This window comes from Pleurodeles waltl, chromosome 3_2 (genome assembly GCF_031143425.1).
Source record: "Pleurodeles waltl isolate 20211129_DDA chromosome 3_2, aPleWal1.hap1.20221129, whole genome shotgun sequence".
NCBI lineage: Eukaryota > Metazoa > Chordata > Amphibia > Caudata > Salamandridae > Pleurodeles > Pleurodeles waltl.
The window spans coordinates 36,800,538-36,944,716 of NC_090441.1; positions in this window are offsets into that span (position 1 = coordinate 36,800,538).

A 144,179-nucleotide genomic window follows, 5' to 3' on the forward strand; every position below is an offset into this window, starting at 1 on the left:
GCATTCCTGTGTAGGACCTTGTGTGATGATGGTTTAGGGGGTGTATGGGTATGTTCAGTGGCCATGCTTGGTGATGGGTGTCCATGCTTTGGTGTTGCATGCAGGGCTTAGGTTTGGGATGTGTGGTTTGTGATATTGGGACATGTGTGAGGAGTTGGAGTGATGGGGTGATGGGGTGAAGTTGAGGGTGGGGGTATGGGATGGCATGCAGGTAGGGTGGGGGATGTAATCGTTAAGATTTGACTTAAAAGAGTCCATTCCTCCAGCTACTCCTGCAAGGCCCTCAGGATGCAGTATAGCCAAGACCTGCTCCTCCCATGTTGTTAGTTGTGGGGGAGGAGGTGGGGGTCCGCCGCCAGTCCTCTGTACCGCGATGTGGTGTGTTGAGACCACGGAACGCACCTTCCCCCGTAGGTCTTTCCACCTCTTCCTGATGTCATCCCGTGTTCTTGGATGCTGTCCCACTGCGTTGACCCTGTCCACGATTCTGCACCATAGCTCCATATTCCTAGCTATGGAGGTGTGCTGCAACTGTGATCCGAATAGCTGTGGCTCTACCCGGATGATTTCCTCCACCATGACCCTGAGCTCCTCCTCAGAGAACCTGGGGTGTCTTTGCGGGGCCATGGGGTGGTGTGGGTGATGTGTGGGGTGGTGTGTGTTGTGATGTGTGAGGTGATATTTAGAGGTGTGTTGTGTGAGGTGCATGGATGTTATGTGAGTGATAATGTTAAGTGCCTGTGGATGTTAGTGTTGTTGATGGTGGTGTCTCTCTCTGGCCTTCAGTCGCAATTGTGGTTGTAGGGGTTTGTGGGTGATGTGGATGTGTGTTTTATATTGTATTGAGTGTGTGGGAGTGGTGTGTGCATGTGTATCAGGTGTGTTTATTTGGAATGGTCCAATGTAGTTGTGTATTGTAAGTGTGTGTGTATTTTGAGCGCAGCGGTGCGTACCGCCAATGGAATACCACTGTTGAAAGACCAGCGCGTGGATTCGTGGGTCATGATAATGTGGGCGTGTTCTTGTTGGTGTGACGGTGGAGGTTTTGTTATCGCCAGTTTATCACTGACCTTTGGTGTGGCGGACTTGTGTGGGTGTCTAAATTTTGGCAGATTCCGGGCTTTGGGTCATAATGACCGTGGCGGAATTCCGCAGCCGCGTGTTGGCGGCCTTCTGCGCGGCAGTAAGCGGCTTTTACCGCCAATGTTGTAATGCCCCCCCAACCCCCCAACAGAAGAGGCCCACTGTGATGACAGCGACCAGGCTCGCCTGGATCTGGATGACCAACCTGGCCCATCAGGGACCTCCGGACAGTCAGTTACCCAGGCACAGTCCCACACCACCACAGAGCCTCCCCCCTCAGGAAACACCACCACAGCCCCCACCCAGCGTGCCCAAACCTCTGTCCCCAGGACACGTCAATCAGTAGTGTGTCCACCACTACAGGGACCCCAGGGCAGCCCCCATACCCAAGACAATCAGGGACCTGGGGTCAGTGGCAGTGGGCACAGGGTTCAGGGGAGAGAGGCACAGGACAACTGGGAAGCTGGGAGGACTGCGGTGCGCCAGGGGAAGGACAGGCCCACGGAACCGACCCTCCAGGAGGCACTCACCGTGATCCTGGGAGCATGCCAACATTCCCAGGATATGCTGGGACAGATTATAGACAAGTTGCAGGAGAATAGGCAGCTGAAGGAGGGACAGTACCTGGGGATCAGGGAGGACTTTAAGGCCATTAACACGACCCTGGTTTCCATTGCAGGGATGCTGGAAGACATGGCCAACATTATGAGGGAGGCAGTGTCACACCAGTGGGCCCCTGCCACTAGCCAAACATCTGAGCAGCCCTCCACCTCCGCTGCCGCTAGTGGACAGGAAGCAATGCCACAGGACCAACAGGCTGCCCCTCCCCCTGCAGAAGGAGAACCACCCCGCAAACATCCCCTGCGATCCAGGCAGAAGCTAGAGACTATTGCCAAGACCCCCTCCAGGAAATAAGACTCTCCTGAATGTCACCCTTGTGTCCCACTCTGTCACCCTGTCCAGCTTCTACTGCCATTGCTCCCCTTCCTATGCCCCCTTGGACAATGCACCTGTGCTACCATTAGACTGGACTCTACCCTGGACTTTCGTCCATCATCACCCCAGCCCATTGCGCTACCCCCTTTTCTTCATAGCACTTAAATAAACGCCCTTTGAAAAAATACAAGAATGGAGTATGTCAAATGATTTAAGTATGTATAAGTTTAACAAGGTTTAAACATGGCAATTCAACTGTACAGTAATGTATACATAGTAAAGACCTGTAGTTGGCTGCAGTGATCACACCAGGAGCAATAGTGGGGCACCAACATCTACAAAAAGAGTTGCCAAAGGGTACAGTGAGTGGGCATAGAAGTAGGAATTCACAGCATGCCAGCGACAATGTCAAACACAATTCTGTTGTCCTCATCCTCATCATTTGCCTCCTCACCTTCACTGTCCACAGGGTCCACTGCTGCCACACGGCCATCTCCAGCCTCCTCCTCCTGCAGAAAAGGCACATGGCGTCTCAAGGCAGGGTTGTGCAAATGCAGCATTCCACGATTATCTGGCAGACCGTCTTGGGTGAGTAGCACAGGGATCCATCTGTTAGATGGAGGCACCAAAACCTGGCCTTCAGGAGGCAGAAGGTTCTATTATCCTTCTTGTTCACCCATGTGCCTCATTGTAACGTTCCTCTGCCCTTGTCCCCGGATTCCTCACAGGGGTCAGTAGCCATGACCAGACTCACCTGCAAATTTTGAGTGACAACTGTTAGCCACACACTATGCCATATGGCCCACACCATGCCCATACACCAACAGCCTCTGGGTGGGAACCAGGGCTCACCTATGAGCCACACCCTGTGCTTCTGGAGTTGGGCCATCACATTTGGGATGCTGCTATTCCTTAGGATAAAAGTATCATGCACCGAGCCTGGATACTTAGCATTGACGTGGGAGATGTACTGGGCCGCCAAACACACCATCTGCACATTCATTGAGTGAAAACTTTTACGGTTTCTGAACACCTGTTCATTCCGGTGGAGGCGGGGGACAAATGCAATATGTGTTCCATCAATCGCCACAATAATGTTAGGAATATGTCCCATTGCATAGAAGTCAGCCTTCACGTGGCCAAATCCTCCTCTTGTGGGAAAGCAATGTAGCTGCACATGTGTTTAATCAGGGCAGACAACACTCTGGTCAGCACTATTGAGAACATTGGCTGTGACATTGCTGCTGCCAAGCCCACTGTCACTTGGGAAGAACCAGTTGCCAAGAAATGGAGCACCGATAGCACTTGCACAAGAGGGGGGATCTCAGTGGGGTGACGGATAGCAGATATCAGGTCAGGCTCCAATTGGGCACACAGCTCTGTGATTGTGGCCCTGTCAAATCTGTAGGTGAGTATAACGTGCCTGTCGTCCATTGTTGCCAAGTCCACCAGGGGTCTGTACAAGGGGATGTCTCCATTTCCTATTCATCCACATCGGTTGCAATCTATGGGGCAAAAGAGTGAGGACCCGGTCATAATCTGTACATTGTAGCCACTACAGTTCAATGCAATATGTGATTTATTAATGTATTAGTGGCTAATCTCTTGAATGTACAAATGTGATCTGTAACGCAGTTAGGATCCATGGTCTACCCCCCTTGAAATGGCATCCACCTGTCCTGTATGGAGGGACAGGTGGAAGTGTGGTAATTCCACTGATGTTGTGCGCCGTTGCAGGAGGCAGTCGGGAACCGCCGTCCAACTCCTCATTGGTTATAGTTGGGCCCTATGGGTTACAGTGGCCAATGGTGATGTACGCCGGTGGTGACGGTATGCACCGCTGTGGATGTGACTGCCACTTTCTGTTCACTCACTTGCTACCTGACCTTCAACAGGAGAGGACCTACACTGCATGTGCTGCTGTGACCTGTGTCTGGAACCTACCATGACCCGTGTGACTGGGTAAAGGGCCCCTGCCTTCACCTCAGCAGAGTTGGACCGACTGGCGGATGGGGTCCTACCCCAGTACGGACTGCTGTATGGGCCTCCAGACCAATAGATGAGTACACTGTTATCACGATGCATGGGGAATGTGTGAAGGCCTCATGTAGGGGGGTTGATGGATGGGCCCTGGCAAGTGTGCAGCATGTATGTTGGGCCATGTGTGTGAGTAAGGGGATGGGAGGGTTATGGTGGGCCATGACTGTAACAGGCAGGACGGTCTCACTAATACCTTTCTCTGTGTATATTTTCTCTGCCGGTCAGCGCCCATCAAAAGAAGGGTGTTTGGCGTGCCATTACCAAGGACGTGCGGACCCTGAGGGTCTACGGCAGGCAGAGCACCCACTGTCGGAAAAGGTGGGAGGACCTGAGACGCTGGACACGGAAGATAGCGGAGGCCCAGCTAGGGATGGGAAGATAGCGGAGGCCCAGCTAGGGATGGCTGCCCAACAAGGAAGGGGTGCCCATGGAACCCTGACTCCCCTGGTGGCCAGCATACTGGCGGTGGCCTATCCAGAGCTGGATGGGCACATGGGGCATCACAGCAACAACAAGGGGGTGAGTTCAGTGCCCATCATTACTATTTACATCTGGGGGGTGGTATCCAGGTGGGGGATGTGTGCCTGTGGGTGCCCATAGGCCAGGGCTGACATTGCAGTGTAGGTCCCATGTTGGACAGGGTTCTGATGTGATATTCCGCCAACCTAGCTAGTAGGCATCCACTACTGGGTAGGGGTGTGTGGGTCCTAGGCATGCTGCAGTGGACGGTATGTGTCCCTCCCCATGCCCTGGTGACTAGCATTGTTACTGGTAGTGCCATTCATAGTGCGCAGGGCTGTTCCCTGTGTGTGTGAGTGTGCTGTGTACGCCAACGGTAGTGTTGGTGCAGCTATTGACCAAGTGTATCCTTTGTCTCTTTCCCCCACCTTTCTTGGTTTGTCATCCTGTCCTTATGTGCATTAGCATCATCTGGCGGAGGAGCAGGGGCACCAGTGACAGAGGGAGCTGCATCCCACAGGACCCAGGAGGCAGAGTCCACCGACGGTGAGGGCACCAGTGGGATGGAGGGCGAGGGGAGAACCACGGCAGAGACTGGAGGGGACAGTTCGGACACAGATACCTCCTCCGATAGAAGCTCCCTGGTGGGGGCGGACACCTCTGTGCCCACCCTGTCTACAGGTACAGCCACCACTACATACCAGCACTGCCTTCCCAGCAGCCCTTCAGCGAGTAGCCTGTGCCTGCTCATCCAGGAGGGTAGGCATCTCCTTTACCCCAGGCACCTCAGGCCCTGCCCCAGTAACCCTGCTTCCCTGAGTAAGGAGGCTATTGACCTCCTGCGATCCATCTCTGTTGGGCAGTCAACCATTGTGAATGCCATCCAGGGGCTGGCAGCCCAACTGCAACAGTCCAATGCATTTCTGGAGGGCATTCACACTGGCTTGGGGGCCCAACGGAGATCAATCTAGGCTCTGGCCTCCTCTCTGATGGCAGCCATTGTCCCTGTTTCCAACCTCCCCCCTCCAACTTCCACTACCCAATCCCATTCCTCTCAACACCAACCTATCCCAAGCACACAGGCAGATGAGCATGCACACAAGACAACACACAAGAGTGGCACAGGCAAACACAAGCACCACACTTCATCCCACAAGCACTCAAACACAAACACCATCCAGATGCAGAAATGCCAACATCCACTGCCTCCACCGTCTCCCCGTCCTCCTCATCCTCCACCTCCCTCCCAGTTGCGTCTACACTCACACCTGCATGCACTACATCCTCATCCACTACCCTCATCACCAGCACACCTATCAGAACACACACCTCACTGGCAGTCACCACCCCAACATCCATGCACACGTCCCCTGTCTCCTCTCCCACTGTGTCTGTGCCCCCTCCTCCCAAAGTACACAAACGCAAGCACTCGGACACCCAACAGATCCACCTCACAACAGCATCCAGCCCATGTACCTGGACCCAAACACACCTCCTACAACCACTCCCTCTTCCTCTACTCCCAGATCTTCTCCCTCTTTCAGCCCCAATGCCCCTAAGAAGCTTTTCCTCTCCACCATTGACCTCTTCCCTCCCCCTCCCCACCCTGTCATTCACGTCTGGCCATGGTGTGTAAAACCAAGGCAAGCACCTCAGCCACCCAGTCCACGGGCCCAGTAGTTTCCCCAGCAACTTGTGGTGGGAAGGGATCCTGGGCACCAGGCAGCCACACGGAAGGAGTGTCTGCCCCAAGTGCTGCCAGGAAGGGAAAGGTGCCACCCCCAAGTGCTACCATGAAGGTGAAGGTGCCACCCCCAGCTGCTGCCAAGAGGAGTAAGGAGCCATACCCAGCTGCTGCCAAGAGGAGCAAGGAGCAATCCCCAGCTGCTGCCAGGAAGGGCACGGGGCCTGCACCCGCAGGCAGAAAGGACAAGGGGCCTGGTGCTGGAACTCAGTCAGAGCCCCCACCACCAACCATGGTGGTGAAGCCATCCGAGGCTGCAGGTGATGGGTAGGAGCTTCCCCCCACAACCACCACCAGCAGCAGCACCAACACCAGCAGTGGGCAGCCGTCCGAGGCTGCAGGGGATGGACAGGAGCTTCCTCCTACAACCAGCAGCAGCAGCACCAGCACCAGCACCACCACCAGCAGTGGGCAGCCATCCAAGGCTGCAGGGGATGGGCAGGAGCTTCCCACCACAACCACCACCAGCAGCAGCAGCACCATCACCTGCAGTGGGCAGCCTTCCAAGGATGCAGGGGATGGACAGGAGCTTCCTCCCACAACCACCACCAGCAGCAGAAGCACCAGCACCACCACCAGCAGTGGGCAGCTGTCTGAGGCTGCAAGGGATAGGCAGGAGCTTCCCCCCCACAACCAGCAGCAACATCACCACCACTGAGCAGCCATCACCGACGGTGGACAGTGTGTAGTCCTGCGTCCATGGGCTGTTGTGCGGGCTTCCCATCAAATCCTGTGGGATTGACACTCCCCTGAGAGACTGTGGCCTTGCACTCCCCAAGACCTGCATCACAGGACACAATGCCCCCTCCAGAACCAGTGAAAAAGCCATCCACTCACCCCTTCCTCCCCAGGATGTAGAACACAGAGCATCATGCCCCTTCCAGAACCAGTAGAGAAGCCACCGACTCACCCCATCCTCCCCAGGATGAAGATTACAGGGCATGAAGCCCTCTCCAGAACCAGTAGAGAAGCAATCCACCCACCCCATCCTCCCCGGGATGAAGATCACAGAGCATGATGCCCCTTCCTAAACCAGTGGAGAAGCCATCTACTCACCTCATCCTCCCCAGGATGAAGATCACAGGGCACGATGCCCCCTCCTGAACCAGTGGGTAAGACACCTACCTACCCCAGCCTCCCCAGGACCAAGCACAGGGCATGTTGCTCCCTCCAGGACCAGTGATGTTGTTCCATCTGCCGGCTCAGGTGCCCCCCGTTCCCCATCCCCCTGAGGTGCCTGCCTATTTTCCAACTGATGCCCTGGCAGTGTTCTCTCCGTGTTGGTGCAGGAGACAAGTGGGGCCTTGGACTTTGTGATGTGGCCCTGTGGCCCACTGATAGACTTTTCATCCTCGGCGTGGTCTCCCTTAACTTTTTGCCTCTGTTTCACAGGTTCTGGATGTGTGCTGGGCTCTGTTTTTGCTGTTTTTGTTACTCTGGGTACTTTACCACTGCTAACCAGTGCTAAAGTGTGAGTGCTCCTATACAAAATGTGTATGTAATTGGTTCATCCATGATTGGCATATTTGATTTACTAGTAAGTCCCTAGTACAGTGCACTAGAGGTTCCCAGGGCCTGTAAATCAAATGCTACTAGTGGGCATGCAGCACTGGTTGTCCCACCCACATGAGTAGCCCTGTAATCATGTCTCAGACCCGCCACTGCAGTGTCTGTGTGTGCAATTTTAAACTGTAAATTCGACATGGCAAGTGTACCCACCTGCCAGGCCTAAACCTTCCTTTTTCTTACATGTAAGGCACCCCTAAGGTAGGCCCTAGGTAGCCCCACGGGCAGAGTGCAGTTTACACACACCCACTCATGATCACACGCATTACACACCCATGCACGCATTGACACACAGTCACACATACCCCCACGCACACAACACACCCCACCCCGCTGTCCTGTCGGAGAACCCGACATACCTGCTTACAGCAGGTCCTCCGGCAGGAGACAGGACGCAGGACTGCTGCCAGCAGCAGCATCCGCCAGCAAAACACCGCCAGGCCGTATCATGGAACATCATACGGTAGGTGGTATTTTGCTGGTGTGGCACTGCTGCTGGTAGCAGCGACACCTTACCGCCGTCATGACCGTCGACGGAATTCCGCCAGCCTTCTGGCAGAATTCTAGCGACGGTCATAGTGGCATGGACGGTCGGTAGCCACGGCGACGGTATGTTGCCGCCCGTCGCCGTGGCGGTAGGCGGCATTTGCCGCCAATCTCATAATGAGGGCCATAGTAATGTGTTTTGCATGTCCTGACAATGAAATACTGCTAAATTTGTTTTTCACTGTTGCAAGGCCTGTCCCTCTCATAGGTTAACATGGGGGCTACCTTTAAATATGATTAAAGTGTAGATTCCCTTTGGGAGCGGATAGACATGTGGAGTTTTGGGTCTCTGAGCTTACAATTTAAAAATACATCTTTTAGTAAAGTTGATTTTAACATTGTGTGTTTGAAAATGCCCCTTTTAAAAAAGTTAGCATTTTCTTGCTTAAACCATTTCTGTGACTCTGCCTGTTTGTGGATTCCCTGTCTTGGTCAGTTTGACAGTTGGGCTGGTTACACCTCTCACTAGACAGTGACACAAAGGGAGCTGGGGTGTAGTATGCATTTCCTAATGAGCCATCTGTGCGAGGAGGGAGGGGAGAAGTGGCCACTCACACCTGAAAGGGCTGTGCCTGCCCTCACACAATGCAGTCTCCAACCCCCTGGTGTGTGTCTGGGGCCTGGCCTGGGCAAGGCAGGATTTCACAAACAAGAGAGACTTTTCTTTGAAGTAGGCCTACTTCAAAGGGCAAAATGGGTATAAGAAGGGCACCCAAAACCACAGACTTTAGAACAATTCTGGAAACCAAGAGGAACCTCTGCCTGGAAAAGAGCTGAGGAAGAAGAGCTGCCCTGCACGTGACTGTGCCTTGTGGAACTATTCTGCAGTTGCTGCTTCTGCCTGTGCTAAGAGGACAAAGACTGGAATTTGTGTTGCCTTCCTTCTTGTGAAGATCTCCAAGGTCTTGATTTAGAGCTTGCCTCCTGTTGTTTGAAGTCTCAGGGACAGCAAAGACTTCTCTCTGCCAGCACCTGGAGCCTCTGGAGAGACTCCTACTCTGCCAAGTGGTGCCCATCCAGTTCCTGGGACCCTGAGAAGAGAAGCTGGCTGCCCAAGAGAGAGAAATCCACGCACAGACCGCCGTGCGGGGAAAAGATCAACACAACTCCGATCTGCGGAAGAAAAATCGAGGCGCCGCCGGCTTCGTGGCTGAAAATTGACGCTCGCCTGCAACGCGACCGTAAGATCGACGCCTGTGGCTGGGAAACGCCACGCAGCATCGCTGATGGAGGCTGGTGAGATCGCAACTCACGCTGCATGGTTTTTGGACCATCGTGCGGCTGAATTTCTGACGCAAACACCACTGGGTGTGTAAAAATGACACAAGGCCTGCCCGGTCCCGAGAGTGCTGACCAGATCGCTCGCTACTGCGGAGAGAAGAAATGATGTACACCAACCCGCCCAAAGGAGAAACGACGCAAGGTCTCGCTCGTGAGTGAAATCAACGCATCGCCAGCCCTTTTTGACTCACACTTGCCATGCGGTGTTATTTTTGACGCACCCAAGGTACATTTTCACGCTAACAATGTTAGCGTTGTGTTTAAAATTTCATGAAGACTCTTTTTGCATTTTTTGTGATAACTTGACTTGTGTATTGTGGATTTTTGTCGTTTTGGTCTTGTTTTGTTTAGATACATATTTTCTATTTTTCTAAATCTGTGTTGTGTCATTTTGTAGTGTTTTCATTACGTTACTGTGTGTGTTGGTACAAATACTTTACACCTAACACTCTGAAGTTAAACCTGCTGCTTGTGCCAAGCTACCAAGGGGGTGAGCGGGGGTTAGCTGAGGGTGATTCTCTTTTACCCTGACTAGAGTGAGGGTCCTTGCTTGGACAGGGGGTAACCTGACTGCCAACCAAAGACCCCATTTCTAACACCCACGAACATTGAGGACTGGACATTGTCCCTTGATTTGTAAATATGTATATACTTTTAGATTGGATGCACGTATTACTACTTTATTTATCCTATTGCACTCACTTTTATCTATTCGGGTTGTCCTTGCATTATTCCTGAGGGGTACGGGGTAAATATGTTATGTTACTGCATCTGCTTGTGTGTATGCTGTTGGGGGTGGGGTGTTGCATGTTGCGTGTGTGTGTGTCACTGTCTTTTTCCTCCCACCTCCCCTGTGTGCTAGACAGCTGTACTCACTGTGGTCATCTTCGCCGTCATTGGTGTGCGTGGTGGAGCAGGACATAGAACAGCATTGGGAATACATGCAGTTCAGGCTCCATGGCAGTGTGGTTCTTCCCTGAGTCTCCATAGGTGAGTTGTTTCCCTTATGTGCAGTGTTTCTGCCAGGCTTTTGATGTCGTTGGTACCGCCCCGGAAAAGGTGGCGGATTGGGTTGTCTTAATACGGTGGGTGGAACATTTACTCCCGCCTGGCTGTAGGTGGCTACCGCCGTGGTGCCTGTTGATTCCACCCTGATGGTCGGTGTGTGAAAGTGGCTGTCTGTCTGAGCTCTTTCCACCATAGTCATAATTTGGCGGTATTTACCATCAGCCTGTTGGCGGTACTACCGCCACTTTATCACCGACCGCCAGGATTCTAATGAGGGCCATAATGCTCACACCTGCATTTCCCTAAAGTTACCACAAACTTTACGTTTAGCAATCACAAATACATGTGATATTCACCTCTCACAGACCTCTCACATAGAATGTCTTAAAAGGTTCAGAGATGCTCATTCTGGAAAATGGACCAATTATTTTTAGTGCCCAATTTGCAAATACGGCCCACCTTTATTTTTGTGCCAAGACCTATTTTCTGCCACAGTCTCATCTTAATATTGAAGGAGTTGTATCAGATTACACCAAGTGTCAATTTTCATTTTGTACTTTTTCTAAGTTGTGTAACTTCTGCGAAGTATTCCATTGTGGGTCCCATGCCCGCTGGTGAATCAACGTGTTTGAGATTAGTAACATACAATCCATAACTAACAGGAATGAAGGTGTCACCTGGAAGATACTACACTCTCATCGTGGGAGGAGTAGAGCTCAGTCCAGAATGAGAAAGGCACCCATTGCAGGCGAAACTAAGTTTAGGATTATTTATATTTTCGGATGATACTAAACTGATTAAGACGCAGATATTGAAAAGGTAGTGGACCACTTTTTTGATGAAAAGCAGTCTGTAGTAAATACATTAGCCCCTCCCACAAATGCACATAGGTCTGCATTCTGGCACATTTTTCAGCATTGTTTTAGTAAAACATCAATCACACTGTGCTGCTAATGTTTGAGACTGGTGCTTGGGGACTACGAATAATAATAGATGATTTGGTTATAGGGTGCATGCTACTGCGGTTGTGCTCCGTCGGACTCCGGAACTATTACCGATGACAGAAGCAATGACAGAAGTATTTGTTCTAGCAATTGCAAAATAATGATAGTCTAAGCAAGTCCTTCTATGATTCACACTAAGGGCCAGATGTAGCAAAGGGTTTGTGCCTCGCAAACAGCGAAAAACGCTGTTTGCGAGGCACAAAAGCCTCTTTGCTATGCAGAAATGCATTTTGCGAGTCGGATCCGACTCGCAAAATGCATTTCTGACTCGCAAATAGGAAGGGGTGTTCCCTTCCTATTTGCGACTCGCAATGCTATTCATTTTCATTTGCGACAGCGAAAGCGGTCGCTAATGAAAGCGCAGTTACCATCCACTTGAAGTGGATGGTAACCCAGTCGCAAACGGGAAGGGGTCCCCATGGGACCCCTTCCCCTTTGTGTCTGGAAAAAAAAAACAATTTTCCAGAGCAGGCAGTGGTCCAATGGACCACTACCTGCCCTGAAAAATACCGAAACAAAAGGTTTCGGTTTTTTTTTTCTAAGTGCAGCTCGTTTTCCTTTAAGGAAAACGGGCTGCAGGTAGAAAAAAAAAACTGCTTTATTAAAAAAGCAGTCACGGACATGGTGGTCTGCTGACTCCAGCAGGCCACCATCCCCGTGAGTGCCCATACTCGCAATGGGGTCGCAAAATGCGACCCACCTCATTAATATTAATGAGGTGGGTCTTTGCGACCCCATTGCGAGATGCAGAAGGTGTCTGAGACACCTTTCTGCATACCGAATTGCGAGTTGCAATTAGTGAGTCACACGGACTCGCAAATTGCCAATCGCAATTTGGCTTTTTCCTACATCTGGCCCTAACTTTTTGCAGATTTCTCAGAATTTCAATCATTAACAAGCACTTAATCGACTGAGCTATCTTGCTGGGAACTCTTTGCTAAAGAAAATATACAGAATATTAGGTTAAACTGTGATCTGAAATAATGGAGTAGGGATCCCTCAAGTCTTCTGCAAATACTCTGTTTGAACATCCACTAGGATGAAACTTTTGAGGGTGAAGTTGTTTTTATTTGCATGGCGAAGATGTGTTATGCAAAGATATAACTAACCAGAAGCTGAACAACAGATGTTTGCTGTGACACACATTCAGCGCATGAGGAGTTCTTTTACACTGGCACATGGACTAAACATTGACAAAAGCCATGTGCAGTGCATGCTGTCCTCACATTAGCCTTATAAGTTTAGGTATGTGGCTAAAGTAAATAAAGCTATTAATATAGGCCTTCCAAGGAAAGCAGTCCACTTGTTAAACAAACTGGGGAGATGGAGGTAGGAATGTACATTGACCTGAAATAATTAATCTGAAACGCCTACTTGTTTTCTAAGTGAAAGTCCATTTAAAAAAGTGATAATTTTTTGTTACAACTTCTGCTTACTTCCTGTTGAGGACAGTCACACGGCTGTAAAAATCAAATATTCTGTTTACAAAAAAAGTTTAAAATAGGGTGTTTAAAATGGAATGTGTGCTTGGACACAATGCACATTTGTACGAAATGTCGATTACTCGAGGAATGGTTGCAAGGTTGTAAATCGGTTGCTGCATGTCAAGTGGCAGTGCTGTACATAGAAATACTTTAATTTACAAACCAGCATCAGGAGATTATTAGCAGCAGGATGGTGCCGTGCAGAAGAGGCAAGTTCAAGAGCACAGTACAGGAAGCTGGTGGTATGGAACATACCTATTAGTTCTTAATAATGCATCGTTTTTCCGGTGACCTGGCTACATCTTCATCGAACACACCTGCTATCAACCAGAATAGACTCGCCTGTTCCATCTCTTTATCCAGCCACCAGGGGTAACAGTAGTGCTTTCTAAATAGTTTAACATAATTTAACAAATCAACACCTCAATTGTGTGCAAAGCCTTGAGGGAAAGCTGAGGTTCAGAAAAATAACTAAGGCCAACCCTGTGCCTCCTCATCAGTTTGCATCGCTGGCGATAGGCATATACATCTCTTTTTCATGATGGAGTTCGTCGTTAACTGAATAGGGGTAATCCACTGGCACCTAAATTGCAGTACTTCTAAAGTACGACTGTGTGAAGCACCTATTTTGACTTCTGCTAGAAATGCCAGTGGTACCGTTGTTGGGATGAATTGTAGTCTTAGCAAAGGGTGATGATCTTTATTTATTTTTCAGGAAAAACTGCAGAATTTGTCTTTGCAGCAAATTTCAAACTAGTTTAAGATGCTTTGTCTGCATTCCTACAAATATTCACTACACGAATCTATTATTTTGAATACAGCAAAAACTAGTTTTTTCATATCATGTAACATAGGCTATTGCAAAGTGCATAGAGAAAACATGTTGGTACCACTCCATCCTCCACATTTAAATGTCTCAAAGGTGAAATCTGATTCTCTCCAAAACAAGTTCTAAATACACACTATCTTCCTGCATACAAAAAAGTTGAATTGGTCACATTTTGAGAGTATCTTTCAAAATGACAAGAAAATTCTTCCTAATAGATTTCATCATTGAGCAGCAATTAGAGAATCATGTACGTCTACATAACCTATATCAACATTTGACCTCCCTACACTTAACAGAGGATCTATTCTTAATGTCATCATTACCAATCAGAATGACATCAATCGCCTCCTTCCTATCAATATTGCTCAGTCTGATCGCTTTTACATCCTATTTCTGATGCTCACTGCTACTATATTATGAACCTCCAATGAGCATCTCCATAAAACGTGGCTACCCGTGTATAACATGACTAGGTTTGCAAGATGTCCTACCAGACCTGGTACAACAATAGAGCTCTAGTCCACTGTAAAGAGTAAGAAAGTATTTATTGTGAAAACTTTACCTTAACACCAGCTAAAACTACAATGAAATAAACTGAGACAGTTGTATATTTCAGAAGCTTTATTTAAACAAGCATTGGCAAAGCCAATGGGTCTCGGCAATCCGTGAGCTATAGGCGTTGGCAATGGTAATGCATTTGTGTATATCAGTAAAAACAGCCCCAGAGCTGTACACAAATACATTTACGTTGCCAATGCCTGTAGGTCTCGGTTTGCTGAGACTTCTTGGCTTTGCCAATGCTTGTTTCACTTTTGGGAGAAAGTGTCACCAGAGTCATTCCTTGTGACAGCTGCCGTAGAGGTCACATTATAGCCTGCTGTTGATGTTGGGTGCCTGCAGTTATCCAGATCTTAACGCTTCTTTAATCATGCTGCTAAAGTTTGTGGCGCCTTTCACCCATTGATGTTGTCTGTGTGCGGCCACGCAGAGGAAGTGTTAGAAACGTCCCACATAGCGCTCACAAAAGATGTATGTGCTTAATACCCAAGGAGTGGAAAGGGTGTTTTTATATGTAGGAAAAAAGTAAAATAGTGAGATTACTTTCCTGTATTTTAAAACAGCACAGTAATCTTTGACTGGTATGCCCTTTCATTCCCATTGCACAGAGTAGAGACAAAAAAAACAAGCATTTTCAATGCAACGGGGCTCGCATTGCTCGAGTTAGAGCTATTTGCGTTGTAAACTCCTAACCGGACTTTTCTTGACACAAATTAAAAGAAAAAAAAAAACAGAGCGCGATCGCGCTATGTAAAATGCAGCGCCATCTGCTGAAATTGAAAACGTAAAAACAGAGCGCGATTGCGCTATGTAAACACCAGCGCGATCGCGCTGCGGGGAAAATGAACAGATAAAGTAGTACGGAAACCCGGGCTGAAAACATCGAGCCTCAAATGGTTTCAGTACTTTACCGGTGCTGTGTTGTTGGGCTAAACACCGGAAAAGGCATGACGTATGCATGCCTTTAACAAATGAAAGCAAGCAGATTTTAAAGAGCAAGCCCAGGAACCAATGAAAGTGACTGACGTGACCTGGGCGTGGTTTCAAGCCAAAAGAGAGATTACATCATGGACAGAGCGCTTTTCGCTCGCCCATAACAAGCATGCTGGTCTGGAAATCCCTTGGTGGACTACAAGTCTTGCTAACAAAGCAGTCAGCTTCACGCAGCGCCTCCGACCCTTACCTCACTTGAGCGCCTTCTCGTATTTCTTTTCATGTTTAACCTCTTCTGCTGACTTCTGCTGTTGTGGCCTATGTTCGATGCAGGTAAATAGGCAAATTGCAGTTGTGTTCTCACAACCGTATGTTTGCCTTTAAGAGTGGATGTTTTGCTCTCCCAGTTAAAGGGGACTAATTACAGCACTGTTTCTAGTCTTTCTTGAGCCGAGCTAGGAACACACAGCTAAGGTTTAAAGTTAAAGTCTGCTGAGATGCAAAAAATAACCTGCGTGTAAATTTATGATTAAAAGTGGCAGCAAGATGTAACCACTGCTCCTAACTAGTGGCGAGACCGTCACTCATTTGTAAACAAAAAAGTAGTCCCAAAGCAATGCATCAAAATGCCCACTGCGTATGTTTAGCAGTAGTTGGTCAGTGCGCTCGGGGAGGGCTAAACCCTGGACGAGGCATGACGTATGCATGACCTTGTCAAATGGGGAGAACACAAAATGGAGCAATGATGGTGCCAGCAAATAGCAAGGCTATGTGAGGCCTGATGCCCACGACGTAGATAAAGCAGGTCTCAGTTCAAGACAGTGCATGAACTCCATCTAGAGCCGAGACCTAAAAAGAAGAGAAATATGTAATACAGAAAATGCATGGCAAAACTCCGTCACCCATTCTCCACATCAACCAAAAAGCTCCAAAAAGAGATTGAAATCAATAAATCATAACCATAAAAGCCACCTTTATGCAGTAACATCCATACAAATTCTGCACCACCATGTGAGCCTCTAGGACCTCATTCAGTGGCTAAATTCAAATTTTCTTACTTGACAGGAAAGATAAAGTCTATCAGAAGAAACATAACAACTCGATTTTAAGTTAAATCCTCCCTTTCAAAAGCAGTAGAATCTGGCACACATTTTCTCCATTCAGCAGCAATGAACTGTCCAAGATCATAAAATAACTCAAACCTAGTATCTACAACCTGGATTCCGTATGTGCCAACAGCACACAACAACTTGCTTGTACTGGAACATGTCTGATACAATATGATCAATGCTTCACTCTTCTAGGGAACATTTTCAAATATTTTAAAGACTAGTCTGATCACACCCATTTCTAAAAAAACATGCATTGATCAAAAATGACAAATACACTTTAAAACTCCATCAAGCTAACCATGAATTGGATAAGAAGTTGAAAATCTGTCAACCAATTAATGTGTTGTATTAAGCAGTAACATTTTTCAGCAGAACTATCAATCTGGCTTGCATACCAGCTGCAGCACTGAAACAGAAATTCTCTAAATTCTGAATGACATTCACTCTATCCTGGAAGAAAGAAATTCCTGCTTCGTTTCCTCCTTGACCTCTGATTGACATTTGACGCAAGTGATCACCACAGACCAACATGAGCTATAGAAAAACTGAATGGGCATTTGCGGCCAAGGTCTAGGCTGGCTGACATCCTAATTATTGAATCATCATCGGATGGTGATGATCAGAAAGCTCCCCATGGTGTGTATTCCCATGGGCAATGTTCCCCATGGGTTGATGCTATCACCAACACTTTTCAGCTTATAACCTGAGCTCCTTGTTTCTCTACTCAACGGGGGAGGTGTCTGCATACATCAATAAATGGATGACACATAACTCTCACTTGCTAAAAATCCTACTTTTGTTGTGTAGGTTCTCATTAGGGTGATGAGACTACTGGATTTAGGCAGTAGGATCAACTGGGTTGTGGGGACTGATTACAATTCCACACCAGGTGACACCTGTTGGCCTAATCTGGGGATTCCGGCTAACTAGCAGCGCCCCATCTCTGACCGAGATGACTGTGGCAACCAAGCTCATGGCAAGATAGACTCTCCAGGGAATCGTGGTACATCAGCTCTCATACCTTTCTCTCGAGTGCCAAGATCTCACTCAGGCAAAGACAACAGAGGCAGAATATATTTGAATAAGCATTTATTAAAAGATCTGCATCTTAGATAAGAGCATGTGCATAGCCATAACGAGGATGGTGAAAAACAATAGGAGCAGGCATGTGACTAAAAGTGTAAAACATTAGAACAGTCCTATCATGCTCTCTAAACAAGGGAGTGGGTCTACAGCCCCTCACCTATGCTAAGTATGAGCACAGCATACTAAAACTAATCTGCCTTTCGGGTTTCCCCCTGGGAGGAAATTATCCCTCATACCTAAAAAAGATGCCTGAAGTCTAAAAAGACACCTTCCCCATCTGGATCAGGGTTCGGTAGTCTAAGCAAGTAGCTGTAGTGAAGCTTGCAGCAATTAGCATACAGTCAAGGTCATCTGGCTGGAATCTCCCTCTAACTTGTCTGGGACAAAGGGATGCTTCTCTAATAAAACAGCTAACATTCTAAGAAATAGTCCCCACGTATGAGTGTTTATTTTTCTGTGAATGTTGGAAACACAGCATACCATGTTTGTCAGCAACCCTACCTGAATGTAGCCTTGGAGAAAGCACAAAGTGAACTACATGTCCTACTAAGAAGGTGATGCTTTCCTAGGCGAAAGAACAATGAGATAAAGAAAGTAAAACAGCACCACAAATGTAGCTATTGTTAGAAAAATAAAGCAATGCCAAATAAAATGTAATTGGTTTAAAGTGCACAGCGGCGCCGTTAGCTCACAGATTAGCAACTCAGCCAAAGCTGTCAACTATCACCTTCGCATACTTAAAGATATCAGACACTTACTCCTCCCTTCCACCCACCTGAAGACTGCAGCAGATATGATCGTCATTTCTTGGCTCAACTTTGGTAACACCATATTAGAAAGTATTACCACTGTCTTTATTTCCTCCAATAGAATCAGCTCTCCACTCCACAGATCGACATTAAGGCAGCAGTGGCCCATCCATTAAGGGCTCAGGGCCACGCCTCTGACATATTTTGGCAGACAGGAAGAGTGTCTTTCATGCTAAGGAAAGGTCGGACTGAAGACACTCTTTATGTTTATGACAGGAAACTAGACGTATGCTAAATGAGCAGGCGCTTGGCTGCCTGAGATGAACTTTGCTGGGCTGAAGATGTCACAGCCCAGTGGGCATGACCTTTTCAGCCTAGCAAATCGCTTGTAGGGCCTCCACCTCGTGATGCGGGGGGAGCGTCATTAATAGTCTCAAATCTAGAAGCTTCAGTTTTAAGACCTGAAGTGCCCAGGGCTGAGTGCCTTTCATTGATGCTTCGTCATTGAGTGAGATTGGGTCAGCAAGTCTTGGTGACCCCATCCTACTCTGTGACAAGGGAGGGACTGCTGTCTTCTCTCATCGGCTGTCCCAGTCCTTCAGGAATCTCGTGTCTCAGATCTCTGCCGTGGCCCTTAAGATATTCTTATTTTAATGTTTGATGTGTGTGTGCATGTGTCTATATATTAATGCATGTGTATTTGTGAGTGCATGCTTGTAAATGCATGGTGGTGTGAGTGTGCATGTAGATGTGTGAGTGTATGTGTGTGCGTGTGTGGCCCGCCTGCCACACTCCAGCCAGAATTATGGGCTGCCACTTCATTTAAGTCCTGATTCACAAAGGTAAGTTTACTTTTTATAGGTATTCACAAACTATATGCAGAGTTTTATGACTCCGCACTCCCTATACTCATGTATGCAGAGTTCTCTGCATCTCGAGTCTCCACAATCATATAGGTTTGTTAATCAAGTCCATATCGTCTAGAAAAAATATGTCAATTTCTCAACTATACCAAGAGACATTCATTGGCTACTAAAGAAAACCAGAATTACATTCAAGCTTGACTGCCTAGTGTACAAACTCATCTGGGATACCAAGGAGCACTCTGACGGGCTTTCATGAAAGCCATGAAGTTGAAATCCTCCTAAATATATAAAAAGGCTCTTTTCACTAGCAGGAAAACCTAATCTGTTTAGATTGTTCCTGAAGTAAATAGGAAACTCAACACAATAGTAACCATTGTATTTGACTCTCTTCTTAAGTCATGCATTTTAGTCACCCATTTTACTGCATTTCTTCGCTTTGTTCTAAGTAGAGTGCACTACTAACATGCACCTCAATATAACTGTTAAATAACTAACTAAATACACAAACAAAAATACCACATGCAATATCATTTTATATTTTTCAATTATGCTGTTCCTTTACTGCTTAACCTATTTATTAACTGAAGTGCCATGGTTTATGGAAGCAAAACCCTTCCAAGTCCAAACATAACACACTATTACATGTTACACAATGCTTTATACTCTGTGTGTGTGTTGTATTGGTGTAATCGGCAGGCCTTAGGGCGGTGCGGGGGTTCAGTCGCACAGGGTGCTGACCTGGATTGGGGGGCGCTGATTTGGGGGGGCGCGGGGCGCTGTGTTTAGCAATGACTTAAGAAACTTGAGATTTAAAAGCACCTGCTGAAAAGTGCCTTGTGCGTCCAGCCGTCAGGAAACAATTAAAATGTCAAGATAACTCTTGTGATCCATGTTCTTGCAAGAGAGCGAGATGGGAGTTTTGTCCAGCAGAAGCTGCAAAACACAGAAGTGTTTTTTGCCTGGGTGGATTGGTAAAGCCAGCTTTTACAAGCGCTTTAAAACAAATGATTGTGAAAGGGGGGCTGTGGAGAGATGAGGGGCACATTTGCCGGGTGGTAGGGAGTGAATCCGAGGAGGTGGTCATGGGGTGCAGGGTGGGGGTGTTGGGGAGGGCACCGAAAATGACTGTTCCACAGGGCGCAAGCAGCGCTAAAGCCGGCCTGGGTGTAATACCTTTGAACAAATCTTTGTGTTTACTGTTGCTTTTATGTAGTTTCACTATGGACATTTGTGGGATACGGACGCATGAATGGGACTGTGGTACTGTGGTAGGGACTTCAGCGTCACATTAGAATGTTCCTTAAGGTTGGTTGTTGTCACTGTAAATTAGCATCTGGCAACAACTGAGGAACCAGAAAGGGGACAATAATACTGTTGAGCCCTGTTAACGACGTCTTGGAGCCCCCAGATTTAGGAACATTCTAGGGAAGTGGACATCCCCACATTGGACTCTTTCTGCATTAGTCAGGAAGGAGGTTGCATACTCTAAATTGAATGGCTTAATGTGGTTGACTCACTCTATGCTTCAGGCTAGAGACTGGTTAAATGGTAGATACTGTAATTAATTACAAAATGATAGATGTATTGCCAATATGAGACTTCTGAAAGAATGTCACTCTAGGCTTGATTTACAGATTGGCGAACGGGTAAAAAAGCAGCAGGAGTCCAAATGGGACCTGCACAGACAGCAAGGTAAGTGAATAAAAATGCTTTTAAATACTGTGTATGTGTGTGTGAGTGTGTGTCCCTGAGACAGTGTGTGCATATGTGAGCATGTATTGTGTCTATTTACGTATGTATGAGTCAAAGTGAGGACAATGAGTGATATGAAGAGTAAGTACAAGTGAGAATGAATGAGTGAGGGAGAATGATAAAGGGTGTAACTGATTGTTACTGTGTGTGAGACTGAGTGAGTCAAGTCTTAGTGAGTCTTAGTGAGTCTGAGAATGAGTGCGACAGAGTGAATCAGTGTAAGACGGAGGGAGACTGATTGAGTGAGGCTGAGTAAGAATGATTGTCTCTTTGTGGGTTTGAGTCAGATTGAGTGTGAATGAGTGAGTATCAGTGAGTCAGAGTTAATCAGAATGAGTATGACCGAGCGATTCAGTGAGAATGAGTGAAATTGAGTGCGAGTGACTGAGGCTGACTGTAAATGAGTAACACTGAGTCACAGTGAGACTGAGTGGGATTGAGTGTGAATGAGTGAGACTGATTGAGTATGAGCGAGTCACACTGAGATTGACTCAGAATGAATAAGACTGAGTGAATCAGGGAGGATGAGTGAGTTATGAGGAGAATCAGCGAAAGTAGATGAGCATGAAAAAGACTGAGCGGGAATGAGTGAGTCAGAGTCAAACAGAGTGAAAATGAGTGAGCCTCAGTGAGACTGACTGAGTCAGAGTGACATTGTGTGAGTCAGAATGAGTGAGACTGAGTGGGACCGAGTGATAATGAGAGGAACTGATTGAGTATGAGTGAGTTACAGTAAAATTGGGTGAACTGGAGTGAGTGGGACAGAGTGAATGAGGGTGAATAAGAGAGTCAAGGGGAGACTTAGGGAAACTAGAAGAGAATGAGTGAGACTGAATGGGACTAAGTGAGTCAGAGTGAGACTGAGTCAATCAGTATGACTTAGAATGAGTGGGATTTAGTGGGTTAGAGTTGGAATGGGTGAGAATGAACGAGTGAATGAAACTGAGTTAGAGTAATTAAAAGTGACTGCAAGTATGAATGAAAGTAATTGACTATGGCCCTCATTATGACATTGGCAGTCAATTCCGAATACCGCTGTGGTAACGGCACCCAACATACCGCGGCGGAGGCGAATATCCACCTGCCAGATTATGACACACACACACCCATCCGACAGAAACCATCCACAACCACAACTCCGCCAGTCCCATCGAACGCGATAAACAGTCGAAACAAGCACCCTTACCGTTACGCCACCAAAACAACGCCCTCCAAATAATTACCCACAAATCACCACAGTAGACATTCAACGGCGGTAAATCATTGGTGGCACACACCATTGTGGATGAAATGGCAGCCTAAAAACAAAATAAGACAACTTTGGCCAGAACAAAAAATCCACACGACACAAATTCACACACCCACCAACAACACCATAAAACACACCCCCCATCAACCACAAACCTTGCACACATGACAAGATCTCTACACCTGGACGCCAATCCCAGAGACAACTGCATGCATACACCACAACTACCCATACATCCGTCATGCACCACACACCCCACCACATTACTCAACAACCTCTGTACAACACACACACCACACAACAGCCATGTCCACACAAAGGCACCCCCATTTCACTAATGAGGAGTTGCAGGTGATGGTGGAGGAAATAGTCAGGGTAGAGCCACAGCTGTTTGGAGCACAGCTACAGCAGATCTCCATTGAGCTATGGCGGAGGATCATAGACAGGGTTAACGCTGTGGGACAACATCCACACACAAGGGACGACATTCGGAAGATGTGGAACGACCTACGGGGGAAGGTGCGTTCCACTGCAGCAAGGTACCAGCTTGCCATCAGGAGTACTGGCAGTGGACCCCCACCTCCTCCCCGACAGCTGACCGCATGGGAGGAGCAAGTCTTGGCAATATTGCATCCTGAGGGCCTCACTGTAGTAGCTGGAGGACTAGACACTGGTGAGTCACCATTACCAACCTACCACCACCCCATATCTGCATGCCATCTCACCCCCTCACCATGAATCCCTTCACCCTACTCCATCCCACACAGTGCACCACCCCAATTACCACACCTAAATGTCTACCCCTGTATGCCATACACACTGCAAGAACATCTCTCCTGGCTCAGCTTCACATCCTCCAGCAATGCACGGACAGCATGGAGAACTACCAATCCCACAATCCATCACCATACACTACCAAAGGTGGGAGTACAACACCAATATCATTGGGAAAGGTAGAAATGCGCAATATGTGACAGACAATTACCCTAACAAATCACTCACATCCCCATAGGTGCCCCAGCCAATGTCAGCGGTGAGGAGGTGCCAAGGCAACTCAGTCCCTCACCAGAAAATCCCATCAGTGATGACAGCTGTACTCCACGGGGAGGACGGGCCAGGGGAACTGACTGCCCAGGAGGCACTCACAAATATCCTGGAGGCACAACAGCAGGCCCTTAACACTAGCCAGTGTACTGACCAGCCCTTCACATCTGCTGCAGCTGGTGGACAGGAGGCCCTGCCACAGGACTCACAGGCCACCAGCACCTCTCCCCCTGCAGAAGGTGAACCACCCCACAAACATTCCCTCCGACCCAGACAGACACCAGAGACAGTTGCCAAGCCCAAGACCACCACCAGGAAATGAGCCCCTCAAGAATGTCCCCTTGTGTTCCACTGAGTCACCTTATTCACTTTGGGCTGCCATTGCTCCTCTTCCTATGGCCCCTTGAACACTGAACCTATGCTACAAACAGACTGGCCCACTAAATTGGACTGTTCCCAACCATCACCCCACTCAATTGCACTTCCCATTGTTTTTGTAAAAGTCAAATAAATACCCTTGAACACAACTTGAGTAATAGCGCTTTATCAGCTAGAAATGCACAAATGTCCTTTCATGTGTCAATCCATCCACCAAATGTCTCAGCACTCTGTAGTCATGACATCCATACAATGTTGGAACCACACCAACATCTGCAATAAGGGAAGACATATGTGACAGTCAATTGTGATACAAAAGTAGTGATTGCCACAACACTACAGCCACACACCACTAGAATGGAGACATGTATAGGTCAACAGTCTTACCTGAGTGTCATTGGAAGTACTGCTGAATGATGTGTGTCCTGTTGTCCACATCCTCCTCCTCTTCCTCCTCACTGACCTAAGTGTCCACAGCTGTCACAGGTGCATTGTCACCCCCTCCTCCTGCAGATAGGGCACATGGTGTCTGAGGGCCAAATTGTGCAGCATGCAGCAGACCACCATAATCTGGTAGACTTTAACAAGGGAGTAGCATAGGGGTCCACCTGTCAAATGGAGGCACCTGAACCTGGCTTTCAGGAGACCGAAAGTGCATTCCACAATCCTCCTGGTATGCCCAGGAGCATCATTGTACCGATTTTCGGCCCCTGTTCTCGGATTCCTAACAGGGATCAAGAGCCAGAACAGGTTTGGGTAGCCAGAGTCACCTGGAAGAAGTGAGGGACACACATTAGCTATACACAATTGCATAGGGTATGACTCCAGTAGGCATACATTGGGTGGGGACCCAAGCTCACCTATAAGCCACACTCTGTGCCTCTGTAGTCATTCCATCACCTGTGGGACGCTGCTATTTTTCAAGACATAGGCATCATGCATAAAACCAGGATACTTGGCAGTCACGTGGGAGATGTACTGTTCAACAAGGTAAACCATCTGGAAATTGAGAGAGTGGAAACTCCTCCTAGTCCGGTGCACATGTTCATCTGCCCTGGGAGGGGCTAAGGCAATATGGGTCCCGTCAATATCCCCAATCACATGTGGTATGTGTCCCATTGCATAGAATCCAGCCTTTATAGTGGGCAAATCTTCACTCTGGAGGAATGAGATGTAGCTGCACATGTGTTTGAGCATGGCAGCCAAAACCCTTCCAAGCACAATCAAGTACATTGGCTGTGACATTCCTGCAGCCAAGCCCACAGTCACCTGAAAAGAACCAGTTGCCAGGAAATGTAGCACTGACAGTACCTGACAGTACCTGCACAAGAGGGGGAATTACTGTGGTGCAATGGATAGCAGGTAGCAGATCAGGCTCTAATTATACACACAGCTCTGTGATTGTGGCCCTGTCCAGACAATAGGTGAGTATGATGTGCCGTTCCTCCAGTGTAGCCAAGTCCACAAGGGGTCTGTGAACGGGTGCTTGCCTCCTTCTCCTATTCCTCCACAGTGGTTGGTATCTAAGTGAGCCAAAAGTTAAATGGGTGTGACTACAGGACCTATGAACACACAACATCATAGTACACAGAGCATGTACATATGTAGGACACTAGAATGGTCGAGCTGTGTACACTCGACACCAATGACGCATATATAAATTCCATACATGAGTAATAGCAGTAGGAAATGGCAACCACCTGTCCTGTATGCATGGACAGGTGGAAGTGACCTCACTCCGCCGGCTTCAGGCGTCATGGCGGACGGCCTCATGCACCACTGTGCAATTCCTCATTGGCTAACATGGGGCTCTATGGAGTACAGGAACCAATGATGATCAACGCCAGCAGTAACGGTGTTCAACACTGAGGATGTGACCGCTATTTTTTTTTCTATCACTTCACTTGATTCCTGACTTTCCACAGGATGACATCTACACTTGTGCTGCTGTGACCTGTGTCTAGAACCTGCTGAGGCCCGTGCTACTGGGGAAAGGGCCCCAGTCTTCATGTCAGAGGAGTTGGAGGTGCTCGTGGATTGGGTCCTACCCCTGTATGGGCAGTTGTATGGGCCTCCAGACCAACAGGTGAGCACATCATGTGTACGTTGTATGCGACTTGGCTGCATGTAGATGTATGTGTGTGCTGGCAGTGTGTCATTTGGGGGCTAATGCCTGCAGACAATTTTAATGCAGATATATGGGTGTGCTTTATTAGGGGCAAATGCAGTATGTGAGCCATTTGTTTGATAGGCTGGATTGCCTGGTTCATGGTGTCCCTCTGTCTGTGTTTCCTCTGCAGGTCGGCGCCCATCCGAAGAAAGGGTTGTGGCATGTCATCGCCAAGGACGTGCGCACCCTGGTAGTCCATAGCCGCCAGAGCACCCACTGCAGTAAACAGTGGGAGGACCTCAGATGCTGGGCCCGGAAGACCGCGGAGGCCCAGCTGGGGACGGCCTCCCAATGAGGGAGGTGTGCCCGTCAGAGCCTGACCCCCAAATGGCCCACATGCTGGCAGTGGCCAATCCTGAATTAGATGGGCGCTTGAGCGCAGCACAGCAGCCACAAGGGGGTGAGTACAGTCCCACCTCCCAAGCACAGTACCTCCAGCTTCAAGTTGACTCCTGTTCCTCCCCCTGAGAGTACTCCTGCCACTAAGGTGCAAAAGAGTGGAACTCTGGCCCCCCGTCCCAAGGTCACTCCTCCACCCCCAAAACAGAAGGGCAAGGACCCCCCCTCCAAAACCCAAGTTCCAAGGACCCCCCTTCCAAGAAGTACCACCCTCCTACCCCCTGAGGTGCCTGCCTATCATCTCGATTATGCCCCCACCTAGTGGAGTGCCAAAGTTGTCAGGAGTCAAGTTGGGCCTTGGACGTTGCCCTGTGGCCACTTGTGTACTTTGGACTGGCCAATGTCCCTGCCTGTATATATGTTATTAATTATTTATTTCAATTCCCTCTCGTTCTCTAACATGTTTACAGTGGTAGGACCAGAGGTATGTGTCCTAGCTTTCTTAGCTCCTGGGTTCTGTTGCTGTCGATTTACTGTGCAGTTGGTTCTTGGAGTGTGGTGTGTGTGTGTATGGTGTGTGTTGTGCGTGTGTGTGTCACTCTCCCCTCCCTCCCTTGTGTGCTAGGCAGCTGTATTCACCGTCTTCATCGGTGTTGGTGCTCCTGGACTGCCATTGCATGGTACAGCATCGGGAAGCCTTCCAGTTCTGGTTCCATGGCGGCCGTAGACTCCTCTGTGTCCCTGGAGGTGAGTGTCTCCGTTTATATGATGTGTTTCTGCCAGGCTTTTGGTGGCGATGCTAACGGCCTGGAAATCCTGGTGGGCTGCTATGTCATAATATGATGGGCGGATCCTTGTCTTCTGCCAGCCTGCAGGTGGCTACCGCCATAGTCAGTGGTCATACCGCACTCGTGGTTGGGGTGATACATAGGCTATCTATGGGAGGGATCACCGCCATGGTCATAATTTGGCAGACATTATTGCCAGTCTGGCGACGGTACTACCGCCATTGCTGGTGTGGCGGTCACCTGACTGCCAATGTCATAATGAGGGCCTAACTCTAAGTGAGAATAAGTGAGAGATTAAGACTGACTGCAGCAATTGTGAGTGAACCCCCAAACCCTCCAAGTAAGTGAGCCAGTCTTGTTCACTAGAATTCAAGACAAGGATTACAGATCACCACTTTTAATGATCACCAACTGCCACTGCCTCCCATCATCCTTAAAATACTAATAAAAGTGAAACAAATTAGGAACACACTTGGGATTAATCATGTCTTTGCTGAAATCCCCTAAAAAGAAACCTGAGGCAGGTGGTTGAATGCAAAGAAGCAGCAATACATAATCCTGTAAAGTACCTGCAGTACACAATTTATGCTGGATTGCTAGATATGCTTCTCTTTTGTAATATGGCACCTTAAATCTAGTTATAAATGTGTTAATCTGTTGATTTTATCTCAGAATAAACATATGTCCATTTTCCCTCTGGTATTATTCCCAGACATAGACTGTCAACTCTACCAGGCAAAACTAGGATGCCCCAGGTATGTAGCTTGAAGGACAGCCAGGTTCATCATCCTGGAACTGGATATTTAGTGCTTCTGAGAAGGTTAAGCCCACTCTTAAAGACATGTGCATACACCTTCCCCTTCTTGTCTAGTGCTATGTTGCTTTACATTACGATTTGCACTTTACACTTACAAGTACAGACCCATCACAATATATAAAATGAATAATAAATTAATATGAGATAGGCTGCAGCACATCTGCTGGTGGTAGAGGTTCCTCATACAGGTCACTGTTACTGTACCTTCAACTGGTATTGCTTCTAGGTTCTACAAAGCAGATCCTAGATCTGACATCTTTGCGGTATCCCCTTCAGTGAATGTTGAGCTAGGCCAAGTTATGAATTGCCATGAATGTCATTGCAATTGCCTTCTGATTCTCATAATGTCCTTCATCTTCCATGTTGTATCCTTTATTGCTGCTTTGATTTCTGGGGCTTGATTACAAAACATTTTTGACTGATGCTATTACATGCTCATGGTGATGTGTTATGGCAGTGCTTGCTTCAAACACCTTATACAATCGTAAATAGGATTCAGGAGGTGCTCATGTACAAGAATATTTGAGCATATATGCTGTGTGGTATTTTGTTGTGGTGGTGATGTGTTCTATTATTGTTTATAGAGTTGTATTTTCGTGCAGCATTATTGTAATGTGATTTAGTTGAATTGTACTGCACAAGTAGGGTTAAGTTCAATTTGGCAGTTTTGTTGTGACCTGTCCTGTTATGTTTTAAATGTGCTCAGGGCTGGACTAGGGAACCAATACAAGCCTTGGCAAAAATGCTAAAACGAACCCCACTCCCTTTGTCTCCTTGTGCAATCTCTCTCTTTCCAACCATCCATTCGCTCTTTCATTTGTTTTCCCCTCCCTCTCTCCTCCCTCTCTGATCCCTTTTACTGGACCTAGCCCACTCCCTTTCTTGAAGTCTCCCTGTGCCTGCTGCAGCCAACCTTGGTTTGCTGGGGAAAATTACAGGGGCACCAGGAGAAGCCCCAGCTTCCAAAACTGGCCTCCTAGAGCTCCACCCCACCGAGCAAATGCCCAGTGGAATAAAGGACCTGCCTGGCTCTGGACATGGTATGTTGCTTTGTGTATGTTATTGTATTATGTTCTGTTGTTTACTTTAGATATGTCAACAAAGGCTGCAACAGTTGGAGCCAAAAGCAGTATATTATGTTAAAGTTCCCATCATGACAAGCAACCGTTTGCCACTAAGGACCTCATTAGAAGTGACTAAGTAATTACTGTGATATTTGTCACATTCCATTAAATCTGACTCTCTATGAGTCAGAATTTTTCAGGTGTGATAAATACCGGTCAATTACGAGTTTTGTGTTAATAGCATATGGATTTGGTGGCCCAAAATCCATACCAAAATCCTTATTTTCTGGTAAATACTGGGCATTCTTCCCCCAAACATATTGGTAGATTTCACCTGCTACTATTTATCACAAACCTAATAGTTGTGATATGTGCAGTAACCACACATACAATTAACCTGGCCCCTTGTTATCAGTCCCTCAGGCTCTCCTAAACTAGTTAAGATCCGAGTTAGCACAAAACTGTGGCAGAAACTGAGTCTAAACTTAGCGCTCACATTGCTCGCTTTATGTGCTAAGGCAGTGGTTTCTTAAATGCGCTGACAGAATCAAGTTGCTAACTCTAGTCACTTTTTACCCTAAATGGCACTCACGACAACTTTATGGGTTGGACTCATTACAATGCTTTTCCCATATCGTGGCGAAAGTCTTTTGGATCTGTGTGAACTTATTTTTGATTTGTTTGAATTATGGTGATTCTTGGATGTTTGGCTATACATTGCATTTCATGCTCGGGAGGCGAAATTACATTTTTTTAACAGTCAGCTCATAATTGGGGAAGTCGTTTAAATTGTAGCCTTGCTGTTGTGTTTGCAGATTCCAAATGGCTTTACACATGGGCCACTGACTATTTTGCCGATACACAAGGTACCCTTATTTTCTAATAGGTCTGTTGATAGTTTGCTTTCGGGTCATCCAATGAGAAATTGAAATGATTCATTTTAAGAACTCTTTGCCCAAGAGTTAGCAGATGTGGTAATTTCATGATTTTTTCCAAAATGTTCTTGTCATATCATGGATGGTGACATATCACTTCCAGAACGTGCGAAAGAAACTAATATATTGTAAAGAATCACACCACACACTTAAATGAAGAGTGTATTGTGTTGCTTATCTGAATGCAACTTATTTTATGAAAATGGTCCATTGCTCTTCTTCCTGTTCTCTCTTTCCCATTTTTGTAAATTTGGTGAAATCATGGTGTTGAACCTGGAGATTGTATAATCTTATAACAAGTTCTCATGGATGGGTGTGATTATATTTTTTCACCGGTGAAGTATTTCAAAGTTTGGGTTTTATACCCTTTGCGACATTTACAAAGACTTATACTTTACCTTAGCCTGACTAAAGTATTTTTTCCACTTTGCAAGACAAAATTTCTTCCATAGTGAGATATATCTTTTGAAGAGGTTTCACACTATTAAAAAACAGAAGCTCTGAGAATTTTGCTGTGCATAGTTATCTTTTGCAAAGTGTCTATATGCTCAGTGTATTGCTAGTAGAAGTATATTGTTGATGCTTAAATTAAAATTATGACGGTCGATGCACAGGATCAGGACTATCTGAGACTTCATAAAAGTAAGTAAAAGCCAATCAAATAAGATTACACGAGACAGAGTTCCTGGTTAAACCTTACAGTATTATCCCAAATTAAGGTATTTACAGAAAGTATTTAAACAGCAGAAATCAATGTCTCAATAGTAAATCAAAATCAAATAATGTTAGAGGATCGATATAAAGTCTACCTCCAAAGAAAGTAAACAGTCAGAATTAAGTAAAGTTCAGCAAGAGGACCAACATAGGATCTGCCCCTAAAGGAAAATCAGAAAAGATTAAGTAAATATCAAATAACATACTAGCATAGAGTTTGCACAGGTGGAAAGACAAAGGAAGTCTGATAAAGTCTGGCACAGAGCCCAAAAACATTATCTTTGTGTTGGGCTTCTAGACATAAAGGGGGTTATTCTAACTTTGGAGGAGTGTTAATCCGTCCCAAAAGTGACGGTAAAGTGACGGATATACCACCAGCCGTATTACGAGTTCCATAGGATATAATGGACTCGTAATACGGCTGGTGGTAAATCCGTCACTTTTCCGTCACTTTTGGGACGGATTAACACCTCCTCCAAAGTTAGAATAACCCCCAAAATCTGCACACATTCAGTGGTGAGATGTGACATAATAGTGTCAAACTAGCCATGTATCATTCTAGTAAGCCAATGAATACGTATATACAATAATGATACATAACATAGATGCAGCAAGATGCATTTCGAAACACCTACTTGTACTGCATATTAATGAATTTAGGTGTGCACAGCAAATGAAAGAAATGACATGATGTTTCTGCAATACTGCAACAGACAGTTCAACTAATGAATAGTCCAAAGGACTATTCTCAAGCTGAGGACCTTGAAAGTTACCAAGGCAGGACCATCCTGGAAATTGCTTCCTTGAGAGTAACTCAAATTAATACAATTTATCACTCCAGAGACCATGAATTAGGCTACTATTTCAATGATGCCCTGAAATGGAAAGCCTCATAGAAAAACACAGACACATTGTGAGAAAGCATCCTTTTAGCATTTTCACCCCCTTTTTTTCTGACTGATACTGGTGGTAACTGGCCCTGACTGTGCCTTGGACCAGTGCTCTGATCAAAAGGTATATGGTAATGTGGTACAATTGGAAATGGCAGGCTCCTGTAAGTCCCTAGTAGATAATAGGGCAAGGGAGATTCAAACCACCTATAAGTCCCTAGTATATAATAGGTCAGAGACGTTTAGAAGCCCAGTAGATTTCCTGCACTGGAGTGTGCATAGCCGTGTTGCCTGCTGTCATTTTTAAAGGCAGCCCTGGCTTGCAGACTGTCTTTAAAATGTAAACTGTGTGAAAATTACACTTTGGAATTAAAGGTACTTCCAAAGTGATAATCTACCTTATTTTTACATATGTTACCCCTAAGGTCTCCCCTATGTGCCCGAGGGGGGAGGCAGCCTGAACCATTGTAGACTACTAATCGGACGTTCCTTGCCACATAAATGGAAACTTAGAAGTAAAACAGTTTCACATAAGCAAGCCGGTTCATACTGCCATGAGCATCAACGATAAGGAGAGAGACAAAAGGAAAAAGAAGTTTGCTCGCAGTCAAACTTATCAGTAAAAGTGCAATTAGCAGTGTGACAGGGACAATGGCCAAGGCGGTAAAAAAACCTCCACAAGGAGGGATAAACATGAACCATTTACCAATGTCATCAAAGGATTTTTGAAGGGCAAGCCCTCCAATGAGTGGTAGAGATGGGCGTGAGATAGGCGTGTTTAAAAGCCCAAATACTTACCAACACGTCAGAAAAGCAGCGCTTGCGCGCTGCTATGCTCAACCTAAAAATGTCTACCAACCCGCTGATAGGTTCCTAGGGAGGATATCACACACTTACGAAATGATTGTAGCGAGAATGATGACGCACCACTGGAAGTGGCAAAGGATAACCATTCTTTTTTAGCAACATCCTTGTGCGAGGAGTGGATATCCGTTCTGAGGTATTAAGTCACAGATTGCTCCTGAGCAGTTCTTCACAAGCACTAGACCTGTTTCAGCAGGAAAGCTTGCCAGCTGTTGTCATACCATTTAGGTTTTAGGGGCGGAGGTGGGGGTTGGGGTGGTTTTAGGTTTTAGGGGCAGGGTCACGGTTTTTCTAGGGGTGGGGGTTGGGGTGGTTTTAGGGGTGGGGGTGGGGAGTGGGGGTAGTTTAGGGTTTAGGGGCAGGGTGGGGAGTTGGGGTGGTTTTAGGTTTTAGGGGCAGGGGTGGGGGGTTGCAGTAGTTTTAAGGGTGAGGGTTGGGATAGTTTAGGTTTTAGGGGCAAGGTGGGCGGGTTGGGGCTGTTTTAAGGGTGGGGAGTCACGGTAATTTAGGCGTGGGGGTTGGGGTGGTTTTAGGTTTTTGGGGCAGGGTCGCAGTAATTTTAGGGGCAGGTTGGGGGTTGGGGGGGTTTTAGGGCAGGGGGGAGTCGCGTTTTAGGTTTTAGGGGTGGGGGTTGGTGTAGTATTAGGCACAGCGGTGGGGGTTGGGGTGGTTTTTGGTTTCAGGGGCGTGGGTGGGGTTTCGTGGTAAGTTTAGAGGTGGGGGGGTCACATGCTGGAACCATGCATGTCATTCCACGCATGCCTTTACCTGGAAATGCCTTTACAACGAAAAATCGTTGTTAAGGCATTCGTGGTAAAGGCATTAGTGGGAACAACGCGGTCGTTGTTCCGACCGTGTTGTTCAGGTATGCGTGGTTCCAGCATGCGTTGTTCCGACATACATTCGCCCCAGGGGTGGGGTGCCATGTATCTATTAGCAAAGACATTATAAAAAGTGTTTTATATGCCCTGGTGAGGGAAAACTGTCCCTTTCATTTTTGATCATTGTAGAGACTTAGCTACATAGAATAACATGAGAATATTTCATATAAGCATATATATTGCTAGAAAGGAACTAAATGTGTCATGAAAGGACTCAAACGATTGGTAACGATAAATCCCACATCTTACCACTGTTGAATTTATCCTATCTAATACAGAAAATAAGTTACAGGACTTTATTTTCTGTAAGCCAATATCCAGCCTACTAGTGACCTTTCCTGATTGGTCAGCCTTAACACAATTAGCCAGACTGCTTTGATGAGGTGATGATTGGTCTACACAGAGTAGAGGTTATCTGATGGGGGAGTTCTGCAGCTTGAAAGGCCAGGGGAGGAATGGAGCTGGGTAAATCCAACTGGGCTTACAAGAGAACAGGCAGAAAGGAATGCCAGCTAGGGCTACCCTCTCACCCTGTACCCCACAGTCTGATAGCAGGCCCACAAACTGAATTTGCAGATTGCCTGGAGGGGAAGGGTTAATGGAAATGAGCCACACTGGTAGCTTGGCTTAGCCAGGTCTTGCTCCTCTGGAGAGAAATCGTTCATATTGGATTTTAAATTGCAGTGCTTTGTGGGACAAGAAGATGCCACACATTGGAGGAAGCTGCCATGCTTTTGGGTGGCACCCTGCACGTCATTGGATACGGGTGCCCCACCGCTTGTCCCCAAAGATGATTGAATAAATATCTGAAAGCTGCATTACAACTCAGATCTGCTGTCTGAAAGCAAAAGAAAAAGAAGGACTGCTCTGCTGGACCCTGGTCAGCAACCCAAAGGACTGCACTCCGAAATACTGTGCCTGTTGCACCCTGGAACAACAGCCCTAAAGTCTGTGCCTTGCTTCAAAAAGGACTAAAGAGTGGACTCCCTGAAAACAAAAGGTTAACAGAGTTTGCCTGCACCAACTTTCAGAAAAGTTCCCAGCCTGAAGTGCGTCCAGTGCACCTTTAAGGATTTGGCCAGATGCATTGTGGGAATTGCAGTACTAAACTGACAAGGATCATCTCAGAGCTTCTGGACCCTTAGATTAGTTTTGTACACTTTGAACCCTCAAGAGGAACTTCAGGCAGAAGTTTGGAGAAAATTGGAGCAACTTTGGGACAAAGCTCCATAAGTGGACTGACCCAATTACCTTTAACTATGACCCGCCCTGAATTTCAGGTTCATCCTTCCGAAAGCTCCGGAGCTCCAGGCACAGTAAAGCAATCCGACGAAGTCTTATCGAGATCGGCTTGCTGGAGAGGACCGAAAGATGTTGAGAGAGAAAAGCTCCAGAAATGTTTCTAAGTGTGAAGATACCCTTTTTACTGAGGCCTCCAGATCACTGTATCTGAGCAGGGCTCCATTGCGGTCGGCCTCACAATATGACTTGGTCCCACTCTAGCCTGACCAGATGTCCCCGGCTGGCGCTATTGATTTCTAAGCACTAGAAAGCACGTTTTTTAATTTCATCATAAAAAATTCATATCTTCGGTTCTCTATATTGGATTTTTGTGATTTTGGTGTCATTTTACAGATAAAAAATAGTTCCTATTTTTATAAATTAGTGTGGGAATTTTATTGTGTGTTGTCTCTTACTTATTTACTGTATTGGTGTACTTAAATGCTTCACATACCTGTCTCTTAAGTTAAGTCTGTCTGCTTGTTGCCAAGCTACCAGAGTTTAAGCCAGGGGCTGATGTTTTGAGAACTTGACTGTACCTAACATTGGAGTGGTGGCCTTATTGCCAGAGGTAGGAGTGTATTTGTCTCTACTAATAATCCACCTTCCAACACACATGGAAAAATGTGTACACATGTAATAAAAATGAACCTTTCATTCTGCAAATATGTATGGATATCAATGAAAGCAGGCTGTCCCCTGACATTCTAACTTCAGTTTATGTGAATTGGGCATTCTAATTAATAAAACACTGTAGGAACGTTAAGTCCCTCATTCAGAGTGGCCTGGAAAATGGCTGGATATTGCCCCCAGTTGAGTCATCCATAATGGAGTTACCAGTAACTCTGGGGTACGGGAAACCAAGTCCATTATGCGTTGCACCATGAAGGTTCACAAAGAAATGAGGAATTAAAGAGTAATTCTTAATTTTTCCCTTCCCATACATTCCAGCTGTTTTCAGCAGTCACAACCTCTGTGTGTAAGTGAAAAATATGCAGTCCCATGGGACCTGGTCAGAACCTGTTAATTAAATGCTACATTAACACTTGTACTGAAGATCTAACTGTTTTTTTGTGAGGCGTATATTAGCTTTATTGGTGCTAAATAAGGATATGTGCAACCTAAAATGCAACCAAAGTCACAATTTTCAAAGACCTGTCTTTTTGCAACCCTGTGAAGTTGAGAAGTTTTCCATAGAACATCATGCCAAGGTTGAGGAAACATTAATTCACAAATTCACATGTCCCTACTCTTAGTCAGGCTAAGAATGGGTTATTCACCCTTTGGGATTAGGTCATGAATATCAATGTTTTTTGTGGACTGACCAAATATTTATCAGGTCCACTTTTAGAAGCTTGTTGAGAGACACTTGTAGCTTGTCCCCGACTTGATGCTTTGAATGAGAGTGCACCTGCACCTGACTGTGTTCGACACAGTTGCGTAAGGGGTATGGATACATGGGGCTGCATTAGCTGGTAACCTCTGATTGTGACAAGTGTGTGAATAGTGCATTTGTTTTCTGATGGGTTATGTACTTTCTTTTAATGAAATCCAACAGAATGGGATCCCAGGTTTACCTGTACATTTTTCAATATTCATCATCCAGTGCTCAAAGCTGATGGGCTTGTATCTTGTCACTGGGGTGTTCTTCTGCTTTGTTCACCAAGTTTATATAGTATTTTAGGGACAGGTGAGATGTTGATTGATGGGATCCGTCCTGTTTTATAGTTACTACTTAATCACAAGGCGTTCTTTCTTGAAGCTCTTGGTGACTGATTGATTGATTTTAAGCACTTGGTTACCAAACAAGGTTTCCCAGCGCTGCTCTCTTTACAGAACCTACCAAGTCTTCAGCACGGGGCTAGTGCAAAGGAAGGGAAGGAAACAGCCAGGTTTTAAGAGCTTGGCAGAAGACTGTAAGAGAAAGACAAGTTCTCAGACAAAATGGTAGGATGTTCCATAGCTTAGGTCTGAGAAAAACAAATGACCGACCTCCTTGGTGGGTTCTCTTGATTCTTGGGACCTTCACTAGGGCCTGAGAACTAGAGCAGAGTGAACAACTGGGAGTATACCATGAAACCAGAGAGCGCATATTCAAGGGGCCTGTGTTAGAAAGGCATTTATGCATAAAGCAAAGGGCTTTGAGTTATATTTGCTGCTCATCAGGCAGCCAGTGAAGAGTATAAAGCAAAGTGGCAGAAGAATTGTATATAGGAGAATGAAGGAGAAATCTAACTGCCACCTCCTGAACAGTTTGGCATTGTTTTAATACAGATTTTGCAATACCCAAGTAAAGGGCGTTGCTGTAGTACAACCTGGAAACTACCAGTGCTTGGACTACTGTTCTTTGAGTTTGTGCTGGAAGATACTTCAGACACCTCTTTAGCCACTTCAAGTTGCCAAAACATGTGCCAGCAACCTTATTGATATGATGGTCCATATTCAGTCTGTGTGCATCCAATTAATAGCTATGTCATGTTTGAACTGGCATTTCATTTTTATTGACAGAACTCTTACGTACAGTCTAGGCTACGGGTAAGGATTCACCGAAGAACTGTTTCAGTGGGTGGATTGTCCAAGTTGGTTGAAGCAAAATAAGACCTTGACATGAACTTGTGTCCATGTAAGTACCTGAATCTGGCTTGAGGTCTGAAAGGTGCTGCTTATTTATGGGTGGGGACTGGAAGTGTTCTTCCATGCAAGCCTGAGGGACTAGAGCACTTCCATATCACTCATGATGTCATTATGGTTGGTTCTTGGCCTCAAAATACATTGGCCCTCATTATCTACATCTAGCCACTGTGCCACCACACTCCAGAGCAATGAATTTGAAATGTTTCAAGACAATCAATGGTCTATGATTTGTTTCTGGCAGGTTTGTTTTCACTGATTGGCACACTGTTTATTGAACAACATGTAATTTAATTTATGTACCTTTTACCTTAATATAGCAGATCATTCAGTGATCTGAATACTGGTTGCTTACAGTATAACAACTGGAGAGTCAGTCCCATCTGATAGAAGTTGTGTGCTTTGCTATTGCAACTGAACTGAATTTTGGGAAGTTGAGGCTCCCCTTCAGTTTGGGTGTATATGATGTTTGGGTTGGTGTTACTTCATTGAAGATGACATATAGGCTGAGGGTCTGATGAATGGTATGTATTAAGCTATGGGGCCTTTGCACGCTTTGGGTAATTGAATATCACATGGAATTACTTTGTTTATCAGTTGCTTGTGGGAATATTGACTTTCACCACCCACTGTTAAACATATTTAAAGGGACACTTATGTTCAGTGATGCCACATACACACAGTCATTCCTTTATGTTGCTGTTCCTTGACTGATTGTTAGTGAGTTTTCAAAGGATACCATCCACATTGTGATGTTAGAGGTGAAGAAATGAGGAATGCCCTTTGTGATGTCTGGGCCTCAGCTTCTCATACACTTACTTTGGGTGTATAAGACAGGCTAGTAGTAACTTTCAGCTCGATCCCCTTACTTTTATGAACTCTACTATAACTTTGTATTTATCGTCTAGGCAATCCATTTTTGTCAGCTGTATTTAACATAATGGTCAATTTTGTTTATGAGAAACAGTAGAAACAGTTTGTTTACAGTGTAAGGATTTGATAAATGTCAGCCCAACATAGTTTCCTTTGCCACTGTTAGATTACCAGTTCACTCCATTGTGATTCAATAGTAAGTCAAAATCGTGTTTGTAACATCCTGTCACAAGAATGAGAATTATGCAGTATCCAGTCTTCACACTCCTCTATTGGAAATGTAATTTCTTTATGTTTATTAGCTTTATGAAAACCTCAGTATTTCAACCCTCGGGTTGGTTCTCTTTTTCACCACACACTATGAGTGTCTGGGATATACTAATTTAGGAATGTTTACCCATATGCAGTGTTACCTGAAGGTTCCTCGCTTTAAGGGATCCATTTTTTGTGACTTGCATAGAAACTCAGTATTGGAATATAATAAGTGCTTGATTTGAGCTGATGATTACTTACTTATTTTGGACGCCTACACTTATTTTTGCTTATCTGACATTTCCAGAGTGCAAGCGAGGGAAAACAGACAAAGAGGGAAGAAGAAGGTAGAGAAAGACTGAAACTGTCACAAAGGGAGAAGGCAGGGACCTGGTGGAGTGAGATAAAGGGGAGGGAGTGCCTGTTGGCGGTACAGAGCCCTGAGGTGGATTCCAAACTATGCAGGTGGAGCAACATAATCTATTGGTCTTATTGTGTGTATATGCTGTGCTTTTATGGCACTTGTTCCTGAAATAAAGCTTAATCGAATTGAATAGTGTCCCACCCCTTTATATACAATTTGTATTCTTAACATGTGTTTGACTGTATTAGTCTGTGTGGATTTATTAATCAATTGCAGTAAGAATCTGTATATGTACTTTAAAAAGAGCCACACTTATAATTAGCCAAATCAAAATAAATATATTCATCTTGAAAGAAAAGTATATGCCTTTCTTATGTTGCATTTGATATACTTATTAATATTAACTGTATTTGTTTGGGATCTCTTTTGAATTTAATGTTGTCCTAACTTGTGACCAGGCCGAGTTGCACATGCCACATTTTCAGAAAATGTCTTTGTCTGAGTCTTATTTTTTCTCTCCTCTGCAGCTGTCTTATCAACATGCTCTTTAAGTTAGAATAAGTTCATTGTTTACAGGGAGTGCAGAATTATTAGGCAAATGAGTATTTTGACCACATCATCCTCTTTATGCATGTTGTCTTACTCCAAGCTGTATAGGCTCGAAAGCCTACTACCAATTAAGCATATTAGGTGATGTGCATCTCTGTAATGAAAAGGGGTGTGGTCTAATGACATCAACACCCTATATCAGGTGTGCATAATTATTAGGCAACTTCCTTTCCTTTGGCAAAATGGGTCAAAAGAAGGACTTGACAGGCTCAGAAAAGTCAAAAATAGTGAGATATCTTGCAGAGGGATGCAGCACTCTTAAAATTGCAAAGCTTCTGAAGCGTGATCATCGAACAATCAAGCGTTTCATTCAAAATAGTCAACAGGGTCGCAAGAAGCGTGTGGAAAAACCAAGGCGCAAAATAACTGCCCATGAACTGAGAAAAGTCAAGCGTGCAGCTGCCACGATGCCACTTGCCACCAGTTTGGCCATATTTCAGAGCTGCAACATCACTGGAGTGCCCAAAAGCACAAGGTGTGCAATACTCAGAGACATGGCCAAGGTAAGAAAGGCTGAAAGACGACCACCACTGAACAAGACACACAAGCTGAAACGTCAAGACTGGGCCAAGAAATATCTCAAGACTGATTTTTATAAGGTTTTATGGACTGATGAAATGAGAGTGAGTCTTGATGGGCCAGATGGATGGGCCCGTGGCTGGATTGGTAAAGGGCAGAGAGCTCCAGTCCGACTCAGACGCCAGCAAGGTGGAGGTGGAGTACTGGTTTGGGCTGGTATCATCAAAGATGAGCTTGTGGGGCCTTTTCGGGTTGAGGATGGAGTCAAGCTCAACTCCCAGTCCTACTGCCAGTTCCTGGAAGACACCTTCTTCAAGCAGTGGTACAGGAAGAAGTCTGCATCCTTCAAGAAAAACATGATTTTCATGCAGGACAATGCTCCATCACACGCGTCCAAGTACTCCACAGCGTGGCTGGCAAGAAAGGGTATAAAAGAAGGAAATCTAATGACATGGCCTCCTTGTTCACCTGATCTGAACCCCATTGAGAACCTGTGGTCCATCATCAAATGTGAGATTTACAAGGAGGGAAAACAATACACCTCTCTGAACAGTGTCTGGGAGGCTGTGGTTGCTGCTGCACGCAATGTTGATGGTGAACAGATCAAAACACTGACAGAATCCATGGATGGCAGGCTTTTGAGTGTCCTTGCAAAGAAAGGTGGCTATATTGGTCACTGATTTGTTTTTGTTTTGTTTTTGAATGTCAGAAATGTATATTTGTGAATGTTGAGATGTTATATTGGTTTCACTGGTAATAATAAATAATTGAAATGGGTATATATTTTTTTTTGTTAAGTTGCCTAATAATTATGCACAGTAATAGTCACCTGCACACACAGATATCCCCCTAACATAGCTAAAACTAAAAACAAACTAAAAACTACTTCCAAAAATATTCAGCTTTGATATTAATTAGTTTTTTGGGTTCATTGAGAACATGGTTGTTGTTCAATAATAAAATAAATCCTCAAAAATACAACTTGACTAATAATTCTGCACTCCCTGTATTGTATTAAATTGGTAGAGAATTTAACTTTAATTCAGAATTGACCTCGGATATGGAGACTGAGACAGTGGGAGAAACCCTCCTGTACTAGGCAGAACAGACTGATGTTACATTTAAGGTTGTCCAGATCATTGCTCCTTTGTTGAGAGCTGGGGAACTACCTGCTCTCAGAGAACACTGTCTTCGAATTGGCTTGCTTGGTTTAAACCGATATGGAGAAACATTCTAGAATCTTCTTTCATGCTTTAATTGTGTGCTCTTTATAATAGCAGACAAAATCCTAACCTGACTTTTTCTAAGAAAAGATTTCTTCTTGGCTCTGCCAATTTCACATATCCTGGATGTTGAGCTTCATGCTTGAATGCTCTGACTTTTTTCTCTTGAACCTTAGACTTGGTTCATCTGAGGTTTATACCTTCCTCAAAGAATTTCCCCTTCCCACTTCAAATACTTTATTTAGAATAGAGTAGTTTCTTCATGGAACCTGCTTGAGTGATATTTTGTTTGTTGTATATTAATGTTAGACATGTCAGCCTTATAGTGGTCTTTCCCCATACCTTTTGGCTTCTTACTTCCATTTGTGTGCTGAAATTTATTTTTGTGGGCCTTAGGAGTCTGTGCACAATACCTTGACCAACCAGTGCTAAAGTGTTTGTGCTCACCCCCTAAAAATGGTTTGATTGACTTGCACCTGACTGGTATATTTAATTTACCTATAAGTCCTTTGTAGAGCGGAAGTCCAGGTTCCCAGGGCCTGTAAGGCAAATGCTACCAACTTATTGTGCTAGTCACTTATGTAGCACCTTAAAACATGCACCAGACTTTCTATTGCTGCCTATATATATAGCATTGAACTGTCATTTCAACTTAGCAATATAACCTCTTTCCAAGCCTTATACTCTCCTTTCATTACATACAAGCCATCCCTAGCCCACATGGCAGGGTGCCGGGTAATTAAAATGTTGTACATGTACTTTAAGTTATACATGCCTGGTGGTGAAAAATTCCTAAATTCGTTTTCCACTACTGTGAGGCCTTTACCTCCCATAGGATAATATTGGAGGCACCTTAATACATTTTGGCCTTCATTAAAACCCTGGCGGTCGGTGATATAGTGGCGATAATACCGCCAACAGGCCGGTGGTAATAAATATTAAATTATGACCACGACAGAAACTGCTCATACAAACAGCCACTTTAACACACCGACCGGCAGGGCAAAATCAACAGGCACCACGGCAGTAACTGCCTACACCCAAGACAGTGTACCGCCCACTGTATTATGACACACCAATCCGCCACCTTTTCCGGGGCGGTACCAATGACATCAAAAGTCTGGTGTAAACACTGCACAGAAGGGAAACAACTCACCTCGGAGACTCAAGGAAGAACCACGCCTCCATGGAGCCAGAGTTGCATGTGTTCCCCATGCTCTTCTACGTTCTGCTCCACTACGAACACCAGCGCCGGTGAAGACAACCACGGTGAGCACTGCCGCCTAGCACACAGGGGAGGGGGGGAGGAAAAAGAGAGTGACACACACACGCAACACCCCCAACCCCAACACTATACACATAACCAGATGCAATAACATTACATATTCACCCTATACCCCTCAGGAATAATGCAAGAACAACATTAATTGATAAAAGTGAGTGTAATAAGATAAAATAGTATAAAAACGTGCATCCAAATCAACAAGTATATACATATTTACAAATGTAGGGACACTGCCCAGTCCTCAATGTCTGTGGGCCACAGGACCACATCACATAGTCCAAGGCCCCACCTCACTCCTGCAACAACACGGAGAGAACACTGCAGGGGCATCAGGTCGAAAATAGCCAGGCACCTCAGGAGGACGGGGAATGGGGGGGCACCTCAGCTGGAAGATGGTACAACGCCACTGGTCCTGGAGGGGGCAACATGCTCATTACTCTGTCCTGGGGAGTGAAAGGCCACAGTCTCTCATGTGGGTGACTTGCCCACTTGCTCTGGAGGGGGCAACATGCCCTGTGCTTGGTCCTGGGGAGTGCAAGGCCACAGTCTCTCAAGTGAGTGACTTGCCCACTGGCTCTGGAGGGGGCAACATGCCCTGTGCTTGATCTTGGGGAGTGCAAGGCCACAGGCTCTCAAGTGGATGGCTTCTTCCACTGGTTCTGGAGGGGGCAATGTGCCCAGTGAGTTTCATCCAGTGGAGGATGGAGTGAGTGGATGGCTTCTCCACTGGTTCTGGAGGGGGCATTGTGCCCTGTGAGCTTCATCCTGTGGAGGAGGAGGTGAGTGGATGGCTTTTCCACTGGTTCTGGAGGGGGCATTGTTCTCAGTGAGCTTCATCCTGTGGAGGATGGGGTGAGTGGATGGCTTCTCCACTGGTTCTGGAGGGGGCATTGTGCCCTGTGATGCAGATCTTGGGGAGTGCAAGGTTACCGTCTCTCATCTGGGTGTCAGACCCACAGGATTTGCTGGGACCAGGCCGTACAACAGCCCATGGATACAGGACTACACACTGTCCACCGGCGGTGACGGCTGCTCATTGGTGGCAGTGGTGGTGCTGCTGGCGGTGCTGGCAGTGGTGGGGGGAGGATCCAGCCAATCCACTGCAGCCTCGGACAGCTGCCCACTGGGGCTGCTTCTGCTGGCAATGGTGCTGGTGGCGGTGCTGGCAGTGGTGGGGGGAGGCTCAAGCCCATCCCCTGCAGCCTTGGACGGCTGCCCACTGGGGCTGCTGCTGCTGGCAGTGGTGCTGGTGGCGGTGTTGGCTGTGGTGGGAGGAGGCTCCAGCCCATCCCCTGCAGCCTCAGACAGCTACACCACCATGGTTGGTTGGGGCTCCGACTGAGTCCCTGCACCAGGCCCCTTGTCTCTACTGCCTGCTGTTGCAGGCCCCTTGCCCCTCCTTCCTACAGCTGAGGCTGCCTCCTTGCTCTTCCATCCTGCAGCGGGACTGCCTCCTTGCCCTTCTGTCCTGCAGCTGGGGCTGCCTCCTTGCCCTTCCTTGACTCACTTGGGGCAGGCACCCAGTCTGTCTCGCTGGCTGGTGGCCGAGATCCTTTCCCACCTGGAGTAGTTGGGGACACTAATGTGCCTGTGGAATGGGTGGCTGAGGTGCTTGCCTGGGTTTTGACCGCCCTGGCCTGATGTGAGGGACGGGGGGAGGGGTAGGGAAGAGGTCAATGGTGGAGATGAAAAGCTTCTAAGGGACATTGGGGTGGGAAGCGGGAGATGATTTGGGAGTGGAGGAAGAGTTAGTGGTGTTAGGAGGTGCCTGTCTGCTGTGTTTGGGTGCAGGTGCATGGGCTGGATGCTGTTGTGAGGTGGATGGCTGTTGGGTGTCTGAGTGCTTGTGTTTGTGTAATTTGGAATGAGGGGCACAGACACAGTGGGAGAGGACACAGGGGACGTCTGCATGGATGTGGGGGTGGTGACTGACAGTGAGGGGCGTGTACTGTTAGGTGTGCTGGTGATGGTGGTAGTGGATGAGGATGTAGTGCATGCAGGTGTGAGTGGAGACTCAACTGGGAGGGAGGTGGACGACAAGGAGGAGGGGGCCACAGTGTAGGCAGGGGATGTTGGTATGTCTACTTCTGGATGGTGTTTGTGTGAGTGCCTGCGGGATGAAGTGTGGTGCTTGATTTTGCCATGTCCACTCTTGTGTGTTGCCCTGGGTGCATGCTCGTCTGACTGTGTGCTTGGGATAGGTTGGGGTTAAGGGGAATGGGATTGGGAAGAGGAAGTTGGAAGGGGGAGGCTGGAAACAGGGTCAATGGCTGCCATCAGAGAGGAGGCCAGAGCCTGGATTGATCTATGTTGGGCCGCCAAGCCAATGTGAATGCCCTCCAGGAATGCATTTGTCTGTTACATTTGGGCTGCCAGCCCCTGGATGGCATTCACAATGGTTGACTGCCCTACAGAGATGGATCGCAGGAGGTCAATAGCCTCCTCACTCAGGGCAGCAGGGCTAACTGGGTCAGGGCTTGAGGTGCCTGGGGTGAAGGAGATGCCCACCCTCCTGGGTGAGCGGGCACGGGAAACTCACTGAGAGGCTGCTGGGAGGGTAGAGCTAGTACGGGGTGGCGGCTGTACCTGTAGCTGGGGTGGGCACAGAAGTGTCCGCCACCACCAGGGAGCTCCCATCAGAGGAGGTTTCCGTGTCCGAACTGTCCCCTCCTGTCTCCACTTTGGTGCTCCCCTCACCCTCCGTCCCACTGGTGCCCTCACCATTGGTAGATTCGGCCTCGTGGGTCCTGTGGGATGTAGCTCCCTCCATCGCCGGTGCCTCTGCTCCTCCGCCAGATGATGCTAATGCACATAGTGACAGGCTGACAAAACAAAAAGGGAGGGAAGAGACAAAGGATACACTTTGTCAATGGTGCCAACAACACCACCGTTGGTGTACACAACACACACACACCCAGGATTCGCAAATTTGGCGCAAAAAAAGTATAAATATGGGCCCAATTGTCATTTTCATACCTTATGATACATTTCTTGAATATCACTCTCAGTATGGCAATAGAGAAACAAACTGAGCCCTTCCATATTTGTACCCAAAATATCATTCGGTGCGAACACATCTTTACAATCAATACTGCCAAAGTGGTATTGAGCGAAAGAAAGACATTGCAGGCTAGTATTGTTGTCACTAGGAGCGTTGACACTACCTTTCCTAGTACCAATCACGTTCCCTTCTTGATTTGCTGGAGAGACGTTTTAAAGCATAGGCAAAGTGGGCAATTACCCAGGATCCAATCTTCAGAAAGACCCACTGTTAAAGTGCATTTTCTCTCTATATCACATCTGCACTCACAACCTCAGAAAAAGAAGAAAAAAAAGGAAACACTGTGCAATGGTGCTTGCTATATTGCACCACGTTCCATAACGGAAGGGTGTACTGTTGAACTCCGTATATATATATTTTTTATAAATAATGCAATTTAATAATTCGGCCCCTAGATTTTCCAATAAAATGTCAGAATTTAAAGAAATGTGCGCGCTTTCAGCAAAGCATATGGCCTAAATGTCTTGCAGAGACAAACTATTTATTAACGGGATGGGTGTCACGCGCCCTTCCCTTGCTATTTAAAGACAATGCGCACGTGAACTTGCCTTGTTTCAAAGATAAGGTTTCAAACAAGTGACATCTGCCAGGCAGAGCATTTGCTTCAAAATCCCGAGATAATGATACATCAGGCGTTGCATCAATGCAAACAGAGGGGGCTCTGAAAAGCCCATGTGAACTATAAGGGTGAGATTAAAGTGAAGTTGGAGCTATTCCACCGGCCCTAATCAACAGCAGATGGTTGCTTGTTTATTTCTCTTATCATTCGCCTTAAATAATAAATACTTAAGAATGAATTTGAAAGGCAGGTTTAAATGAAAAAAAATCTTAAAATACCAGTAAGGTTCTACATTACGCTATCGCCTCCAAAATAAACTCATTAAGCATTCAAACTTTATGGCTCTAGGTGCACCTCCCTCTAGGATGACATGTTGTAAAGTACAAATATGACGTTGCTATTTACCATTCCATTTTGGACACAGACCATATAACGATGGTCTGGGTCACAGAGTTCTGCCTGAGCACACAACAGTCCTCCAATGGGTAGGGAAGGCAGATATTTAAAATAGTTCAATTAGTTACTAATGGGAGAGTCAGAGACAAGAGCTGACTGTTCTTGATGCTGCCTGCCGTTAGCCTAAAGTCACCCAATGAAGGAAAACCCCATCAGTCCAACTCCCGAAAGGGCTTTCTGCATGCAAGAGCTTGTGTGTGATTTCCGCACAAAAGTGGTCCTTTCTGACACCCTAAGAAACCCATAGAAGAATCACTCATACCTAATTCTAATTTCCACATAGTGCCTTGTTGTACCCTTCAAGCTGCTGCTTCGCACTAAGGTCCGATTATGACTTTAGTGGGGTCGTACTTGGATTCACCAGCTACGTGAACAACAGAAAAGAGTTTAGCAGCTGAAAAACACATCCGGTAAATACACAATTTGTACGTCAAACTCAAGGAAAAGGGAATACTGCGTAGAATTCTGGCGGGAAATTATGGTTCTGCACAGTTACTTAACTTGTAATTCCTGGAATGGTATGCGGCGATTCCAAGTGGTATCCTCAAATCCAGCCACCCAGAATGTCTGAATACAAACCTTCACAAGTCATAACTAGGGCCTGAAAGACAATTTAGTTTCAAGTGTGTGTTATCAAACTATTTCTAGTGTTTCAATCACTTGAGCCTGTGCTGTGAATGGGGCGTTCTTAAAAATGTGCCATAGCTCCAGAAATCGCAGACACTTGTATGGCAGTGAAAAAAACTCCTATTCAGTGGCTTCATTATTTACTGGTAATGTCATTGCCCTGGTCCAGCCGTCCTCATCTGGTCATTACATTGTTGTGGCATACGTCCATCTCAAGAGACACGAAGCCAACTGCCCAAAATTTACTCAAATCTTTTAGCACCTTAACAAGTGCTTCCACCATCCTGCCACCACCCCCAACTAGACTAATTTGTTGACTGGACAAGGCTTATAATAATGAAGCAATAATCCACCAAACCTCATAAAACACAAGGATAATTTAAATGAGACCAAAGAGGTTGCTAGTGAGTAACTAAGGCATTCCCACCTCACCATTCTACCCTCCCAATTGCATAAGTAAATGAACTTTCAAATGGCTAAAAACATGTTGGTATTTCCCTCAAAGAATAGGGACACAGATTTTGAAATGATCTGAGCCCTAGATTGAAAGCACAACACAACCCAATTCAGGAAACTCCTGAAAAATATAATATTTGGGCCTAATCTAGCAGTGGCTCCTCCGCTATGGTGGAGGAGCATCACCCCCCCGCCAGCAGCAGTTGTTTGGCCGGCTGTCTCAGGACGGCCAAACACACATGTGCACTGAGCTCTCTCCAACCTGGCACTGCATTGCCGGGGTTGGAGAAAGCAGGCACAGGCTCCCAGTCTGCCTGGGAGCGCAAAGCCAGGGCACTCAGGCCAACCCTGACACTGCTGTCATGCTGCCAGCAGCAGGAGAGCAGAGTTAGGATTGGCCATAGGGCAGTCTTGGAGCCTGTGCCTTCAGCGGAGCAATGATTCGGATGTGGCGATGCAGCAGGTACATTTTTTTTCTTTCTCTGTGTGTCCCCGCCACCCCCTCACCCTACCACCCGTCCCTGACAACAGTTGCGACTGGCCTAATCTGGAAGCCAACCAAGATCATAGCATATCCTTCCGCCACCTACAGAAAGGGCATTCCTTTGACAAAATGCAATGTCCGCATAATATTTTATTGCCCTAGGTAAGGGAGCAAAATCAGGGGTTCTTCCAAGGACGGTGCTGACAGTTTCTCAGTACATTCAACGCCTCCAGCAGTGAGTCTGGCACTGACATGATGCCATGCCCCTTTTTCTCGTGGAGTGTACCAGGCCAACATACCCTGTTGTCGCCGGAGCCTCTTCCTTATGGAGATAGCACCGTAATAGCCAGTCATCACTCAAGGTAATAACATCGAGAAAGACTCACTGCAAAGAAATATGTCTCCAAGGCTGACAACACAAGAAATTCAGACAAAATGCTTTTAACACTCAAACGGCCCACGTCAAGGTAGGACTCCCGTAGCTGGCCTCTAGAAGGCCTTTTCAGCACTGGAAAAGGAAATCATGGGCATGTTTCAGATGAATTAAAGAAACACGACAAAGACTATAGGGGTGTGGCCTAGCCAAGAATGGAGACAAATGTGTGCTGAGAGAGCTCCAATCCTGCAGTTCATTAAAGGTCCCTGTAAAGCACCCCTACCTGAAGGCCCCTACCCGTGGAGACAGTGCTTGGAAATGCTCAGCATGAAGCAGGCCCAGGATGCTAGCAGAAGGCAGACTGGGCACGGAAGTATCTCTGGGTGTGCTCCGGCACGCCATCTTGGTTATGTGGGTGGCCGAGGCCGTCGCTGATCGGCAATCCCCTTTGGTAAAGAATGGCACTCCAGCCCCTGGTAGCCCAGTGTGGGCCAATTCTGCATAGGGCCCTCCACCAGGGCTCCAAGAGGACTTTTCCCCAACCAGAGAGCATGGAGCAAGACCTACCCAGTGGCATTACAGCAGCATGGTTCTGGGTGTAGCCACGGCCTCAAGGAGAGTGGGAAGGGAGGAGTCGGTGTTCCAAGGGCCCACCAGGACCTGTACTCACCCCAAGAAAGAAGAACCATCTGATCAGAAAACCAGCAGAGGTAAGTGCATCCTGTGGGGGCATTACTCTCCGCTGGTCTTATCAAGTAGAAAAGGGCCCAAGAACTGTGTGACAAAACCATTGGAAACCACCGGGGCCTACAAGGAGAAATGAACAATCCCTGTGTTATATCACCCTGACAGTGGACTCCAGGGTCTATAGAATCTAGACATCTAAGAAAGCACTAGCGATATAGATTGTCCCCAGACACTGGGCGGGGAGGAAATGGGCAATACCCACAAACATGGAAACAGCAAGTGGACACAAAGAGGAGAGGCTGACTAGGGCCTTAATCTCCCGACCAACACAGCGCAAAAACTCAGCCCAAATGGCTGGTTGGACATTGCCTGCGCCATCCAAAGCCCCCCACCCCCACCCAGCTCTGCAGACCCAACAACATAAATCAGCACTAAGGTGGCTTAGCACTAATGAAACTGGTGGGCAGGAAGAGTGTGGACTACAACTGTCTCTAAAACTAGAGCTCACCACACCCCTGCAGTTTTTATCACTGCCTCCCCTTGAGCCCCTCAGGCCCACATAATGGTCAAGGGAAAAGAGAGTTCTCTGGCTAACATGTGGAACCACGTCAGGGAAGAAGCCCAAAAACAGGAGGACCCCTTCGTGCCACCCTCAGCAACCTCAGTTACCCAAGACTACATGGATCATTTACTTAAAGCAATCAGGTCAGACATTAGACTCCTGCACACAGACTGTAAATCTTGTATACAGGAGCTGAAAAAGGAAGGAGCGGAAGTGGGAAAGTGACAAGACGACTTAGAACACACAGCAGATACGAGGAATGAAGAATGGTTGAAAAACACACAGTGTACCTGTAGATACAGCAACATCTGAAGAATCACAGCAGGAACACCAACATATGCATCAATCATGGGTACCCACAGGGCCAGAAGACTCTGATATACTGGCCTTAGCTAAGGAGCTGTTGTAGGTGATCAGGAGTATCCCAAACCTACCAGCACCCTGACTCGATAGAGCTCACAGAGTCTCCACTAGCGCTTATAGAAAAGACTTTGCCCCAGACATTCTAATATGAGTGCACCGCTTCGGAAAGAAAGAGGTCGTAGGGCCACATGTACAGGTCATTTGCGACCACTAAAAACCATTTTGGCATGTACAAACCCTAGTTTGTAATTTGGTATTCTTTTACTGGATAACAAAATAGGTTTGCGATTCAGTACTGGGAAGGGCTGTGTTAGGGGCGTCCCTTCTTTATAGCGACTCTCAGGGGGATGCATGAATATTCTGCGACTAAAATGCAGTTGCAAAACATTCGCAGTTTACAAATGGAAAGCAGTCCAGAAGGAGCCTCTTCCCCTTTGTGAATGTGGGTGCAAACATTTTTTTAAGAGTAGGCAGTGGTCCCAAGGACCACTGCTTACTCTTAAAAATTGAAAAGAAAACTTTTCATTTTTGTTTTTTAAACACATCCTGGTTTCCTTTAAGGAAAATGGGCTGCATTTAAAAAAAATTGATTATTTAAAAAGCAATCACAGTCATGGTGGTCTGCTGACCCCGGCACGCCACTATCCCTGTGATTTTTGGCCATTCGCAACGGCTCGCAAATTTCCACCTACCCAATTAATTTTGATAAGGTAAGTCTATTTGCAACCCACTGGGAATCTCTAAATGTGTCTGAGACACATTAGTACATCACTGTTTGGGATTTCCTAATTGTGAATTGCAGATTTCTTCGTACATGTGGTCCATAATGCAGAAAGATAGGGGGAAGGTGGATCTGGCATTCAGAGGTCATACTATCCGCTTTATTTCGCCGCAGATGCTTTTGCCCAATTACAGAATTCCTCATTAGCAAACAGATCAAATATCAGTGGGGCTATCCCTTCACCATCATGTTCCAAAAGGCGGGGAGGCACAGAATCACCAGATACCTCTTAGTGGCCCGAGCTATACTTGGTCTGGCCCCAGATAAGGAGGAGGACCAACCCTCAGGAGGACAGCCACCAGAAAAGATTGTCCCTGCATCCAGAATGGCAGATGGTAATGAGACTCCATGTTGGCGAAAACCCAATAACACGAACATGAAGGAGCAAAAGCAGATATTTTAATCGACCTCCCCAAACTGAAGCAAAAGCCTTCCCTATCGCACCTGAATGGACAGAGGGCAGGCTCTCCCTAGGGCACTGAAGGGTCAAAGGCCAACACTCCTCCTGGGAAGAGCCCAACACTCAGGCTGGATGGACACATTGACACATTAGTACATCACTGTTTGGGATTTCCTAATTGTGAATTGCAGATTTCTTCGTACATGTGGTCCATAATGCAGAAAGATAGGGGGAAGGTGGATCTGGCATTCAGAGGTCATACTATCCGCTTTATTTCGCCGCAGATGCTTTTGCCCAATTACAGAATTCCTCATTAGCAAACAGATCAAATATCAGTGGGGCTATCCCTTCACCATCATGTTCCAAAAGGCGGGGAGGCACAGAATCACCAGATACCTCTTAGTGGCCCGAGCTATACTTGGTCTGGCCCCAGATAAGGAGGAGGACCAACCCTCAGGAGGACAGCCACCAGAAAAGATTGTCCCTGCATCCAGAATGGCAGATGGTAATGAGACTCCATGTTGGCGAAAACCCAATAACACGAACATGAAGGAGCAAAAGCAGATATTTTAATCGACCTCCTCAAACTGAAGCAAAAGCCTTCCCTATCGCACCTGAATGGACAGAGGGCAGGCTCTCCCTAGGGCACTGAAGGGTCAAAGGCCAACACTCCTCCTGGGAAGAGCCCAACACTCAGGCTGGATGGACACATTGATCAGTAAAACCAGAGAAAGAGAATATAACATCTATTGTCAGAGCCCCTGCAATTATGCGATTGTGCAGTGATTTTCACACAACTGTAGATTGTCTGCATTTACTACATCATCCATAATCTGCCGCATAATCTGCAGATTTTAACAACAAAATTTGCTTGCAGCTCATAAGGTTAAAAAGTTATTAAAAAATGCAGTGACACGTGTAGCCACAAAGAGAAAGGCCCTTTGCAATGTTTGACTAGCCACCTTTCTGCACCTTATTGCAATAGTTGGGTGTTAAACAGGTACTAATGAGGTACAACTAATGCCCAGGCAGCTTAAATATGACTAAATAATGAAGTAACACTGTCACAAAATGTGCCACATTATGCTGCTTGATTTGCCTTTTCTTGCCGCATAATTTACTCAACCCTGCCTCATAATTTGACCCTCCCATGCCACATACTTACAATGGCCCTGTCTATTGTTCCTCCTTTCTTGTACTCTCCTGGATACAGGGCCACACATCAGATGAGAATAAATGGACAAAGAGGCCTCTATATCGAGGATCACACCTCAGGTGGGTATTTTTCATCCTACTCACTATTCTGGTGGACTCCTCCATGAGAGACTGGCATTGTTGCCCCACTGTTGTTTGAGACTGTTGTTATTACCTTGTCCTTTCTCCACATTTTCTTCACTGTAATGGGTCCTACCAAACACAGGGACACTACCTGGGACCACAGTCAGTTGCATCCACATAGCCAGAAGCTTTCGTGACCCACCCACGATCTAAAGGGAATCCGCCTTCCAAAGGGGCTGCCTCAAGCAATTTGAAACTCCTCTTATTAATTGTCCTGGTACTGAACTCACTCGTTAAGTGGCACCAGATTTGGCACTAGCTTCTACTGCAAGAGCCAGACATATTCTTTTTTTGCAGGAAATACATCTCCTCAAAACAGACTACAAATGAATGTGCCTCCTAACTTATTTGAATACTGGACCTCACACCCCTCCAAAACACTCAGACTAGCTATAATATGAAAAGCACAAAAAGATAAGCTTCCCTTACTGGTAACAAAAGACGCGGAAGGCAACTTTATAAAACTCGTGCTCACCTGATGACCAACAACCATAACTCTCTCGCATATTTATGCCCCTAATACAGCTTCCGATTCTTACCTCTGCAGACTCCTTTCATGCCAACTCTGGGCTGCTACAGAATAAATTGTAGCAGGGGGTGACTTCAAAATAGCATGGGATCCCGAACATGACAGACAATCCAATGTTTATCAAGGCACAGGTGCGATGTTGGCGCGCCTTAAGAAAGAGACCTCTGAACTGGGTCTGATAGATGTTGCCCATTTCATCTATCTGGTGACACCTGTACCCCAATGAGGACTATTCCTTTTACTCTAATGTTCACCTTGCCTACTCCTTCAATGACTATATCCTAATCATTGTTTCAACCCATTGATTCAGTCTCCATGTCTAACATCTCCTTATCAGATCATGCCTACCTCGCTCTAAATGGAGGGACAGTAGATCCCTATAATCCCAACTCCTGAGGGACCTGGTCAACAGGCAAACCATATGCTCAGCAAACACAGATTTCAAATAACACTAGCCAAGATGTGCCCTTACACATGTTTTGGGATGCATTCAAAGCTACAATTCGGGGATCCTGATCACTTTAGAGACTGACAAAGCAAGAGAGGCACATCTTGTGGAGACCACACGCACCTCGAAAATTACAGAGCTCAAAATGGCGGTAAAGAAAACTTCATCCAGAAACACTAAACATAAACTCTCCACCCTCAGGGGCCACCTAAGAGCACATAGGACCTATCAAGCATAAGGAACACTTCTGGCTATGGGACAGACATTCTATGATAGGGGCAACAAAGTAGACTCCCTACTGGCTGCAAGATCAGCTCCATAGGGCTAAAACACTTATCCCACAGAGTCGACACGCAGATGGTACACACAAGAAAGGAGAGGTGGGGAAGATGGAAGCCTTTCATGCCTTTTCTCAAAAGCTATACGATTGAGGCCCTGAAAGGCAGAAAGAAATACAGGCATACTTAGAAGCCTGTAACTGGTCTCTAATTGTTCGACTACACTAGGAGAACTTGGAGGCCCCTATATCGGAGGTGGTAGGAGGTCAGGCGCTCAAACATCTCACAAATGGGAAGTCCTTAGGCCCAGATGGCCTACCACCAATCTTCTACAGAAAGTTCCTCTCAGATCTACGGGCACACTTGGCACTTTCATTCAATTCCTTCTCACATAACACTAGCATAAAACTCTCAGTGTGCAAGGCAGAAAGAACCTTGATTCCCAAAGATGGAAAAGACCCTGTGCTCTGCATGTCAAATTGTCCTGGTGCTCTTTTAAACACAGATGGAAAGCTATATACTAAAGTCCTAGCTATGTATATATAGCACCTACTTCCAGGGTTGATAGAAAATTCAAATGGGACTCAGGATGAAAGACAAAATCATGGCGGCTTCTGTGTCCCAAACAGCAGTATTCGGGGCTAATGGCAAAGCACCCCTTTGATACGACTCACAAAAAGATGTGACAGGGCTGCCCATTGTTCCCCTTCCTGTTTGCTCTGGTGGCGGAACTCCTAGTAATAACCATAAGAAAGACCAGCCTCATTACAGGCATCTAATTTGGGGGCAGAGAACACAAAATCAGCCTGTGTTGAGATAATATCCTCCACACCCTCACCAACTCACCAAGCTCCTTACAAACAACACAGGCTCTAGACCAATTCAAAATAGTGTTGGGATTCAAAATAAACAAAGACAAATCAAGTGTTCTTAACCTCACAATTGACATCCAAGCTGTGCTGTGCCCTTCTAGCGGACAGGATAAACTGGGCCTCCTGCCACAAAGACATGCTGGAGAATCTCAGGAGAGATGGAAACCCCTCTATCTAGCATGATTTTGAAGGCTCAGTATCATAAAAATGAATGTTCTACCCCAACTTCTGTATAGACTCTAATATTATCAGCTCAGGCATTGGGTGTCACCAGCGCCCAGGTGGCAGTTCTCTAAATAATGTCTTTTGAAGCCATGACATGTAACTATTTAGGCATGAAGTAATTAAAAACAAGAACCTACAAGGTGTTACATGACTCAAAACCCCTTACCCCACACCCTTACCAAGTTCACTGTGAAACAGGCCTCCAGATAACCATAGAGAATAGGGACTAGGACTGACTATGGCACAAGATACCTAAATCTTTTACAAAGTGTACCCCAGAGAAAATCAACTTATAAAATGATGGTACAATGGTATCTTACCTCGGTCTACTTACATAAAATATTGCCCAGGGTCTTGATGAGATGCTGGAGATGTGGGCAGGGAGAGGGATCCTTCTTCCACATATGGTAGGAATGCACACTCATACAGATGTTCTGGAAGGAGATTATTGGTTGTATCAAAGATACTTTAAGCTATCCCATTCTGGCTCAGCCACTCACTACTTTCCTAGGAATCATGCCTCCCAACATGAAAGGAATAAACAGTAAGTTCAGACACACTGACACATGACAGGGGAGGCTAAACAACTTACCTCAGTCTTCTGGAAAAAGAAAGAGGCTTCATCTGGAGCTTGCTGGTTCAACAACATGTGGCAAGTGCTTGCCATGGAAAAGATTACTCACACACTAACATATTCAGACAAGAAATTCCCTCATATTTGGCAACCCCTCTTGGCTAGACCTCCATTGTTTTGTACCACAGTGATTATGTGCCCTGCAGCTCTTCGACTAAGGTGAATCGGGTCAAGCATTTCAAACACCTCCAGACTGCCATGCACACCTAACTGGGGTGGAGGGGACTCACTCCAGACTATTGCAGATATGGTGGTTGATACAGCAGACTTTATTGTATTGTCCCATTTGTCACAGAGATATAAACATGACAGTTTATGCCTTATGGTAATCACATTACTAATAGTTTAGTTATTAAGTGGTGCACTGAAAAGCCATATTAATGTGCGTTCACTCTAGGTCAACAGTGGAAATCTGCGTGGTGTAGCATTTAAATTTTATGTTTAAAGGATTCATTTGCATCTATGTTATAGTTTATGATGTAAACTAACAGTCTGATATTGTTTTCATGGAAAGGGGATTTAAAAAAATAAAAATGCAAACGTAGAGAATCTAGTAATGAGTTAAAGTTACATGAAAGGGTTACTAGAATTTTGTCGTTTTTAAACCTATTCTAACATGAGCAAGTCTAATAGTTTATTAGTAATGAATTTAAGGTTTAATATTGCTAAATGAATATTACATGCATAAATGAATGTGCTGTTTTACCTCACTTGCATTAGCCTAAGTGAGGCCTGTAAGGTCATGCTTCGTGACAGTGCTGAAAATGTTCTTGCTAATGTGAACTTTCTTTCAGATATCGTTGCCATGAGAAAGCTGGCTTGAAAATAGATAGTCTATTGTTTTGTGCATGGCAGTCTTATTAGCTAAATCTTGAAGCCTGAACATTCAGGAACTGTGGAGTGTACATATATATATATATATATATATATATATATACATGTAGATAGATAGATAGATAGATAGATAGATAGATAGATAGATAGATAGATAGATAGATAGATAGATAGATAGATAAGCTTTTCCCAGGTTGTCTGCAAACCACAAGGCTAGAGGTGGCATTTATATGTAGGCTTTATTTTATGTTTCTAATCACAGCCATTGTTGACCTGTGGAATGTGTTAATCACACTGCCAATGTTTCCATTCTCATGAAACCAATGCAAAGATTTATAACCCAAACATACACTATACTTACCAAGATTATTTTGCCACTACAGAAACTCTACACCAGGGTTGATTAGGTTGAGAAACAATTCCAACAACTGCTGATTCACTCAGTAAGCTCTCCAAAGAGATTAAAGGCATGAACTCAGACAAGCCTTGGTTGAAGAGAACTATCTTTCGAAAAGCAGAGTGGGGACACTACAGAATTTCATCACATCTTACAAGTAGTCAGTTTACTTCAAAAGGTGAAGGAGGAAACTTGACAGACGTCATTAAAGGATGGCTTACAGAGAACTGGGTCTGGGTCTTGGTCTAGGTGATGCTATATTGAAGATTACTAGATACTTTTCATTGAAAGGCACAGAGAAAGCCTCAAGACTAGAGCAAGCCCATGATAATGATTTAGCCGCAGGGCATCAAGTAAAGAGAAAAAGAGAAGTAATCATCAAGTGACCAGCCAGATGGGGACTGCTACATATCAAACAATCCTAAGTTTTGTGTTGTCCAGATACTAGCCAGCGAATAGAACAGAGAGGTAACTTTTCACAGTTTCGCAATAAGGCTGACTTCTGTAAGACCCCATATCACTGTGGTACATGAACTCCTTTAATCTTTCAGTAACTTTTTCATCTTTACTTGACATAAAAATGCTGACCAAATTTCAATGATGTAATCTCTTTTTATTTCAATATTTCAATATTCACCAAGCTTCTTTGCTGACATCATGGTGTTTCGCTTCTATTAAAGCTCTTCAGAGGAACTCAACCTTGTTCATTGGTGAACACTTCAGAACAATTCAAATTGAAAATTTACTTCTTCTAGCAAAGGAGCAATTCCTGATACAGACCATAGGGGCCATAAGCTACAAATTTCAAAAACACAAATTGACAGCGGCGGCTGCTGCAAATCTTAAGGGAAGGGGTGGGAAAGTGGGTTTGGGTTGGTTGGAAACAGAGACAGAAGGGGATTGACCTTTACCATGATGCCACTGTCTCCTGCTGCCTCAATTGTCGCTTCACTGGGACATCAGCAGAGGCTCCCCAGCAATACTGGTTCTCCTTTCATGCTAAACGTAGCATGAAACCAGCGTCAGTTTTGGTCTGAGCATCTTGGACTGACGTTCAGACACAGCCCTGGGTCTGTGCAGTTTCTCCAGCCCTGCTGTTTAACACTCGAGAAACCTAAGTGCGCATGTGTGTTTGGCCAGCCTGAGATGGGCAGCCAAACCCACATGCGGAAGTAGGTGCACTCTCTCCTCTTTACCCCCACAACTCCCATAGCCCAGCCCACCCCTCCCTTCACTAAAAAATTAAAAGATAGTGAAGTATTGTTCTATTTTTCTGCTGCTGGCTCAGCCAGGGGGGCGCCTCTCCTTCGCCACTGCGAAGGAGCCGCCCCTGCAAACAGAGATTGTGGTAGCACTCATGGAAAACAACGCATAACTTTTTAAAGACATTTGCCTACAATAAGACTATATTCAGTAAAGCAATTGCGACTTTTCTGTTTATATATTCCATATTGAACAGGAGTACCAGTTAACCCTTATAAGAACTGAACGTGAGACCAGTATAACCAATGGGCCAATGGAGGGAAATTAATTGGAGACCTTTATTGTTTGGACAAAGAGTTCACTCCTCAGCTAAGTCCAGACCACATACCTATTAATGAAAAATAGATTTTGCAATTTCAAAACTTAGATAAAGCTGAACAAACGTTTATTTATGTGAAGAAAAGACTTAGGGGGTCATTCCAACCCTGGCGGTCGGTGTTAAAGCTGCGGCCAAACCACAAACAGGCTGGCGGGAAAAAAAATGGAATTCCGACCCTGGCGGAAACCGCCAACAGCGACCACCACAACAACACACCGCCCACCACGGCGGCACAAACAAACAGCGCGGCGGTCACCGCCAACAGACAGACGGGAGACAATGTACCACCCACTCTATAACAACCTACCAATCCGCCACCTTTTCCGGGGCGGTAGCCCCACCGATAAAAACACTGCGGAAACAGCCATTTCGAAGGGAAAGCGCTCACCTCCATACAGCCCACGAGGAATTAGGACAGCATGGAACCCGAACTCCACATACTCCCAGCGATAGTGTTCCTACTCCTCTACCAGGAGCACGAACGCCGGCGCAGAAGACAACGGTGAGTACTACACCTACGAGACAGGAGAGGGGGAGGGGAAATTATTACGGGTACACACATACGCGACACACCCACCCTCACCCTCACCCACTACAACACACACATCAATGCATAGCAACACATCAGAGTGACACCACCCAAACCCCCCGGAAGAATGTAAATGCAAAAGTAAATGATTCTAAACATTGGAATATATTGTAATACTGCCAAATAAATACATATATACATCAAAAACTCATATATACATAAATGTACAAGTCCGAGCATTGTAGCAGGCATTGTTCGTGGACCACTGGGCACAAATCACATGGGCAAAGCCCACACAGGATACCTGACTCCAACGGAGAGAACACTGCAGGGACATCAGATAGCAAAACTACAGGCACCTCAGGGGGAAGGGAAGGGGGGGCACCTCAGCCAGATGAGTGCACAATGCCAGATCCACGAGGGGCCTCCATGCCCACTGTTCAATCCTGGGGAGTGCAAAGCCACAGTCTCACAAGTCCAGACAGTGGGTGGGCTTCCCACTGTTACATCCTGGGGAGTGCAAAGCCACAGTCTCACAAGTCCAGACAGTGGGTGGGCTTCCCACTGTTACATCCTGGGGAGTGCAAAGCCACAGTCTCACAAGTGGATAACAGTCTCCACTGGTTCTGGAGGGGGCCTGGTGCCCAGAGTGCTTCGTGCAGCTCTGTCCGACACAGATGCGGGCCAGCCCCTGCCGCTCATGGGCCAGCAGTACTTGAGATGAAGGGCCCAGTTCAGCGGTTCCTGAGATGAAGAGCCCAGCACAGCGGTGCTTAAGATGAAGGGCCCAGTTCAGCGATGCTTGAGACGGCGGTGCCCAGCGCAACGGTACTTGAGATGAAGGGCCCAGTTCAGCAGTGCTTGGGATGAAGGGCCCAGCACAGCGGTGCTTGAGATGAAGGGCCCAGTTCAGCGGTGCTTGAGACGGCGGTGCCCAGCGCAGCAGTACTTGAGATGAAGGGCCCAGTTCAGCGGTGCTTGAGATGAAGGGCCCAGTTCAGCGGTGCTTGAGACGGCGGTGCCCAGCGCAGCGGTACTTGAGATGAAGGGCCCAGTTCGCAGTGCTTGAGATGAAGGGCCCAGTTCAGCGGTGCTTGAGACGGCGGTGCCCAGTGCAGCGGTACTTGAGATGAAGGGCCCAGTTCAGCAGTGCTTGAGATGAAGGGCCCAGTTCAGCGGTGCTTGAGACGGCGGTGCCCAGCGCAGCGGTACTTGAGATGAAGGGCCCAGTTCAGCGGTGCTTGAGACGGCGGTGCCCAGCGCAGCGGTACTTGAGATGAAGGGCCCAGCGCAGCGGTGCTTGAGATGAAAGGCCCAGTTTAGCGGTGCTTGAGATGAAGGGCCCAGTTCAGCGGTGCTTGAGACGGCGGTGCCCAGCGCAGCGGTACTTGAGATGAAGCGCCCAGTTCAGCGGTGCTTGAGACGGCGGTGCCCAGCGCAGCGGTACTTGAGATGAAGGGCCCAGTTCAGCGGTGCTTGAGATGGCGGTGCTCAGCGCAGCGGTGCTTGAGATGAAGGGCCCAGTTCAGCGGATCCGGCCATGGCGGGGAGGTCATTTGCCACCTGTCCTGTGGCTGGCGGGGCCCTCCTGGGCTGCAGTGCCGGGCCTGTTGGTGGCCTCCTGCCCACCTGGGATGGGGCTGGCGGGGCCCTCCTGGCCAGCTGGGATGATGGCAGTGTTGTCGGGCGTGCTGCCCTTCCCAGCCTTCCCTGATCGCCTGTGGCCCTTCCCCACCTTGGGCGGTGTGCCAGCTGTCTCCACACTTCTTGCCGCAGCCATGGTAGGGGTTTTAGTCCCTGGTGTTTTCACCCTCTCGCACCGGCCACTGTCTATCTTGGGATGTTTCTCCGGGGGTGGGCTGCCCGTGCCTTGGCTTCGTACCGAACTGGCTGCCCTGGAGGGTGGGTCACTCCACAGTCCATGGCAGACTGTGATGACAGGGGCCGGTTTTGTCGTGGCTGAGGTGCTGACTGTAGTCCTATGACATGGACGGGGTGGGGGACTTGGAGGAAAGAGGTTGAGTTTGGACAGGAAAAAGCTTTTTAGGAGCAGTGGGATGGGTAGGTGTAGTGGGTATGGGAGTGGAGGAAGAGGTTGTGGTTGTAGGAGTTTTAAGTCTGGTGTCTTTGGGTGCAGGTGCTTGGGCTGGAGGCTGTCGTGAGGTGGATGGCTGTTGGGTGGGTGGCTGCCTGCGTTTGTGTATCTTGGAAGAGGGGGTCACAGACACACTGGGAGAGGACACAGGGGACGTGTAAATGGTAGTGGGGTGGTGAGTGCACGTGTGCGGGGGGTGCTGGTGTGTGTGCTGGTGATGGACGTAGTGGCTGAAGATGTTGTGCATGCAGGTGTGAGTGGAGACGTGACAGGGAGGGAGGAGGGAGATGAGGAGGAAGGGGACACAGTGGAGGCAGTGGGTGTTGGTATGTCTGTATGTGGATGTTGCTTGTGTGAATGCCTGTGTGATGTGTGGTGCTTATGTCTGGCTGAGCTTCCCTTGGGTGTTGAGGTGTGTGCAGGCTGGTCTGATGGTGTGTCTGGGATAGGCAGAGGTACAGGTGATAGGGTATGGGTGGAGGAAGTTGAAGGGGGGAGGCTAGAGACAGGGACAATGGCTGGCATCAGTGCTGAGGCCAGAGTCTGGAACGATCGCTGAAGGGCAGCCTGACCAGAATGAATGCCCTCCAGGTATGCATTACTCTGGTGCACCTCTCTTTCGACACCCTGGATGGCATTCAAAATGGTAGACTGCCCAACAGTGAGCGTCCTCAGGAGGTCAATGATCTTCTCACTGAGGGCAGCAGGGGGTAGACATTTGCCTACAATAAGACTATATTCAGTAAAGCAATTGCAACTTTTCTGTTTATATATTCCATATTGAACAGGAGTACCAGTTAACCCTTATAAGAACTGAACGTGAGACCAGTATAACCAATGGGCCAATGGAGGGAAATTAATTGGAGACCTTTATTGTTTGGACAAAGAGTTCACTCCTCAGCTAAGTCCAGACCACATACCTATTAAGGAAAAATAGATTTTGCAATTTCAAAACTTAGATAAAGCTGAACAAACGTTTATTTATGTGAAGAAAAGACTTAGGGGGTCATTCCAACCCTGGCGGTCGGTGTTAAAGCTGCGGCCAAAACGCAAACAAGCTGGTGGGAAGAAAATGGAATTCTGACCCTGGCGGAAACCGCCAACAGCGACCGCCACAACAACACACCGCCCACCACGGCGGCACAAACAAACAGCGTGGCGGTCACCGCCAACAGACAGGCGGGAGACAATGTACCACCCACTCTATCACAACCTACCAATCCACCACCTTTTCCGGGGCGGTAGCCCCGCCGATAAAAACACTGCGGAAACAGCCATTTCAAACGGAAAGCGCTCACCTCCATACAGCCCACGAGGAATCAGGACAGCATGGAACCCGAACTCCACATACTCCCAGCTATAGTGTTCCTACTCCTCTACCAGGAGCACGAAAGCCGGCGCAGAAGACAACGGTGAGTATTGCACCTACGACACAGGAGGGGGGGAGGGGAAATTATTACGGGTACACACATACGAGACACACCCACCCTCACCCTCACCCACTACAACACACACATCAATGCATAGCAACACATCAGAGTGACACCCCCCAAACCCCCCAGAAGAATGTAAATACAAAAGTAAATGATTCTAAACATTGGAATATATTGTAATACTGCCAAATAAATATATATATACATCAAAAACTCATATATACATAAATGTACAAGTCCGAGCATTGTAGCAGGCATTGTTCGTGGACCACTGGGCCCAAATCACATGGGCAAAGTCCACACAGGATACCTGACTCCAACGGAGAGAACACTGCAGGGGCATCAGATAGCAAAACTACAGGCACCTCAGGGGGAAGGGAAGGGGGGCACCTCAGCCAGATGAGTGCACGATGCCAGATCCACGAGGGGCCTCCATGCCCACTGTTCAATCCTGGGGAGTGCAAAGCCACAGTCTCACAAGTCCAGACAGTGGGTGGGCTTCCCACTGTTACATCCTGGGGAGTGCAAAGCCACAGTCTCACAAGTCCAGACAGTGGGTGGGCTTCCCACTGTTACATCCTGGGGAGTGCAAAGCCACAGTCTCACAAGTGGATAACAGTCTCCACTGGTTCTGGAGGGGGCCTGGTGCCCAGAGTGCTTCGTGCAGCCCTGTCCGACACAGATGCGGGCCAGCCCCTGCCGCTCATGGGCCAGCGGTACTTGAGATGAAGGGCCCAGTTCAGCGGTTCCTGAGATGAAGGGCCCAGTTCAGCGGTGCTTGAGACGGCGGTGCCCAGCGCAGCGGTACTTGAGATGAAGGGCCCAGTTCAGCGGTGCTTGAGATGAAGGGCCCAGCGCAGCGGTGCTCGAGATGAAGGGCCCAGTTCAGCGGTGTTTGAGGCGGCGGTGCCCAGCGCAGCGGTACTTGAGATGAAGTGCCCAGTTCAGCAGTGCTTGAGATGAAGGGCCCAGTTCAGCGGTGCTTGAGACGGCGGTGCCCAGCGCAGAGGTACTTGAGATGAAGGGCCCAGTTCGCGGTGCTTGAGATGAAGGGCCCAGTTCAGCGGTGCTTGAGACGGCGGTGCCCAGCGCAGCGGTACTTGAGATGAAGGGCCCAGTTCAGCGGTGCTTGAGATGAAGGGCCCAGTTCAGCGGTGCTTGAGACGGCGGTGCCCAGCGCAGCGGTACTTGAGATGAAGGGCCCAGTTCAGCGGTGCTTGAGATGGCGGTGCCCAGCGCAGCGGTACTTGAGATGAAGGGCCCAGCGTAGCGGTGCTTGAGATGAAGGGCCCAGTTCAGCGGTGCTTGAGATGAAGGGCCCAGTTCAGCGGTGCTTGAGACGGCGGTGCCCAGCGCAGCGGTACTTGAGATGAAGGGCCCAGTTCAGAGGTGCTTGAGACGGCGGTGCCCAGCGCAGCGGTACTTGAGATGAAGGGCCCAGTTCAGCGGTGCTTGAGATGGCGGTGCCCAGCGCAGCGGTGCTTGAGATGAAGGGCCCAGTTCAGCGGATCCGGCCATGGCGGGGAGGTGATTTGCCACCTGTCCTGTGGCTGGCAGGGCCCTCCTTGGCTGCAGTGCCGGGCCTGTTGGTGGCCTCCTGCCCACCTGGGATAGGGCTGGCGGGGCCCTCCTGGCCAGCTGGGCTGATGGCGGTGTTGTCGGGCGTGCTGCCCTTCCCAGCCTTCCCTGATCGCCTGTGGCCCTTCCCCACCTTGGGCGGTGTGCCAGCTGTCTCCACACTTCCTGCCGCAGCCATGGTAGGGGTTTTAGTCCCTGGTGTTTTCACCCTCTCGCACCGGCCACTGTCTATCTTGGGATGTTTCTCCGGGGGTGGGATGCCCGTGCCTTGGCTTTGTACCGAACTGGCTGCCCTGGAGGGTGGGGCACTCCACAGTCCATGGCAGACTGTGATGACAGGGGCCGGTTTTGTCGAGGCTGAGGTGCTGACTGTAGTCCTATGACATGGACGGGGTGGGGGACTTGGAGGAAAGAGGTTGAGTTTGGACAGGAAAAGCTTTTTAGGAGCAGTGGGACGGGTAGGTGTAGTGGGTATGGGAGTGGAGGAAGAGGTTGTGGTTGTAGGATTTTTAAGTCTGGTGTCTTTGGGTGCTTGGGCTGGAGGCTGTCGTGAGGTGGATGGCTGTTGGGTGGGTGGCTGCCTACGTTTGTGTATCTTGGAAGAGGGGGTCACAGACACACTGGGAGAGGACACAGGGGACGTGTAAATGGTAGTGGGGGTGGTGAGTGCACGTGTGCGGAGGGTGCTGGTGTGTGTGCTGGTGATGGACGTAGTGGCTGAAGATGTTGTGCATGCAGGTGTGAGTGGAGACGTGACAGGGAGGGAGGAGGGAGACGAGGAGGAAGGGGACACAGTGGAGGCAGTGGGTGTTGGTATGTCTGTATGTGGATGTTGCTTGCGTGAATGCCTGTGTAATGTGTGGTGCTTATGTCTGGCTGAGCTTCCCTTGGGTGTTGAGGTGTGTGCAGGCTGGTCTGATGGTGTGTCTGGGATAGGCAGAGGTACAGGTGATAGGGTATGGGTGGAGGAAGTTGGAGGGGGGAGGCTAGAGACAGGGACAATGGCTGCCATCAGTGCTGAGGCCAGAGTCTGGAACGATCGCTGAAGGGCAGCCTGACCAGAATGAATGCCCTCCAGGTATGCATTACTCTGGTGCACCTCTCTTTCGACACGGCATTCAAAATGGTAGACTGCCCAACAGTGAGCGTCCTCAGGAGGTCAATGATCTCCTCACTGAGGGCAGCAGGGGTGACTGGGGCAGGGCCTGAGGTGCCTGGGGCGAAGGAGATGCCCACCTTCCTGGGTGAGCGGGCACGGGGCAAACGCTGAGGGGCTGCTGGGAGGGCGGTGCTGGTGCGGTGGGTGGCGGCTGTACCTGTTGTTGCGGGGGGCACACATGTTGCCGCCACCACAAGGGAGCTCCCTTCAGAGGACGAGTCGGTGTCACTGATGTCTGCCCGAGTCCCCGCTGTGGAGCTCCCCTCTCCCTCTGTCCCACTGGTGAATTCGGAGTCCGTTGCATGGCCCTCCATGGCCATGTGGGATGCAGCTCCTTCGTGCTCCGATGCCACTGCTCCTCCGCCTGATGATGCTAATGTGCTAATGCACACATGAACAGGAAGACCACAAAAAAGGGGGGGGAGAAAATAAAGACATGTTGAGTGCATGCATTGGCGACACCATTGACGGACAGGACAGACACAGACACAGAAGCCCCCTGCACTACGCCGCGCACTTTGGGTCAACTACTCAATCCGTGGGACATGGCCTACAAGCCTATGGACGACATCTGCAAACATAGATGACACAGGGCCATGAATAGCTGTACTTGGCACCCTACAGAGGTGGGGGGTGGTGGCACAGGGCCATGCCTTACAGAGGGGCCTAGCCTACAGAAATCGCCCTGGCCTAGGGATACCCACAGCCCTCCTCCCCCACCCAGACACCTCCACTGCGCGCAAAGTCACCAGGATGAGAGTGTACTCACCCCCTTGTGTCTGCTGTGATGTCCTCACCTGCCCATCCAAATCGGGATAGGCCACCGCCAGGATCCGTGACATCAGGGGGGTCAAAGTCCGACTGGCACCCCTCCCACGTTGGGAGGCCATCCCCAGCTGAGCCTCCGCCGTCTTCCTGCTCCAGCGGCGGATGTCCTCCCATCTCTTCCGGCAGTGGGTGCCCCGTCTGTGGTGGACCCCCAGGGTCCGGACGTCCTTGGCGATGGCACGCCAAATATCGATCTTCTGGTGGGGGCTGACCTATGTGAAATGTACAGAGGGAGAAAAATAGTCATCACCTTCTGCACGCTCAATGTGAGTGGCCCCCCATCCCTACCCTTGCCATGTGGCACATGCTCTCACCGTCGTTTGATGCATGCCTCAATCGCTCCCCTCCCCACCATCTTTCATCCACCCCACTCAACACAGGGATTTCCCACAAAGCATGGTCCCAGTGTACTTACCTGTTGGTCTGGAGGACCGTAGAGTAGCGCGTACTGGGGGAGGACCCCATCCACAAGTTTCTCCAATTCCTGAGCAGTGAAGGCAGGGGCCCTTTCCCCAGTCGCATGAGCCATTGTCTCTTCCAGACCGAGGTCACAGCAGCACTTGCAGTGTAGGTCCTCTCCTGTCGAAGATCAGGTATCGAGTGATTAAGCAGATATAAAATGGCTCCTGAGACCCATAGGGTCCAATGTTAACCAATGCTGCTTAGCGCCGTGGTCTTCGACCGCCTACCGCCACGGTGTGCCACGCCAGCGCAGTTACCTCACATCCCATTGTCGCACTTCACAGGTCAGGCAGCCGCCATTTCAGGGGCCCACATGGCTCACTTTCTACTGCATCACACATACCTAGGCCTTGGATCAACACTCATACAAACCATTCAATGGATTGAGAATCGTGTTATGTGCAAGCTGTGGTTACGTACCTGTGGGTTGATTGACTCTGTGCTCGCTGTTGTCCTTCATAGGCACCGTCCGCTGGGACATGTGAGGAGATGGCGGAATCTTCCCGTGTACAGACCTGTCGACAATGGAGGAAAGACATGTCATACTGACATACAGGCTTGACCGAGACACTATTCATGAACTGTGTGCCCAGCTGGAGCCAGACCTGATGTCACCAATCCGCCAAACCACAGGGATCCCCCCTCAAGTGCAGGTGCTGTCAGTGCTCCATTTCTTTGCAAGTGGGTCATTTCAAACAACAGTGGCCATATCATCAGGGATGTCCCAGCCTATGTTTTCCAAGGTGTTGTCCAGAGTGTTGTCTGCCCTGCTGAAACACATGCGCAGCTACATCGTTTTCCCTGAGGTGGGGGATTTGCCTACAGTGAAGGGTGATTTCTATGCCCTTGGACATATCCCCAACATCATAGGTGCCATTGATGGGACCCATGTGGCTTTGGTTCCCCCACAGAGGAGTGAACAGGTGTACAGAAACAGGAAGAGTTATCATTCGATGAATGTACAGATGGTGTGTTTGGCAGACCAGTACATCTCCCATGTTAATGCCAAGTTCCCTGGCTCAGTGCATGACGCGTACATCATGCGGAATAGCAGCATCCCTTACGTGATGGGTCAACTCCAGAGGCACAGTGTGTGGCTAATTGGTGACTCTGGTTACCCCAACCTGTCATGGCTACTGACCCCAGTGAGGAATCCCAGGACAAGGGCAGAGGAACGGTACAATGAGGCCCATGGGCGAACTAGGAGGGTGATCGAGCGGACCTTCGGCCTCCTGAAGGCCAGGTTCCGCTGCCTCCATATGACAGGTGGATCCCTATTCTACTCACCAAAGAAGGTGTGCCAGATCATTGTGGCCTGCTGTATGCTTCACAACCTGGCTTTGCGACGACAGGTGCCTTTTCTGCAGGAGGATGGTCCAGATGGTGGTGTTGTAGCAGCTGTGGAGCCTGTGGAGAGTGAAGACGAGGAAGCCGAAGAAGACGACTTAGACAACAGGAACACAGTAATACAGCAGTATTTTCAATGACACACAGGTAAGAATACACACCGGCATATTACATACACTTAAACACTACTGCCTCTCTACTGTCTGTCCTTTTCCCCCAGTGTATGGTAACTGAGTTGTGACTTTCCCTTCCGATTTCAGAGATGTGGGCCCCACTGCGTGACATCTGCTTTGTTTCCCCATGGACTACAGCTGTGTGACAGTGGTATATTGGCATCACAATGTAAATAAGCATTTTGGCACGGTAATGTCTAATACATTTGTACAAAATCACAGCCAGACTCCTGATTGTTTTGTGCAATAACTGTGTTTATTACAGTGCTCTATATTGGTGGGTGGTTGCAAATCGGTGAGGGGTGATGGTGGAGGATTGTCCATGGCAGAGTCCAGAATATTTGTATCACAGTTGCATTGTCCAAATGGCTGTGGGAAGTGGAGCAGGGGCAGTTTAAGGATGGACAGGGTGACAATGTGGGACAGTGGGATGACAATCAGGGAGGTATCCTTTCCTGGCGGGGGTCTTGGCATCTTACTCTGTCTTCTTCCTGGATCTCAGGGCCCGCTTGCGGGGTGGTTCTCCTTCTGCAGGGGATGGGGTGCTGGTGGCCTGTTGGTCCTGTGGCGGGGCCTCCTGTCCACTAGCGCCGGCAGAGGTGGTAGGCAGTTCTTGGTCAATGCTAGTGTCAGGGGCCGTTTGTGGTGCCACAGTGTCCCGCAATGTGGTGACTACCTGATTCAGAGCCCCTACAGTGGTGCCCAGGGCGGAACTGATGGTTCGTAGTTCCTCCCTGAACCCCAAATACTGTTCCTCCTGCAGGAGCTGGATCTCCTGAAACCTGGCCAGGACCGTCACCATCGTCTCCTGGGAATGATGGTAGGCTCCCATGATGGAGGAGAGGGCCTCGTGGAGAGTGGGTTCCCTGGGCCTGTCCCCCCCCTGTCGCACTGCAGCCCTCCCAGTTCCCCTGTTTCCCTGGGCCTCTGTCCCCTGGACCGTGTGCCCACTACCATTGCCCCCAGGTCCCTGTTGTTGTTGGGGTGGTGGGTTAACCTGGGTGCCCTGTAGTGGTGGACACACCGCTGATTGACGTGTCCTGGGGACAGAGGGATGGGCCCGCTGGGTAGGTGCTGTGCTGGTGTTCCCAGAGGGGGGAAGGTCTGCTGTGACCTGTGGCTGTCTGAGGGGAACCAACTGTCCCGAGGTCCCCGATGGGCCGGGCTGGTCATCTAGATCCAGGTCGACAGAGGTGCTGTCATCACTGTGGGCCTCTTCTGGGGGTGGAGTGGACATTTGTGGACCCTCCTACGCGGTGACGTGGCGTTCGGGTCCTGCAGGGGTATAAATGGATGGTTATTGCATCTGTGTGTGCCATATCGTGCAATGGGGGGGTGCCCGTGTACCCCAGTGCTGGCATTCCTGTGTGGGGGCTTTTGTGACGGTGGTTTGGGGTGGGGATGGGGATGTGCAGTGGGCATGTGTGGTGATGGGTGTCCATGCTTTGTGGTCGCATGCAGGGCTTGGGGTTGGGATGGGTGGGTTGTGATGGTGAGACATTTACAAGGAGTAAGTGTGATGGGGGTGAGGGTGAGGGTGGGGGTATGAGTTGGCATGCTGGTGGGGTGGGGGGATGAAGTAGTGAAGATGAGACTTACCAGAGTCCATTCCTCCAGATACTCCTGCGAGGCCCTCAGGATGCAGGATCGCCAAAATCTGCTCCTCCCAAGTTGTAAATTCTGGGGGAGGAAGTGGGGGTCCGCCGCCAGTCCCCTGCACCGCGATGTTGTGCCTGGATACCATTGAACGCACCTTCCCCCGTAGGTCGTTCCACCGCTTCCTGATGTCGTCCCTATTTCTTGGGTGCTGTCCCACAGCGTTGACCCTGTCGACTATTCTGCTCCATAGCTCCATCTTCCTGGCAATGGTGGTGTGCTGCACCTGTGTCCCGAAGAGCTGTAGCTCTACCCGTACAATTTCCTCCACCATGACCCTGAGTTCATCCTCAGAAAACCTGGGGTGTCTTTGCGGTGCCATGGGGTGGTGTGGGTGATGTGTGGGGTGGATGGTGTGGTGCTGAGTGTGGTGATGTGTATTGGTGTGTTGTGTGAAGTGCTTGGTAATATTGCTGGGTGTATGTAATATGCGCGTCTGGGTGCTCGGTTCTCTATTTCTCTGTGAGTGGTCCCGATTCTCTAGGAGTGGAGGTTTGTGGGTGATGTGAGTGTGTGTTTTATATTTAATTGGGTGTGTGGGAGTGGTGTGTGTATGTGTATCAGGTGTGTGTGTTTCAAATTGTCCAATGTGGCTGTGTTTTGTAAGTGTGCGTGTATTTTGAGCGCGGCGGTGTGTACCGCCAATAGAATACCGCGGTTGAAAGGCCGCCGCGTGGATTCGTGTGTCGTGATAGTGTGGGCATATTTCTGTTGGCGTGACGGTGGAGGTTTGGTCATCGCCAGTTTCTCGCTGGCCTTTGGTGTGGCGGACTTTTGTGGATGTCTGTATTTTGGCGGATTGCCTGTTGTGGGTCAGAATGACCGTGGTTGTTTGCCGCGGCGGTATGTTGGCGGTCTTCTGACAGCGGTAAGCGGCTTTTACCGCCAGGGTTGGAATGACCCCCAGAATGCCTTTACCCATTATACTACCGAGTATTGTAGTTTCTGCGAAACCTAGCATGTTCTAAACTGTTTGAATCAATTTAGTTTGAAATTACACAATGTAATGTGCACTCTATCTACCAATGTGTCCTATCAGATAGGTAGTGAGACAAAAAGGAAAAGAAAAATGGATAGACAGTGGTAAACATTCAGTGTGAACTTCAGCCAAAATGAAGACAATTGGTGTACAAGTAGCAAATTGAAGGGTACAATTACTCTTGTGCTTCTGTGCACACTTACAATTATGATATACAATAAAATAAAATCTGCTTCCTTGCAGGCCTTGGCTATTCTGCTGGGGAAGGCTCAATTTTGAGCATAGCCTTCCTCCTTTTTAATCTGACTCCACAATCCTAACAGAGTGTCCCACTGTCTTAGTATTTATATATGTTTTATAAAATGGTACAACTGTTTCACTGGGACCCTATTACAGTGACTGATCCACTAGTTCATTAAGCTAAAAAGCTTAGTGAAGTGTCCTAAGGTTATGGAAATCTAATATCCAAATGTATTCGCCTTTAGCCAATAGACACATGGTTCAGTCACATAACACAATGGTACCGTTTCCCTCCACTCCACTGTGCAAAATAAGAGTGGCAGATGCTACAAACGTGAGGTGGGTAAGCAGCCAGTGAATCTTCTAAAAACAATAGGCACCATGTTTTTCATGTTTTTACAAAGAACACCTAGGATAAAAAATCTGGTTATTTGTTGAGGGGGGTATGAGACCCATTCAGGCAAAAACTACAGTTGTTGTCAGTGTGAACCACAAACGTCATTAAATTAAACTCTGCCAAGTTGCCATCTAGTAACTTGGCCCAGAAGCAGTGAGCCAGAGGTAATGTGTAAAGTATTTATGCAGCACACAAAAAGTAATAAAGTGACAACACAACATAAGAAAAATCCCAAACTAATTTAGAAAAGTGGAGTGTATTTTAATTAATAAAATGACACAAAAACAAATTAAATCCACTTAGTCGTACCAGAATTACGAATTTTTAAAGTTTTGGGTGAAAAATTGCACCTAAATTTTAAAAGCACCCACTGCGGGTATCTGGTCATGCGAGGCCAGGGAAAAGTCAAAAGTTAAGGCCAATCCCAGTGGAGCACGGGTCGAATACAAGGGGTGGATTGGGACCTGTCTCGGCTTGCCTTCAGACTTAGAAATATTTCTGAAGAAAAGTTCAGGGCAAGGTAGAGTTCAGTGGGTAAGGCAGCAGGGTGTCTCCTAAAAGTAGCCGTTTTTGTTGGGGATCCACTGGACATTTCGGTGAAGCAGTTGTAGATGGTCGAGTAAAGCTCAGAAGTGGAAAAGCTGAATTTCCAGGTTGTGGAGGTTGTCAGCATTGATGGGGATCTGGTCACCATCGAGCCATGTGAAGTTTTTTACCTTTGGACTTGGGAAATTTTTGGGAAGTCGATAACCTCCACAGGGACAAAGCTGCAAACTGTAGCCAAAGAGGGATCCACAAGTCTAGATACCATTGCTAGGAGGTCCTGCTGCTGCAGAGAAGAACGTTGCGGTAGTCACAGCAAAGTCAAGCTGACCAGCAATACACCTTGGGTGGATCGGCTGGCAGTTAGGTCTCAGTCTTATGTCGGTTCTCTAGGAAGTTTTTGGTGAAAAATTCACAGGTTTTAGGGTTAGGCAGGAGACCCACAAGCAGAGAGTGAAAAGACTAGTAAGGTGAAAACATACTCCTATTATTCCCATAAAACAATTCCTCTTTCAAGTGGGATGAATTTATATATGAAGCCTGTTCAAACTGATTATCTTCTCAAAATAGGAAGTAAAACTATCAGCATAAAAGTCAAACTCAAAAATGGTACATATGGTACATTAGAGGCAGGAGAAAAATAAATAAATATATTACTCTTCTAGATACTAATGAACAAGGCTCTCATTAAAAGACAGAGAATATATATATAGACATATGTCTGTGTGTGTGTGTGTGTGTAGATAGAGCCTGATGGTTACAGAAAAAGAAAAGGAAGTGGCTAGTTACAAGACCACCGGTCAAATAGTAAAAAATCTCTGATATTTACCCAGTGCTGACAAAGTAGTACATAATGGACCTCATTATGACATTGGCGGTAAATCCCGCTTGCTGCCTTGCCAACTGCCGCCAACATAACGCCGTCGCTGCGGATAACCACCAAGCATATTATGACACACACATACCAATCCGTCACTATACAGGCAAACACACACAAGTCCGCCAGCCCAAAGGTCAGTGATAAACTGGGGGTAGCAAAACCCACACCTTTATGCCAACAGATCTACGCCCACAGCATGATGACCCACGAATCACCACAGTGGACATTCAATGGCGGTAAACCATTGGCGGTACATACCGCCACGCTCAAAATACACACACTCAAAAAAACGCCACCACATTGGACAATTCAAACTACACGCACCTGACACACATACACACACCACACACACTACTATAAAACACACACCCACAGGACCCACAACCCTTTATGACTACAAACCATTGCCAACAGAGAGATAGAGAGCAAGAGCACCCACACAACCTGAGCCACATAACATCATCACCTATACACCATCCATGCACCTTACATCACACAGCCCAACTCATCACCCCACACACCCACACCACTCATACTACACTCATGGAACCATGACACCCCAGGTTCTCAGAGGAGGAGCAAAGGGTCATGGTTGAAGAAATCATCCGGGTAGAGCCGCAGCTATTTGGAGCACAGTGCAGCAGGCATCCATTGCTAGGAAGATGGAGCTATGGCGAAGAATCGTGGACAGCGTCAACACCGTGGGACAGCACCCAAGAACAAGGGATGACATCAGGAAGAGGTGGAACGACCTATGGGGGAAGGTGCGTTCCACAGCAGCAAGACACCAACTATCTGTACAGAGGACTGGCGGAGGACCCCCACCTCCTCACCCACAACTAACAACATGGAAGGAGCAAGTCTTGGCAATCATGCATCCTGAGGGCTTGGCAGTAGTAGAAGGACTGGACTCTGGTAAGTCAACTCTCTATTACTATCACCCCCCCACCTGCATGCCATCACAAACCCCCACTCTTACCCTCACTCCCCACACTCCACCACGTCCCACATACCCCACCATCACAACCCACTCATCCCAATACAAAGCCCTGCATATAACACCAATGCATGGACACCCCTCACAGACCTGCATGGAAACCTATCACCACTGCATGCCACTGTAGAGGCTCACCTAGCCCACCAAATAGCAACTCACACAAAGGCAAATCTGCCAGGGCAACAACAACCATAGAGGTCAACACATCCATGCACATGATGTCACATGCAGAAACAATAACACTGCATTTACATCCCCACAGGTCCCCCAGCCAACGTCACCGGAGAAGAGGTGCCAGCAACATCCAGTCCCCCCACAGAAGAGGCCCATAGTGATGTCATTATCTCTGTTTGCCTGGATCTGGATGACCAACTTTGCCCTTCAGGGAACTCCGGACAGTCGGTTACCCAGGCACACTCTCACAGCACCACGGAGCCTCCTCCCTCAGGAAACACCACCACAGCACCCACTCAACAGGCCCATACCTCTGTCCCCAGGGCACGTCAATCAGCAGTGTGTCCACCACCACATGGACACCAGGCCACCCCACAAACACAGGACGATCAGGGACCTGGGGTTAGTGGCAGTGGGCACATGGTTCAGAGGAAAGAGGCACAGGACAACAGGAAAGCTGGGAGTACTGCTGTGCGACAGGGGGAGGACAGGCCCAGGGAACCGACTCTCCAGGAGGCACTCACGGCGATCCTGAGAGCATACCAACATTCCCAGGATATTCTGGGCCAGATACTGCACAAGTTGCAGGAGAACATGTGACTGTAGGAGGGACAGTACTTGGGAATCAGGGAGGACTTGAAGGACATCAACACCACCCTGGTCTCCATTGCTAGGGTGCTGGCAGACATGGCCAACACTATGAGGGAGGCAGTCGCACCCCACCGGGCCTCTGCTACTAGCCAAACCAATAAACTGCCTTCCACCACCGCTACCGCTAGCGGACAGAGGCCCTGCCACAGGACCAACAGCCACCAGCACCCTTCTCCCTGCAGAAGGAGAACCACCCCGCAAACATTCCCTGGGATCCAGGCAGAAGTCAGAGACTATTGCCAAGACCCCCGCCAGGAAATAAGACTCTCCTGATTGTCACCCTTGTGTCCTACTCTGTCACCCTGTCCACATTGAACTGCCATTGCTCCCCTTCCTATGCCCCCTTGGAAAATGCACCTGTGATACAAATAGACTGGACTTTCCTCCATCATCACCCCAGCCCATTGCACACCCCCCCCTCTACTTCTTAGCACTTAAATAAACACCCTTTGAAAAAATACAAGTATGAAATATGTCAAATGATTTAAGTATGTTTTTGTGTAACGAGGTTTAAACATTGAAATCAACTGTACAGTAATGTATACATAGGAATGACCTGTAGAAGGCTGCAGTAAACACACCAGGAGCAATAGTGGGGCACAAATATCTGCAAATTGAGATGCCAAAGGATACAGTGAGTGGCCATAGAAGTGGGAAAATGAGCCTGCCAGTGACAATGTCAAACACAAAACTGTCAATTAAAAGTTAAGATACACTGTCTTACCTGTGTGTCATTGGAAGTATTGTCAAATTATTGCACTTCTGTTGTCCTCACCCTCATCCTCTGCCTCCTCATCTTCACTGTCCACAGGGTCCACTGCTGCCACACAGCCATCTCCAACCTCATCCTCCTGCAGAAAAGGCACCTGGCGACGCTCTTCGGTGAGTAGTACAGGGATCCACCAGTTAGATGGAGGCAACAAAACCTGGCCTTCAGGAGGCCAAAGGTCCTCTCTATAATTCTTCTTGTTCACCCATGTGCCTCATTGTAATGTTCCTGTGCCTTTGTTCTGGGATTCCTCACAGGGGTCAGTAGCCATGAGAGGTTGGGGTAACCAGAGTCTCCTGCAAATATCGAGGGACAACTGTTAGCCACACACCAACCCTTGAGGCCCACACCATACCCATACACCAACATATACTGGGTGGGAACCAGTGCTCACCTATTAGCCACACCCTGTGCCTCTGGAGTTGAGCCATCACATATGGGATGCTGCTATTCCTCAGGATAAAGGCATCATGAACAGACCCAGGATATTTAGCACTGACGTGGGAGATGTACTGGTCCGCCAGGCACACCATCTGCACATTCATGGAGTGAAAGCTCTTTCGATTTCTGAACAACTGTTCATTCCACCGGGGGGGGCATAAAATCAATATGTGTACCATCAATTGCCCCAATAATGTTGGGGATATGTCCCATTGCATAGAAATCAGCTTTCATCTTGGCCAAATCCTCCACCTGGGGGAAAATGATGTAGCTGCGCATGTGTTTAATCAGGGCAGACAACACTCTGGTGAGCACTATTGAGAACATTGGCTGAAACATTCCAGCTGCCAAGTCCACTGTCACTTGGAAGGAGCCAGTTGCCAGGAAATGGAGCACAGATAGCACTTGCACAAGAGGGGGGATCCCAGTGGGGTGACAGATAGCACAGATCAGGTCAGACTCCAATTTTGCACACAGCTCTGTGATTGTGGCCCTGTCACGTCTGTAGGTGAGTATAACGTGCCTGTCCTCCATCGTTTCCAATTCCACCTGGGGTCTATACACGGGGATGTCTCCATCTACTCATCCGCAGCGGTTGCAATCTATGGGGCAAAATGGTCAGTATGTCTTATTTCCAATTACTACACTTCACTGCATGTTGTGATTGTAACAGTATTTTGTTGGAGATGTCCAAATGGTGCATATGTGTACTGTGACGCAGCTAGGAGGCAGGGCGTGCACCCCCCCCCCTAAAAAATGGCATCCGCCTGACCTGTTTGGAGGGACAGGTGGAAATGAGGTAATTCGGCTGACGTTGTGTGCTGTTGCGGGAGGTGGTCGAAAACTGCTGTGCAACTCCTTATTGGTTAGCATTGGCCCCTATGGGATACAATGGGCAATGGTGATGTACGCCAGCGGTGACGGTATGCACCGCTGCGGGTGTCACCACCATTTTCTATCTGTTCACTCACTTGCTACCTGACCTTCAACAGGAGAGGACCTACACTGCATGTGCTGCTGTGACCTGTATCTGGAAGTGACCATGGCTTGTGTCACTGGGGAAAGGGCCCCTGCCTTCACATCGGCGGAGTTGGAGAGACTGGTGGATCAGGTCCTACCCCAGTACTGAATGCTGTATGGGCCTACAGACCAACAGGTGAGTAAACTGTGAGTACGATGCATGGGGCGTGAATGCATGGAGTGTTGTACGTGAAGGCCTCATGTAGGGGGGGTTGGATGGGCCCTGGGCAGCGTGCAGCATGTATGGTGAGCCATGTCTGTGGTAATGGGGATGGTAAAGAGCATGATGGGCCATGAATGTAACTGGTAGGACGGTCGGACTAATACCTTTCCCTGTGTCCATTTCCCTGCAGGTCAGCACCCATCAAAAAAAGGGTATATGGCATGCCATCGGCAAGGATGTGCGGACGCTGGGAGTCTACGGCAGGCAGAGCACCCACTCTCACAAACAGTGGTAGGACCTGAGATGCTGGGCACGGAAGATGGTGGCGGTCCAGCTGGGGATGGCCTCCCAACGAGGAAGGGGTGCTATTGAACCCTGATCCCCCTGATGGCCTGCATACTGGCAGTGGCCTATCTGGAGCTGAATGGGCGCTTGAGGGCATCACAGCAGCCACAAGGGGGTGAGCACAGTACCCAAATATACAACTTGCGCCTGGTGGGGTGGGATCAGGGTGGGGGATGTGGGCCTGTGGGTGCCCCTAGGCCAAGCCTGACATTGCAGAGTAGGTCCCATGTTGGGCAGGGTTCTGATGTAAAATACCTCCAACCAAGCTAGTAAGCATGTACTATTGGGCAGGGGTCTGTGGGTCTCAGGTATGCTGCAATTGGCATTAGGTGTCCCTATCCATGGCCTGGTGACTAGCATTGTGACTGGTAGTGCATTACCTAGTGCGTAGGGATGTTCCCTGTGTGTGTGTATGTCGTGTACGCCAACAGTGGTATTGTTGCCGCCATTGACCAAGTTTATCCTTTGTCTCCCCCCCTTTTTGTTTTGTCACCCTGTCCTTATGTGCATTAGCATCATCTGGCGGAGGAGCAGAGGCACCGGCGATGGAGGGAGCTGCATCCCACTGGATCCAGGAGGCCAAATCCACCGACGGTGAGGGCACCAGTGGGACAGAGAGCGAGGGGAGCACCACGGCGGAGACAGGAGGGGACAGTTTGGACACTGATTTCTCCTCCGATGGAAGCTCCCTGGTGGTGGCAGACACCTCTGTGCCCACCCCAGTTAGAGGTACAGCCGCCACCCCTGTAACAGCACTGCCCTCCCAGCAGCCCCTCAGCGAGTTTCCTGTGCCTGCTCACCCAGGAGGGTGGGCATCTCCTTCACCCCAGGCACCTCAGGCCCTTCCCCAGTGAGCCGTGCTGCCCTGAGTGAGGAGGCTATTGACCTCCTGCAATCCATCTCTGTTGGGCAGTTAACCATTGTGAATGCCATACAGGGGCTGGCAGCCCATTTGCAACAGACAAATGCATTCCTGGAGGGCATTCACACTGGTATGGCAGCCCAACATAGATCAATCCATGCTCTGGCCTCCTCTCTGATGGCAGCCATTGTCCCTATTTCTAGCCTACCCCTTCAACTTCCTCTACCCAGTCCCATTCCCCTCAACCCCAACCTATCCCAAGCACACAGTCAGACGAGCTTGCACCCAGGACAACACACAAGAGTGGACATGGAAACACAAGCACCACACTTCATCCCACAGGCACTCACATAAACACCATCCAGAATCAGACATACCAACATCCACTGCCTCCACTGTGGCCCCCTCCAACTCGTTGTCCTCCTCCCTCCCAGTTGTGTCTGCACTCACACCTGCATTCACTACATCCTCATCCACTACCCCCATCACCAGCACAGCTAACAGCACATGCTCCTTACTGGCAGTCACAACCCCCACTTCCATGCACACGTCCCCTGTGTCCTCCCCCACTGTGTCTGTGCCCCCTACTCCCCAAGTACACAAACACAAGCACTCAGACACCCAACAGCCATCCACCTCACAGCAGCATCCAGCCCATGCACCTGCACCCAAACACAGCAGACCGATACCACCTACCACCAAGAGGGAGTCTCTTCCTAACACCAGTCCCTCTTCCCCCACTCCCAAACCATCTCCCTCTTCCCGTCCCAATGTCCCTAAGAAACCTTTCCTCGCCATCACTGACCTCTTCCCTAGCCCTCCCCCGTCCCTCCTGTCAGGCCAAGGTGGTCAAAACCCAGGCAAGCACCTCGGCCACCCAGTCCTGGGGCACAGTAGTGACCACAGCTACACCAGGTGGGAGAGGATCCTGTGCACCAGGCAGCCACACTGATAGAGTGCCTGCACCAAGTGTTGCAAGAAAGGGCAAGGAGGCACCCCCAGCTGCTGCAGGAAAGGGTAAAGAGGCACCCCCAGCTGCAAAAAGGAAGGGCAAGGAGGCACCTCCAGCTGGTAAAAGGAAGGGCAGGGAGCAATCCCCGGTTGCTGAGAGGAAGGGCAAGCAGCAGTCCCCCCTGCAGCCAAAAGGAGCAAGGAGCCATCCCCAGCTGCTGGCAGGAAGGGCAAGGGGCCTGCACTAGCAGGCAAAAAGCACAAGAGGCCTGGAGCTGGGACTCAGTCAGAGCCCCCACCACCAACCCTGGTGGTTCAGCCATTTGAGGCTGCAGGGGATGGGCGGGAGCCTCCCCCCACCACTTCTAGTACCACCACGAGCACCGCCACCAGCACTGCCACCAGCACCATTGCCAGCAGCCCCAGTGGGCAGCTGACCAAGGCTGCAGGGGAAGGGCTGGAGCCTCCCCCTACCACTGCCAGCACCGCCACCAGCACCACTGCTAGCAGCAGCAGCCCCAGTGGGCAGCCGCCTGAGGCTGCAGGGAAAGGCTGGAGTCTCCCCCCACCACTGCCAGCACCGCCACCAGCACCACTGCCAGCAGCAGCCCCAGTGGGCAGCTGTCCGAGGCTGCAGGGGAAGGGCTGGAGCCTGCCCCCATCGCCACCAGCAGCACCACTGCCACACTGAGCAGCTGTCACCGCCGGCAGACAGTGTGTAGTCCTGCGTCCATGGGCTGTAGTGCGTCCTGGCCCCAGCAAATCCTGTGGGTCTGACACCCAGGTGAGAGACTGGGACCTTGCACACCCCAAGATCTGCATCACAGGGCATGTTGCCCCTCCAGAACCAGTGGAGAAGCCATCCACTCGCCCTATCCCTCCCCGGATGAAGCTCACTGGGCACAATGCCCCCTCCAGAACCAGTAGAAGAAGCCATCTACTCACTCCATCCTTCCCAGGATGAAGCTCATTGGGCACAATGCCCCCTCCAGGACCAGTGGGAGAAGCCATCCACTCACCCCATCCTTCCCAGGATGAAGCTCACTGGGCACAATGCCCCCTTCAGAACTAGTGGAGAAGCCATCCACTCACCCCATCCTTCCCAGGATGAAGCTCACTGGGCACAATGCCCTCTCCAGAACCAGTGGGCAAATCACCCACTTGAGAGACTGTGTTCCCAGGACCAAGCACAGGGCATGTTGGACCCTCCAGGACCAGTGGCATTGTACCATCTTCTGGCTGAGGTGCCCCCCATCCCCATCCCCGTCCCCCTGAAGTGCCTGTCTATTTTCGACCTGATGCCCCTGCAGTGTTCTTTCCGTGTTGTTGCAGGAGTGAGGTTGGGCCTTGCACTTTGTGATGTGGCCCTCTGGCCCACGGACATTGAGGACTAGGCAGTATCCTTTGCATTGTAAATATGTATATATTTTTTTTTATTTGGATGCACGTATTTCACCTATATTTATCTTATTACAGCCTTTATACACTTTAGTAGTTGTCCTTGCATTATTCCTGATGCGTACGGGGTGTATATGTTATGTTACTGCATCTAGTTGTGTGTGTGGTGTTGGGGGTGGGGTGTTGCGTGTTGCCTGTGTGTGTCACTCTCCTTTTCCTCCCATCCTCCCCTGTGTGCTAGGCCGCAGTACTCACCGTGGTCTTCTTCGCCGGCGTTGGTGTTCGTAATGGAGCAGAAGGTGGAAGGGCACGGGGGAGACATGCAGCTCGGGCTCCATAGCGGCGTGGTTCTTCCCTGAGTGTCCAGAGGTGAGTTGATTCACTTCTGTGCAGTGTTTCTGCCAGGCTTTTGATGTTGTTGGTACTACCCCGGAAAAGGTGGCAGTTAGGTGTGTCATATTACTGTGGGAGGTACATTGTCTTCCGCCTGGCTGTTGGCAGTTACCGCCGTGGTGCCTGTTGGTTTCGCCCTGGCGGTCGGTGTGTTAAAGTGGCTGTCTGTCTGATCGGTTTCCGCCGTGGTCATAATTTCATGTTTATTACCGCCTGCCTGTTGGCGGTATTACCACCACTTTATCACCGACCGCCAGGGTTGCACTGAGGGCCAATATCTGCTGATTAGTCGGCCACAAGTTAAATTATAGAGCTGATGTACAATTTGACAAGCAGCTGGATAAATTGTGTGAAGGAGGTCTTTTTTTAGCCAGCCATGAAGTAAATAGGAACTCCAGGTAGCGGTAAGGTGGTGAACATCTTGTAATGGGGATGCAACATACATGAAGGATTTAAAAGTATGTGCATATACAAATGTACAATAGTTTGTACAAAGCTAATGTAGTGTCTTCCCCAGCCTGGGTACCCACCTATGACTACGCTACACACGGAACTGGGTATTACATGTCTTTATTCATCTGCATGTAACCGCAAACCTGACGTTCTAAACGTGCATTCACTTCACCACGCTCTAACCCTGCTGTCACAGTTCTACAGACTCCATCAGGAGCCAAAAGGGTTCCATCATTGATAACCCACAGAACACTAAGGCCCTCATTACGACTTTGGCGGTCTTTAGCCTCAGGCGCCACTTTACCGCCAGTATTTGTGGCTCCCTATTTTGGCATTTCTGCTGGGCCAGCAGACAAGTCACATCAATTTGCCGCCGGCTCGTAATAGAGCCGGTGGCAATGTTGATGTGCAACGGGTGCAGCAGCACCTGTCACGCATTTCACTGCCCGAAATTCGGGCAGTGAAATGTGCAATGGGGCTGTGTCTGTGGGCCTTTGCTTTGCACTGCCCATGCCAAGTGCATGGGCAGTGCAGGGGCCCCATCGCGCATTTCACTGCCCGAAATTCGGGCAGTGAAATGCGCAATAGGGCTGTGCCTGGGGGGCCCCTGCACTGCCCATGCCAAGTGCATGGGCACCCCGAGTCCCCCTTACCGCCAGCCTTTCCATGGAAGCCTGGCGGTCAAGTGGAGCGGCCGGCAGTATGACCGTGGCTAATGTGCCACGGTCATAATACACTGGTGGTACACCACCAGCCTGTTGGCGGTGTTATCGCCAGTGTACCGCCGGCCGCCATGGTCATAATGAGGCCCTAAATCTCCCCCTCTGTTAAATAAAAAAAATCACAATATTTTACAAATATATGCACAATCATAGTTCTTCAATGAGCCTTCATGGGGCTCAGATTACTCTTCCTTATCATTTCCATGGTCTGAGTTGGTTATACAGGAGCAACAGCAGGAAGGGGTTTTTCAATTGTCCTTCCAGAACCAGTCTCTACGGTGACATCAGTATCTGATGAGTGGTGAGCTACATGTTGGAAATGCGAGGAATCTCGCATAATGGACTTCCCAGGACACTGAGCAGTCACACTGTGTCCTTTGCTGGTTGAGATGTAGACTGGCTCAACACAGAATAGAACATCAGACTTATATTTTCTTGACTGACGGACAAGCACTCTATCTCCTCTAATGAAAACAATGTCTTTTGGATGTGGTTGCTTGTCTGCATAGGCCTTTATTTTCCTTTTGTGATCCAAGTCTTTGGTACGGGTTTCTTTTTAGGTATTTGATCTTCTTTTGGTCTGTTGAGGTAACTTGACTGTCCTGGCTCTCCCGCACATCAAAGTCTTAGCGCTTTCATCTGTGATCAAGTGTGGGGGTCAAACAGTAAGCTCACAGGGTAGAATTCAAGGCAGTTTAAAGGTTGAGCTTTTTCAATACAGCAGGCTGAAGAGCTTTCTTTTGTGTACTCATAACACCATCGACAAGGTCATTTGTCTGTGGCCAAAGAGGTGTGCTCTTCTAATGCTTCACTTTAAGATGACTGAGAAAGTCTCTGAATTCTCGACTGTTGAAAGGTGGGCCATTGCCATATTTTAAGATTTCAGGAATACCCCACGTTGCAAAGACACAGTCTAATCTCTCAATGACTCTCTCTTGAGTTATAGACAAGAAATCTTCTATCAATGGAAAACAGGAGTACTCATCCACAATCACCATCAAGTGATGTCCATTGTCAGGAGGACCAAAAAAGTCAACAGCAGTTCTTTCCCATACATGTTTTGGCAACTCAGCTCATTTTGTGGCAAAAATTCCACGATATCCTTCATGGGCCACTTCAAATATCTTTTGTTGCAGACTTTTGGTATTCACTGTCAGTGGCAAGAGGTCGAGTGTGCTGGTTCCAAGACTGATGTCTAATAATGTTTTCCAGCTTTAACATGTCAACTATGTTGACTCATGGAAGTGACAATTTGCTCCAATGAAATGGCAGCTGGTGTTTTTGATTTCACGATGAAATTTATGTAGGCCTCAGCCATCTTAGAAGGGGTACCATAGCCCTGCATATGCACTAGTAGCCGGCAGGGTTTTGATCTTTCCCTGGACAGTGCACAATTGTGTAGTTGTATTCTTGTAATCATAGACCCCAGCGTTCAATTTGAGAAGACATCTTGGCCTTTGGATTGCCAGAGATGGTCAACAGTGCTTTGTGATCCATCACAAGCGTTAAAGGCTTTCCATGCAAGAACATGTGGAAATGCTCACAAGCTCACACCACTGCTAAACTTTCTTCTCAGGTTCTGAATAAGCCCCTTCAGTTTAGGACAAACTTTTGCTTTCATATGCCACAAATGCCTTTGAACATTTGGGTGTCTGCTGTGCTGTGCAAAAATTGCACCTAACCCAACTGGGCTAGCGCCAACAACAACTTCTGTATTAGGCCTGGGCAGCGTTAATGGAGTTGTGCTCCACAGAGCTCTGCAAAGTGTCAAAAAAACTCCACCATGCTAAGCGGCGTTCCGCAAGCGGCAGAGTGCGTTAGATCACACCTTCCATGCTGATTTTTAGCGCCAGGTGTTTGTCCCGCGCTGAAAATCAGCACAAACGGCTCCCTCCACAGAGCAAGAGGGTGATGCTTCTTTTCTGCCACTCGAGTTGATTTTCTACTTGAGCAGCAGGTACCTCAATACGAGTGGAAGGTTTATCAACTCAAGCTGTCGCAACCATACTGCGACCACTCGTGTTGAGAAATCTCACCCAGAGGTGGTCTTAAGTAAGATTTTTCTCGCTTGTGCTCGCTAACTCACTGTTGATGAGCACAAGCGAGTAGAAAACTCCACTCAGCCCCACTATGCGGAGTTTTTCGGGGACAAACTCCACAAATTCAGCTAGTGGAGCAGAGTTCACCACCCACCCCTATTCTGTATGAAGATTTGAATTAAAATATGTCATTTCGGTAGCATTCTCAATAGCTTGTGTGATTCTCTCAAAGCTTTGCTCACATTCATCTGACCATTGAAATTAAACATTCTTTTTTATCAAGTCAGTCGATGAAATACTCACGGAGGCAAAGGCTTGTATGTATCTGTAACAGTAACTGCCCATGCCAAGCTACAACTGAGTAAAGAGGCACTTGACGCCTTACAGTGAAGTACATGGATGAGCACATGCACTTTTATCTTCTTATATATCATCGTCGCTACAAGTGAACTCTTGGCTTTTCAATGGCGTCAATTCAGCCCAGGTATATGCTTTAGTTTTCTGTGTCAGTCGTGGCACTGGAAATAGTTCATTTTTTTTCTCCTTAGGAATAATGTTTATCAACGCATTATGAAATGAAAGGTATTGAACAACCATTTACTTTCAGTGTAATATTTGGGCAATGTTTGAATGACTTTGATGTTTTTTCATGTCGACTTTTATTTAACTGGTATTTTTCTTCACATGTGGCCAGTCCAGCATGCGCACATTTTTGTGAGGTAAACATCGACATTACACAGCCATCTTCTTACTTTCACTTGATAATACAGGAGAACTTTTTGACGATGATTTAGATGATGACCGACTTCGTTTGGTGTTGGTTTGTCAACTGGTGTCGTCACTTGGCTTTGTGGGCATGTGTTGAACGTTGCTTCTGGAATGTTCGGGCGGCCATTTTGTCTTCTCGCTGTGAGGCACTTACTTTTTCCTTCACCTTGCAAACAGTTATGAAATGGTTCTCCTTCCAACAGCCTATGCATATTTGTCCAATGGCGGTACATTTACCTTCATGTGGAAATGGAAACCCACACCTTAAATACTTCTTTTCCCGTGGCAACATCACTTTACGTCCTTCAGCCCTGTGCTTCTGCTTGCTTTTTCATGTTCATGTCTGAGTCACTTTGGGCACCTACGGCCTCCATCTCAGCAGCTTGTCGAGTGGCATGCTCTTCAGCTCTGGAAGCTATGAGAACTTGTTCCAGACTCTGAGAACTGTTGCTTCCTCATCATTAAATTCTTTGAACTTACAGTGTTTGATGAGCGTATCCACTCTCTCAACAAATGTGTCTATTGTTTCACCAACTCTCTGTCATTCTTGACTAAAAACGTACCTTTCATAAATTACATGCAGAGTTAGATTGAACGTGAGATTCAAGGCTTTTTTAATTTGACGGTAAGTAACTACGTCGGCTCACAGCATTTTCTTTATGACTTCTTTTAGACCCTAACCAGCAAGATTCTTAAGGTATTTGATAATCTTCTTGTTATCAGTTTTTTCTAGTGCATCAATGAAATCATCAAATGCCTCTATCCAAGCACTCCATCTATCGACAATATTCTGGCCCTCATTACAACATTGGTGGTAAAAGCCGCTTACCGCCGTGCAGAAGACTGCCGTGCAGAAGACCGCCAACACACCGCCGCGGCCGCGGAATTCCGCCACAGCTATTATGACCACATTTCGGGATCCGCCAAAATTCAGACACCCACACAAGCCCGCCACCAAAGGTCAGTGATAAACTGCTGATAACAAAACCTCCACCGTCACGCCAACAGAAAAACACCCACACTATCACGACCCACGAATCCACGCGGCGGTCTTTCAACCGCGGTATTCCATTGGCAGTACACACCGCTGCACTCAAAATACACACACTCTTACAAAACACAGCCACATTGGACAATTCAAAATACACACACCTGATACACATACACACACCACTCCCACACACCCATTACAATATAAAACACACACCCACATCACCCACAAACCCTTACGACCAAAAATTCCGAAAGAAGACAAGAGAGAGACAGCCCCAGCAAGAACAACAGCATCCACAAGCACACAACACCATCACCCACAGAACTTCCACGCACCTCACACAACACACCACTACATATCAGCACACTTATCACCACACACTCCACCCCACACATCACCTACACCACCCCATGGCACGGCAAAAACACCCCAGGATCTCGGAGGAGCTCAGGGTCATGGTGGAGGAAATCGTCCGGGTAGAGCCACCGCTATTCGGATCACAGGTGCAGCACACCTCAATAGCAAGGAACATGGAGCTATGGCGAAGAATACTGGACAGGGTCAACGCAGTGGGACAGCACCCAAGAAATCGGGAGGACATCAGGAAGAGGTGGAACGACCTACGGGGGAAGGTGCGTTCCGTGGTCTCAAGACACCACCAGGCGGTTCAGCGGACTGGCGGCGGACCCCCACCTCCTCACCCACAACTAACATGGGAGGAGCAGGTCTTGGCGATTCTGCATCCTGAGGGCCTCGCAGGAGTAGGTGGAGGAATGGATTCTGGTAAGAAAAATCTTAATTATTACATCCCCCACCCTAACTGCATGCCAGCACATACCCCCACTCTCACCCTCACCCCCAGCACTCCAACTCCTCACATATGTCCCAACTTCACAAATCACCCATCCCAACACCAAGCCCTGCATGCAACAACAAAGCATGGACACCCAACACTAAAGAATGCCCACTGCACATACCCATACAACCCCCTAAACCATCATCACACAAGGTCCCACACAGGAATGCAAGCACTGGGGTACACGGTCACCCACCCATTGCACACCATGCCACACACAGATGTAATAACCATCCTTTTATACCCCTGCAGGACCCCTACCCAACGTCACCAGACAGGAGGGTCCACACATGTCCACACCACCAACAGAAGAGGCCCAGAGTGATGACAGCAGCTCTGTCCAACTGGATCTAGATGGCCAACCCCGGCCCATTGGGGACCTCTGGACAGTCGGTTCCCCTCATCCAGTCACAGGCCACCCCAGACCTTCCCCCCTCTGGAAACACCAGCACAACACCCACCCAGCGGGCCCATACCTCCGTCCCCAGGACACGTCAATCAGCTGTGTGTCCACCACTACAGGGAACCCAGGCTAACCCACCACCCCAACAACAACAGGGACCTGGGGGCAGTGGGCACACAGTCCAGGGGACGGAGGCCCAGGAACACAGGGGAACTGGGAGGGCTGCTATGCGACAGGGGGCGGACAAGCCAAGGAAACCCACTCTCCACCAGGCCCTCTCCTCCATCATGGGAGCCTACCACCACTCCCAGGAGAAGATGGCAACGGTACTGGCCAAGTTTCAGGAGACCCAGCGCCTGCAGGAGGAACAGTATATGGGCTTCAGGGAGGAACTCAGAACCATCAGCTCCACCCTGGGCACCATCGTAAGGGTGCTGAAGGAAGTACTCAACACCAGGAGGAACACTGTGGCACTACAAGGGGCCCCTGACACTAGCATGGACGATGAACTGCCCACCACCTCCGCCGGCGCTAGTGGACAGGACGCCCTGCCACAGGACCACCACACCAGCGCCCCACCCCCTGAAGAGGGAGAACCACCCCGCAAACGGTCCCTGAGATCAAGGAACAAGACAGAGCACGATGCCAAGACCCCTGCGAAGAAATGAGACCACCCTGATTGTTATCCTACTGTCCCACTTTGTCACACTGTCCATACTTAAACTGCCCCAGCTCCACTTCCTATGCCCATATGGGAAATGCACCTGTGAAACTAATAGACTGGACTCTGCCATGGACATTCCTCCGCCATCACCCCTCACCATTTCACTACCCTCTCCAATATTGAGCACTTAAATAAACACACTTAAAGCACAAAACAATCTGGAGTCTGTCTGTGATTTCAAAATAGTGTATTAGCAATTACAGTGACAAAATGCTCTTTCAATTGTAATGTCAACATACCTATGTCACACAGCTCTAGTCCATAAGGAATCTAAGCAGATGTCACACAGTGGGACCCACATCTGTGAAATCGTAAGGGAAAGTGACAATTCAGTGACCATACACTGGGTGAAAACGACAGACAGTAGAGAGGTAGTAGTGTTCAAGTACATGTAGTAGGCAGGTCTGTACTCTTACCTGTGTCTCACTGGAAATATTGCTGGATCACTGAGTCCCTGTTGTTCATGTCTTCTTCCTCTGCTTCCTCGTCTTCACTGTCCACAGGCTCCACAGCTGCCACAACACCTCCATCTGGACCATCCTCTTTTTTTAAAAATAATATTTTATTAAAGTTTACAACATAACAGTAAGAATGATATATCGATTACTCTACTTATATAACTAAACCCCCCTCCCTCCCCTCATGCAATTCTAATTTTGTGATATAGTTCTCTGTTGGTGAGTCTCAGTGGTTTCGGCTGCTGTATTTTATTTATTTTTTTCCCCTTTTTCCCTTTCTTTTCATTCGCAGAGCTTTATTGTTCGGGTTCTGCATTTGAGTCTGTGTCAGCGTCCGAGGTAGTTACAGTTGCTTCTATGGTGGATGTTTCTGGTGATTTTAATTTCTCCAGAATTGAGTCCCATTGTATGGTGTCTTCCCTAGGTCTTTGTTCTCGGATTGCTTCGCGCATTAGAACTGATCCTTCCACCTCCGCCCATTTCTCGACTGTGTTTTGCCAACTGATTAGTTGTGGACCCGCTGGGGATTTCCAGTTTGAGGTGATTTCACGTCTGGCTAGAATTAGGGCTAGATCTATGAACTTGTTGGATATTTTAAAAGCTGATGGCCTTGGGAAATCCCCCAATAAGGCCGCAGTTGGAGAATTATGCAGTGATCTTTCAGTGCAGGACTATATTTTTGCAAAGATCCCTTCCCAGAATGCATTTAGGTGAGGGCAGTTCCAGAGCATGTGTAGAAAGCCTGCTGTAGGTTCAGCGCATCTAGGGCATTTTGCGTTATCTGTACCATAGATTTTAAAGATCATTTGTGGTGGTAAATAAGATCTGTGGAAGATGTACAGATTTATTAATTTGAACCTGGCATTTCTGGATACTGGGTAGATGCGTGATATGATCTGGTCCCATTGAGTTTCATCCCACGTGATGCCTAGATCTGTTTGCCTCTTGGATTTAAGTTTTACTAATGGTAGGCGCGTGCTAGCTTGTAATGTTTTATATATTCCTGATACTACTCCTTTTTGGTCCCCTATTGTACAAATGATTTTACAACTGTTATGGGCGGGGGGTTCGAGGGTTCCTGTTTTCCAAGCTTTGTGGGCAATTTTAATGATGGCATTGTGGGTGATGAATAAGCCGGGGGGAAGGTTGTATTGGTTCTGTAATTCAGCGTAGGTGAGCATTTTCCCCTCCTTGTATAGGTCTCCCAATTTAGTAATGTTATTAGACATCAATTTGTTGAGACCTGGGATAACTTGTTTCCCTGAAATATTAGACAAGCAAGACAGTGGGATTTCTGGTGTATATGGAGTTTTGATGTGTGCGTATTTTGGGTATTGGGACCAGCAGTGTTTGGACGACTCCCATTCCATCAGTAGTTTATCTTTAGATTTGGATTTCCAGGGGTTCAATAGAATTCCCATTATTTTGTCTATAGGGCAGTTTAAAGGGATGCTCAGTTCAGTGGTGTTTGGGGGGTTGCATAGCAGTTTTGCAATCCATTGTAGTTGGCCTGCCCAGTAGTACATTTTCATGTCCGGGGCTGCTAAGCCTCCCTCGGCTGTGGGTCTTTGGAGAGTTTGTATTGCTATTCTATGTCTGCTCTGGCCCCATATGAAGGTGGTTGACATGGTCTCTATTTCTTTGAATGTTGATTTCGGGATTATAAGTGGGATTGTTGAGAAATAGGCAACACTATCATTTTGAGGAGGGCAATTCTGCCTGTGACTGTTAAAGGTAGTGTTTCCCAGAAGCGCATGCTAGATCTAATCCCTCTAAGAGCTCTCTGTATGTTCCCTTCTAGTAGGTCGTTTACTGAGTGATAGATCCTTACTCCTAGATATTTAAAGGTGTTGGGGGACCATGGAAGACCTCTTGTGTTGGTGGGTTCTGAGGTGTTAGCGTGCAATGGAAAGATGGTTGACTTCTTCCAGTTAATCCGGAGTCCGGAGGCAGCTCCGTAATTATCTAGCATACTCATGGCCCCTTGTTGTTCCGTCTCTAAGTTTTGTAGGAAGAGTAGCATGTCGTCTGCGTATAGAGCGATGTAATGGGTCCAGTTGTTAATTTGGATACCTTTATAATATGAGCCGGTTCTGGCCATTTGAGCTAGTGGTTCTATTGCAATTGCAAAGAGAAGGGGGGACAGTGGGCACCCTTGCCTAGTACCCCTTCCAACCTGTAGTGGGGGGGATATATAGTTGCCGGTTCTTCCTCTTGCAGTGGGATTAGTATATAATAGTTTGGTCCATTTTACAAACCCTTCCCCTAGTCCCATTTTCAGCATGACTTGTTCTAAGTAGTCCCACCTCAGACTATCGAATGCTTTCTCTATATCAACCGAAATGATTGCTGCTTTAGGTATGTTTGGGGGCAAGGAGTGAAGTATTGATGTTAGGCGTCTAATATTCTGGGATGTGCTGCGCTTGGGTATAAAGCCCGATTGGTCTTGATGTATCAATGAGGTCATGTGTGGGAGCAGTCTGTCTGCTAAGATACGGCTGAGTATTTTGTAGTCTATGTTAAGCATGGATAAGGGGCGGTAGGAACGGACGTCATTAGCGGGTCTGTCTGGTTTCAGCAATGGGATCATAATGGCTACGTTAGTCGATTGAGGTAGGGTATTGCTATTCCATGCTTCTGCGTATAGTGTGCAGAGGTGGGGGGCTAGCAGGTCCTGATACTGGCGGTAAAATTCTAATGGAAGTCCATCTGCTCCTGGAACTTTGCCCCTTGGCATGCTTTGGATGGCTGCTTTTATTTCGGAGATTGTTATATGTAGCGCTAGGGAAGACTTTATTTCTGGAGTTAGGCTGGGGGCAGGGAGGGCTTCCAATTCGTGTAATCGGGTGGTGGTCAATGTTTCTAAGGGGGGTGCATAGAGATTGGCATAGTAATCATGGAAGACGGCGCGTTTATCTCTTTTTGGGTATATATCTGTGTGCCTTGTGAATTTTCAATTTCGACTATGGTGGTTTGTTTTTTGGGGAGTTGCGCAAGCCAGGCTAGTAGAGCGCTAGCTTTGTCCCCTTCTGCGTGTTGTCTAGTTAGATATTGTTTGTAGTCAAAGCGAGCAAGTTTGGTACCTGCTGCGCAGATTTTTGTCCTGGTTGTCACCAGTGTGGGGTGTAGGTCGGGTTGTGTGGGGTACCTTCCTTCTAGGTCTCTAAGAGATTCTTCCAATTGCAAAAGTTCTGTTTCTATTGATTTTCGGACGCCTATGTTTTCGGCAATGCACTTGCCCCGGATCACTATTTTAAAAGTCTCCCATTTGATAGATCTAGTAGATGCGGTTCCTTCATTGATTTTAAAAAATTCTCCTATGGCTGTATGTAGTGTGTTTTTAAACGCTTCGTCTTCGAGCATTTCTGCTCTAAGGCGCCATGTTGGTATTGTGGGCTTTTCTCTGCCCCAGGATAGAGTGGTTAACAGGGGGTTGTGGTCTGATATCGTTCTACTAAGGTATTCGGCTGCAGTCATGTCGCTCTGTATTTCGGGAGACACCAAAATGGTGTCGAGTCTAACGTGTAGGTTGTGTACTGGTGAGTAGTATGAGTAATCCCTTGACTGAGGGTTAGTTGTTCTCCACCTATCTATTAATTGCCAGTGTTGCTGCCATTCTACGAAATGCTTTGCAGTTTTCAGTGATTGGGATTGTGATATTGGAGGGTGTGATCTGTCTAAGGAGTTGTTAGTTATGCAGTTGAAGTCCCCCCTATTATATTTTTGCCATCCAGTAGGAGGCCTGTTTCTAGTGACAGTCTGTCTAAAAATTTACTTTGGTCATAGTTTGGCCCGTATATACTTCCTATAGTTATTTCTCTTCCCCCTAGTCTCCCCTTTATCACCGCGTACCTTCCCTCTTTGTCAGTGCTCTTGTGAAGTATTTGCATGGGAACTCTAGGGCGGATCCATATCAGTGCCCCCCTAGCGTAAGCGGAATAGTTATTGGCTATTATTTGGCCCCTCCATCTTTTGTTAAGGGCTTTGACTTCTTGTTCGGTGAGGTGGGTTTCTTGTAGCAGGGCTATGTGGATTCCTCTACGCTTGAGGTAGTTGTGAACTTTGTAACGTTTGGACATGTTATTTAGACCTCTTACATTCCAGGTTATTATTTTATACTGTGTCGTCATCGGCTAGATTGATCTGTGTTACTTTGACAGGGTTAGATGTGTGCCTTTGCAGAATGTAAGATCATGTTTAGTGGCCTATGTTTGGTTTGAGTTCCTCCAACTATTGTGGTTGTGTGTGCATGAGTTATTCCCTCCCCGATACTAACAAAAACTTTCCCCAACTCCCTCTCCCCAGGACCGGTTATTAAAACTTTCCCCGTCCAAACCATTTAACTTGTCTTATCACCTATTGGTGGTGGGAGGTGCGCCAGAGCCGAGAGCTTACACTCTAGGTCGGTCCCGGGGCCCGGGAGAGGTATATCTGTAGCCTTTGGTGGATTGTTCAAGGTTTATTATTTACTTATGGTTGCGTGACGAGCTCTTCTCGGATAAGGCCGTTTGCTATTGAAGATCAAGTGGTAGATTAAACGTTCCATGACCAATTCAAGAGTTACTAGATGATTTCTTCTGCTGGTCTGGGGGTGACTTTTGGGAGGTTAGTGCAGGTGTCTTGTGAAGAGACAGAGAAGCTCCCACAGCTTGAGTCGTGGTCTGAGGCGTCTCCTGATGCTTGTGAGTCAAGTGTTTTTTTTTTGCTCAGGGTTGCTGCTATGTCTATCGCCTCACGCATTTCCTGTAAGGATTGGTGTCTGGGGGGTGTTGTAACCAATACTCTATTGGAGGACCTTCCTCGTCTCTTGCTGGCTGCACGGGAGGGCTTACTCTGTGTGCTTGATGGTGTGAAGTTAAGAGTTTCCATCCAGTCTCCTGCTAGGTGAGGGGTTGAGAAAAAGTGTGTCTTGCCTTCGTGTTCGACTCTCGGTTTAGCAGGGAAAAGCATTGCATATTTAATGCCTTTTTCACGCAGGGTGCGTTTACAGTCATTATATGAGGCCCTTAGGGACAGGGTTTCCCTGGTGAAGTCGGGGAATATCATTATGCGCTGATTATTTAGTGTGATTTCCCCTATTTTGCGGGCTTGCGAGAGGATATAGTCCCTGTCTTTAAAGTGCAGTAGTTTGGCTATGATTGGGCGAGGTCTGGTTCCTGGTGGAGGGGGTCTGCCTGGGACCCTGTGGGCTCTTTCGACTGCAAAAAAAGGTGATAAGCCTTCAGAAGGGATGGTGTCTTTGAGCCAGTTTTCTAAGAAAATTTCCATGTTTGCTGTGGAAGCCTCCGATCCCTCCGGCACTCCGATTAGCCTCAGGTTGTTCCTGCGGGAACGGTTTTCCGCTTCCTCTGCTCTGGTCTCCAGTGTTTTGATTCTAGCTGTGAGCTCGGCCGTCTCTGTGGTTGATGTTTTTTGAGTTGACGTCACCAATTTTAGTGTTTTCTCTGCAGTTCCTACCCTTTCTGTTAGTTTGCGATGGTCGTCTCGTAGTAGTGATAAGTCCACGGTTAGATTATCTATTTTTTGTTCGAGGGCTTCACGAGATTCTCTTATGGACCTGCAGGAGTGTGTCTAAGGTTGTTTCTTGTTGAGTTGGTGTGGTCTTGGGATCCGGATGAAGAGGTTGTCCGGGCGTCTTATTGGACATCGGCTCCTCTTGGTCTTGTTCCTCTCGCTTTTTGGGTTTGCCCATTTTGCTGTCTTTATCGTTGGGTGGCGTGTGGGAAGAGAAAAAAGGAAAGGTCCCCGGTCAATGCAACTGTCCAGGACCCAGGTGAATGGTTGCTGCTGCCAGGTGATTCAGTTGTGGTGTGATTTTAGGCCAGGGACTATTGGTCAATGATTTCAATCTATGTCGGGGAGAGCGTTCTGCATCCCGTTCCTTGCCGCTGTAATCTTTGCCGTGTTCAGGCACAGTGCAGTCCTCTGGAGGAGGATAGCTTTCTGCACATGAGTCTCCAGTGGTCCAGTGGGTGATGGTCGCTGCGTCCCTCTGGTCTCTAGTTGATTGTTGGTGTTTGCACATTAACTTGGTTCTTGCTCGTGGAAGGCCTCTGTGTGTGAGTCTCCGGTGGCCTGGGGGTGATGGTCGCTACGTCTATCCTGCCCCGGGTTGATTGGCGAAGCTTGGCGTGTGGGTATGTGCTGGGGTAGGGTTCACGCTTAAGTTTCCCTGATGTGGCTCCTTGTGTGCGTTATGGAGGGCGTTTGATTATGTCAGGGCATTGATGGGTAAGTGTTCTTGGTTAGTGCTTTCGCTGTGCTAGTTGTTCGCAGTGCGACTCTCCACCCCGGCGTTCAAGCTCTTTTCCCCCTTGCTTCTGGCTCCCGATCTGCCTGATTCTGCGCTCTCACCTGGATTTCATAGTCGTTCCGTAATTCTTCTTTTGCCGTTTCTATTATTCCCTGAGTCGAGCCACCTTTCCTTATCGTTGGGCGGTGTGTGGGAGGAGAAAAAAGGAAAGGCCCCCGGTCAATGCAGCTGTCCAGAACCCAGGTGAATGGGTGCTGCTGCCAGGTGATTCAATTGTGGTGCAGTTCAAGGCCAGGGACTATTGGTCAATGATTTCAATCTATGGTAGGGGGGGCGCTCTGCATCCCGTTCTTCGCCGCTGTGATCTTTGCCGTGTTCAGGCAGAGTGCAGGCCTCTAGAGGAGGATAGCTTTCTGCATGTGAGTCTCCAGTGGTCCAGTGGGCGATGATCGCTGCGTCCCCCTGGTCTCTAGTTAATTGTTGGTGTTTGCGCGTTAACTTGGTTCTTGTTCGTGGAGGGCCTCTGTGTGTGAGTCACCGGAGGTCCGGGGGTGATGGTCGCTACGTCTTTCCTGCCCCAGGTTGATTGGCGAAGTTTGGCGGGCGGGTATGTGCGAGGAAGGGTTCACACTTTAGTTTCTCTAATGTGGCTCCTTGTGTGCGTTGTGGAGGGTGTTTGACTATGTCAAGGCACTGACGGGGGTAAGTGTTCTTGGTTAGTGCTTTCGCTGGGCTAGTTGTTCGCAGCGTGACTCTCCGCCCTGGCGTTCAATCTCTTTTCCCCCTTGCTTCTGGCTCCCGATCTGCCCGACTCTGCGCTTTCACCTGGATTTCATAGTCGTTCCGTAATTCTTCTTTTGCAGTTTCTATTATTCCCCGAGTCGAACCACCTTTCCTTCTTCAGCCGGGGAGTTGGTGCAATGTAAGTTTCTCGGTGCGGCCGCCATTTCGGGATCTGCGTGAGGTGTAGCTCGTAACTCTTTTCCTTTCCGTACAACTGTTCTTGGGCGATGGCACCTCTCAGACTTCTACACAGGGGTCCCCAATTGTTGGGGCTGCTTTTAGTTAAGTTTTGGGCTTTGTTTAAGGCACGATTCTTCCCGGGCCCCGTTTTCAGCTCCGGAGCTCCGCTCTCACGCGTGCAGCTTCATCAGCTGCTGGCCACGCCCCTATCTGGACCATCCTCCTGCAGAAAAGGCACCTGTCGTCGCAAAGCCAAGTTGTGAAGCATACAGCAGACCACGATGATCTGGCACACCTTCTTTGGTGAGTAGAATAGGGATCCACCTGTCATATGGAGGCACCTGAACCTGGCCTTCAGGAGGTCGAATGTCCGCTCGATCACCCTCCTAGTTCACCCATGGGCCTCATTGTAGCGTTCCTCTGCCCTTGTCCTGGGATTCCTCACTGGGGTCAGTAGCCATGACAGGTTGGGGTAACCAGAGTCACCTGCAAATGGCGAGGGACAACTGTTAGACACACACTAACCTGGAGGGATATCCCCAGACCCATACAACCATTCCCACTGTCTTGCTCCCAGGAGCTCACCTAATAGCCACACACGGTGCCTCTGGAGTTGACCCATCACATAAGGGATGCTGCTATTCCGCAGGATGTAGGCGTCATGCACTGAGCCAGGGAACATGGCATTCACATGGGAGATGTACTGGTCTGCCAAACATACCATCTGTACATTCATGGAATGATAACTCTTCCGGTTTCTGTACACCTGTTCACTCCTGTGGTGGGGGGGACCAAAGCCACATGGGTCCCATCAATGGCACCTATGATGTTGGGGATGTGTCCCAGGGCATAGAAATCACCTTTCACTGTAGGCAAATCCTCCACCTGAGGAAAAACGATGTAGCTCCGCATGTGTTTCAGAAGGGCAGACAACACTCTGGACAATACGTTGGAAAAAATAGGCTAGGACATCCCTGATGCTATGGCCACTGTTGTTTGAAAAGACCCACTTGCAAGGAAATGGAGCACTGACAGCACCTGCACTTGAGGGGGGATTCCTGTGGGATGGCGGATTGCTGACATCAGGTCTGGCTCCAACTGGGTACACAGTTCCTGGATTGTGGCACGGTCAAGCCTGTATGTGATAATCACATGTCGCTCCTCCATTGTCGACAGGTCCACCAATGGTCGGTACACCGGAGGATGCCGCCATCTCCTCACATGTCCCAGCGGACGGTGCCTATGAAGGACAACAGCAAGCACAGAGTCAAACAACTCAGAGGTACGTACCCACAGTTTACACAGAACACCATTCATACACAAAAGGTGGCCTGTATGTGTGTTGAGTCTAGGCCTAGGTATGTGTGACACAGTTGAAAATGAAGCCATGTGGGCCCCTGAAATGGCAGCTCCCTGACCCGTAAAGTGGGACAATGGGATGTGAGGTAACTGCGCTGGCGTTGTACACCGTCGCAGTAGGCGGTCGAAGACCGCAGCGCAATGCTGCATTGGTTAACATTGGACCCTATGGGTCCCAGGAGCCAATGACGATGTACGCCGGCGGTGACGGTACGCACTGCCGCGGACGTGACTGCCATTTTCTATCTGTTCAATCACTCGATACCTGATCTTCGACAGGAGAGGACCTACACTGCAAGTGCTGCTGTGACCTCGGTCTGGAAGAGACAATGGCTCGAGTGTCTGCGGAAAGGGCCCCTGCCTTCATATCGGAGGAGTTGGAGAAGCTCGTGGATGTGGTCCTCCCCCAGTACACGCTACTCTACGGTCCTCCAGGCAAACAGGTAAGTACACAGGGAGCATGTTGCATGGGCTATGCCTGTGTGGAGAAGGCTGGATGTAAGAAGGAAGGGGGGAGAGTGCTGCATGCATGAAAGACGGTGAATGCATGTGCCACATGGAAAGGGTAGGGATGGGGGCCAATCAGTTTGATGGTGCAGTTGGTAATAACTTCTCTTTTTCCCCTGTACATTTCATGTAGGTCAGCGCCCACCAGAAAAAAGATATTTGGCGTGCCATCGCCAAGGACGTCCGGACCCTGGGGGTCTACCACAGACGGAGCACCCACTGCCGGAAAAGATGGGAGGACATTCGCCGCTGGAGCAAGAAGATGGAGGAGGCTCAGCTGGGGATGGCCTCCCAACGTGGGAGGGGTGCCCGTCACACCATGACCCCTCTGATGTTCAGGATCCTGGCGGTGGCCTACCCAGAGTTCGATGGGCGCCTGAGGGCATCACAGCAGCCACCAGGGGGTGAGTACACTCTCATTCTGCTGACTTTGCGCGCAGTGGAGGTGTCTGGGTGGGGGAGGTGGGCTGTGGGTTTCCCTAGGCCAGGGCGAGTTCCGTAGGCACGGACCCTCCGTAAGACAGGCAATGTGGCACTCCACCCCACCTCTGTAGAGTGGCAAGTACACCTAGTCATGCCCCTGTGTCATCTATGTGTGCAGAGGCCATCCATAGCCTTGTAGGCCATTTCCCAGGAATTGAACACTGGAGCCCAAGAGCACGGCATAGTGCAGGGGGCTTCTGTGTCTGTCGTGTCCGCCAACGGTAGCGGTAATGCATGCACTCAACATGTCTTTCTTCTGTTGTCCCCCCCCCTTTTTGTGGTCTCCCTGTTCTTGTGTGCCTTAGCATCATCAGGCCGAGGAGCAGTGGCACCGGAGCACCAGGGAGCTGCATCCCACATGGCCATGGAGGGCCACATTACAGACTCGGACTTCACCAGTGGGACGGAGGGCGAGGGGAGCTCCACGGCGGGGACAGGAGCTGAGACCAGTGACACAGACTCGTCCTCTGATGGGAGCTCCCTTGTGCTGGCGGCAACATCTGTGCCACCCCCATCTACAGGTACAGCCGCCACCCCCCCTTCCAGCACCACCCTCCCAGCAGCCCCTCAGCCTTCGCCCCGTGCCCGCTCAACCGGGAGGGTGGGCATCACCTTCGCCCCAGGCACCTCAGGCCCTGCCCCAGTCACCCTTGCTGCCCTCAGTGAGGAGGCCATTGACCTCCTCAGGTCCCTCACTGTTGGGCAGTCTACCATTTTGAATGCCATTCAGGGTGTAGAAAGGCAGTTGCAACAAACAAGTGCATTCCTGGAGGGCATTCATTCTGGTCAGGCGGCCCTTTAGTGAGTTTTTCAGACTCTGGCCTCAGCACTGATGGCAGCCATTGTCCCCGTCTCTAGCCTCCCCCCTCCAACTTCCTCCACCCAGACCCAATCCCCTCTACCTCAGCCTATCCCAAGCACACCTACAGACCAGCATGCACACACGTCAACACACAAGGGAAGCTCAGGAAAAAATAAGCACCACACATCCCACAGGCACTCACGCAAGCATCACACACATGCAGACACACCAACATCCACTGCCTCCACTGTGTCCCCCTCCTCCTCGTCTCCCTCCTCCCTCCCAGTCTCGTCTACACTCACACCTGCATGCACTACCTCTAAAGCCACTACGTCCTCTCTGCCCTCTCCAGCACACCCTCTCCACTACGCCCTCTCCAGCACACCCACCACCACACCCCACTCACGTGCAGTCCCCAACCCCACTACCATTCACACGTCCCCTGTGTCCTCTCCCTGTGTGTCTGTGACGCCCCCTCCCAAGATACACAAACGCAGGCACACACCCACCCAACAGCCATCCACCTCACGACAGCCTCCAGCGCATGCACCTTCACCCAAAGTCACCAAACGTACACCTCCTACAACCACCACCTCTTCCTCCACTCCCAAACCCCCTCCAGCTACCCGTCCCAGTGTGTCCAAAAAACTTTTCCTGTCCACCCTTGACCTCATTCCCACACCTCCCCCACCCTGTCCGTCTCCTAGGTCCCGAACTAGCACCTCAGCCACAACATCTCCGGGACCAGTGGTGCCTGTAGTCACCGGAATCTGGAGTGCACTGGCCACCAGGGCAGCCAGTGTGGCACGGAGCCACAGCACAGACAGTCGCCCACCTGTGAAGCATCAGAAGTTGGCCCGTGCCCAGCGGGAGAGGGGGAAGACTCCAGCCACCAAAGCCGCTCCCAGGGGTCCCGGTGGGAGTTTGGAGTCAGCTGTGACACCTTCCAAGGTGGGGAAGGGCCACAAGAAACCCAGCAAGTCTGGGAAGAGCAGCACGGCGGAGAAGACCGCCATCATCCCCGCTGCCCAGAAGGCTACCTCCAGCACAAGCCCAGCTGCCCAGGACAGGACCGCCAGCACTAGGCCACCTGGCCAGGAGGGCCCCGCCAGCATGAGCCCAGCTGCCCAGGAGGCCACCGCGAGCTCCAGCCCAGCTGTCCAGGAGACCAACGCCAGCACCAGCCCAGCTGCCCAGGAGGCCACGCCAGCACTAGCCCACCTGCCCAGGAGGGGCCCGCCAGCACCAACCCACCTGCCCAGGAGGCCACTGCCAGCACTAGCCCAGCTGCCCAGGAGGGGCCCCCAGCACCAGCCCACCTGCCCAGGAGGGGCCCGCCAGCACTAGCCCACCTGCCCAGGAGGCCACCACCAGCACCAGCCCCGCTGGGCCATGAAGGACCGCCAGCAAAAGCCCCGCTAGGGCATGAAGGACCGCCAGCAAAATCCCTGCTGGGCCATGAAGGGCCGCCAGCAGCTGAGACCCTGCAATGGAGACCACCATCTCAAGCACCGCTGAACAGGGCACCGCCGTCTCAAGCACAGCTGCACAGGGCACCGCCGTCTCAAGCACCGCTGCACAGGGCACCGCTGTCTCAAGCACCGCTGCACAGGGCACCGCCGTCTCAAGCACCGCTTAACAGGGCACCGCCGTCTCAAGCACCGCTTAACAGGGCACCGCCGTCTTAAGCACCACTGCACAGGGCACCGCTATCTCAAGCACCGCTGAACAGGGCACCGCCGTCTCAAGCACAGCTGGCCCATGAGCGGCAAGGGCACTGACGCGACTGATTCCGTCACGGGGTGAATGATGCACTCTGGGCACCATGCCCCCTCCAGAACCAGTGGAGAAAAGCATCCACTACCCCAATCCTTGGCAGGATGAAGCACTCTGGGCACCATGCCCCCTCCAGAACCAGTGGAGACTGTCATCCACTACCTCTGTCCTTAGCAGGATGAAGCACTCTGGGCACCATGCCCCCGCCAGAACCAGTGGAGACTGTTATCCACTTGTGAGACTGTGGCTTTGCACTCCTCAGGATTGAACAGTGGGCAAACCACCCACTGTAGAGACTTGAGAGACTGTGGCTTTGCACTCCCCAGGATTGAAGAGTGGGCAAACCACCCACTGTATAGACTTGAGAGACTGTGGCTTTGCACTCCCCAGGATTGAACAGTGGGCACCCCACCCACTGTAGACTTGAGAGACTGTGGCTTTGCACGCCCCAGGATGGAACAGTGGGCAACCCACCCACTGTAGAGACTTGAAAGACTGTGGCTTTGCACTCCCCAGGATGGAACAGTGGGCATGTGGCCCCCTCGTGGATTTGGTGTCGTGCACTCAAGCGGCTGAGGTGCCCCCCCTTTTCCTCCCCTTGAGGTGCCTGTTTAGTTGCTCTCTGATGCCCCTGCAGTGTTCTCTCCCTCATGGTCGGGGATCTTGTGTGGGCCTCGCCCATACCGTGTGGTCCCAGTGTTCCACAGACTTTCTTAGAGCACTACCTGGACTACTATGCTTGGTATATATTTTGTACATGGTGTATATATATATATATATTTCTGCCTACTTGCTTTTAATATATTACAATGGTTACACTCATTTTATATTGTCTTTGCATTCTTCCGGGGGTTTTGAGGGGTATAACTGTGATGTATTGATATGCATTAATGTGTGTGTTGTAGTGGGTGAGGGTGGGGGTGTTGCGTGTGTATGTCCCTGTTTTTTGCCTCTCCCCTCCCCTGTGTCGAAGGTGCAGTACTCACCGTGGTCTTCGCCGCCGGCGTTCGTGCTCCTGGTAAAGGAGCAGGAAGACTATTGCAGGTAGAATTTGGAGTTCCGGGTCCATGGCGTCCTCGTTCCTCGTGGGGTGTGTAGAGGTGAGCGTTTTCCCTTTGGGATTCCTGTTTCCGCCGTGTTTTTATCCACGGTGAATCTGCCCCGGAAAAGGTGGCGGATTGGCCTGTCATAATAGTGTGGGCAGTACATTGTCTCCCACCTGTCTGTTGGCGGTTACCGCCGCGCTGTATGTTTGTACCGCCGTGGCGGTCGGAGTGTTAAAGTGGGTGTCTTTGTTGGCGGTTTCCGCCATGGTCGTAATTGCAAATATTTTACCGCCGGCCTGTTGGTGGTCTTACCGCCGCTTTAACACCGACTGCCAGGGTTGTAATGACCACCTCTGTTTTTTGGCAGTATCAAACGGTTGTGGTGGTTTCAGGAAGGCAGCAGCATTATAGCTCTTTATGAGATTGGTTGACATTGAGAATGGAGTTCTCTCCAATACTATTTGCCATCCCCTAGGACCACGTCTTCTATGCCATCTCTAAGGCCCTGTGATGTGCTGGCCTCTGGGTCATCTTAGACAGTCTGTGGAACTGTGACCTGTTTCTTGGTCTCCACAAAAGCCCTTCACTTTTCTGGAGACCTCTGGAGTTGTTCTGAGCCACCACTCTGCAGCGTAGGGGGTGTGCCGCTTCAGGTATTGGACAGCTCAGTAATCACAACCCTGTGCTGAGGTCATAGATTTCTTTTTATTGAGGCTCTGGTAAGTGGAACAACAGTATGCTTTATTATCCACTATTCTGTGAGCTACTACTTTTGTGTATTCTGCTTGTATCTGACTATGGTAGTTTTCAGGGCTTCTTTTCTGTATCTTTATGTTTCCACCTTTAGCATTATCACTGTGTATGATTGTTGGACTTTTGCTTATGCAGGGTCATCCCCAGACTTTTTTGCCTCCTGCCTCCTATATTTTTCTGACATGTTGCTGTTGGCTTTTCAACTCTGAGCACTTTACCACTGCTAACCAGTGCTAAAGTGCATATGCTCTCCTGTTTAAATTGTATGTAAGTGGTTTATCCATGATTGGCATATTTGATTTACTAGTAAGTCCCTAGTAAGGTGCACTAGAGGTGCCAGGGCCTGTAAATCAAATGCTACTAGTGGGCCTGCAGCACTGGTTGTGCCACCCACATAAGTAGCTCTGTAATCATGTCTCAGACCTGCCACTGCAGTGTCTGTATGTGTATTTTTACACTGTAAATTCGACTTGGCAAGTGTACCCACTTGCCAGGCCTAAACCTTCCCTTTCCTTACATGTAAGGCACCCCTAAGGTATGCCCTAGGTAGCCCCAAGGGCAGGGTGCAGTGTATGGATAAGGTAGGACATATAGTAATGTGGTTTATATGTCCTGACAGTGAAATACTGCCAATTTCGTTTTCACTGTTGCAAGGTCTGTCTCTCTCTCATAGGATAATATGGGGGCTACCTTTAAATATGATTAAAGTGTAGATTCCCCTAGAGAGTAGATGGACATGTGGAGTTTGGGATCCCTGAACTCACAATTTAAAAATACATCTTTTAGTAAAGTTGATTTTAAGATTGTGAGGTTGGAAATGCCACTTTTAGAAAGTGAGCATTTTCTTGCTTAAACCATTCTGTGACTCTGCCTTGTTTGTGGATTCCCTGTCTGGGTCAGTTTGACAGTTGGGTTGTTTTTCACCTCACCCCAGACAGTGACACAAAGGGAGCTGGGGTGTGATCTGCATTTCTTGATTAGCCATCTCTGCTAGGAGGGAGGGGTGGAGTGGTCACTCTCATCTGAAAGGACTGTGCCTGCCTCTGACAATGCTGTCTCCAGCCCCCTGGTGTGTGTCTGAGGCCTTGCCTGGGCAAGGCAGGATTTCACAAGAAGGTGTGAGTCCCCTTTGAAGGAAGGTGACTTCAAAGACTAAAATGGGTATAAGAAGGGCACCCAAACTTACAAACTTCAGAAACACTTCTGGAATCAAGAGGAACCTCTGCCTGGAGAAGAGCTGATCGCTGAGGAACAAGTGCTGCCCTGCCTGTGACTGTGCTTTGTGGAGCTTTCCTGCAGTGCTGCTTCTGCCAGAGTAAGAGGGCAAAGACTGGACTTTGTGTGCCTTCCATCTTGAAGAAGAAATCTCCAAGGGCTTGATGTAGAGCTTGCCTCCTGTTATTGAAGTCTCAGGGATAGCAAAGACTTCTTCCTGCCAGCACCTGGAGTCTCTGGAGAGACCCCTACTCTGCTCTGTGGTGCCCTTCCAGTTCCTGGGACCCTGAAAGGAGAGGCTGGCAGCCTAAGGACAAAAATACACGCACCGAGCACCGTGCGGAGAAAAGATCGACGCGAATCCGATCGCGGCTGAGAAAACGACGCGACGCCGGCTCCGCAGCTGAGAAACGACGCCGCAGGAAACGCGACCGGAGAATCGACGCCCGGAACAGGAGAAACGACGCGCAGCATCGCTGACGAAGGCTGAGAGATCGCAACCAGCGCCGCGGGACTTTCGGACCGTCGCGTGGCTGGCTTTTTCGACGCGCCTCGCCGTGCCGAGCTGTTTTCGACGCATATACCCGTGCAGGGTTATTTTCGACGCACACCGCCCGTGCGGGGTTATTTTTGCCGCAAACCAGGTACATTTTCACGCTAGCAGCGCTAGTGTGTTGTTACAACTACCTAAAGACTCTTTTTATTTTAAACCTTTAAAAAAATCATAACTTGACTTGTGTATGTTGGATTTTTGTCGTTTTGGTCTTGTTTTGTCTAGATAAATATTTCCTATTTTTCTAAACTGGTGTTGTGTCATTTTGTAGTGTTTTCATTAAGTTACTGTGTGTGTTGGTACAAATACTTTATGCCCAGCACTCTGAGGTTAAGCCTACTGCTCTGCCAAGCTACCAAGGGGGTAAGCAGGGGTTAGCTGAGGGTGATTCTCTTTTATCCTAACTAGAGTGAGGGTCCTTGCTTGAACAGGGGGTAACCTGACTGTCAACCAAAGACCCCATTTCTAACATTGGTGACCAGCGGTCGGGATTTGGACTTGTATTTGTACTTGACATACAGTAATTAAGTGTACACTACTGTTTTGATCTCAGACCACTACGTGACCACATACTACTTGTCTTGTGATTCTGCTTTTTGTTCTCTGATGTCCTCCTGGAAGTATTGATGATATTTTTGGACTTTGTTTTTTGGTTGTGAAGCCTTTGCAGAAATGGAAGTCAATTTCTGGCACCTATCTATGTATAAAAAGTGGCAGCTTAAAGCATTCTGCATGGAAAGGGGACTGGCTGTGAACAAGGAATCCAGAAGGGAGGATCTTGAGTCAGCCCTGTTTCAGGATGAATTGAAACGTTGTCAGGCAACACCACCAAATGAGTCTGAGGAGGATAACTACTCTGAGGAGGAAGGCTACTCCAAAGAGGAGGGCAGTGGCCCTGAGGAGGGAACAGAAAGAGATGATAGGCTCCTAGCTCGAATCCGGAGTCTGGAAGAGCTTAAGAGGGCCGAGGAGAAGAGGGCCTTAGTCCTGGCAGAAAGGAGGAGGGACTTAGAGATTAAAAAAATAATTTATGCTTACGAGCTTAAATTGAAAGAGCTGGAAGTCATGAGGGCTGAGTCCAGCTGGAATGGTGGCAGCAACAATTGTATATCCAGTGATGCTGCAGAAGTACACATGCCCAGAGAGGTGGTGCCCTACTTGAAGGAGGGAGTTAACACACGCCAGGAGGTTCAGGGGTATGAGGTAGCTCCAGTGATGCACAGGGTCCCTGAGGTGGATTGGGGAACTGGCATGGGGAGTCATATTCCTACTGATGGGAGGGACACTCTACTGACTCTAGGTGAGAGTGACAGGGAGAGGGGTTCCCCCCAGGTAGAAGTCCTGGTTATGGAGTGTGAAAACATCCCAGAAGAGTGTGGGTTGAGTGTCAGGGACAGTCAGGTACTGTCTCACCAGCCCCAGGAGGGTGATGTGGGGTGCTTTTTCAAGGCAGAGTCACTGGATGGTTGGGTGAAGGGTACTTTGGTTAATTCATGTGAGGGGCTGAGTGATGTAATTGCTGGAGAGCATATGTCTAGTCCTTATTTTCCAGAGCTATGCCAACACCAGGTGGAGTGTGAGTTCTCTGACCCCAGGGAGCTTACAATGGAGGCAGACTTCTGGGTGAGTACCAGAGAGTCTGAAGAGGCATTTGGGGGTGCTCCTGAGAGGAGTGGTCTAGGTAGTTCCCAACCAGGTGAGGTAGGGAAGGATTGTAGTGTCCCAGGTAGGTCCCAGTGTAGTGGGATGGGTGAGGGACCCCATGTCCAGTCTCAGAGGAGAGGGAATGGGGATGGGTTGAGGCCCAAGGTGCCCGAGATCCGGTCCCAGGTCCTGGAGGGTTCCCTGCGGGAACACCAGGAGGGGAGCCTAGCCTGTACCATAGGGCCATCTGTTGAGGGAGACCCCACAGTGTCAGGAGAACTGGGGGGGGCGGCTGTAGCCAGCGTCCCACCAGTTCTGGTGTCTGGCAGTACCACTCCTAGTGAGGGGGTGCAGAAGTCCAGACAGAGGGTTGAGAGGGGGTTGCGGACCCCAGTGGAGAACCTGGAGGGTCAGGGGTCAGCTCTGAGAGCAGAGCCCCCCATAAATGACCTTGGTGAGACCATTTCTGGGTTGGGGGGAATCCAGACTCTGTCAGATGGGCAGAGGTCAGGAGACCTGCGCCAGCCAGACTCTTGTGTGGCCCTTCGGGACAGGGTGCCCCTTGAGGGGGGTAAGTGTGCCCCCCTGGAAGTCCTGGTGTGCCAGGCAATGGTTCAACCGCAGGGTGGTGACTCTGGGTTGAATGATCAGGTTCAGGGGGTAAACTCTGACCTGATAGGGGGTAGGTGTGCTCCCAAGGAAGTCCTGGTGTGCCAGGCAGCGGTTCAACCGCAGGGTGGTGACCCTGGGTTGGATGACCAGGTTCAGAGGGTAAACTCTGACCTGGTAGGGGGTAGGTATGCCCCCCAAGAAGTCCTGGTTTGCCAGGCAGTGATCCAGTCGGTGGGTACAGGCCCTGGATTGGGAGGCCAGGTTAAGGGTGTCCCCCCTGACCTGGAGGAAGGGGCTACTGCTAACAGTGCCCCTACCATGTTGTCTTCTGGGGGGGCCGCTCCTAGTTGGGTGGTTCAGGACCCCAGAAGAGAGGGCAGGGGGAAGGAAGCCTCACCCCTGGCCCTGGTCCAACCTGAAGGTACAGACCCCAGGTTGGAGGATCAGTTGCAGGTTAACATCCCTGCACTGATGGAAGAATTGTGCAGGACTGCTTCTACAAGCACCCTGACAGTTTTTGACTCTGGGGGTGCCGCTTCTGCGGGGAGGGTACAGAGCCCCAGAGGGGAGGACCAGGGTCAGGTTAACATCCCTGACCTGGTGGAAGAGAGAGTGGTCAAAGGGTGCCAGGCACCTGGGGCTACCACCCCCCACTCTCCACAGTCACAGTGGTTAGAGAGGCCTGAGGTCGGACTCTCATCCCTGACAGTTGTCTGGGGCCACTGTGGCTTGCTGTCCTGGTGGACAGAGTTGCCCCTGGGAGGGGGAGGACGAGAGTCCCACCCCGGGGGTGGAGTGGGCAACACCACTGTGTTGGCCCTGGTGGTACTATCTGCCCATTGCAATACATCTGTGAGCAAAGTAAAGTTAGGTGTTGCACAGATGGTGTCTGTAGATGTGGAGAAGGGTTCCCCATGGGTTAGCTTAGTGGGCCCTGAGAGTATGGACAGAGGGATCCAACTGGAGTCAGGAAGGCGTAGAACTGGAACATGCCCCTGCTGTTGTGGGCCTGGGTCCCTGTTCTATCGCCCCAATCAGGGAAGTACATCAAGGTATTGATTGTTCTCCCCTGGCTTTAGGCTGGTAGGGGGTCGTGTTGGACTTTTGCTTATGCAGGGTCATCCCCAGACTTTTTTGCCTCCTGCCTCCTATATTTTTCTGACATGTTGCTGTTGGCTTTTCAACTCTGAGCACTTTACCACTGCTAACCAGTGCTAAAGTGCATATGCTCTCCTGTTTAAATTGTATGTAAGTGGTTTATCCATGATTGGCATATTTGATTTACTAGTAAGTCCCTAGTAAGGTGCACTAGAGGTGCCAGGGCCTGTAAATCAAATGCTACTAGTGGGCCTGCAGCACTGGTTGTGCCACCCACATAAGTAGCTCTGTAATCATGTCTCAGACCTGCCACTGCAGTGTCTGTATGTGTATTTTTACACTGTAAATTCGACTTGGCAAGTGTACCCACTTGCCAGGCCTAAACCTTCCCTTTCCTTACATGTAAGGCACCCCTAAGGTATGCCCTAGGTAGCCCCAAGGGCAGGGTGCAGTGTATGGATAAGGTAGGACATATAGTAATGTGGTTTATATGTCCTGACAGTGAAATACTGCCAATTTCGTTTTCACTGTTGCAAGGTCTGTCTCTCTCTCATAGGATAATATGGGGGCTACCTTTAAATATGATTAAAGTGTAGATTCCCCTAGAGAGTAGATGGACATGTGGAGTTTGGGATCCCTGAACTCACAATTTAAAAATACATCTTTTAGTAAAGTTGATTTTAAGATTGTGAGGTTGGAAATGCCACTTTTAGAAAGTGAGCATTTTCTTGCTTAAACCATTCTGTGACTCTGCCTTGTTTGTGGATTCCCTGTCTGGGTCAGTTTGACAGTTGGGTTGTTTTTCACCTCACCCCAGACAGTGACACAAAGGGAGCTGGGGTGTGATCTGCATTTCTTGATTAGCCATCTCTGCTAGGAGGGAGGGGTGGAGTGGTCACTCTCATCTGAAAGGACTGTGCCTGCCTCTGACAATGCTGTCTCCAGCCCCCTGGTGTGTGTCTGAGGCCTTGCCTGGGCAAGGCAGGATTTCACAAGAAGGTGTGAGTCCCCTTTGAAGGAAGGTGACTTCAAAGACTAAAATGGGTATAAGAAGGGCACCCAAACTTACAAACTTCAGAAACACTTCTGGAATCAAGAGGAACCTCTGCCTGGAGAAGAGCTGATCGCTGAGGAACAAGTGCTGCCCTGCCTGTGACTGTGCTTTGTGGAGCTTTCCTGCAGTGCTGCTTCTGCCAGAGTAAGAGGGCAAAGACTGGACTTTGTGTGCCTTCCATCTTGAAGAAGAAATCTCCAAGGGCTTGATGTAGAGCTTGCCTCCTGTTATTGAAGTCTCAGGGATAGCAAAGACTTCTTCCTGCCAGCACCTGGAGTCTCTGGAGAGACCCCTACTCTGCTCTGTGGTGCCCTTCCAGTTCCTGGGACCCTGAAAGGAGAGGCTGGCAGCCTAAGGACAAAAATACACGCACCGAGCACCGTGCGGAGAAAAGATCGACGCGAATCCGATCGCGGCTGAGAAAACGACGCGACGCCGGCTCCGCAGCTGAGAAACGACGCCGCAGGAAACGCGACCGGAGAATCGACGCCCGGAACAGGAGAAACGACGCGCAGCATCGCTGACGAAGGCTGAGAGATCGCAACCAGCGCCGCGGGACTTTCGGACCGTCGCGTGGCTGGCTTTTTCGACGCGCCTCGCCGTGCCGAGCTGTTTTCGACGCATATACCCGTGCAGGGTTATTTTCGACGCACACCGCCCGTGCGGGGTTATTTTTGCCGCAAACCAGGTACATTTTCACGCTAGCAGCGCTAGTGTGTTGTTACAACTACCTAAAGACTCTTTTTATTTTAAACCTTTAAAAAAATCATAACTTGACTTGTGTATGTTGGATTTTTGTCGTTTTGGTCTTGTTTTGTCTAGATAAATATTTCCTATTTTTCTAAACTGGTGTTGTGTCATTTTGTAGTGTTTTCATTAAGTTACTGTGTGTGTTGGTACAAATACTTTACGCCCAGCACTCTGAGGTTAAGCCTACTGCTCTGCCAAGCTACCAAGGGGGTAAGCAGGGGTTAGCTGAGGGTGATTCTCTTTTATCCTAACTAGAGTGAGGGTCCTTGCTTGAACAGGGGGTAACCTGACTGTCAACCAAAGACCCCATTTCTAACAATGATATATAGCTTTCTGTTGCATAGTAGCATGATTCCACTCTTTATAGCCTTACCGTCAGGTTCTTGGCCACCGATGTGTAGACTTCTCCGTGAAGCTTTCGTTATCTTCAAATGCTTCATACCAGCTGGAGTTGGCTTTGACTCCACATATGGCAAACATTGATTCCGCACTTCAGTGGAGGCACAAGTGGCATGCACAAGAAGATGGCTTGGAACATGGCAAACTCTCTGGGAGCGCACTGTCAATCTTCAGGTTACTTATCTCCTATCTCGTCACCAATGGTAGTATCTTTCCCAGCCTTGATACCCACCAATGACTACTTCACATTTGGAGATGAGTATTACAGGTCTTTATTCTTCTGTGTTAGAAATTGGGTCTCTAGTTGCAGAGATACGTACCCTGTCTAAGTAGCGACCACAACCCTAGTCAGGGTAAGTCAGATACAGACCCTAAATTAACCAGAGCTCACCCCCTGGTAGCTTGTCACACAGCCGGCAGGCTTAACTTAAGGGGCAATGTGTAAAGTATTTGTGCAACACTTAATTAAGTAACACAGTGAAAGACACTACAAAAAGACTCTGCACAATCAGTAGAAGTCGAGATCTGACTTTTTAAAGATTAAATGTGAAAGTACCTATAAGTCTACAGTGGTAAAAAGGTTACTTGAGGTCACCAGAGACCACTGCACATCCAAAATCCAGGCCAACCGCGATGGAGGGTAGCACAGCCATAAAACCCGCGCAGGGTCAACTAAACTGTACCTTTATTGGAGCAGTGACACAATGCATCAATATTTCTGCTACACTCGGGGAGATGCGTCGTGGTCAGACTCCTCAGAAGCGGATCTGATGCGTTGTTGGTGGGCTGCACAGAGTGTTGTTGGTGGGTAGTACAGTACGTGAAGCCGCTGTCATTGGGTAGCTGCTGCATTGCAGTCGGAGATGAGATGCATCGATTTGTCTGCTGCACTCAATGAGATGCATCACATTTTGAAGTTTGTAGCTGTAGAACCCACTTCTGAGACCCCGGACTGGAGGGGGCAACTCAGGCAAGGGTAGAACTGACATATGGCAGAGTCCAGCAGCACCAGGAGAGTTGCAAAAGCAGGCTTGATGGCCCTGAAACTGCAGGAGAACAGGGGGCAAGCCAGAAAACCCTTGGAGGCTCCTGTGTACAAGGATATAGAGAGTATGCCCAGTCCTTCTCACTGCAGGACAGAAGCAGCAGGCCAACACAGCAGAGCAAATAGTAAAATGGCAGTACCTCCTACAGCACAGCACAGCCCACAGCAGCAGTAGGCAAACACAGCAATGCAGTTGCAGAGTGACAGTTACTCCTGGCAGCACAGCAGTCCTTCTTCCTGGCAGAGTGTCCTTGGATCCAATAAAGATCTGATTTAAAGGGGTTAGGGATCCAGTACTTATACCCAAATGTGCTACTGAAGTGGGGGAGACTGTGTCACTGTTTAGACGGAATGCACAAAGCTCAGCTATCAACAACCCCAGACGTGTATTCAGAGAAATGCAGAGGCACAGAATGGTTAAAATAAGAAAATGCTAAATTTCTAAAAGTTGAATTTTCAGACTTACAACTTGAAATCCAACTTCACCATAAGTTGTGATTTTAAATTGTGAGTCCAGAAACACCAAACTCCCTATTTCTATATTTTCCTAATTGGAAATTATGCTTAAAATATGTTTTAAGGTAATCCCAATGCTACCTTATGGGAGATAGTCTCTGCAATAGCAAAAAATGAATTTCAGAGTTTTTCACTATCTGCACATGTTAGACTTAAATGTGCATGTCCAACATTTTAAGTACACCGCACCCTGCCCTTGGAGCTAACTAGGACCTACCTTGGGGGTTTCATACATGTAATACATGTAATAAAAAGAGAAGTTTAGACCTGGGAAGTGGGTGCACTTGCCAGGTCAAAATGGCAGTTTAAACCTGTGCAAATAGGCTCTACAGTTGCAGACCTGAGACATGTTTGAAAGGCTACTGCAGTTGGTGGCACAATTAGTGCAGCAGGCCTACTAGTAGAGTTTACAGGCCCTGGGCACATATAGTACTCATTTATGTACTTACAAGTAAATTAAATATGCCAATTGTGGAGAAGCCAATGTTACCGTGTTTTGAGTACAAAGTACCTGCCCAGAATGCAAAAAGCCAGCAAAAATGAATATTGGAACACAGGAGGTCAGAAGGCAAAACGTTAGGGAAAACCAAGCCAAGGATGCCAGGTTTAACAGTCTTCATGTAACCACAAACCCAACATTTTAAACCTGCATTCACTTCACTACTCTCTATCACTTACATCACAGTTCAATGGAGCCCAACAGGAGCCAAAAGGGTTCTGTCATTTATTACTCACACAACACTACAGGTAAGTGCATGGCTTAAGCTAAAACAATGTATAGATGAAAAGCAGGTAAAAAACAATTTTGAATAAAAACATTTATTTTATTTTAATATTCATATAAGAAATGCATGAATCAAACTTCTGTTTTAGGAGCTTCAGGATATTGCACACAGATATTTTGCACAGCAGTCTAGGAGTATTTGACTGTCGGCACAGAATAATGAGTATGGGTTTAAATCATGTTACATAAATGTTTCAATCACTCATGTCAATACATTGTTTTTTTAATGTTTATGACCCTCCTTTTGATGATGTTTGAGGACTCAGCTCTTTTTGGGCTTCTTATGAAAGGCCTTTTGCTAGTTTTAGGTCTCCCATTTGAGAGGGATTTTACTTGCCTAGTATTTCAAAGATGGCACCACAGCAGCAGTCAACAAACAGAAGCAAAAGGAGAAGGCAGACAGACATACTATATCTGGTCCACACAGGGAGGGATACTCACAGTAGACACTAAGCCTGTGGGGCAAAATGCTTTGGGACACTTGAGGAGGTAAACTGAGTAGTACACAGTAATGGGACTTCGGTGGAATGGAGATGTAAATAGCAGCAGACAGGCAAGTAATGCATCTGGGACGTTCACTCAGCTGCATGGTGTATAACACACTCTTTCATACTATTCACTGAGCAGTGTGGGTTTTAGGCATAGATGCCATGAGTGGCTATTCAGCCACTTTGTCATTTTAGTCACTCCCACAATCTACCTTGGGAATGGAAATTTTGATTGTTAACATGGTAAGCGCTATTTTAAGTGCCAAGGTTATGTAGTGATGTATTGAATCTTTATTTGTGTCCTTGGCAATGTTGCCCCAGTTAAAGCGATCTGGACGCATAAAGAATTCCAAGTAGCAAGCTTGGAGGATGTACCTGACTGGAGACTTTATGGAAGGGTCTGGGGAAGAAAGCAATAGGACCAGTAAGAGGAGGATGATGACCAGTAGGAAAATAAGTGCCAGAAGGGTGACCACCAGGAGCGCTAGGACAACTGGAGCCACGAGGAACAAGACAAGAAGGACCAGGTCCAGCAAGATCTAATCTACAAGGACCAGGGTTACTAACACCAGAGGAGACCAGGAATAAATAGATGAGAAGGAACTGGACAAGCAAAAAACAGGATTATAGGTACAGGAACCAGGACAGGAAGGATCAGGAGGGTCAGCAGGATGTGGAACATGGTGATCTGGACCCAGTGGGCAAGTGCCCGAAGGAAAAGACTCGGAGGATCTGAGTGCATGGACCAGGACGGGGTGAGGATGAGCAGGGTAAGGACTAGTAGATCCAGGTAGACAAACCAAATAGGACCAGTACCAGGAGAAAAAAGGGAAGAATTGTCATGGTTAGCCCCTACTTTTTGCTGACTGTTGATGCAGTCTCAAAGTTGTTAGTGCCCAGGGCCACTGATAACCAGGTACCCTGGGCCAGATCTCTTTTCCTAAAACTGTTGTTATGCATTGGCACAATTGGCAACACCTTCAGCTGCCACTACAAGTCCCTAGTAACTGGCACGTAAGTACCCAGGACATGGGGTACTAACCCTCTAGGGCCATGTATCCAGAAGCATCTAGCACTGCCATTGCTGGTTGAGTGTTGTGATGCAATCCTAAAAGACAAAGTTGACATGACACACATCCTGTGTGCCCTGTCCACTACACACTGCATGCCCTATAGGTAAGTCACCCCTCTGGCAGACCTTCCAGCCCTGAGACAGGGTGCACTAGATGGTATGTGAGGACATTGATGCATGAACAATATGCCCCTACTATGTCCTTGTCAAACCTTGGACTTAGTAAGTGAACAGAGGAACCATTTTAATACATGTGCTAGACACTGATCTGTACAAGTTTCATAGATACCTGATGGCTACTATGAACCTTGGGTTGTTTGGTATCAAACAACTCAGAATGTTAAGTCCAAACTCGTACCAGTATTGGATTTACCATAATATGTACCCAGGGGTTCCATTAAAGGTGCCACCTTCAAAAGGTAACTACCCTGACATGGTTGCTGGCCAGTCACAACCAGCCTGCTACCACCAACACAAGATTCTGAGTGAGCCCCTGGGGTGCGAAACCCTGCTCTCTGGGACTCAGAACAAAGCCCTTCCTGGGTGGAGGTGCTAACACCCCCTCCTTCAGGACTCTGCACTGCGCTGCTGGCAAGCTTTAAAGGGCACACCACCCTTGAAACTCTACCACCATGCCTGTTGCTAGTAGCAGATGGCTGCCCCTGCTGCAAACCCCCACTTTTGGCAGGAGGAATGGTGGGAAACCAGACAAAGGATAGGAGGGGTGGTCATCCCCAGCTTGCACCACCCCTAAGGTGTTGCATGTGAGATGACCTCTCCATTTCATTTTGCTCCATCTTAGATGGAAGGAAAATAGCCAATCAGGTGCAGGGAAGTGAGCTCTGCCCAAAGGAAGTGGGCACTTAGTGGGTGTAGCCACCCTAAGGTAGGTGATCCATTGGTCACTACCTGGAACACCCTAAAATGCCCACTGAATACAGTATTTAGTGGGCATCTCTAGATCAATAAATCAGAATCCAAGGACAATAGAAGACCAACAACAAAGAAGAGCCAAGGAAAGTCCTGCTGCACCAAGAAAAGGCACCAAATTCTTCCTGCTTCACCCAGGACTCAACAATGACCACTGAGGGGTTGCCTGGTCATTGGATGGACTCTACAAACCCTCAGAGGACCTCCACTCTTTTGAAATCACCTAAGATCTCCGTCCAGAAGGAAAGCATCACTGTACAACACCAAGGAACCAAAGAACCATTGAAGGCCACTTCACTGACCGGCTGCTGACCATGGAACAGGATACTGCAGCTACACCAAACTCCTCTCTGCACCCTCCAGTGGGCAGACCTTGCAATAACCCCTGGTACTGGTCACCTCACGTCGGACACCAAGAAGGGCAGTCTATTCTGGACTGAAAAAGAACCAGGAGGAAGCCCCAGTCTAGGGACTTCAGGAACCACCTGGACCTCTCACCAGAGTGCCCCTGCTGACCTGCAAGTGACCCTCCAAGGGCACCTTTACATACAGCTTCTGGCTCATCGATTTGCTCTGCACCCGGTCGCCTTGTGCCCTGCACCAATGAACCAGCTGTGCCCTCAGGGTCCCCACCCCAAGGGGACCCATAGGACTTACCTTTAAGTCCCCCTTTGCAGTGCTTTTCCAAGTGGTCCTGCCAACGCAGGTGGTTAAATAAAACTTATTAACGAGTGTTCATGTAGTTTGAATACGTGATTTGTGTAGAAAATATAATAACGTCGAAAAACAATGCACGCATTTGAAAATGTGATTATGAATAGTGGCCGCCAATGTTCACAAAGTGTACTTGTAATATGCCATATTAAGGGTTATGCATTATGCTCTAGCTTTATTAATTGTAGGCCTTAACTTAGCGAATGTCTTGGCCTTCTTGCCAGGCCTCATGTCAAAGCTGTACTTCTTAACGTCTAATAAGTGGCTGTAGTGTTAAACTGGGATTTCATTTTACATTGTTTAAATGTGCTCGTAGATGAGAAACCTTTCTCATGAGAATCGACTGCTAGAAGATGCTGTTCTTACTAATGTAAAATTTTGTGTGTAATGTTTGTGAGACTGACTTTCTCAGGAGGAGAACGGAGATACTGACTGGAGTGAAAGCTGCAACAATATTGCTACCTGACAAGCCGGATGATGAGGACATGCAGGACAAACCAATCAACCACATGTGAATGGAGTAATAGTAGAATTCATAGACTTGGAGATTTAGTTTTATTGGACAAAGTGTGAACATGTGATTAACTGACCAATAGGGATTTGGGAAGTAGCTTTAATGACCCTGCAGTGAGAACAACGCAGCATGCTGCCCTTGCATTTTGCCTTCAGCATTCTGCATTTGCCATAGTCCATTGCACATTTTCTTGCTGGCCGACAGGCTTATTCTTGCTCATCTTGTGTCTTAACAAGAGACGTGCTTAACTTTACTGCTTAAAGACTGTGTTTTCTGAATTTTGATGCTGAATCCTGATGCCTTGCTGATCAACTGATGTCGTGAGGATGAAGACTGACTTTGGTTGCTGATCCACACTGAGGATAGATATTATAAATGAGACTGATGATTATTATGCATATTTGCTTTTTCTTTCTAGGTACCAACTGCATTGTTTTGATAGAGCCATAGTTGTTTTTCCAAATTTGTGTTACTAAATTGTTTTGCATGAAGCCCAAAATGCTGATGGTAATTGGATGTGTTTTTAGGGTCTAGAGCTCGCTCCCCACACGCGCAGCTCCACCAAGTTGTGCAGTGTCCCTCACCCCGCCCATGCTGCTGTCGCGTGTTCGAGGCCCTCCTCCAACCGCAGGCACCCGCCTGCACCTCATCCCTGGTGTCTAGTGGGCTGCCCTGGTAAGCGTTCTAGACTTGTGCTCCTTCTGTGCTTGTTTTTTATTATTGTGTGCTTGTTTTTATTATTGTGCCTCATTTCCTCTGCTTTGTTTATTGACTTTTGCCCTTTGTGTGCTCCGTGCCCCCTGCACTCTGTTGCTGGCTCTCCTTGAGCTGGTCTGCCTCTCTGCCTTACCACCGCTGTGTCCATGCGGCCCCACCCACCTCGCTCCCCCATTCGCTCTTCCCTCCCGCCTCCCAGCTGCTCCTCCCTCCCACCTCCCCTTCTTAATGGCACCCGCTGCGCGTCGCAGTGAGTGACCTCTGACCTGTTTTTAAGGTCTAGAGCTCGCTCCCCACGTGCGCAGCTCCACCAAATTGTGCTGTGTCCCTCACCCCGCCCATGCTGCTGTTGCGTGTTCGAGGCCCTCCTGCACCCGCAGGCACCCGCCTGCACCTCATCCATGGTGTCTAGTGGGCCGCCCTGGTAAGCGTTCTAGACTTGTGCTCCTTCTGTGCTTGTTTTTATTTTTATGTGCTTGTTTTTATTATTGTGCCTGCATTCCTGCTGCTGCGTCCATGCGGCCCGCCCCCTCGCGCCCCCATTCGCTCTTCCCTCCCACCTCCCAGCTGCTCCTCCCTCCCACCTCCCCTTCTTAATGGCGGCCGTGCGCAGCAGGTGTGCTGCGGCGCCTGGACCGCGCCCAGCGCCAGTCCCCCTGGCCCATGGGGCCCCCGCACCACCAGATGCCACTACACAGCCAGTGACCTCCACGCCCTGAATCCAGGACGCTCCTCCGTCTGCTTCCAGTCCACTCCAAAGCACACCAAAGGACCCTTCTCCTGCAAAGCCTGCAGCTTCACCTGCACCCTAACTACGAAGCACCGCCAGCTCCTCCACAGACCTGCCGACAACCACATTCTCCTTTGCATTCTCCTCAACACCCGCTCCATCCACAAACACGCAATCGAACTCTGGGACCTACTGACCTCATCATCTCCCAATGTCGCATTTCTCACCGAAACCTGGATGAACTTGGCCGCGGAAACATACATAGCCATAGCCATACCTGAAGGCTACAAGATCACAAGAAGGGACCGCACCAACAAACCAGGAGGAGGAATCGCCATAGTCCACAAGAGCACCATCAGAGTCTCTACCAGCACCCACGACACCTTCAACTCCGCCGAGCACTTCCATTTAAAAATCCATGTCAACGCCAACACCACCCTCAGATGAACACTGGTCTACAGACCTCCAGGCCCTCAATCTCACTTCTGGGACGCCATCGCCAACATCCTCAGTGCCCAAGCCCTTGCCTCAACTGACTACATCCTCCTCGGAGACCTGAACTTTCACTTAGAAAACAACAACGATATCAACACCACCAACCTGCTCGACAACCTTGCCAACTTCGGCTTTAAGCAACTCATCACATCACCCACCCACACCGCAGGACACACACTCGACCCCATCTTCTCAGCCAGCAAACACGTCTCTTTCAGCCACGCCACCGAACTCCACTGGACCGACTATCGCTGCATTCATTTCTCCTTCCAGAAGCCAGTCACTCACCACCACACCTCTCTACCCCCGACGCCACTGGAACAAAATCTCAACAAAACAACTAATCTCCACCCTCTCCGGAGCACCACCTCCTAGCACCCGGGACTCCAACGCAGCCGCCACCAACCTACATCAATGGATAGTCGACTGCGCCAACACCTTTGGTCCGCTCAAACAACCCTCAGACACCCACCACAGAACCAAGGCCAGATGTTTCACCCCGACCTACAGGCTTCCAAACGGGAATGCCGAAAAATGGAGAAGACCTGGTTCCTTGAACCTACTGAATCCAACCACATCGCCCTCAAGACTGCCATCCGCAAACATCACCAGCTGATCCGCACCACCAAAAGAACCTACTACAAAAGCCGCATAGACACCAATGCTCACAACAACAAAGAGCTCTTCGGCATCATCAAAGAGCTCTCCAACCCCAGGGCCTGCTCCTACGAACCCCCGCCATCACAGGAGCTCTGCAACTCCCTCACCACCTATTTCCGTCGAAAGATTGAAGATATCCACAACAGCTTCAACCCCCAGACCCACCAAGCAACCATAGACAGCCGCAACCGCAATGCACCAAGCGACGACAACCTCCTATGCATCTGGACCCACATCAACAATGAAGACACCATCAACATCATGGCCTCCATCCACTCCGGCTCCCCCTCGGACCCTTGCCCACACCAGATCTTCAACAAAGGCAGCAAAATCATCGCCCCCCACCTCCGCGCCATCATCAACAGCTCCTTCGAGACAGCCACCTTCCCGGAGAGCTGGAAACACGCTGATGTCAACACCCTGCTGAAGAAACCCAAGATGGACCCAGATGACCCCAAGAACAGCCCAAGAACAGCCCATCTCCCTCCTCTCCTTCCCAGCAAAGGTTATTGAGAAAATCGTGAACAACCAACTATCCCGCTTCCTGAAAGACAACAAAGCGCTCGATACCTCCCAATCAGGATTCCGCAAAAACCACAGCACTGAGACCTCACTCATCGCTGCCTCAGATGACATCAGGACCATGCTCGATGAAGGCGAAACCGCAGCACTCATCCTCCTGGACCTCTCCGCAGCCTTCGACACCGTCTATCACCATAATCTTTGAACACGCCTCCACAATGCCGGGATCCGCGTCATGGCCCTCGATTGGATCTCGTCATTCCTCTCCGGCAGAACCCAGAGAGTCCGCCTTCAACCTTACCTGTCTGAATCGTCCAAGACCATCTGTGGAGTCCCCCAGGGATCCTCCCTCAGCCCAACGCTTTTCAACGTTTACATGGCCCCTCTCGCCAACATCGCAAGAGCCCACCACATCAACATAGTTTCCTATGCAGACAACACCCAGCTGATCATCTCCCTCACAAAAGACCCTACAACCGCTAAAAACAACCTCCACAATGGACTTCACGCCATCACCAACTGGATGGAATCTAGCCGCCTCAAGCTAAAAACCAACAAAACAGAGATCCTCATCTTCGGCAGCAACCCCTCCACCTGGAACGACTCCTGGTGGCCTACCTCCCTAGGAGCCGCACCCACACCCACAACTCAAGCACGAAACCTGGGAATCATCCTGGACTCAGCACTCAGCATGATCAGCAGGTCAACGCAATCTCCTCTTCCTGCTACAACACCCTCCATATGCTCTGCAAGATTTTCAATTGGATCCCCGTCGAAACCAGAAAAACAGTCACCCACGCCCTGGTCAGCAGCCAACTGGACTATGGAAACACACTCTATGCAGGAACTACGGCCAAACTACAAACAAAAATGCAACGTATCCAAAATGCTTCCGCCCGCTTCACCTTCGACATCCCACGCAGCAACCACATCTCTACCCACCTCAGAGACCTACACTGGCTACCCGTATCGAAGAGGATCACCTTCAAACTCCTCACCCACGTACACAAAGCTCTCCACAACACAGGTCCGGCCTACCTCAACGACAGACTCACATTCCATACTCCCACCTGCCTTCTCCGCTCCGCCAGCCTTGCCCTCGCCTCCGTCCCCCGCACTCGCCGCACCACCACCAGAGGAAGATCCTTCTCTCACCTCGCCGCCAAGACCTGGAACTCCCTACCACTCCACCTATGCCAGACTCAGGACCTCCCAACATTCAGGAAACGCCTCAAGACATGGCTATTCGATCAGTAGCTCCTCCCCCCAGAGCCTTGAGACCCTGACGGGTGAGTAGCGCGCTTTATAAATTACCTGCTTGATGCTTTGATTGATTGATGTTAGTCAAGGATTCCTCACTAATGAAATCATGCTAATAGGGATTAATGCTTGATGAATTTCTCTGCTAAACTTAATGCATGTGATTACTTTGATGCAGTTGACTTAATTGTAAGTCAAAAGGTGCATCAACCTATTTGCGTCCTCTTTTAAGTTTACTTATTAAGGTCAGACTCACTAACAGTCCCCTGTAGTTGCCTGGCACCAGCTCCAAAGATTTTCTGCAGCTGCTCCAGCTGGAACTGGGAGCTTCCCAAACTTCTCCAGCTGGTCCAGGGTACCCATCATCAACCTCGACATACCTGCAAAAGGAGACATTGGTAAACACATTGGCCCTCATTACGACCCTGGCGGTTTGTAACCGCCAGGGCCGCGGGACGCGGTGGCACCGCCGACAGGCCGGCGGTGCCCCGCGGGGCATTCTGACCGCGGCGGCTTAGCCGCGGTCAGAGAAGGGAAACCGGCGGTCTCCCGCCGGTTTCCCGCTGCCCCCAAGGAATCCTCCAAGCCGGCGCAGCTTGCTGCGCCGGCTTGGGGATTCCGACTCCCCCTCCCGCCATCCAGTTCCTGGCAGTTCTCCCGCCGGGAACCGGATGGCGGGAGGGGCAGTCGGGGGCCCCTGGGGGCCCCTGCAGTGCCAATGCCAACGGCATGGGCACTGCAGGGGCCCCCGTAAGAGGGCCCCAAAATGTATTTCACTGTCTGCCTTGCAGACAGTGAAATACGCGACGGGTGCAACAGCATCCGTCGCACCTTCCCACTCCGCCGGCTCGATTACGAGCCGGCATCCTCGTGGGAAGGGAGTTTTTCCCTGGGCTGGCGGGCGGTCTTTTGGAGACCGCCCGCCAGCCCAGGGAAAAACTCATAATACCCTCCGCGGTCTTCTGACCGCGGAGCGGTATTATGGAGGGCGGAATTTTGGCGGGCGGCCTCCGCCACCCGCCGGAATCGTAATGAGGGCCATTGTCTGATTTACTGTGAATTTTCAAAATATTTATCTATTGATTTCTGTGGTGCGTAATTACGTACAAAAAGACTAATGCGCAACGACTTTGGCAGTCTGAGGACCGCCACGGTGGTGATGGCGGTCGCACTGCCACCGGGTCGGTGGAGAAGGCCACCCTATTATGACCATGGCGGTGTTCCCAACAGAACACAGCCAAAACACCATCAGTACCGCCAGTATGGGAGGACCACCACGGCTGGTGGTAGGCATATCGAGGCCGGCAGCAACCATGTTCCCGCCGACCATATTACGACCCAGCACACCACAACGATTTCTGGAGTGGTCTCAGCCTGGCAGAAACGAGCAACATAAAAGGAGACACCCACCTTCAGGAACACAGACACGTCCGCAGCTGCCATGGAACCCGAACTGGAAGTCGTCCCACTGCCCCTTCTGGCCATATAACTCCAGAACCAGCAACGAAGGCAACACCCGTAAGTACATACACCTAGCTCACACTGGAGGGAAGGCCATTAGTACACCCCCACACACAACATCGGCATGGCTAGCCACGCCCACACACACATGCAAACATCCACCAGTACCAACACGCAAACACATCTGCATACGCACTCACACACAATCAACACACACCACCTCCAACATACACGTGTCATGTAAACACCACACCAAGCACACACACCACCGCCACTGTCAGACACATCACCACTGAGTCACACAACCACAACACCATCGTAACCACACAAACACAGTGGCAGAGAGGCACAATGCACACCCACACAGGAAAATACATACAGCCAGTAACACGTAACAGCAGCTCAGACCAAACACAAACAATAAAACTACCAAACAACGTGTCACATCACATGCCACATTCACCCAACACAAATAGTACATCACAGATGCATCACAACACACACCCCACTGCCACACGATGCTACACAACAACAACACAACATTTCACAACAAGTCCATAGCACAACTCACCCACATAACTCATGCTGCTACACAAACGCATGACATACACACACCAAATCACACATATACAATACATACATGTGGAAGGAAAGGCAGGACAAGGTTGTAAACCTCAACACCAATGGGTGACTGGTGCAGATATATTAAAATAAAGGTCCCATCATTAATACCTAAGGGCCTCTAATGTACAAAACAAACAGCACACTTTGTAACCTACTGGGTCTCTGGCTCCAACTTGACTCCTAAATGCAAAGTGGCCTCCACATGGCAGGGGCATCAATGGGGCATGCAGGCACCTCAAGGGTGATGGTGGGGGGGGGGTCTGAGGTGGGGTTTGGGTTTGTGAGGTGGGTCCTTTGGTTGGGGATTGGGAAGGGGGTCCTTAGGTTTGGCTTTGGGAGGGGAGCCCTTCACTTTGCTTTGTGAGGGGGTTGTTAGATTTTGATTTGGAGGGGGGTGGCTTTCCCATTTGTGCGGCCCTTTAGAGGAGGGCCCTTGCCTTTTGGGGGGATGGTATTCTTTGCTGGGGAAGGGGGAGGGACATGGGCAGTACACTTGAGGCCATGGGAGGACTGGGAGGTGGAAGGACTGGATTTTGGGAGGGCATGAGGGTGCTTGGGGGAAACAGGGACAGAGTCAATGGAAGGGAACAGGGCAAACTTGCACAGGAATCTTTTTTTAGGGGCCCAAGGGCTGTCATGGGAAAAACGGGTGGGAGTGGAGGGAGAGGGAATGGTTGATGGATGTGTTTTGGTAGGTGCCTTGGGTGCAGGTGCATGGGTGGAAGCCATGTGTGTGCTGGGTATCTGTTGGGTGGGTGAATGCAGGCATTTAGATACTGTGGGAGGAGGAGGGGAGAAGATGCAGGGAGATGACAGGGTGGATGTGTGAGTGTCTGTTGTGGAGGTACCTGCAGGCAAGGTGGATGTGGGGGTGGGGGTGTTGGTAGTAGTGTTGAGTGTTCCTGTGGTTAATGTGGTGGATGTGTGGGGGTCTACTATTGGGGTGACGGTGGGCTTGAGGGGACTTGTGGATGTATCTGGGAGTGTTGATGTGGTGAAAGCAGGTGTTAGTAGTGTAGTGTCTGTGAGAGAGGAGCTGGGGGAGTCTGTATAGGGAGTGGATGTTGTTGTGTCTGCATGTGTCTGTTGTCTGTGTGCATTGTGGTGGTGGGACTTGTGATGCCTGTGTTTGTCTTTGCGAAACGTGTCTGTAGAGGTAGATGAATGCTGGTCTGACTGTGTGCTCCAAATGGGTGTGGGTAGAGGGGTGTGGGATTGGGCACAGGTAGCTGGAGGGGGACAGAAGACGAAGGTATACTGTCTGCCATCAATGAGGAGGACAGAGCCTGAAAGGATCTCTGCAGGCCAGTCAGGGCACCTTGAATGCCTTCCAGGAAGGCATTGGTCTGCTGCATCTGTGATGCCAGATCCTGGATGGCATTCACAATGGTTGAGTGTCCCACAGAGATGGATCTCAGGAAGTCAATAGCCTCCTCATTGAGGGCAGCAGGGCTGACAGGGGCAGGATCAGGGGCAGAGGTTCCTGCGGTGAAGGAGACATCCACCATCCTGGGTTAGTGGGCACTGTCAAATAGGTGGGTAGCTACAGAGAGAGTGGTGCTGGTAAGGGGGGTGGCAGACAAAGATGGTGCTGGGCTTGTCCCAGATGGGTCTGCCACCACCAAGAAGCATCCATCAGAGGAGGAATCCAAAGAGGATGTTGTAGATCCGGTTTCCCCATGGAACTCCCCTCTGTCCCACTGGTCCCTTGGCTCAGCTGGTATCAGCCTCCTGGGTCCTGTGGGCTGCTGCTTCAACACTCTCTGATGCCCCTTCTCTTTCAGCTGATGATGCTGATGCAAACAAAAACAGAGGAGGAGGGGAAGGGAGGGTGGTAGAGAAAGAAAGGGTGCAATGGGTCAATACCTACACAGACTGACAACCAAAATATCTGCTGGTATGCCATGTCATTGCATGCCTTTACATTGAAATGCTCCACTTTGGGAAATCAGAGGGGAAACAGAAGCTATGCGCTCAAATCCAACTAGTGTGGGAACATTGGCACCTTTGACTACATGAAGGTTCATAAAATGCACAGAAGCACAGTACTTGGCACACAGTCCACTGTCGTTAACATAGACCTACCCTGTACTCCTTACTCTAACGATTCCTGCATGGCAAGGTAGCATGCCAACAAATCCATAAACAATGTGGCCAGTAACATTTTGTCCTGTGCAGCCATCTACACCTACAGTCTGAGGCAGCTGATTGAGATCACACCAATTACCTGTCATGGTGGCAGTCTATTAGTGATGGCAATGCACTGACACCGCAGGTATAGTGATGCTGATGGAAGGAGCTGGCCACCCAAAAGATGAGAAGTGTCAGGAGACAATATCCAAAAATCAAGTTCCTACCCTCACAAGTCACCATCTGCATGTTACTGGAACACATAACCAATACAATTCATGCCAGGGTGGCTCATAGCCATAGCTGATATGCAGCTAACAATGATCTACACAATATCTACCCACTAGTAGGCTACCCAAACCCATACATGCCTACCATTAGGAATGCTTGAGTCTGTACTTACCCCCTTGTGGCTGCTGTGCTGCTGTGCTGCCCTCAAGCACCCATCCACCTCAGGGTAGGCCACTGCCAAAATGTGGGCCATTAGGGGGGTCAGGGTCCGACAGGCCCCCTCCCTCGTTGGGAGGACATCTGCAGCTGGGCCTCTGCAGTCTTCCAGGCCCAGTGTCTCAGGTCCTCCCACCGCTTTCTGCAGTGGGTGCTCCACCGGGCATGGACCCCCAGGGTCTGCACTTGCTTGGCGATAGCATGCCAAATCCCCTTCTTCTGATGGTGCTGATCTGCATGGGTGACACAGAAAGAAGGAGAAAGTCATGTAGAGTGGCATCACACCAACAGCAGTAGACTTCACACATCAGATACATCTCATGACCACACAAATGTGTCTTTGTGGCACTTCTGCACCTACTCCTTTGCCATCTGCATGCATCCATTTTTGTGTGCACCGTTTCCACGCCTTTCAACCCCACACATATCACCATCAGACAGGAGAGAAACATTGGACTCATCTACTGCTCTGGTGCCCCATACAACTTTCCATACAGGGTTAGGACCCCTTCCACAAGCTTTTCCAGTTCCTCCTGGGCGTAAGGCAGGGGCCCTATCTCCTGCAGGACATGGCATAATGTCTCCCAGAGACAGAACACAGCAGCTCACACAGTGGAGGTCTTGCTTGCACAAGTGTCAGGAGTCAAGTCAGCTTTGCTACACAATATGGCGGTAATGGCCGCAACATACATGACCGTTACCACCGACAGTGATTATCATTGGCCCCATAGGCAGCAATGTTATCCAATGAGGAGTGGCATGGCGGTTTCGACAGCCTACAACCATGACGACTAATGCTGGTGGAATTAGGTCACTTCCGTCTGCCCTGTGCTTGTAGGACAGGCGGCTGCCATTTTACATGTAGCTAGTGTATTGTACATTAATGATAAGTGCATCATGTATGATTTTTTGTGACGTGCATAGATTAACCATGTTCACATATCATAGCAAGGTTCACACATGTGACATTCATAGATAGTTAAGTGAGTGTACTGATAACTGATAACTACGACAACATGTGCAGTCACTTTCTACCTCATAGACGGTCTAATCAAATGTGTGTGCTACTAAGCTACAACCTACCTAGTGTTAGGTGCCATGTGAACTGTTGACATCAACATGTGGCTTTTGCTCTCTCTCATTTCTCATACATGCAATGGGGAGTATGAGACGTGCACTGGTGTGCCAGCCCCTAGTCGACCTTGCCACCCTGGAAGAGAGACACATCATTCAGACCTATCGTCTGAACCGTCAGACCATCATGGAACTGTGCACCTGGTTGGAACCGGATCTCTTGCAAGCCATCCGTAATCCCCATAGATGGCACCCACATTGCTTCGGTTCCTCCCAGGGTCAATGAACAAGTGTACAGAAACAGAAAAAGCTTTTACTCCATCAATGTCAAGGGGATGTGTCTCGCTGACCAGTACATCTCACAAGTGAAGGCCAGGTTTCCAGGATCTGTGCATAACTCCTACATCCTGAGGAACAGCAATGTCCAACACATGATGGCACAACTACAGAGAAAAAGGGCCTGACTCATTGGTATACATCCAATACTTTGTGTGCAACTGTAATGAAAACTCTCTTCACATTCTACCCTTTGTCTCTACCGGTATAGTGCTAGGTCCAACCTTTGTGCACACGGGTGACTCTGGCTATTCTACCCTTCCGTGGCTGCTGAAACAAAGGAGATATCAAACAACAGATGGTGAAAACCGTTTCAATGAGGCACAAGGCTGGATGAGGTGTGTCATCTAGAGGACCATTGGCCTGCTTAAGGCCAGATTTCAGTGTCTTCATGTCTCAGGAGGTGCCCTGCTCTACAGATTACTAAACGTCTGTCAGATCGTACTTGCCTTCTGCATGCTACACAATCTGACTCTGAGATGTCACATATCATTACTGGATGTTGAGGAGGTGGCAGCTGGACCGGTGGCTGATGATGGTGACATAGACACTGATGAGGAGGCAGATGATGAGGATGTAGCTGGCCCAAGGACAGATTTGATCCAACAATACTTCCAATGATCTACAGGTATGTGTAAAGTGTCTTGTATGTTAACTGTGCTCCTGTCTGCCTTGTGACATAGCTCGTCCTGGTGTGTGCCATCAGTGTAGGTGTTTAATGCAGCTATCCCTCTGTGTGGGTTTGTGGCAATAATATGTTGCCCGTCAGGGGAGGTGTTACTGTTCATATGTCAGTGCTATGTTTGCTGTCCCAGTAATACAGTGTCAACTGCAAAAGGACTGGCAACCAAGGTTGTCTCAACAGTAAAGCAACTTATCCTCACTGTACACAATGAATGGATATGGAAACTAACATATTGACAGTGGAACTTGACTTTAGTTAGGTACTGTGAGCTGTGAGGGATGGACCATTGGGATGGACCATTGGGAATGGATGTCTTGAAAATGTGGATCTGCTATGGTATTTTGTTCACATGCCACTTGGGTACTTGCACTAGGGAGGACGACAATGTACTGCATGTGTGTTGGCTGGGAAACAGTGACTCCTATCATGATGGTTGTCCCTGTCTTGGTGTATCCTGCCTTGATTGGTGGCTCCCTTGACACAGGATTAGAGGATGAGTCTGTACTACCAAACGTGCTGCATGTGCCTCTCCCTTCTGTCCATCTTACAGTCTTTTTCTGGTCACTGGTTTAAGTAAGGTGAAATATTGTACAACAGTTCATACATGTTACAATAAAGACACAAAAGCAGTGGCTTTGCACAATGGTGTTTATTTTCATTTATAAGTGCAATGGGTAATGAGTGGGGTCATAGTGGATGAAACCATCAGAGCTGTTGGCCAAGCTGTAGTACAGGTCCAGTATCCAAGGGCCAATTGGAAAATGGAGTGATGACAGTCAACAGGGTATGTCAGTGGCACACAATGGAGAATGTTCAGGAGAGCCTCACTTCCTGGCAGTGGTCTTCGTCTTGGCATCAGGTCCTACAGGATCTCTGGATGGACGACCTCATTTGCGGAGGTTCCTCAGCTACAGAGGGAGGGGTGCTAGTGGCCTGTGGGTCCTCTGGCAGGGCCTCCGTTCCAATAGCTGAGGCAGGAGTGGATGGCACAGATGGTATGTGGCTAGTGGAAGAGGCCTGCTGGTGGGAGGAGGACGCATGCAGGATGAATGTGAGTTCCTTTAGCACCCCTGCAATAGAGGCCATAGTGGCATTGTGAGCCTGCCTCTGCTGCATGGCCTCCTGGTGGCATTCCCTTTGTAGCCTCTGGTTCTCATAGAAGGTGGAGAGTATCTGGTCTATCTTGTCCTGGGATTGCTAATATGCTCCCCTGACTTGGGAGATGGCCTCGTGGCCAGTTATTTCCCTTGGGGGACCCATCCCTTGGCCCACAGGTGCCTTCCCACTGGCCCAGTCCCCCTGTGCCTGTGCCCCTGGCACGGTGTGCCCACTCCCAGCTACACCAGGACCTCCATAGTCTTGGCTTTGAGGGGTAGACACAGGTCCCTGTACTGGGGGGCACACTGCTGATTGAACAGTCCTTGGGACACAGGTTTGGGGATGAGGGATTACCTGGGTTGTTGTTACCACAGGGGTTAGGGGCTCAGATGTGGGCAGGGTGAGGCTGGTGGTGGTGGATTGACTAGATGTCCCAGATGGGCCAGGTAATTCGTCAATATCCAACATCCAGAGCTGTAGTCCTCACTGGGGCCTTCATCCTGGGGAGGGCTGTCTGTCTCTGGCATCCTCTGCAGGGTGGCAGCTGCAGGCGTACCTGTGGATGGAGAGGGGGAGAGTTACATTGTGGAGGTGTACTTGTTCAAATCATTGTCTGATGGACACAGTGGCTTGACTTGCTTCTCCGTGATGGCAATGACAGATGCAGCTCTGCAGACATTGTTAGTGGGTGATGGATTGTGGAATTGGTTCCATGTTCCATGGAGGATTGTCGATTGTGGATAGCGTAGCTGTCATTGCCATGTAGTGGTATGCAGTCAAAGCATCCAGTTATTGTAGCTGGTGCAATGGTTTTAGGTGAAGGAGTTCCACTGTGAAGCAGGACTAGCAGCTTTTCATATGTGGGGAGTCATGCATTGTGGGAGTTGTAGTGCTTGCCATTGGGAGTGCTATCCGTGCAATAGGGGTGGATTGTGTGGGGATGGTGGCAGCGAGGTAGTGTGGTATGCAGGGGAGGGGCATTGGGTAATTGGGTGGGGGGAAGAAGTGTGAAGTGGGTTGAATTAGGTAGTGATAGGGTGGTGGAGACGCATGCTGTACAGGACTCGTTGGTGGCAGGGGAGTGTTAGTGGATTACTGGAATCCAGTCCTCCGGTTATTCCAGTCAGGCCCTCAGGATGCAGGATGTCCAAGACCTTCTTCTCTCATGATCTGAACTCTGGGGAGGAGGTGGGGGCCCACCGCCAATCTTGTTGATGGCACTGTGGTGTCATGATGCCATGGAACACACCTTTCCCCATAGGTCGTTCCACCTATTTCTCCCTGGTGAGTGGATGGTTGTCCACTGCATTGACCCTGATGATGATCCTCCGCCATAACTCAATTTTCCTGGCTATGGATGTTTGCTGGATTTGTGCTCTGAGCAGTTGTGGCTCTACCCTGACGATTTCATCAACCAAGACCCTCAACTCTTCGTCTGTGAATCATGGGTGCTTTTGAGGGGACATGGTTGTAGTGAACTGGATTGTGGGGGGTGGGGAGGGTTGTGCACAAGGGTGGTGTGTTTGGTGCTTGATGGGGAGTGTAGGGTGGTTTGGTTGGTGTGGTGGTGGGTTGTGGTGTTTGTGTGCAGTTGTGCTGTGTGTGATGTGTGAGTGTGCCAATGGTGTATATGTGCTATATATTGGGTATAGCAGCTTCTCTGGGTGTGTGTGAATCGTTCCTTTTGCAATTAATTGTGGGATGTGTGGGGGGTGTTTTATAGTGGTGTGTGTGGGTGTGTCTGATGTGTGCATGTGTCTCAGGTGAGGGGTGTTGGTACTGTCCTGTGTTGCTTTGGGTTGTTTTGGAGGTGTATTTTTGAGCGCGATCGGTCACACCCCAATGGTTTACCGCCATGGAAGGACCAGTGTGCTGGTTTGTGGATCATAATATGGAGGGCAAAATGTTGTTGGTGTGGCGGGGCTGGTGATAGGACACCCTCTCTCCCACCCTCGGCCGGACTTGCGGTGTCTGATTTTTGGCTGTTTTTGGGCGATCTTCTGTCTGTGACTCGTAATACGGCAGTCGTGAGACTGCCAACACAGTCAGTCTTTTGGTGGCCACCACCACGGCGGTCTTCCGTAAAGACCATCAATGTCTTAATGTGGGTGTAAGTTTATTAAAACTTCAAACATTCATAACTTGAAAAGTACTTACATGATTTTGATGATCTTGGTCTTAAACTTTATATAAAAATCTGAAGTATTTTGGTAAAATGTCTTCAGTTATTCTTTGGAGTGTGTGGTCTCATTTATTGATACTGTGGGTACAACAAATACTTTGTACTTCTCCAAGATTAGCCTAGCTGCTCAACCAAGCTACCATAAAAATTAGACCACTAGGTGGTCTAGTTTTTACCTCTGTAAACCAACATGTAATTGCCTAGACCCCCTGCACAGTGTGCCTAGTTTTTCACACTACATAGAGGGCCAGCCTCCTACAGAGATCATTGTGTGTTGTCCCTTGCAGGACAACACCCTTGTTAACACAGACAATCACAGATGGTCGCAAACTGGCAATTGACTAATAAATATCAAATAGTCAGGTCATTTCATTTCAGACAGTTTATTTGGTTGTAAATGGCATCCATAAAAGTACATCAATTAAAACAACTAAAAAATCATTATAATAATGGATAAATAAAATCACATGCCGCAATTAACAACCCTTTGAACATTCTATCAAGCAGTTCATCCTCAACAAGTCAATGAAAAAGATATAGTTCATCTAACAATAACATCACTATCATAAAGTGCATGTAACAACAGAACAACAGAGTTCAAATACACAGACTACCAGGCATTAGTTAATACCCGTAAGTCAATTTTCGTTTGAAAGTTTGGCAGGTCATTCTGCAACCCCTTGCAATTTAGTATTTTTTGTACTGACCAAACAGTGAATAGGTTGTTTTGCAAAATACCATGTCATTTGCACAAAGTATGTTCAGACTTTGTGACCCCTTTTTGCATATATAATAATACATCAGGACCCAACTTTCACGAGCAGATGGATGCCAATGGAGTTCGCTCTTTGTTTGCAGTTCTACCTGGTGTAAGTACCTGATGAAAGTTTCATAGCATATTATAAAATACAATTTAAGCTCTTTACGCAGCAGCCGCATAAATATTGAAATTCCTCTGATATTTGTCCAATTTGTGCATAATGTCTACTATTAAGCTAGCCGCCAGATGAATAATGAAGTTTCTTTTCAAGTTATGTGCAAGGCCACAGACATAATTCATCATTTATGCTATTTAGCCAACTGCTGGGTAAATACTGAATTTTCTGTGCTAGGTGTCAGGCTACTCGTCAAATAATATATAATTTTACTATTCAACCAGGAACCGCATACATAATTAAGCGTATTTGCTATTTGCAGTGCTGCCGGCCTAACTGTACATGCCTGCTGGTTTGCCAGCAGCTGTGTAATGAGAGAAGTTTTTTTGTTTGCTTGAGCACTAGCCAAGTAGGGCAAAACCTCTGTTGTTTATCCAGTGGCCAGTAGTGTTATTTGCATGAGTACCAGCAAAACAGTGCAGAATCTCTGCTATCGGCCAGGTAAATAGGGAATATTTTGCTACTATTTGCATGGCTGTTAGCCAAACATTGCAGAATCTCTAATATTTAGCCAGCAGCAGGGTAAATAGTAAAGTGTTTCTGCTGTTTGAATGGTTGCTAGTTGAACTGTGCAGAATCTCAAACATTTAGCTGACAGCCAGGCAAATAGTGAAGTTTTTCTTCTAATTGCATGGGTACCAGCAAGACAATGCAGCGGGCAGGTAAAAAGTGACATTTTTCTGCTATTTGCATGGTTGCCAGCCGAACAGTGCAGAATCTCTACTATTCAGCCAACCACCAGGTAAATACAGAAGTTTTTCTGCTATTTGCATGGCCACTAGCCAAGCAATACAGAATCTTTACTATTTAGCCAGCAGCCGGGTAGATAGTGATTTGTTTCTGATTTTTGCACAGTTGCCAGCCAAACAAGGCAGAATCTCTACTATTTAACCAGTGACTGGGCAGATAGTGAAGTTTTTTGGCTATTTGCATGGCTGCCAACTGACCAGTGCAGATTCACCAGTGTGTAGCCAGAGGCAGGGCAAATAGTGACGTTTTTCTGCTATTTGCAGAGCTACCAGAAACTAAGTATTTCTGTTATTTGCAAACAAACAGTGCAGAGTCTTTATTATTTAAGAAACTGGGTAAATCGTGGTCATGCTGCTATTTCAAGGCTCCTGGACAAACAGTAAATGATTTCTACTATGTAGCCAGAACTTATAAAAGAGAAAATTCACTATTTACCGGGAAGCCGGATAAACAGCTGATACCAAAAACAAAAAACAACAGCAGCTGTGGGGCTGTCAGTTATAACTGACTCTCAGTGACAGTCCAAAAGCCTAAGCAACAGTTAAACTGAGCCTCAGTTGCTGCATTTAAATGAACTGTCATCTATCATATTTAATTACATTAAATTTATGCATGAAAGGCTGTTAAGTATATTGGAGACTAACAAGTAAACAACCCTCAAATAGATAGATTCACAAACACAGGAGGGAATACACATGGCGGGAACAAGGACTTTCATAATGTCAAGCCTGACTGATGGGGTTGTGTTTATTCTTCACTGGAACAGCTCATGTGACCTCAGGGAAGCCAAACTCACCAAGGAGGGAATAGTCACTTATCTTGGAGAAGGAACGGATTAGTGCTCATATTGGGGTTGGATTACATGAGAATCATTTTGTGATGACAGAGGTGGGCTTGGGAGTAGCGAGGTACTTCAAAATGACATTGTCCCATATGGGGGCATGATGTGTATTAATTGACTGTACAAATATTACATGACTGTACAATATCAAAGGTCACTTGTTGTAGCCACTCTCCCTTGAAGATAAAGGAAAGCATGCGGTGTAGCATGTTGAGATTTAGAAATTAAACGAGCTGTAAAACCTTACATCGTAGCCACACCACTCCGGATATTTGAAACGGTGCTGTAGCGCAGTATTTCAGGTTTACACACCTCAGGCGTATCCTGGAATGTACAAGGAAGTGAAAGGGTTCACTCTCTCTAAGATGCTGGTTTAATGCAGGTTTTATATAGTTGTGTCATTCAGACCCTGGAGGGCTGTGCTACGTTGCACCGAGCAACAGAGAGAATCATTGCCCTGGAGAACATACGGCTAACCATATATTAGAAATCTCCGCCTGTCTGGTGGAAATCTCTGAGCACCAAAGCAGCACCTCTGAAGCACTGAAGATCTGCTGAGCGGCTGCCATGTTTCATGCTTACATTCAGCACAAATTGTTTTTTTAGAAGTACAAACTCCCAAAGCAGGAGCTAGTCTTTGTAATGACCCTGACACCTTTCTCTTGGGTGTGTGTGAGTGTGTGGGAGTGGGGAAAGAAGGGTATCTTTTTCTGTTTGGACCACCACGCTTTTCATGGTGGTTCTAAACAAAAAAAACTACATCCGGGGGTACTTACATTAATATCTCCAAATCCGTCGGTGTAAGATTTCCACCAGTGGTGTACCGCCGGCAAAAACAGGTCCACTCGGATCTAAATAGTCTCAGTTTGGCAGACGTTTGTGATGGAGTGGTCTGTCTATCAAACTCAGTGCTTAATTTGTGCTTGTTTCCGGTGCTGAGCACTGGCACTTATTTTTGAGGGCCGGGGCTTATTCTTCTGCCTCGAGCATTTGCTGCGAGCAAAAGTCACATATGGGAAAGACGGAGGAAGGGAAAAACGAAAAAGCGTCAAAAAGAGAGAAAGTAGAAAGCTGCAAGAGTGAGCTGAAGGGGCAGGGAGTGGTTTTATATGGACTGAAGAGGCCAGAGATAGCTTCAGAGTTAGCTGCTTTAGTATTCCATGTTCCCACATTTAATTGCAGCAGCCGCGTGTTTAAGAGGTCGTCTTTGGGCACCCGAACGTAGTTATTTACAAATTTAGCACTGATCTAACTGTAAATGAGGTCCTTAGTCTCTAATAATGCCAATATTCATAGAAAAAGTGCAGAACTGTGTCAACAAACCTCACAAAAGCAGAGATGCAATAAATAATAAGGAAGTATTTAGAATTATAAATAATACAAAGTGATTCACATCTCTAGTTCCTTACTCGAGTTTACTGTCTAGACACTCCAGTGGGGAATAGTACAATGGGAGGTATGAAGAGTTAATAAGGAGGATAAAATGCAAAAGGATAAAAACAACACCTGTGATCTAAAACTGCTTGCCCGGATTTCCAAACTAGCAGAGATTGTCTACCATTCCTCCTTTTCGAAAGAAAGTGCCTAGTGAAGAAATGATTTATAGAATTCAACAATACAAAACAAAACAATACATATTAGTTGTCACCAAGCTCTGAAGTCACCTGAAGAGTCTGGTGGATTCAAAAAGTTGAATTAACTTGTGGCCAATATGTTAAAATATTAGAAAATAAATAAAAATGACAAGCATTGGCAAAGCCAATAGGTTGTGCCTACGGGAGATCTGTTGGCTTTGTCAATGTTTTTTAGCCATATTGTCCAGCAGCGCTGGCTTCAGGGCAGCATGGCTGAAAGTTAAAAGAAAAAGTGCTATGAGTCGGTCAAAGCTGGCTGTATTACAGAGCTTGTTTTCTTTATTTTCAACCTATGTAACACGTATAATTATCTACAGAAATAAAACACAATTTGGGCTCCGGTACATTTTAATTACAATCTGTATTTTAAGCACTTTCATGCAGGGGTGTAACAGTCTCACCCCTCCCCAAATCCCTTCAGGGGACCCTCATTCAGCCCAATGGGAAACTACTGAATATCTGTCAGCTAGGAAGAACCTATCCAGTTTCAGAATTGCAGGAGTAGCAGATGTGGAGTGACTTATGGTAAAATATACAATATCTCAAAACGATGATGCAGCTGACATGCTGTCAAGAAAGTGATCAAATCAGGCACATGTTCATGGTGCTCGTTATTTTCTGTCTTATCAGCAGCCTGAATGCCTTTGATAATTTCCTCAGTTATGTATGACCCGTCCTCCACCCTGCATACAAGAAAGTCTGCACAGCCTGCCCCCCCCCCACCTGTAAAATGGGGTAATGATGAACGCAAGCGAGACTCAAGCGCTAGCACATGCACTCGCAGGCTCGACCCTTAAAAGGGAAGTGGAATATCCTAGGTGGAATAGGAAAACAAGTGACACGGTGGTGTTCACTAGATGACAACCAGAAGATGAAATTGCAAGCCTGTTCTCCAGTTCTTTCAGGCCTGCCTCCTTAGAAACTCTATTGATTCTGTTGGGTGTTACTTTTACAAGAATACTTTCTGTGTTTTGATCATACTGTTTTTCTAGGTAAGTCAGCGAACAAATGGCCCATTTTAAAGCGGTGGTGTAGAGCCCTTTTCCCTTCTGTTGATAATTCCGGGTATTCGATCAACCCGTACAAGAAACTTTGGGTACATACAGGAGACATGCCATTAAACGCTATGAATTTTCATATTTTTACAATTTTATCAGAAAATCAGGGTAATATATATGCATGCTGAGTTTCCTGTTAAGCTGTGAGATAGAAATGTTTCCTGGGAAAGCAGAAAATTATTTATTAAATCTCTGAAAGCTGAGTCACAGGAAAATTATCTTCAGTGAGCCTGCTCCAGACCTGCCAGGTACTCCTGCAGGTTGATTTAAATACGAGCAGCTATACATTTTGGTTATGAGAAGTGAGGCCTAGATCTACTCACTTTCTAGTCACAAGTTACAACAATTTTTTGTCACCCAAACCTTATTTTTTTAACCAACCTATCTAGTAATAAGTTGTTTCACAAAAGAAGGACACTCAGTGGGTCACCATCCAAAGTATCTAATTAACTTTCATTAGGTAGGTCATAAATTGTTACTCACTCAGATTGGCTGCAGTCACAGGGATGGGGGCCTGCAAGGGCCAGTCGGCCAACATTCCTCTGATTGTTTTTATGTAAAGAGATACCTTTTTAAAGCAGTAGGACTTCCTTAAAGGAAACAGAGCTATTTAAAAAAAAAAACTTTTTTACCTTCTAAAAAAACGTTTCAGTGAGAGTTGTCAGTGGTCTCTTGGACCAATGATGACTTCTCCTAAAACCTTATTCCAATTCATAAAGGAGAAGGGTTTGGGCCCCTTACCCTTTTGCAAATCAGTTACCTCCCCATCTTAGGGGTAACTTTTTCATGGATAGCAATCACAATTTGGAAGGGACACCCACAACACCGCCCTTCTAAATTGCAAGTTAAAATCCATTTCTAAACCCATTTTAAGAGTTGGTGAAAACTTTACAGACTTTTCAAATAGGTTTAGTACACAGTAAAATATTTTAGTGGTTGCACACCAACAAATGTAGAGAATGGCATGGCTTCTGACCACTAAAACGTTTAGTACATCTGACCTTCTATGACTATTAGTTCTAAATGTTTATCATATTGTTTTGTAGAGTATAAAGTATGGCCTGCTGCTGTGGTAATAATAAATAAACCACCCATTATTAGAAATATGAACATGATCATAATTCTTACCATTCTAGTCAGGATCAGTAAAAGCATTCATTTATTTTGCCACAGCCTACTCCATCCCTCTCTTCTTGGCTTTCTGAAGTAAGGTCACGATTTCTAGGGGTAAAGTGCAAGTACATGAGCAAGACACTTTCCAGTCTAGTTTTGAATCTAATACTTTTTCCAAACTTCTAGCATTTTCTAAAGATCCTTTATCTTCCTCTGCCAAATGAGCTCTCAACATCCTGTTTTTAAAATGTTTCTTATTTTCAGTCAGTTTTAATTTTAACTGATTTCTTATGTCAGTGTCATTTATCTCATTTTCTTAATCGGACCAGATAAATGAATTGCTTTTTTCTCATTTTGTAGTTGCTTTAATTGATAATCCAGTAATTTCCCACTCCTCTATTCACATTCCCAGTAATGCTACATAGTTCTTAGAACAGCAAATTCTGATTTTTTTAACATAATTTGCTTTAATATTATATTTTACTGTCTCTGCTTGGCTCATGAAACCAATTTTTCACCCATTAGTTTTCAATTCTTTTACTATGACTTGCATTTTTTGTGACACATTCAACTTTCTGAATGTCTTTTTTGATGCATTTCTGATACGAAATAACCTTTAGCATAACACTTTGAATTCAAAGATAGTGGGCATGGCATACTACTTCCATTGTCAGGAATACAAGCTTTAAAAGCTAGAACACATTTTATCTACAGCCCTTAAATGCAATGATTACATTTCGAAATGAACTAACATTCAATTGTAGGTCCTAAAAAATCTTGACAACCCAATTAGTGCATGATCTAATAATGTTAAAGCAACTATTTTAACCTCTACCACAGACTGTGTGACATTTCTATCATTGTGTATCAAATGTTGAGGTCAATATATTTAGGTGTAAAAACGGTTACGTGCTGTAGGATTTTTTGACCTACAAATCTCTATTCATTCCGACCTTTGACAATTTTGATTGATTTTTGTTCTCTCAAGGGAAATTTATTTAATTCGAATTTTATCTGAAAGAGCATATCATGCAATATTGAAGTCAATTCCAATTATCAATTCACTTTTACCACATGTTCAATTTTACTAGAATCCATCAGCCTTCTTGGTCGTGTGTATCTATCACCAAATACGGCAAAGCAGCTGTGTAAGAAATTGGATTATTAGCTGCGAAGGATGTGAGTACTTCACAGTAATAGGTCCACAATTGTCTCATTACTGGGAACCAAGTACCCATTGTAGCACTTTACTTTCTTAGGGTAGTAAACCAGAGCAGTCCAAGACCTAGTCAGCGGAGGTGGTGTGGGCTATCAATCCCAGTTCGATGGGAAGCAACAACAGCACTCAATAAATTATTGCCCAGTCAGTGCTTTTTCTTTTTAAAAGGAAAGGTACTTTTACTACACATACACTACTAAATACTACACATTAAATTACAAATAAATATATCAAGTAAATGTAATTACTCATAACCTTCATATTACATTTCAACCCTAGTGGGTCCTGAACCCAATAATCATAATACCCCCACCTATTCCAGATGTAACGTCACCCTATAAAAGTTAATGTTCTATATAAGGCAGACCTAATCGCTTTGTCAAGGGGTCACCAATTTATGTACATAAGGTAGGCCTACTGGTTTTGACAGGGTGTCACATTAATATATACAAGGAAGACTTACTCCTCCGGTACCCTGACAATACATAGGCTAGGTCCCTGGGAACAGGGGGGGTGACTGTGGTAGGCTGCTATTTAGGAAGGACACATTACTATCACACATGGATTTTATTAATGAACACAGACTAGCAGAGATGTTTTCTTGACACATTCCAGTGTGGCCAGGTATGTTCATAAACACTACACAGCAGATGGGCAAGAACTTAAAAATATGAATTCCTGTGGGCGCTATGTACTATGGGACATGGCAGGCACATTATATGGTTATCTCTACCGAGGAAACTTTTGATGACCTCTCCTGGGGTCATGCTGAGTAGGGCCCTGGAAATTGAGGGTCATTGCTGTAAGTTGTTTATGGAGGGGGCGGCTGCACTCCAGCAGTCCCCCAAACACTCAGTTGTGAACATTGGTAGTGCCTCTGTCCAGTTGTGTGGCACCATAGAATCCAAAAGTATATTCAAGTTAGCCCACGTCGGATTGGTATTGTGAATATATTATGAGCCAGCAAGACACTCCACTCACTTCTGAGTTCAGCATTGTGCCACAGTATTTCTTTTTTCTTTTTGTTTCTTTGGGTTCTCTGGACCCAGCTGAGGCACTCAGATGGCAAACTGAATGTTGGGGGCTGCAGGATGAGCCCCAAAGCCCCTACAGCCCCCTGCTCCCCATGTGCAGCTCTTGTACTAAGTGAAAGATGGCAGTGCCCTTTCTGCTCATTCCACCACGGGAGCAGGCCCACAGAGAGGAGGGTGCACATTCCCCAGCTCTCGCTGATCATGAGCAGGGAGTTAAAAGGACACCTTGCCTTCCTTCTTCGGTCTCCGGGATGATATTTACTTCCTTTGTGTTCCGGTACCCAGGCATGGGGTCCCACATCTCGTTATTAATGGGCCAGGCACCAGGGAATAAGGATTCGGGGGAGGGGCACCATGGACGTCCACTCACCCAGAAAATAATTAAGTATGAACGCACGGAACATCAAACGCAGGTTTTGGGTTTCTTTATTTTTAAAATGTTTAAACCTCCATCTATCAATTTTCTCCTGACTGTCTTGCAGAGCACCCGAGGGATAGCAGTGGAGTCATGAAAATGTCATTTAGGGGTCACCAGGGGTCACAGCTCCGACCCCTGGCTTGCCCCTTGCGACACCTGGCACTGTCTTGGCCCCCTCTGGCTTCAGAGGTGGCAAAAGCAGTGCCAGAAACACAGTGGCAGCATGTTGTTATGGACGATAGTTGGGCCTCCTTTCTTTTTGTTTTCCCTCATTATGGGCGAGCGCAAAGCGCTCCGTCCATAAAGTAATCTCTCTTTGGGCTTCAAACCACGCCCAGGTCACGTCAGTCTCTTTCATAGGTTCCTGGGCTTGTTCTTTAAAATCCGCTTGCTTTCATTTGTGAAAGGCATGCATATGTCATGCCTTTTCCGGTGTTTAGCCCGCCTACACAGCACCAGTAAACTACTAGAAACATACGAGGCTCAATGTTTTGAGCCTGGTTTTTGGAGTACTTTATCTGTTAATTTTCCCCGAAGCACGATCATGCTGGGGTTTACATAGTGCAATCGCGCTGTGTTTTTTTTCTTTTAACTTGTGTGGCAAGAAAAGTTAGGTTAGGAGTTTACAACGCAAATAGCTCCAACTCCAAATGCGAGCCCTGTTCCATTGAAAATGCTTGTTTTTCTATTACAGTGATATTGTATAATGTTTAATTATTCACTATGAGTGTAATAAAAAATAGATTAGACCCTCCCTCACAGCTAAGGTAAACACAAAAAAAATGCTTTTGAAAGTATGTTGTGTGCTTGCTTGAGGATAAGTGTGTTTAGGTGAGCAAGTGTGTGTGTAAGGGTGAATGTGTGTGTCTGTCAGCATGTGTGTATGCGTGGAATGGAAGGTCAAAATGGGTATGGGACGTCACTTCCGCTACCCCTGGCTTTTTGGTGAACTGACGTTCATGAGTGGAGTCCAGGCCTTTCCCTGAACTGGTCCTCATGGGGTAGAATGGGACCAGTGCCACTGGCCCTGGAGCATAAATTCGGTATCACTGATGCAGTCAATATTGATTACTTAGACTCACCACACCAACCAAAGATCATTGAGCACAAAGGGAGCCCATTGCGCGCTTGATTTCTTTGTGTCAATCTTTAGATGCGATCAAGAAACTGGTATAAAGAAAATAAAGGCTAAGGTAAGAACCCACTTCTTTAGGCTCCTGTTTCTAGGCCAGTGATTGGAAACCGCATTAGGTTTGCATAGATCAAGCAGGGACAGTTTTATCCTATTCATCTTTAACCTCTTAACATTTAGGGGGTCATTCCTACATTGGCGGGCGCGGGAACCGCCACTTGGCCGCTCCGCGGTCAAAAGACCGCAGATGCCATTCTGGCTTTCCAAGGGAGCGCCCGCCGGCCCAGCGGGCGAATGGAGCCGGCGGTGTTGCAGGGGTGCGACGGGTGCAGTTGCACCCGTCGCAATTTTCACTGTCTGCTAAGCAGACAGTGAAAATCATGCTGGGGCCCTGTTAGGGGGCCCCTGCACTGCCCATGCCAGTGGCATGGGCAGTGCAGGGGCCCCCAGGGGCCCCACGACACCCGTTCCCGCCATCCTGTTCCTGGCAGTAAAAACCGCCAGAAACAGGGTGGCGGGAAGGGGGTCGGAATCTCCACAGCGCCGCCATGGAGATTCAGCCCAGACAGGGGAAATCCGGCAGGAAACCGCCTGATCCCCTTTTCTGACCGCGGCATTACCGCCGCGGTCAGAATGGGCAGGGAAGCACCGCCAGCCTGTTGGCGGTGCTTCCGTCATTTTAGCCAGGGTTAGAATGACCCCCTTAATCTTTTCGAGCAGTAACCCCCCCCTACAGGACCTCCTAACCTTCAGAAAGCACCTAAAAACATGGCTCTTTGAGCAGTAACCCCCCCCCCACCAAGTGCCTTGAGACCCTATTGGGTGAGTAGTGCGCTTAAGAAATTTGATTGATTGATTGAATAATCTTCAAGTGAATTAATCCTTTTGGTAAGTGGGCGCTAATAACCTAATAGGAATCATTACGTTGTTGCAACTGTTTCTTGTGTGTTGTTGCTGTTCTCAATGCAAGACTGCAGTACACTTAACTATAGATAAACGAAAACGTGTGTACAATATTATTCTTGCCGCACTAAAATGTAACTCACTTTTAACAAATGCTAACCGATACCAAGTGGGGCTCTCATTATGAGTAGTAGGTTAAAATCCACGTTATTCCCTTATATCCCTGTATAAGAGGACCAAGTGATTCTGAGTGCAGAGAATAATGGAAATTACATGTTTATTTGGGGATAACATGAAGTCATAATTTATGTGGGCCTGATAACTCCATTACCAGGTTCATAGAAATTTAGGGGATTTTTTGCATATATTGGCTTAGAATACATGGGACTCTGCAAAACCTGTACAAATACCTGTCTCTCATTTCTTTGTAATCAACAATTTGTGGCACACTCAGTCACAGGTTATAAAGAAAACACGTCACAGCTTGACTAATATAAACTACAGTTGAGTTCTGATGTCACAATGCCTGCTGCCAGAGCCAGCAGGTGAGGCTCCTGATCATAACTAAAGCAGCTTGTGAGAAACTCACCCTTTTAGCATGTCCACGCCAATGTTTCTGACTGATACTGATGGTAACTGACCCTGACTGTGCCCTGAGCTCTGCTAAACAGGCCCAGGGCCAGTGCTCTGAATAAAAGGTATATGGCCAAATGGTACAATGTTATAATTCCAATTGGCAATGATAGACCCTGTAAGTCCCTAATAGACAACAGGGCACAGGGGATTTAAACTACCTATAAGTCCCTAGTATATAATAGGGCAGGGAAGTTTAGAGGCCCAGTAGATTTCCTGCACTGGAGTGTGCATTACTGTGCTGCCTGCTGTAATTTTTAAAGGCAGCCCTTCCTTGCAGACTGTCTTTAAAAAGTAAACTGTGTGCAAATTCGACTTTAAGATATAAGGTACTTCCCAAGTGATAAACTACCTTATCTTCACATATAAGTCACCCCGAAGGTCTCCTCAAGATGCCCCAGGGGTGGGGGCCATGTAACTATACGCAGGGACATTATAAAATATGTTTTATATGCCCTGGTGAGGGGAACACTCCACTTTAAATTTTTCCTCATTGTAGATACTTAGCTCTTTAGGATAAAATGGGAATATGTATATATATATATATATATATATACATATATATATATATATATATATATATATATATATATATATATATATATATATTTAAATATATATATATATATATATGTGTGTGTGTGTGTGTGTGTGTAAGTATAGCTAGGAGGGAGCTAAATTTGTCATGAGAGGACTGAAATGAATGGTAATGATAAATCCAACAACCTGGCCTTGTTGAATTTATCAACACTAGTACAGAAAAGAAGTTATAACACTTTCCTTTCTGTAAGATAAATTCCAGCCTGCTAGTAGTCTCTCCTGATTGGTCAGCCCTAACCCGGTTAGCCTTAGTGGCCTACCCCAAGCAGAGGCTATCTAATGGGGGAGGGTGGCAGATGCTGAGGCCAGGCCAGGAAGGGGGCTGGGTCAATCAAGTTGAGGCTTCCAACGGAAGTCAGTCACCCTCTCATCCTGTACCCCACAGACAGATAGTGGGCTTAGAAAGGAATTTGCAGATGTCCAGAAGGGGAATTAATGGAAACGAAGTACACTAGTGATTGCTTTAGCCAGGTCTTGCTGCTTTGGAGGAATATCATTCATCTTGGAAAACTAAAGTGCAGTACTTTATGGGACTAGAAGATGTCACACTTTGGAGGAGGTTGTCATGCTTATGAGTGGCACCCTGCAGCTTATTGGACAAGGATGTTCGCTGACTGTCTTCCAAGATAATTGAATAAAAGTGGCTGATCTTCATTGGAATTCAGATCTGCAGCCTGAAATCACAAGAAGGAGGATTGCACTGCTGGAACCCTCGTCTGCAACCCAGATGACTGCAAACTGAGGTATTGCTTCTGTTGCACACTTGAACAATAGCCCCAAGGGCTTTGTCTTGCTTTTAAAAGGACTCAGAAGAGGACTCCCTGAAAGCAACAGGTTTAAAGAGCTTACCTGCACAAAAGTCCCCAGCCTGGAGTGTGGCCAGTGGACTTGCAAGGATTTGGCCAGGTTCATTTTGGGAATTGTAGTTCAAACGTTCCAAGGAGCAACTCAGAGATTCGGGAACCTTGAATTAGGGCTGTGGACCACTTTCCTGCATCAAGAAACACTTCTGGAAGGAAGTGTAAAAGTGCTACATTGCAGATGCCTAGAACTCTCACTGGGTCCCGGTCAAGTGCAACCTTCCCTTTGAGCGGTATTTGCTTCTAAGAGCTAGTTTTATTTTTAATCTTTAAAAATTCATATCTCTTGTTCCCTATATTGGAATTTTGTCATTTTGGTGTCATTTTAAAGATGCAAATATTTCATATTTGTATAAAGTGGTGTGGGATCTTTATTGTGTGTTGTTTCTTACTTATTTACTGTATTGGTGTATTTAAATGCTTTATATACCTGTCTCCTAATTTAAGCCTGCCTGCTTGTTGCCAAGCTACCAGGTGTTGAGCCAGGGACTAATGTTTTCATACCTTGACTGAGCCTAACGGTGTCAGGGGGGCATCATTGCTACCGGTAGGTGTGTACTTACCTCTACTAATAACCAGCCTCCAACACAGCTGTTTAAAGCAACAAAAACAGAGCATTGCCTTTCTTTCTTCTGCTATATTTTTTAGCTAACAATGACAAGCAGAGAGAACATGTTTCGTTTTGGTACTCATTAGACAGAAAAAAGCTTGAATCTTTCTGCATGTTTGTACAGATTGTGAGCTATTGCAGCTTTTATTTACCTTTTTTAAAACTGACTTGTAGAGAACGGTTACTAATATCTGTTTAAAACAAATATCTAACAGGTTTTTGATGTGGTTTTTTTTGCACTAGAGGTTTTAATTTTCTTCTTCATGTTTGCAATGTGTGCTCTTTCATATTAAAGAGCTACGCAGAAAGGTTTTGAGTGGTTTGTGGGAAAGATGATGGTGTGACCTCATATTATATGGGATAAAGTACACCTGCTCATAAATAATAACGATATTGCAAGTCACCTCAGAGTTCCATAAAGTTATAAAGGAACTCTGTCTTCGGCCTTGTTTCTTTATATTGTAATGGAACACCTTGGTGGCTTGCAGTATCGTTATAATATACGACGGTGGTAGTTGATCCATTATTTATTATTGACACAAATGGAATAATAGTGAAAATTTCAAAAAGCAATAGTTTTACTTGTTTTTTCACTATTAAGTTATGCATTGAATCTAGAGTGAGCACATCTATGTCCGTTTGTTTTCTATAGC